Source organism: Medicago truncatula, chromosome 7, assembly GCF_003473485.1.
Source record: "Medicago truncatula cultivar Jemalong A17 chromosome 7, MtrunA17r5.0-ANR, whole genome shotgun sequence".
In the NCBI taxonomy this organism is placed as follows: Eukaryota; Viridiplantae; Streptophyta; class Magnoliopsida; order Fabales; family Fabaceae; genus Medicago; species Medicago truncatula.
The window spans coordinates 51,452,241-51,573,415 of record NC_053048.1 but is presented as its reverse complement, the minus strand read 5'-3'; the positions used below and the strand labels follow the sequence as shown (position 1 = coordinate 51,573,415).

At 32.6% G+C, this 121,175-nt stretch overlaps 15 protein-coding genes across 16 annotated transcripts; 9 read left to right on the top strand and 6 right to left on the bottom strand.

The window, feature by feature from the left end:
• The first annotated feature begins 579 nt into the window (after positions 1–579).
• Positions 580–5,002, top strand: LOC11431567 (ethylene response sensor 1). 2 transcript variants are annotated; one of them, XM_024770194.2, is made up of 7 exons: positions 601–737; positions 1,140–1,154; positions 1,321–2,252; positions 3,318–3,686; positions 3,779–4,045; positions 4,287–4,414; positions 4,550–5,002. In XM_024770194.2, exons 3-7 carry the CDS (start codon positions 1,344–1,346, stop codon positions 4,782–4,784), a joined length of 1,908 nt encoding a protein of 635 aa, XP_024625962.1. In that variant the 5' UTR covers positions 601–737; positions 1,140–1,154; positions 1,321–1,343; the 3' UTR covers positions 4,785–5,002. The 2 variants fall into 2 exon arrangements, with proteins under 2 accessions (XP_003625933.2, XP_024625962.1); XM_003625885.4 differs by lacking the exon at positions 1,140–1,154 and having other exon boundaries at positions 580–737.
• A 2,719-nt stretch (positions 5,003–7,721) lies between these two features.
• On the bottom strand, positions 7,722–9,566 carry LOC25499619 (60S ribosomal protein L19-3). Its single transcript, XM_013594931.3, has 5 exons — positions 9,401–9,566; positions 9,196–9,318; positions 8,292–8,605; positions 8,086–8,159; positions 7,722–7,998 (listed from the first exon to the last, which is right to left on the bottom strand). The coding sequence occupies exons 1-5, from the start codon at positions 9,510–9,512 to the stop codon at positions 7,962–7,964; spliced, it is 660 nt and encodes a 219-aa protein (XP_013450385.1). The 5' UTR covers positions 9,513–9,566; the 3' UTR covers positions 7,722–7,961.
• A 12,008-nt stretch (positions 9,567–21,574) lies between these two features.
• On the top strand, positions 21,575–23,611 carry LOC25499617 (uncharacterized). Its single transcript, XM_013594929.3, has 3 exons — positions 21,575–21,992; positions 22,241–22,313; positions 22,409–23,611. Exons 1-3 carry the CDS (start codon positions 21,718–21,720, stop codon positions 22,997–22,999), a joined length of 939 nt encoding a protein of 312 aa, XP_013450383.2. The 5' UTR covers positions 21,575–21,717; the 3' UTR covers positions 23,000–23,611.
• A 323-nt stretch (positions 23,612–23,934) lies between these two features.
• On the bottom strand, positions 23,935–33,680 carry LOC25499616 (putative GTP diphosphokinase RSH1, chloroplastic). Its single transcript, XM_013594927.3, has 24 exons — positions 33,401–33,680; positions 32,944–33,131; positions 32,389–32,568; positions 32,206–32,271; positions 31,995–32,087; positions 31,760–31,891; positions 31,538–31,639; positions 31,343–31,420; positions 30,021–30,092; positions 29,712–29,819; positions 29,447–29,544; positions 29,174–29,234; positions 29,009–29,071; positions 28,852–28,908; positions 28,629–28,730; positions 28,312–28,470; positions 28,023–28,154; positions 27,800–27,886; positions 27,618–27,689; positions 26,557–26,643; positions 25,983–26,436; positions 24,833–24,894; positions 24,641–24,709; positions 23,935–24,536 (listed from the first exon to the last, which is right to left on the bottom strand). Exons 1-24 carry the CDS (start codon positions 33,423–33,425, stop codon positions 24,432–24,434), a joined length of 2,652 nt encoding a protein of 883 aa, XP_013450381.1. The 5' UTR covers positions 33,426–33,680; the 3' UTR covers positions 23,935–24,431.
• Positions 33,467–43,125, top strand: LOC112416734 (uncharacterized). Its single transcript, XM_024771092.1, has 2 exons — positions 33,467–33,541; positions 42,490–43,125. Exons 1-2 carry the CDS (start codon positions 33,467–33,469, stop codon positions 43,123–43,125), a joined length of 711 nt encoding a protein of 236 aa, XP_024626860.1.
• Positions 43,126–44,718: 1,593 nt separating this feature from the next.
• On the top strand, positions 44,719–50,776 carry LOC25499615 (sucrose synthase 2). Its single transcript, XM_013594926.3, has 15 exons — positions 44,719–45,013; positions 45,134–45,257; positions 46,414–46,565; positions 46,652–46,844; positions 46,973–47,091; positions 47,208–47,424; positions 47,730–47,825; positions 47,933–48,106; positions 48,271–48,387; positions 48,494–48,660; positions 48,909–49,133; positions 49,418–49,739; positions 49,821–50,065; positions 50,137–50,275; positions 50,435–50,776. The coding sequence occupies exons 1-15, from the start codon at positions 44,913–44,915 to the stop codon at positions 50,471–50,473; spliced, it is 2,430 nt and encodes an 809-aa protein (XP_013450380.1). The 5' UTR covers positions 44,719–44,912; the 3' UTR covers positions 50,474–50,776.
• Positions 50,777–51,023: 247 nt separating this feature from the next.
• LOC25499614 (endoglucanase 17) lies at positions 51,024–54,603 on the bottom strand. The gene is made up of 6 exons (XM_013594925.3): positions 54,557–54,603; positions 52,675–52,882; positions 52,482–52,590; positions 52,377–52,390; positions 51,527–51,673; positions 51,024–51,413 (listed from the first exon to the last, which is right to left on the bottom strand). Exons 1-6 carry the CDS (start codon positions 54,601–54,603, stop codon positions 51,024–51,026), a joined length of 915 nt encoding a protein of 304 aa, XP_013450379.2.
• Positions 54,604–66,240: 11,637 nt separating this feature from the next.
• LOC25499611 (pectinesterase) lies at positions 66,241–71,871 on the bottom strand. The gene is made up of 3 exons (XM_013594922.3): positions 70,763–71,871; positions 70,210–70,370; positions 66,241–67,306 (listed from the first exon to the last, which is right to left on the bottom strand). The coding sequence occupies exons 1-3, from the start codon at positions 71,578–71,580 to the stop codon at positions 66,612–66,614; spliced, it is 1,674 nt and encodes a 557-aa protein (XP_013450376.1). The 5' UTR covers positions 71,581–71,871; the 3' UTR covers positions 66,241–66,611.
• A 3,114-nt stretch (positions 71,872–74,985) lies between these two features.
• On the top strand, positions 74,986–77,212 carry LOC25499610 (pectinesterase). The gene is made up of 2 exons (XM_013594921.3): positions 74,986–76,020; positions 76,257–77,212. Exons 1-2 carry the CDS (start codon positions 75,012–75,014, stop codon positions 76,955–76,957), a joined length of 1,710 nt encoding a protein of 569 aa, XP_013450375.2. The 5' UTR covers positions 74,986–75,011; the 3' UTR covers positions 76,958–77,212.
• A 10,833-nt stretch (positions 77,213–88,045) lies between these two features.
• Positions 88,046–91,272, top strand: LOC25499609 (probable pectinesterase/pectinesterase inhibitor 41). Its single transcript, XM_013594920.3, has 2 exons — positions 88,046–89,198; positions 90,430–91,272. Exons 1-2 carry the CDS (start codon positions 88,199–88,201, stop codon positions 91,122–91,124), a joined length of 1,695 nt encoding a protein of 564 aa, XP_013450374.1. The 5' UTR covers positions 88,046–88,198; the 3' UTR covers positions 91,125–91,272.
• An 8,045-nt stretch (positions 91,273–99,317) lies between these two features.
• LOC25499608 (probable pectinesterase/pectinesterase inhibitor 41) lies at positions 99,318–101,916 on the top strand. Its single transcript, XM_013594919.3, has 2 exons — positions 99,318–100,383; positions 100,991–101,916. The coding sequence occupies exons 1-2, from the start codon at positions 99,378–99,380 to the stop codon at positions 101,683–101,685; spliced, it is 1,701 nt and encodes a 566-aa protein (XP_013450373.1). The 5' UTR covers positions 99,318–99,377; the 3' UTR covers positions 101,686–101,916.
• A 1,159-nt stretch (positions 101,917–103,075) lies between these two features.
• Positions 103,076–104,004, bottom strand: LOC25499606 (putative invertase inhibitor). The gene has a single exon (XM_013594918.3). It carries the CDS (start codon positions 103,733–103,735, stop codon positions 103,175–103,177), a length of 561 nt encoding a protein of 186 aa, XP_013450372.1. The 5' UTR covers positions 103,736–104,004; the 3' UTR covers positions 103,076–103,174.
• A 4,262-nt stretch (positions 104,005–108,266) lies between these two features.
• On the bottom strand, positions 108,267–109,448 carry LOC25499605 (RING-H2 finger protein ATL64). Its single transcript, XM_013594917.3, has one exon. It carries the CDS (start codon positions 109,234–109,236, stop codon positions 108,646–108,648), a length of 591 nt encoding a protein of 196 aa, XP_013450371.1. The 5' UTR covers positions 109,237–109,448; the 3' UTR covers positions 108,267–108,645.
• Positions 109,449–113,129: 3,681 nt separating this feature from the next.
• Positions 113,130–113,984, top strand: LOC120576814 (uncharacterized). Its single transcript, XM_039827318.1, has 2 exons — positions 113,130–113,287; positions 113,541–113,984. Exons 1-2 carry the CDS (start codon positions 113,171–113,173, stop codon positions 113,862–113,864), a joined length of 441 nt encoding a protein of 146 aa, XP_039683252.1. The 5' UTR covers positions 113,130–113,170; the 3' UTR covers positions 113,865–113,984.
• A 3,267-nt stretch (positions 113,985–117,251) lies between these two features.
• LOC25499602 (epoxide hydrolase A) lies at positions 117,252–120,927 on the top strand. The gene is made up of 3 exons (XM_013594913.3): positions 117,252–117,815; positions 119,418–119,659; positions 119,968–120,927. The coding sequence occupies exons 1-3, from the start codon at positions 117,351–117,353 to the stop codon at positions 120,212–120,214; spliced, it is 954 nt and encodes a 317-aa protein (XP_013450367.1). The 5' UTR covers positions 117,252–117,350; the 3' UTR covers positions 120,215–120,927.
• Positions 120,928–121,175: the final 248 nt, after the last annotated feature.

Sequence of the window (121,175 nt, the reverse complement as noted above, 5' to 3'; positions counted from 1 at the left end):
TTTCATACTCACATTATATTCTTAATCTCCCTCTTCTTTTTCCTCTCTTCATTGTTTTTAACCAATAAAAAGGAGGAAAAAGAGGTTGTCAATAAAGTTGTTAGCAAATGATTGTTCAAATATCATTGCTCCTATCAAATCACCTGGTTAATATTTGTAAGGCTAGAAAAAAAAATCTTTTTGAACCTCTGGAAAAAAAAAACTAAAACCAAAAAAAGATACATTTCCTTTTATGATAAAGAGGGAGAATGGTGGATAATTTACCCCAACCAATACACATTAGTCACATAAGCATATTTTTAAGTGGTATCTATGAACTATCTTGACACCACTAATAAATTGCTTATTTTTATTGATTGGTGGGTAAATTATCCACCATTCTTCAAATGTATTCTTCAAATGTAATCTAGAAAAAACCCATAAAGAGGTGATAAGAAAATGATACAGGTATAGGACGTCGTCGCACGTGTGTGTAAAGTAAAAAGGATAGGAGAGTGAAGAGACGCGCGCGAGTGGGGAGTAATAAGAGTTGCCATCTTTGTCTGTCCGTGAAATACAGAGACCTTTATACTTGAAGTCTTCTATTTTTCCCACTCACAACACAAACATAACACTCTCTTCTTCCCTTTTTCTTTTACTTCTTCTTCATTTCATTCATATGAATATGAATGAAGTTTCCGCCTAACCTATTTGGCGCCTCCGATCACTCCGCCGCCTGATCTACCTCCCTTCTTCCGGTATTCACTCTCTCTATCTATAATTTTTTAATCATTATATGATCCATTTAATAATTCTCATTTAGTTTATTTATTTATTTTTTTTTATTTTTTTTAATATGATACTCATACAATTAGCTTCATTTCCAAGCATTATTTTATTCATTATACTTGCTTCTTTAGATTTGCTTCTTCCATTATCCAATACTATTATTTAATATACTTTGTTATTTCATTTCTCCTATACTATTTTTTTTATAATTTCATCATAAAATTCCAGTAATTGTTGGATCTCATAAGTAACATATTTAGATTCGTGTTGTTGGATTTGTGATTTTTCAAACTATTATTATTCACTTTACTCTCTAAAAATCTCACCTACTGTTTTTTCTTTTTTGGATTGCATCAAACTCAATAACTCAGATTGGGTTTATTTATGTAAGTAAATTATTGATTTTTATGTTGTTGTTCTCTTGTTCTTGTTGATTTTAAACTTGGAATACACTTTGATCTTCAATACATTGCAATTTGTTTTTTTCTTTTCTTTCTTTTACTTTTTGTTTTTGAACCCGTGATGACAACCTATGCTATGTTGCTTTTACAGATCCTTTCATGTGGGGGTGTTAGATGATGGAGTCTTGCGAGTGTATTGACACGCCTTATCCCCCAGATGAACTTCTTGTCAAGTATCAATACATCTCCGACGTTCTTATCGCGCTAGCGTATTTCTCGATTCCGGTGGAACTCATTTATTTTGTTCAGAAATCTGCTTTCTTTCCATATAGATGGGTTCTTATGCAGTTTGGGGCTTTTATTGTTCTATGTGGTGCAACTCATTTTATAAATTTGTGGACATTCTCAGCTCATACGAAAGCTGTTGCTGTTGTAATGACGATTGCTAAAGTGTCGTGTGCTATTGTGTCATGCGCCACTGCACTTATGCTTGTTCATATTATTCCTGATCTGTTGAGTGTTAAAACCCGTGAGTTGTTCCTTAAGAACAAGGCAGAAGAGCTTGATAGGGAGATGGGACTTATTCTTACCCAGGAAGAAACTGGAAGACATGTGAGAATGTTGACTCATGAAATACGGAGCACGCTTGATAGGCATACTATTCTAAAGACTACTCTTGTGGAGCTGGGTAGGACTTTAGGATTGGAGGAATGTGCATTATGGATGCCATCAAGAAGTGGTTTGAATCTACAACTTTCTCATACTTTAACTTATCATGTACAAGTTGGTTCTACTGTGCCAACAAACCTTCCTATTGTCAATGAAGTCTTCAGTAACCCGAGAGCTATGCGTATACCACACACTTGTCCACTTGCTAGGATAAGACCTCTTGTCGGAAGATATGTGCCACCTGAAGTTGTTGCGGTTCGGGTGCCGCTTCTACATTTGTCAAATTTCCAAATTAATGATTGGCCTGAGCTTTCGGCAAAAAGTTATGCAATTATGGTTCTTATTCTCCCTACTGATAGTGCTAGAAAGTGGCGAGACCATGAGTTGGAGCTTGTCGATGTTGTTGCAGATCAGGTTTGTTTGATTTCTTTTATTTTATTGGTTCTTTTTTTTCCTGAATATTTTCTATTCCGTATTTCCGTTGTTTTCTATTCCTTTTCTTTTGATTGCTTAAACACTCATATTCATTGTCATTGTGCCTGTAAGTTCTGTTCTGAGTCTGACTATCGCTGTGAACTTGTTTTGGAGTTTGGAGCATAGAATAGTTGAAAATTAGGAAATGGCTATCAATCATTGGCCATTTGGGCTTTATAGTTATTTCTCAACCATCAAGGTAGAAGACAGAATATGACACCTAGTAACTTAAGTAAAGAACCATATTAGGAATGCATGTGGAGTATGCGCTGAGGCCGCTGAATCCCAATAAGTGGCTAAAAAAGGGAGGGCAGGTCATGTAATTATGAAACCTGTGATATTTGTATTTAATACTTTTTGTCTGCATAATTCAACCTCTGCGATATAGTTTACACATGGATTCCATCTTATGTCGTTTTCTTTTCACTTAATGTTGTATCCGAGCCAGTCTAATTTTGATTTTGGCCATTGAAGATATATGGTGGCTCAATATCAAGATTGAGATAGGCTCGGGTACTGTACTAAATTTAAGAACGAGATTGGAAAAATGGGGTAAACAAACACGTGACAATGTCTATTTACTTCTCTTAACATCAAATATTGAAATAATCTGATGCAGATCTGTCTAGGATAAATCTACAACAAATGCGTGTGGGACCTGACTTTTAAGTGTTTTATTCCCTTTACCTGCACATGCCTCCTAATCCGAAAAGACCAAATTAAATACCTGAAACTTTTCATTCAATTGTATGGCTTTTAGGAATATCATTTTCTTTCTAGATTAAATTACCATATTAACTGTGTTTGAAATTTGCTTTTGTAACATTAGATATCGCGCCACAGTTGCTGTTTCAAAATGTCGCCTACATTTTCTAGTGCTGACATGGCATTTGTTTCCTCACATGCACCTCAGATGTGGGGACATGATTGTGTTATTATTCATTTCAAAAAATTTACTTGAGATTCTATTCCTCCGTATGATGAATCCATTTAGTTTCCAAACAGGTAGCAGTTGCCCTTTCACATGCTGCTATTTTGGAGGAGTCCATGCGAGCCCGGGATCAACTCATGGAACAAAACGTTGCCTTAGATTTAGCTCGGCGAGAGGCTGAAATGGCAATTCATGCTCGCAATGATTTCCTTGCAGTCATGAATCATGAAATGAGAACACCGATGCATGCAATTATAGCATTGTCATCACTTCTTTTGGAGACTGAACTGACTCCAGAGCAGAGGGTTATGATAGAGACTGTATTGAAGAGTAGTAATGTTTTGGCAGCACTTATCAATGATGTTCTTGATCTGTCCCGACTGGAAGATGGTAGCCTTGAATTAGAAATGGCAAAAATCAACCTTCATGGAGTTTTGGGAGAGGTAATTTCAAGAAAGCTGAGATATCTGTAACATTATTCGTTAACATCTACCATGAACAGCATTTATGTATTGCTTTTCTATTGTTAATGCAGGTCATTGAACTGATAAAGCCTATAGCATCTGTGAAAAAACTACCCATTACTTTAATTCTTGCCCCTGATCTACCTACTCATGCCATCGGTGATGAAAAGCGGCTTATGCAAACACTTTTGAATGTTGTGGGCAATGCTGTCAAATATACTAAGGAGGGATATGTTTCTATAAGAGCTTCTGTTGCAAAACCAGAATCCTTACAGGATTGGCGACCTCCTGAGTTTTATCCAGCATCAAGTGATGGTCATTTCTATATACGAGTCCAGGTTATGACTTTGGCATCTCAATATCTGAACTTTCTATCCATATGTTAATGTGATTGAATTCTTGGGTTATCTAAATAATTAAGTCATCTAGATCATCCATACCTACATTTCTAGGAAAGAACCCAAAGATATCTCTACCTTTTCATTATGTTATCGACTTATCGTTGTAGCAACTGTTAGAAATTAATCTAGGTATTGATTTCCATCTCATGACTGACCCCAAACATCCTTCTTTGTGCAGGTTAAGGATTCTGGATGTGGCATTCTACCACAAGATATTCCACATCTCTTTACCAAGTTTACTCAGTCTCAGAGTGGACCTGTTCGATCTAGCAGTGGTTCAGGTCTTGGACTAGCCATTTGTAAAAGGTAGGGAAAACATAATTTTGATGTTGATGCCTAGCATGTCACCATTATTTCCCCTATGTGAAATGCATATTAACCCTGCTGCTTAAATAGAGTAGTTTTTGTTTATTGAATTACTGACTCTCAAAATTGATTCAGATTTGTAAATCTCATGGGTGGGCACATATGGATGGAGAGCGAGGGTCACGATAAAGGAAGCACAGCTACATTTGTAGTCAAACTTGGGATTTGTGGCAATGCAGATCCATCCGATCATCAAGCTGCAAGCAGAGGCCAAGCATATAGTGGAAGTGGAGGCCTTGCTAGATTTAAGCACTTAGTCAATGATGACGACATAGGTTTTTCTAATAGACGCAATCAAAGAAGTTTCTGATATCCAAAACACCAAAATTGCTTATCTTTATATCAATGTCGACTGGCTATACTAAACTCTCATTTTGCAATATGCAAACTTGTATGATTTGCTGTTTGCAGCTATAGATTAGGATTAATGTGTCAGACATATTTCTAACAAACAGATCTTATCTGAACCCCTATCGTATTAACTAGTTATACAATGAAACAAATTCAGAAATAATCCATTGCTTAATATAACTTGGAGCAGTATTTTAGGCAATGTTTTTAAAATTGGATTGAACCCGTTAGTTCAACCATTGATTTGGGAACCGGTTAGTTCATCAGTTGGTTTAACCCTGATTATATTGTAGTTTTATTGAACCGAGTTAAACTGGTTGAACCACAATTGGTTCAACTGGTTTTATTTTTTATTTTTTTAATATCTGCTTGTCATCCAATTTAACCATAGTTGAAACAATTGAAAAATGACCTGAATATCTTGCCGGTTTGATTTCAGTCCCATTTTTAAAACGCTGGTTTTAAGGAAATGATGCATATCAGCCCGAGTCTATTACCCTTTGTCTATCAGTGTTTTGGTTTTGGTTTTCTGCCATTCACTCGCATTTAATCTCTTTGGTGAAAGAAGTTGTACTACTTCCTAATATGCATAGTAATTCCAATTATTATGAACTACATTATTTTGACACAAATTTAACATCTGACATTGTATAAACAAACAAAAAAAATCTCTCTCCTCAGACAATGAAGATCAGAAAAGGTCACTAGCTTAGAATGTATTATATATATATATATATATGGTCTCCAATACGCTTAGAATGTACTATATATGGTGTCTGATACACAATGTTGATTTTTTGTGTCTCAATAATAGTTATTGCTTAAATGAATAAAAGAGATGGATTATTGTGGAAGTATCAAGAATCATTGCTACAGAAACAGAGATTCTAGTTTATTTAAAAAAATCAACTCAAATGTCCAGTTCTCTTCTTGTTGCCAATGCTAGCTTCCCTCGAGGTATGACTGAATAGTCATTTTAAATTATGTTTTACTTGTTAGTGTGTGATTTTAAATTTAGCAAATATTAAGTTAGAAACATGTATTGATTCAAAGTATTCAATCAGAGTAGATATCGACCTCGTGAGTTTAGCTCAGTTGGTATGGACAATGCATAATATATGCAAGGTCTGAGGTTTGACCCCGGCCACCACAAAAAAAAAAAAAAAAAAAATCAGAGTAGATATCATTGTACGCAACTGCAGAGATTAATCTTCACTACAAGACTTGAAAAAAATAGTGAAGAATTGAAGCTTTGATCCAATCAATAGTGAAGAATTGAAGCTTTGATTTAAGAGATCCTCTTCTTCACTACAAGACTGCCAAAATTAGTGAAGAATTGAAGCTTTGATCCAATCAGAGTGGATGGTATTGTTTAAGTGAAAATAAACCTTCAAAATCCCATTTATCATCCCTGTCACGGTCCTTGAGTTGAAGCTGGGTATCACTAGTATCAACCAAATTACAAAGTTTTTCAAAACTATTACATGAGAGCACCAAATAGTAAATCATTAGCACCAACTCTATATTAAACATAGCCCTCTTTTAGAGCTAGAGTTGCTTTTTAAATTTAACTCCAAACTGGGGAGTCTTTGATGGAATAAACATCTAGGGTATTGATTTTGTAAGTGGAATTAAACTTTAAAAAACATATAGAATTAAACTCGGATCTCTTAAATTAAGGCTCTTTTTTTTTTTTTTTTTTGAGGAATCTTAAAAACAAAGTTACGAAGAAAAAGAATAATTAATGATAACCAAGAGGAATCTCCAAAGGATATTAATATTTTTCTTATTACAATTTTTATTAGTCTTTCAATTTCAATCATGGTTATATCGGAACATTTGGATGAAATGGCAAGGAAATTTTTTCCAGATTAATTAGAGGTATTGAATTCAAATTCAGCTATAAAAATTCATTGGTGTTAAATCTCGTGAGAGTTTTGTTCGTGTCACCTCGAGAATTAGTCTCGTTAGTTGCTCATAAATGATATCTAACTCAAAAAAAATGTGAAGATTGTTTGTACAAAACAACTTATATAACTAATATCATTATTACCTCCGATTAATCATGAGTACTAAGCTCGTTATATACAATTAATCAACAGAGGTTGAAATTTAACATAACGAGCTTAGTACTCAACACTGCAGATTTAACATGACAAGCTAGTACTCATGATTACCTCCGGTTTCAATATACATATTTGACCTTCACTCTAAGCTCTTTAACTTCATCCGTACACAAATCAACAAGGTCATACACAATTCAATCATGGTTATATCGGAACATTTGGATGAAATGGCAAGGAAATTTTTTCCAGATTAATTAGAGGTATTGAATTCAAATTCAGCTATAAAAATTCATTGGTGTTAAATCTCGTGAGAGTTTTGTTCGTGTCACCTCGAGAATTAGTCTCAGCATCTACCTCTTCTTATGTGATCTGTTTGCAAAGTTTTCCTTCACTACAAATAGCATCACCTTAGTTTATATGTATTCAGAGGATTTTAAGCCGCAACAAGGTATATCAAGATGCAGAGGGTATATCAAGAGGTAGATGCTGCTAAGCAATAGATGACATCATGAAAAGAAAAAAAAAGGTAAAATAAGAGTATGGAAAAAAACATATGCATCATGTCACAAGTGCCATTTTCTATCAAAACTCTTCCATTTGTAAATTAAGCACGGACAATAAGCTTTATTCCATCATATTGAGTCGAAGACAATGTTATATTTTAACACAAGCTTTATCCTATCATCGATTATTTTTCTTATCTTAGTCTACAAACGACTTTGATACTAGTGTTTCGTTAGACAACTACAATAATTGCATGTAATCTTGTATCATTTTAAACATAATTCTTCAATGGTAAAAATAATTAAATTGAGTTGGGGCTGTGGAAGTTGAGATCAATAAAGCCATTAGCAAAGTATAAAAACATAACTAGCAAAGTATAACCAAAGTGTTTCCGCAACAAAATCATAACAAAAACAGCAAAACACCATTTAGAACAGGGACTATTATAAATTCATACACCTGATAACTGAAAAATTAAACAATGTCTTAAACCAACAAAAAGACTCGTCAAAACTACTTTAGAACAGCAACTGAGGATGTCAGCCCAACAATTCTGCCAAGCAATCTCAGACTGCAGCGGCCTTCTTTGATTTCTTTTGCGGTCTGCACAAAAGATATTCGTTTAAACAATCATGCATAGCAGGGGGGAAGGTAGTAAAATACATTGTAAGAATAAATTATAATACTCACTGGGTCTGGGTTGGCTTTGTTGCAGCAACAGGTGCAGCACTAGGAGCTTCTGCTGGCTTCTCTCCTCCAGGACCCTAAATATTTTACAAAGAAAAGGCAAAATCTCCATTAATAATTTCAAAAAGAATGCTTGTTAATATACTAAATCCTCAAATCATATACATTAATACTGTCAAAGAATTTCAAGAAATCATAGGTTAACTCACTTGAGCAAAACGCTCCTCCCTCCTAGCATGCTTCCTCTCACGGCTGGCCTTGTTCTTGGCACGTTTGGCCTCAAACTGGTCAGACAAGGTCTTTTCTCTAGCCTTCTCAGCTTTGGACTTGTGAATGCTCTCCATCAGAACTCTCTTATTCTTAAACACATTACCCTTAACCTTCATGTACATGTCATGGTACATGTGCTTGTCAATCTTCTTAGCCTCACGGTACTTGCGGAGCAAACGTCTGAGAACACGCATTCTCCTCATCCAAAGGATCTTTGTGGGAAGCCTTGCCTCTCTGGTACCCTTCCTCTTACCTATGCACATTCAGACAAACACAACAAACAATCACTCATTATATCTCTAGATGATCAGACAGGAACTCAATTTGAGCCAGTCCACAAATGTAAATTCAGTATTTCTCATATTTTACAAAACAACAAGGCTTAATATCCAATTGATGAGCAACTCACATCTTAGTAATTTAATGACGAAAAATAACTGTTAATGATACTTAAATGATACATTTTGTTGTTTAAAGGCTATTTTTCGATTATTAGATAGAAACTAATGAATCTAAGACAATGGCTTTAGAACACAAAAGAGAGATAAATACAAATGATAATTTTTTATGATAATCATAAACAAACACAGTAAGCTACTGAATTTCTTACAAATCACTAAAACAGTAAATTATTTTAGATCAAATAAATTTTATTTTAAGGACAGATTCTTAAATACAAAATCACTTGTTAGAATTATAAGCAAACAAAATGGCTACGAATTTCTTATAAATCTCTAAACTAAAATCATTTTATATGAAAATTACTTAGTTTTAGTGTATAACAAAACATAACAAGAATTGATATAAAATGAAGCTAATCAAGGTTATGGGGAATGAAAATACCATATCCAGAGTGTCTTCCTTTCCTCTTAGCTTCCTTCATTCTACGAGCACGGGACCTGGAGTGAATCTTGGTGGGTTTCCTGATTATAAACCCATCCTTAACCAGCTTCCTTATGTTTTGGCCTGCAAAATCAAAATCCAATCATAAATCTTAAACAGTACTTTCAATTTGGATCTAAACAAATAACGAATCGAAATAGCTTACGAGAATTAGCCATGGAGATTTCGTTAACTTCATTTGGATCAAGCCAAACTTTGCCACGACCGCACTTAAGAACGCTGGAAGCGAGGCGCTTTTGCAATTTGAGGGAGACCATGTTTGGGTTGGTTGCTTGTTTCTGACTGTGAGTGAGCAGCAGCTAAGGCAAATGGTGGAATGGAATGCGGAATATAAACTAGGGTTTGGGAGTTTACTTTGGGCTTACGGGTTATTTCACTTGTCTTAAGCCCATTTAGTGCATCTCCTCGGCCCAACAATCTTTATTAACTTTATTTTTTTTATTCAATCTTTATAAACCTTCACCTTTAAATTATTTTTCTTAATGATCAAACCTCATTTCCAATAAACGGCAAAATAGGCGCAAGGAAAGAGCAATAGACCGGACCAAACCACAAAAATAAAACGGCAGCTATATTTATTATTCTTGTTGATATAAAATGACGGCTTAATTAAACCTTTGGTCCTCTAACTTATTTGTTGTTTTCATTTTGGTCCCATAACTTTAAATTTTTTCTTTTTGGTCCCTCAAATATGCTCCGTCAGTCAAATTGATCCAAGTCTATTAACTTTAACTCCAAATGTCTATGGTGGACCAACATTATAATGGTCCACCGTAGATCTTATTAATTTTGTTAATTTTGACCCCTTGATTTTTTTATCATAAAGGAGACCATTAGATCATGTAGATCCATTATATCTTATGATGTACCGTCTATAACAAATTTATTTACCAATCCTTCATCTTCTTCCTCCCTCATCGCCATATCATATTCATCATCATATCATCTTAAGATCTAAACCCATAAATCATAAAACATAAATCTATCAAAATCCACAAATCAGTAATCACAAAACACACGTAAAAGCTTTCTCTTTCATACACATTGCAATTTCTAAGATTCAAAATTTTCCCTTTCAAAATCAAAATTCATAAAAGCTTTCCCTTACATTTGACAACAATCGAAATCCATAAAAACTTTCCCTTTCACGCGTATAACCCATACACTTCTTGAATTCACCCAAATCCCTAATCACTCATGGATTTTTATCTCCCTTTTAACCTCAGATTGACGCCTCAGATTAAACCCATATTCAATTCTCCAGCTGCATTCACAAAACCGCTTCCCATGTTAAAAGAAGTAGGTGGAGTTTGGCTTAGATCTGGAAAGGCATATGGTCGCTGAGCCATTATTGGTCCACCACTCTTGTCATTCTGAGATGCAGTAGTTGAAAGTGCATAACCAATGTCAGCGGGACTGAAATTTGGAAACTTTTGCTTAATTAGCGCAACAAGACCTGTAATATGTCGCGTCTTCCTTTTTGTTTTTGATTTGGATTCAACTTTTGATTTAGATACAAGGTTTGTATTTTGTTGTTGATTTTGAGTTGGATTCTTCATCTTTTGTGTTTCATGATTGATTCTGCGTTTGGATTTAATCTAAGAAGGAGAAGTTTGGGATGTTGTTGATTTGGATTTTGTAGATTATGAATTAACTATTTGGATTTGATGGAAATTGTTTCTGTTTTTTTTATTCTTCTGAATTTCTTTGAATGTTGGATGAATATACGATGATAATGATGAATAAGAAGAGGGAGGCTGGGTTTGAAGATGAACATGAAGGGAGCAATTAAATTGAATTGAAAAGAAAAGGGTGGCTGAGATTTTAATTCAAGAAGTGTATGGATTTTTAATTCAAGAAGCTTATTTTTTTTCGTTTGATATCAATATGCAATAAATTGAATTGAAATCCATAAGTTGAAGATGATGAAATTCATAAATTTGAGATTTAAGTGAAGGATTCAATCAATTCTAGCATTTTTTGAGTTTTGTTGTTAATTTTTTTTTGAGTTTATGTGAATAAAATGTTGAAGATGATGAAGATCAATAATAGATTGAAGGAGATGAATAAAAGTCAAAAGATTAGGTGTTGATGGTTCACCATTAGAAACAATAGACAAGCAATCAAACGGTTAAAATTACATCATGAAAATTATGCATTTAAAGACTAACGGTGAGGACTACTATTACTAATGGGATGTACTTGAGGGACCAAATTGAAAAAATTTAGAGTTATGAGACCAAATTGAAAACAACAAATAAGTTGAGGGACTAAACGTTTAATTAAGTCTAAAATGACTTTAAAAATAAACACAGATCATACAAAGAAACTGATCGATACTTAATAGTAACCACAACATTTAACATTGTTGTAAATTGATTCATAGTTTGTTTGAATAAATTAACGAATATAAGCATTTTAGAAACCTACCCTACCTTAATATATATTTGTTTTTAAATTACAATATAAAATGGCAAAGATTATTATTTATTTTTTGTTGTCGTTGTTGGCATCAAACCAAACTTTGCCTCCAACGTCGCACTTGAAAACATCGGAGGCGAGACGTTTTTGGAGTTTAACAAAGACCATGACTCCTCCGACTAGCAGCCAAGGCTATCGCAAAATGGTGGAAGGGAAGAACCGTCGAATATAATCTTATTGTCTCGAATTATGTAATGGGTTTATTCATGTTACGAGTTTGTCTTGGAATTCTGCTCATTACCCAAACAATATCGCTCATTCTCAAAGTAAAAGTCGAAAATGCTCCTACGCATGTTAACTTGCGTAACGTGAGTTAACATGCGCTAGTTATAGGGTGAACGTGACTTAAGTCACGCAGTGTGAGTTAAGTTACGCGACGTTACTTAAGCCAGTTTTCAGCAACACAGTTCCCTTATTTCCCAACTTTTCCAAAATTATTCGTTATTTTTCGTTATTTATGACATTTACATTATTTTTCGTTAAAATTGTGTTTCTAAAATTATTCGTTCTCTAAATTATTCGTTCTGGTTGAATCAATGAATGGTTGTACCAAAATTATTATTGAATAATTGCATGTTCACTAAACAGGGAATGAAGGAACAAAGGCAACAACTACTGTCTGGTCTGCAACGTGCATAGCAGAAGCACCATCGTGAGTTAACTCACGCTCGTGTTAAAACTAGTGTGACTTAACTCACGCCACTCATTGAAGTTTTTGGTGCATGCTTTGTACCAGAGACAGAACTAGCATGACTTAAGTCAAGCAACGTGACTTAAGTTGCGTTTAATTTTGCACTAGCGTGACTTAAGTTAAGTAACGTGACTTAAGTTGCGTTTCATATTGCATTAGCGTGACTTAAGTCACGCTACCTGTCTTAAGTCACGTTTCAATTTGCACTAGCGCATGTTAAGTTGCGTAAGGATAAAAAGGTCTTTTATTTTAAGAATGAGCGAAACCATTTGGATAATGAGCAGAATTCTTTGTCTTGAACCTATTTGCTGGATCTTCTTGTTTTAAGAATAAAACAACCAATTATGTATGATGACGAAATATGAGATTAATATGTGTGTCCAAAGATATTTATATCTAATTATTCAATATTTAAATTCTTTTTTTAGCAATGATAAATCGTAAGAGTTTAATTTCCATGCATTATCAATACTGTATATCGGAAGTAAATTTAGAAATGATTATAATAAAATTAACAAATATATTACGAATTTTTTTTGATAATTTTGGCAAACAAATGTTTGCGACGACACTTTGGTGTATATGGATGAAGTTGCAATTCAAAAGTTTAGGGTGATAAGGATGAATCGACACAAGTTACTATTGACACATGAGGAGTTCCTGCAAGATTGGTTAAAATGTCAAGATTGTATCAGCGCTAAGAATTTTATTGGAAAGATTGAATGCGGGGTATATTTGAAAGAAACCACCTTAAAATTATGTTAGATACAATGTTGATGCCTCGTTTTCTCAATTGCATAATAAGGGGGTGATTGATATTTGTATTAGAGATGAATTTAATATCTTGGGGTGACAAAATTTATGCATGAACCTTTAGTTGATGTTTGTGTGGTAAAAGGTTTTGGTATTTTTGGTGCGACACTTGGTTGAAAGAATTACCATGTTGAATGTGTTATTTGAGTTTGACAATAAGTTTAGGGCGCCGTTTGCGGTGCGCTATATCAATGGGTCGCCTACGGTACATGACGTATTATATAACTTTTTTTTTTTTTTTTTACGTTGCTGTTTTTAAATTGAAACTGTAGGTTAATTTACTATAACAATTATATTCACGTATTGAAGCAAAGGTCAATTTAGGTAGTTCATATTTTGCATCTATCCTCTATTTTTTGGCTCGTTGAAGTTGTAATTATTTCCAACTATTTAAATTAATATATTAAAGTCAAATGCATTTAAAGGTCCTTTTAAGTTTTTCGTTTTTCCTAAAGTGGTCCTTTAAGTTTCAAAAGTCTCAAACACGTCCTTTTAGTTTTTGAATCGTTTCAAACAAGTCTGTTTAGAGAATGATGGTGATGATTCAGATGATAGCAACAAAGAACAGAAAAAAATATACATAGTTTGTTACAATATAAAGGTGCAAAATATATATAAGTATATTTTTTTTTGAGGCATCTATACTTATATTTTTAATTGAAATCAAAATATTAAAAAATAATAATTATATGCATTATACAACACTAAAAATAAATTATACGCATTAGCGTAACAAAAAAAACAGGCAGGCAGACATAAAGTATTACTCTAAGCGCTAATGTGTGTATATATATTTGCGAGGTTGAAGAAAGGAACTAAAAATATTTATGAGGTTGTGATGATTAAACGATATTAAAACTAAATATATAAGTGATAAAAAGATAATAAAATTCCTTCAAAAAAAATATAATAAAATTAAATGGACCCTCCTTCAAAAAAATAATTAAATGGACCGGTTCAAAAAAATAAAATAAAATAAAATGGAAGAAAAAAGCAAATTGAAATATATTATTAAAAAATAAAAGAAAAGTTTGCTGGCATGAGTTGAAGAGAGGTGCTTGTGAAATAAATTGCCGAGAAATAGTTTTTTGAAGCAGCATTCAACAACTTTTGGTCAAAACTCATTCCATTCAATTTTAAGCATTCTAAAAATAATACTTTTTTTAGGAGGTATTTTATTGATATTGTGTTTGGCCCAGCTTCTCCTTAAAAATGTAGAGAAGCTGGAAAAAAGCCGGGCCAAACGGTACCTAAATATTGTACACATATTTTTTAATAATTGTAACATACTTTAGTACTAGATTCACACCGTGTGACATAGATTTGAATGTTTAAGATAACAAAAAACAAACTTTGTTTGAAAAAAAAAACATTTTTTTGCTTAAAAGTAACATACTTTTGTTTTTAAAATAGATGTCATTAATTAGTTTTAATGAAAAAGATAAGAGTAATTGAGAAATGGTACAAGTGACAAATCTTACCCTTAAAATACCAAAACGACAGTTAAATAAGAACGCTAAATTCATAGTCGAACGATACTTAAAAAGAAACGGAAAAAGTGCCATAAAGATTAGAAGAAGTTGTTTGTTTTTTTTTTTTAATTCAAACCGGCGTCGATAAACAATTAAACATTGTTTATAACTATTTTTTTAAAGATTAAGTATATTATATATTGGAAAATGAATAATGGAAGATTCTAAAAGTTTGTTATTCTTTAGAAGATTCTAAAAGAACGGAAGTTAGTCTTTAGAGGATTTTCGCTAGTTTTGACAATGCAAATTCCGACATAAAGACAATTTTTTAATTTATACTGTATATAAAGAAAATAAGTTTGAAATACATGAGTTTGGGATGAATTTTTCATGACCTATTTTACACTTAATTTAAACTTTTTATTTGTTATTATCATTTTTTTTTGTTACAATTTGTTATTATCCTTTAATAATATTATTTTAAATTTTACGATTTTATTTAAAAATTAAATTCCATTAAAATAGGAAATATCTTACCACAATAAGAACAATATTATCAATATTATATATGAAGGGATATAGATTTTAGGCTGAATTTTTTATAATTTTAGTTATTCCACTAAACAAGTTTTTGTATATATATTGTTGGCGGTATTAAAAGAATATAAGGGTTTATATTATATTTGTTATATTATTGATGTTATTGAAAAAGATAAACATGATTTTTTTGGGTTTGTTACAATTAGAAAGTCGCAAATATTTATACTTATAATTTTAATCAAAATTAAAATTTCATATAAAATACAGTTCATAATTTACATCCTCCGTTAGCGCAACAAAAAGAGCGGAAAGACACGTGCTAGTAAATATAAGGACAATTATTATCAACGTTTTTTAAATCCGGTTTTGTAATTTTTTTTCCAGTATATATGGTTTAAATCTGTCCGTTTCAACGGTTTTCCACAATATCCAAATGCCATAATTCCACTATATTTTTAAACAATATTTTTGGTTCATCGACTAAATCATCATTTTCAAATGAAACTACAAATTCCACAATGTTTATCAACAATATAAATTTTAACAGTCAACTTTTGAGAACTTTTAAATTAATCCCTGTCGTTCACTTAAAATTAAATCCTATGGCTCCTAAACAATTTGAAACAAAATAAAATAAAATTAAGAGGTCTTGCACGGTGAGAGACCTATAATGGTCTCGTACCGTAGCCACAGCCATAAGTTTAGTGATGGATAGTTTCAAAAGTACAAGTCATCTTCTTGTTTTTTTTTACAACTCTTGAGTAGAGATCGCTAAGAACACAAGTCAGAAGGTTGATCATGCTTGACCAAAGGTTTGTTCTCAAGTTTTTAACGATATTCCCAGATGTATAGAGACTAAAATGGCACTCCTACGGATACCTATTTGTAATTTACTAATTGAAAGCACTAGTACTTTTACCCGTGCTACCGCCCGGGTCATAAACTATGGAGAATTAATATATTGCAAAATGATTCATTATATAGATAAAAAAACAATTCAACATCAACAATATTTTAGAACATACAACGGGTGTTTACACATTTTAGAATATCTCTTTAAACACTAAATTTTGAAGTGGTGTCAATACAATCTCATCGTCATCCGTTAATAATATCTTCAGATCCAGGCTGCATCATATAAACAAACACCAACTTATAAATACATTACTTCCTTAAAAAAAAAACTTATAAATACATTACTATAATATATATATATATATATATATGCCACTTGATTAACATGTAAAAATGGAAACGCGAAGAAGAAAGTACAATGATAAAAAAATTCTTAATTATATAGCACACTGAAACTGAAGCCTTTCTTCATCAGCACAAAGAATTCTAAGTAGCAAACATCATTAAATAAAAAAATAAATTAAAAGGCTGGTTAAAAAAATAGATATTTATCATTTCAACATGTAAATATAATCTCCTTATGAAAAACTTACAATTAATGTTAATTTGGTCAAACGTTAATATTGAAAGAGCACCCTGTCACAACAAAAATCAAAAGGCAAAGTATACAAACCAAAATGATACACAAAAATAAGATGATGATTTACAAAGAATAAAGAATCAAGTAAAACATTTCTTTGACCATTTTTAGCCTTTTATTGTGCAAGATTATTTACCCTTTTTCATGATTGTTGACTTGCTTAGAGCAAAAGGTGATCATAATATTGTGAATATGTTCCTGAAAGTTGTCCAACCAAAGTTGAACAATCACCACACTCTACTTCCTCATTATATATACTTGTCTACTAACTACTCCCTCCGTCCCTATATATAAGACCTTTTTGCCAAAATCACGGGAATTAAGATAGTGGATATTTATATTAAAGTTGTTTGTAATCACTATTGTTTTTACAATTTTATCCTTTAAGAAAGAAAGTTAGTTTATGTTTTCAACATGTTATTTATTGTTGATTGAAGAAAAAGATGTATAATAAATAGAGGCATGTATGTAAAGAAATAATTAATGTAGTTGGAAATAACAAAGAGATCTTATAAAAAGGGACAAAAAAAATTCTCAAAAAGGTCTTATAATTAGGGACGGAGGGAGTATATATTAAAAAGTAGTCATGTATTTTTTCCATTTAAAATTAAAGATCAATGAGTCACTTTTTGTCCCATCACATTAACATCTTAAACAAACTAATAGTTGTTACATTTAAAATCTCAACAAAAAAATATCAATGAATTCAATTTACATAACTCAATTTTGAAAAAATGACACTGCAATTCAAGAACTAATCCAATCATGAATTAACAAATAAAAAATCAACAAAACAAATACTCTCCATATATATGATTTAAATAACAAAAATTATCTCCCTCTTTGCAGATTGTGCTAGAGCGAAAGTGTTGGCTGTTGGATTTCCACAACTAAAACCACCACTTAGAAATTGAACAATCATGTTATGTTAGCCTCCATCTATCAAATATATATTGCAATTCAAATCATTAAGGATACATATGTTGTGTCTATAAAAAATAACCGGCACCACTCCAAAACTCAATAGCTGGTTATATACACTTGTCAATGTCGAATAAAAGGAGAGAATCAAGAAGTTTTACCTAATACATAGAGAAGCAGAAACGGTATAAATTTAATTCAACGAAGAACAAATTAAATTCTTTAGGAGTAATCGATTGTTAAAAAGTTAATAATAATAATTATGAATGCTAAAGACATACTCATTGTCTAGAAAATTTGAAGCTCGTAAATTTGAAGTTTGCAAATATTGTTCGGTGTGTTCAGTTAGTCAAATTGATTGGTAAGAGACCCTTATGTAGATATGTTGAAAAAAATTAATAGAAAAGCAATAGCAATTATCATATACTCAAAGAGGACCAGAAACAATGCAAAACAAAAAAAGAGGTGTACCAACAAAGTTGACGGATAGAACCAAGGCTGAGACGACATTGGAGTGGAGACCGAAAAATGATAAATCGACATAGCCGAATCAAATAGGGCATGTAAAGGAAGATGGATTATTTGATTGGCTCTCTCATGGCTTTAAATGAATTAGAAAAAGATGGGTGAGGAAGGAAGAAGACAAAGGTAAATCGTGGAGGATGAATGTAATCCGATAAAAATGGAAAAACTGCACTTCACTAAAAGCAACATGCACACGGTTTGAATTGGGATGCTTTGAAATTAGTAGTCACTTTGCAAAGATAAGAAGCATTTACTGTTGATGGAATAGAGACTAATCATGCATGTGAAAGAGCATAAACATTAAATGGTGTTGGAGGAGGTGTAACTCACGTTGAAATTGAAGGATTCAATTTGGTGGGAGTTGCACAAATGCATTAAAAAGGATGGGTGGAGAATCTGATGTATGTCATGGATTGTGTGGAGATTAGTTTTGATCCATCCAACGGCCGGAATGAATTGGCGCCTAAAATATTAGGGTTAGGGTTTGGAGTGATTGTTGCAATGTTAATTAGGATTAGAAATAAGTATGACAATGATACAAGTATACAAAGTAAATAAATTATGTTTTTGGTTTAAATAGGTCTTTCGTCCATGCAAATACAAGTCATTTGAATTTTCGTCCCTGAAGTTACTAATCCTTCAATTTTACCATTGCAAATATTAATCATTTTAAAAATGGTCCTAATTACATCTAATTAGTAACTTAATGAACGAAAATTCAAATGACCTATATTTGCAAGAACGAAAGACCTATTTAAGCCAACCACCTCGCTCAATCATCACTTGCCACATGGGCACCATGTCGCTAATGACAACTCACCTCAGCAAAAAAACCTAATTAGGACCAAAAGTCAAATAATTATATTTTGCAGCGGCAGATCGAAATAATTAGTAACTTCAGGAACGAAAATTCAAATGACCTATATTTGCAGAGACAAAAGACCTATTTAAGTCTATGTTTTTTTTTTGTTACTTCAAAATTTGAGGATAAAATATACTCAACTTAAAAGATGTATATGAAATTAGGAGCCATTTTTGTATAAAAGTAGATAAAATTGTAAATGACAATTATTAATCCAACTTGATTATTTATTGGAAACCTTGATATTCCAGTTCTTCCCCCGCCCCGACAAAATGGTGCTTCATTTTAACGTTGTGCATATGTATTCTTGAAGGAACCATTTCACTATATATATATATATATATATATATATATATATATATATATATATATATATAGGGCATATCAAGTGAGATGAGTTGTTAAAATGAGAGATGATAGGAATAAACCTCAACCATTAGATCAAAATCAATGGCTGACATTAAAACTCTTATTTTAGGGACTCATAGACTAATTTTTCTCAATTTCACATTGTCTTTTCATTTCCCAATTTTTTTCATCTCTTTCTTCGCCGTTTTCACTCTTCATTATGCAGCTGCAATTGACTCATCACTAGTTTCTCTTTGATTGTTAGCATAATCACATTAATCATTATTATGAAAAATTCAATTTAATAATGATTGTTAACGTCATTCATAAACACAAAGACTCGTATCCAAAATCAAGCCCAACCATGTAATCACTTGTGAATTCTTCACCATTCTTGTTTCACGATAAAAATATCTTTCGTATTAAATTTATGTAACTCATGCGGTGACAAAACAAACCCAGTAATCCTACTCTTTACCATGACTCCTCCATCACAAGCCTATTGCAATTCCAATTGGCCGGAAGATGAATAGATTTGACGACATCCCCAATTTCGTCGTCGGTGTTCATGTTCGCCGGAGTTCATCGTCCGTGTTCCTAATCGCCGGAGTTCGTCGACGATGTTCTTGTTCCTTTTTGGATCTAAGTTTTGATGTTCTTGAATATTATATTTTAATATTATATATATTTCTAACAAGGTCAAATGTATCTAAAGATCCTTTAAGTTTTTCATTTTTCCCAAAGTCGTCCTTTAAGTTTCTAAAGTCCCAAACAAGTCCTTTTAGTTTTTAAATCGTTTCAAACAAGTCCTATTGTAGATAGCATAGTTGGTAATTGCTTCCTTGAACTCATCTTTGGTACCAAATATGGCTCCTAACACCCACTTAAAATTAGTCATCTTTTTAGGCATGATAAATGGTGGATAATGCTCTTTGTTGCTATCATCTAAATCATCACCATCATCCTCTAAAAGGACTTGTTTGAAACGATTCAAAAACTAAAAGGACTTGTTTGAGACTTTTGAAACTTAAAGGACCTGTTTGGGACTTTTGAAACTTAAAGGACGACTTTGGAAAAAACGAAAAACTTAAAAGGACATTTAGATGCATTTGACCTTCTAACAACAATCCCTTCGTTCTTCAAAAAGAAAACAACAATACCTTGGGGTGGTTTGTCAAAAAAAAAAAAAAAAAAACCTTGGGGCGGTATGAATATAATCAACACCGTATGCATTCATCCCTTGGTTAGAATAATTGTGCTAAAATGCTAATATTTCTCTGACTTAACCAAAGTATAACCTACACACGAAGTCAACCTTATATGAATTTTCAAAAAGCTTTAGCACATACACATCTGAAGGAATATTTGATTTCATATATCACATGGTTATATTACACCAATTTAACAAGATTGTAACAAACTAAAAAAAAATTAACAAAGATTTAGAATGATAAAAACATGATCTTATATATTCACGTAAGAGAAATGTTAACGAGTATCCCGAACACTTTTAAGAATCATTAATAGAAATTTTTTATAAAAAAATGTGTAATCAATGCATTTGAATTTATAACATTTGACATTTTTATAGAATATTTTTTAAATTTGAGATCTTAAAAAGTGTCCCGAGAGCCCTTCACGTAAACACAAGACGTTAATACACACAACAAAATTATCGTTCTATTTCATGATTGCAAACATTTATAATTTGGACATACATTGGAAAAATGAATTGACAAATACGAGAAAGTAATTAAAGACATCAAAGACCAATTCAATGGATATAGTTTTTTTTGACAAAACTTCATGGATATAGTTATGAATTTTGATCGTATCATGTGATAATCTAACATTGACCTTAAATCAACCTCATTTATTGGACAACTTACAAGTTTATAATTTATTAATTATTAATTATTGTCAATCATGCAAGACTCATCTCTCGATTATAACCGTGAAACATGTAATCACGGATGGTGCATGACTCTCACTCTGTCTGGTGCATACTTGGCACGTTTAAGTTACTCAACATGAATACCAAACAAATTCTAATGGCCACATGTTATTGTTCCGAAAGTATTTTGCTTGAACTAAAATTGCGGTGAGTTAACAAGAACAAATCATGGGCAATATTCAAACACGTGTCTCCCATTCTTAACATGTGGGAAGCTGGTGAAGGTTCCAAGTGATGAATCCGAACAAAACGAAGAAGCCCGATTCTGTCTCACTCTGCATGCATGATATCACTCCTTCTATTATATTTGTAAGATAATAAATAAACTTCATCTCTTGGCTTTGCTTCAATTGACAAAGGATGATGGAGGATGAAAAGACAACAAACAAACATGGAAAGAAGAAAATACACACTTCTTTAGGAAGTATAACTATTGGTGGTGAAGGTGGAATTACGGGACTTCTTGTGTTCGGTGGAGCATTGGCTATTGCAGGTTTCATGGCTGTGACTTCTTTTGGAAGCAAACAACATAAGAAAAAACCCATCATCCATCCTCACCACCAACAATTATTATTGGCTGACGATAAACACTCTCTTCAAAATTCAACATCCCAACTTGAGGAGGATGCCACATCGTATGATATAACAATTAATTAATATACACATATCACACATAGTTGATTAGTAAATGTGTATCTTTTTAAATTGCGGTCGTAATTGCAGTTATGATCGCCATTGCAGTTATGCTGCAAACCTTTATGCCGTGATTGCGGTTGCAGACAGCGATTTAAAACATTCTTTTATTAATAATTATGTCCTTCCTTTTGTCATGTTCAATTACATAAAATTTCATTACATCGTTAACTTGTGTCAATTGTTGCAGTTGTTTGACATCCAATGAGTGCACCAAGACAATTAGTTCCTTTGAGTTGCTCTCTGAACAACCATTGATTCTGGTAATTCATCCTTCATTATAGTTTATTCAAATGCAGATGTTTGATATTTTATTATATATATATAGCCTTTAACTTGGATGTTGAATTTGGTTCAGGAGGGGAAAATCAACAATGAGCCCAGTAATACTTGCTTCCATCATCAAGAAATTGCCTTCTCTGACCACTCCCATCCAGAAAGTGCATCATCATCAAATGAAAACGCAGTTGCTGAAGAATCTTCGGGAGAGGAAGAGAAGGATGAACCTCGAGAAGGCCTAACAACCACAGAAACAGAGGATGAACCTCAAGATGACATAACAACCACAGAAACAGAGAACACCGATGATGATGATGATGTCACATACACCGACGAAGATACCTCAAAAGCAACTGAGACTACCTCCCTTGATGACAAGGAAGGGCTGATAGAACAAGAATTCAAGAAATATTACTGTGAAAGCAATGTTTGCAGTGACTTATATGCAAACGATGGTTCACGCTATGTTGGAAATGAAGATGCAGTACAAAAAGAAGCAATTTTGAACGAAACAGCGAATTTCACTATGCTGCAAAAGGAACAACCATCAATATTGACATCCTGGGTTATGCCCATGCTGATGTTAGGATTGCTAATGCTCCTAGTTCTGCTGACCCGTGGCTTACAGGAATCTCTTAATGTTCTTGATGATGCGATTGATGGCATTTAGCATGGGAAAGTGGAATTGTTTCCGACCATGGGAAAGTATTTTTTGGCCATCAGATTAAAGAGAATCACCAATCTTATTATAGTATGCACACACTATATCTTTCCCAACTTTGTCTTCAACCTCACAATCATTTCTCTCTCCTTATAACTCACTCACCTACCACAAGCTGCCTAAATTGCAAGATCAAACCAACTATGGATATCATTTCAACAGCTTGAATCACACAAAGTGCTCCTAACATTTTATTCTCTCTTTCCATATTTTTTTAATTCAAGTTTCAGTGACAAATGGGTCACTATTTTTCTCTAAATTGACCATTGATTTTAGTTTGTGTTCCTTAATGAAACTCACAGTTTTTAATTTATAGGAAATCCCATGCTATTTTGGATTTTGAATTTCTCTGGATATTATTTCGAATCTTGTATTTTTTAGAGGTATAATCTCACACTTTTATCATGTATTTCCTTCAATCTCACAAATCTTGTATCTGGATATTGGATTTCCCATGCTTTAATTTTGTAAGGACGTATATAGAAGGTGCAACGAGGTGGTGAGGGCAAAGAGGGAGATGGGTTGTGGAGGATGTGTTGTCGTGGAAGAATAGAATGGTGGAGTGAGAATTGTAGTGGAAGATAAAGTGAAAAATAATTAAGTGTTGATAGGCCATGATAAGATTGTGTTTCTTATTTGATCTAATGAATAAAAACAATTTTTTCATGGTGGGAAACAACTCTCCTTTCCCATGCTAAACCTCACCGATGCAATTATGTAATAGTCCCTTGAAGTGAACCATTATATATATATATAAATATATGTTATGTATGAGTTAGAATTAATAAATTTGTACTTTTTAAATGAGTTTTCCAAATGGACATTGGTATTATCAGTTAGGCAATACAATCTTGTTCAAAAAAAAGTTAGGCAATACAACCGGATTAAGATAATGGAGGCAAATATATTCCCAGAATCTGCATTTCAATAAACTAAAATTATGTATATAAAAGAAGAAATGGAACTTTTTACAAGTAAAAAAGGAAAAGAAAGAATTCAGAATGCTCGTCTGCTAACCCTATCCTCATTATACCGAGCACTTTATCACACGTTTGGTAGGGAATGAATTTAAAGTAAAGATATCCTAGCAAGCTCCTTGTGTAAATGCTGCACAAGTACTTTACAGTGTATACTCCTTTATCCTATCGCTCTTTCTATATACAATGCCTTCAGTTTTGAGTTTCTGAAACTTTGGCTCAATTGACTGCCTGCTGCCGGCTTATTGGGTTAGTGAGTTGGAACAAATATACGAGAACTATAAACCAAAATTTAGACATATAAATGTCTGCGCTTCTGCGGACAAAACTTAATTCCAGATCTGATCTGTAATCATTGGACGAACTGTAGTGACTATGGCCTAGTGCAACTGCAACCAAATCATCTAGCATTCAAGAACGCCATGGTTTTCCATCAGGCTTGGCCAACTACAGCCAGTAGACCATCCCAAAACACCCGGTATTTGATCTACTCTAGAGCAAGCACTCACCTGAGAAACAAATTATTTGTGTAAGTTGACCATGAACACATTCAATGAAACAACGATAAAAAATTAAGAATCAAGCATAACCAGGATTAGACATGATACAGTACCAAATTTTCTAAATTTCCTTCAACTTGAAATAACATAACAGCCATTCCCCTTCCACCATCAACCTCAGCCTGGTCGTTTGATAAGTCAAATGTTAAGATATGCCAAATTAAATTAGTACGTGGATGATGCCAAAGACGTCGTCCTATATTTGAGTACAGTAAATTTTTTGGGGACTTGGCTTAATTACTCACCACACAAGAACATATGGCTATGTCTGAAGTGGCCAATGCTGTAGCGACCTCAGCCATCATGCCTGAAATAATTGTTTACAAGTTTAAAACCAAGATAGTGAAATAATGTACTGTTAACAAGTTTAATTACTTCTCACAAAAAAAAAAAAACAAGTTTAATTACGAGATGGAGTAGTAATAGTAAAAGAAGTAATATATAGATATTCATTTCACCATCCTATCCTTCAACCACTCTCTTACCCGTTGGATATACTAACATGATATCATTTTACTCCTGTTATTATAAGGGAAAAATACATTCACCTCCCCTGAGTTTTCTTTAAATGACAGAGACACCCCCTCTATTTTTAAAATAGACAACGACCTCCCTTAAATTCTCAATGAATAAACAAATACCTCCCTTCTCTTTTGACACTGTTATCTCTCCGTTAAAATACAAACAAACATGAAATTGAAGTTTTCTCTATCTTTGGCCATTCAATTGATTTTCCTATGAAGATATCCTCATCCCATAGAACCAGTGAATTATTTACTTAACTCTCTTCAAATTTGAAAAAAGGGGTTAGATGGACTTCAAATTTGATATATTTAGTGTGAAAGTTGATGTTGATTACCAGAATTTAAAGATAAAATGATAATGAATTCTAGGACAAGGAAAAATATAGGAAGGTATATGTATTTTGAGGGAAGGTAAATATATATTAGTTTTCTAGTGTTAAGATTAATCAGTATAAACTAAAAACATGTTGAAGGGGAATACACTGCCACTACACAACTGCTTGTTGCCATCGATGAAGAATTTTGATTAATAATGTTAGGCTTAATTGGTTCCAGCGACGCTAATGCATTCCATCAGTTTCGAGATTGTAATTCATAGCAGCAAGGATGTCCACACTCTACCCTATTGCTAGTTTGTGAGGCTTTCTTTTCTGAATTAAACAGATAGTTAACAGAGTTAGATTGAGGGGAGGTTGTTGTATTATTGAAACTGGAGGGGAGGTATGTGTCATTTAACCAAACCTTAAGGGAGGTCATTGTAATTTTCCCTTATTATAATCATGAGAGTTTAAAAAATGAAGCCATCAAAAAGTTCACTGGCCACATGGTACAAAACATATATTTTACTAGCATGGATGATCAGGAAGCTTACCTCTTCGGTCTATGCATACAGCAGATAACCATTGGACGGAATGCCCTTCTATATTGTGCCACGAGGCAATTTTATGGGCTTGCCAACTTTCTAAACCTGGCAGGACTTCTTTATATTTTGGATTGTTAACTTGAATCATATTGGCAACATGGTTTCCCTGCAGCATCATGTCCCCTTTGCCCTTCAAATTTACATGATGCACGTGCTTATTGTGTTTTCCATTGACCTTGGGTGTCCAAGCACTTCCATTCTTACTCTGAAGGACAGACTCGCTTCTTTCTGAAGTTGATATTTCCACACCGTTCAATAATATTTTCCCCCTTTTATGTTTGGAACTACTGGAACCATTTGACAGTTTTTCAGATTCACTATCCTCCTCAGAATCACTGACAAAGTCATTAACAGCTTCTGTAGTGATATCAGCAGCGGAAAGTGCAGCTTGCTCCCTCAGAAACTACAAAAAATATAAAATGTTTAAAACTATAGATATAACAAACTTTTTTTGGTAAGAAAAAAAAAACATAAACTTCGTCTGAGTTGGTGAATCATGCTCAAAATTCCTCAGATGACCTACCTTCATTATTTTGTGTCTCGCACTCCGTGTTTTAGCATGTTGCAACCACTGCTTATGCCTTTGAAAAGCGGATTTGCTAGAAAGTGCCTGGTAACGAAGTCAATTATGAGTTCCAATGTGTGTCAATAGTATTACCAAAAATATATGATACTTTAACTAACTCACTGACCATTTATGAAAATTTATGTAAATAATAAAGCTGGAATAATTTCCCTATACTAGCATAATATTTACTTGTCAAACCTAAGCCACTAACAAAATAAGACTTCTAAATCCTAATAAAGAAAATAAACACAAATATGAAACAAATTCCTAAGATTGCTTCCTTAATGATATGAATAACTGATTCCACAATACATTCTAAAGATGCCATAAGATATCACAAATATATTATGATGATATGCTAAGATATTCAAAAATACTTCAATAATATTCTGAGATATTCTAAAACAAATTTTGAGTGAATATACAGATTTAATACCCAAAATATTTGATGTGCGCTTATATCATAAATCTGAAACTTAATAACAGTACGTAATGAATCATATAACTTGATCAACATCACACCTTGCAAATTAGATTTGTATTTTTTTAATGTGCGCAACCTTGCACACGATAAGAAATAAGGATACTAATTGCCCACTTTTCCCCCTTTTTAATTACCTTTTTTTCCTATTTAGTGGTAAGAGAGATTATAAAATTAAGGGAAATGTTAACGAGTGCCCCCGGGGCACTCTTTAAGCACTTTAAATAGTAAGTTTTTAATGAAAAGTTATGTATTATATACAATGGAAATTATAATAGTTGACTTTTTAAAAGAATAATTACTAAATATGGGATGCTTAAAGAGTGCATCAGGGGCACTCGTTAACGAGACCCTAAAATTAATAGGAAAGTGAGTAATTAAAATGTGAAAAAGTGGGCACTTAATAATCCATCTGTCCAAGGTTGCACACATTAGAAAGACCGTTGTATTTTTATATATTCAAAATATAATCACTTTCCAGTTGCATCCATCAATCCAAAAAGAAAACATACTGGGTGAGGTTAACAATACTGACATTATATGTGATTATCTCCACAACTTCTGCATTTACAAGCACGCGTGCAGGAGAAACAAGATTTCCGTTGACCTGCATTAAACCTAATGTGTCAATAATATTACAAAAATAAAAATGTGTTTGCTTTGTATCTGTCTTTTACTGGCCGACACTTGATTCCATCAGTACGAAAATGGGGATACCTTTGCTGCCACCATCTTGTTGCCAATTTCAGTGTGTATCATATAAGCATAGTCGATTACTGTAGCACCTTGAGGAAGATTCTTAATCTACATAAAATACGGTGGAGAGAAAAAGCATCACGAAACTGCAGGCGGTGTTGTTTCTGATACGGGATTCTTAATTATCTAAAGCAATTTGGATGAGGAAAATAGCCACGTAGTATATGACATAGTCCACCGTTACCTCTCCACTGGGTGTAAATACAAAGACACGACTGCCCAGAAGATCTCTTGTAACAGTGTCCACAAATTCCCTAGAGCTCATGTTGCCAACAAACTCTTCTTGCCACTCTCTAATAGCATTGAGCCAGCCAATCTGTAGAAAAGGCTCATGAAATCAGCATCAAGATCTTAACTTTTGGTGCAAAGCCAAGACCAACAGTGTAACATCATTAAAATAGACTAATAGATATACTAAGCTTGCTCTTTAACACACGATTTCTATCATAATCAGTCAATTATAGATAGCGTACTCTGAGTGCAATGTTGGCATTGCTAAGACACACTGTCTTCCCCCTTGAGCTTTTGCCACTGGGCACTACACTTCCAACCAAGCCAGTAACGAATTCTCTCCCACTATAGTGAGCTGCAATCCCCCTCTCAGCTATCAAATCCATTTCTTCTGTTCTAATCTACAAAAATAAATAATAAATAGAAGAGGATGATAAACTCATTAGGAAATTTTGAGATGAACTTCATTTGGATTAGCTAGGGCAGTAGGTACGTAAAACCCCTTGATGAAAATGGAATGTGGAAAAATAAAATTTAGAAATAACCAAATAAAGACTACCTGTATTTCAAGCCTGAACATACTCTCATACAAAAATGGAATCACAGTGCTATGAAGACTTTTGTACCCATTAGGTTTAGGGGTTGCAATGTAATCCTTCACCTACAAAAAGTAAATTGAATATTTCTTACTAAACCAAATATTACTCACCAGTCAATGAAAATATGTTTCTCTTAAAACCAATATTATGTATTCTAAATAGAATAAAAAACAAAATACGTACAGATCTAGGAATAGGGGTCCAGATTCCATGGATCAACCCCAGAACATGATAGCAAATCTGCAGAAAACATGAAAATTGAGAGAAAGGCCTTTGATATACCAAGTAAAAGGTGAAGCAAGTGAAGAAAAATCATATGTCACTATCGGTAAGTGGTTACCAGCTGTGGACTGCATAAAGGCCCAACCCCAACGCACGGCTTTGGTTTAATAATGATGCGAAGCTGAATACATCAAACAGTTGATTTTTCAATTAAAAAACACAAAAACTTATTTCAAATTCTTTATACCACATTAAGCATTTCAAGGTAGAAACCAAAGCAAACCTGTGCAATTTGGTTAATCTCATTGATCAAGCTTTTAGATTTGAGCACAGCTTTATAGACACTGCAAATAATCAATAATATTCCTTAATAAATAGTCATGAAAGAAAAGAAGTGCCTCAAAAGTCCAAAGTAAAGTATGCACGAGTATGTATGTAAAATGTACATGATATCAAACAAATTAGCCTTGTAAAAAAAAAAAATCAAACAAATTAGCCAACATGAACAGGTGAATAAACAAAATGGTTGCATTGGCACTGGGTTTTGTGGATTAACCTGTAAGGCTCTTTACACACAGCACGAACTTCCGTTTTAACTGTCATAAGGTCTAAGAATTGATCATCTTGGATTTTCTTTAACAATATTTTGTTCGCCTATCAAGAAATGGAGAAGATATAAGTTTAGTCACTGGACTGCAATGATACACAATCACCCGGAAAAAAGGTTTAATAACTGAACATATAAAGAGGTTGCATTGCAGTAATAATTTATCTACATGTCTATTTGAACAAAAAAATTAATTTAGGCCGACCAGTACTACCTCTAAAAGATCTTTCTCATGTTCTTTGAATAGGTCGGCAACTCTTCTCTTCACCTTTGCATAATCTTCAGGATTTGTGTACATAAATGATAGATTTTCTAGTTCTGACTGCATCATAAAAAAGGTATAATAATGAAGCAGGATCCAAGAAAATTTCCTTCGTGTCATGAAATACAAGTATTTTATAATAATGTTGAAAGTAAGTATTTCTATCATGAGTTCTAGTCTATTTATGTGGACTAGTGGCATTGTAGTAACAACACATGCATGCTAGTCCTTGGCCTTGGCAACTATGTAAATATACCATACCTTAATTTGATACATCCCAAGCAACTTTGCCAAAGGAGCAAATACCTGTAATGTCTCCATTGCAATGCTATTCTGTACACAGTATATTAAGTTAGAAAACAATTTAGGAGCTAGGCTCGTCACACACTCAATTCAATTGGTATACATATAACATGTTAAAATGTCAATACTTCTATATTCTTCATGATATAAATACCCAAGGCTCATTCAGTACTTTCGACATTATGTCACTTTTTTACAAAAACCCGTGATAATAACAGAACGCAATAAAGGTTACTCAATGAGATTTCACTTTCAGTTTCAAACCATTGAAGATTAATAACAAGTGGCCTAAATGGATATATGAATCATAGTTTTAAGGTTAGTGACAATAGATGTTGCTCATATACAATATTTCTATCAAAATCCTTTAACTCATGTGACTGCGAGGCCTAGGGCCGGCCCTAGCCCAAGCCAAGTGAAGCAAGGGTTTTGGGCCTCTATTTTTATATTTAGACCTCTAAATTTAGTCCTCCATATTTTGATTACATATCAAAAGTCCAACACACTAATCACATATTTGGCAACAGCGCAGCGGTAATTATTGCTTGTTACTAAGTCCTTCGTCACGGGATCGAATCCAACATATCTCACTTTGCTCTTTTTGTAAGGAAAAATTACTTAACCCTTGGGCCTTGATTCATACTGTAAAATTAACCTTCGCACCACTGCATTTTATTAATCAAGTACAGTTGAACTCATAATCTGAGTACATTACTTAACCCTTGGGCCTACTTAAAGAATTTGATGAAGCTCTGCAATTGTTTATACGCAACAAAAATTTACATCAATTATAATTAATAATCATGCTTTGAAAATAAAATAAAATAAATATAACCTATGTAAAATAATATCCTATTATTATTCATTTTCAGCAAAATTACACTCGTCGTCCCTTAACTTAATTTCAGATAACCATTTTGTCCTTTATCTTTTTTTTCACGTTATTTTTGTCCTTTTGGTCCGTTTGCATATGGATTTTCAAGCATCAAATTTAAAATTCATATGAAAACATGAGTGAAGGACAAAAGATTTGAACACTAAGAGCTCATATCGAAATAAAACCATAGATTTGAATCTTGAAAATCCATATGCAAATTGATAAAAAGGACAAAAGTGACATGAAAAAAAGATAAAGGACGAAAACGTTACCTGAACTTAAGTTAAGGGATGACAGAGTAATTTTGCCTTAACTTTAATAGGGCCTCATCTACAATTTCACTTAGGCCTCCAAAAGAATGATGAAGGGACACCAGTAGGTTATTCAAATCAATGGAAATTACCTGTTTATGTGGAGGCATATGTGAAAGAGTGCGCATGTTATGTAACCTGTCTGCTAATTTGACGATAATAACACGAACCTGCAATGGCAAGTTCATTAGTTGCCCAGCCGATTTCAACATTTAATACACCGGGAAGAGACAGGTAATTTTTTCAAAAAAGAAAAAGACAAGCAACTTTTACATAAAAGAGGTCACCTCCTCTGTCATAGCCAGAAACATTTGCCGAAGGTCCTCTGCTTTCACATCTTGAACAGAATCATTTTCATTCTTGTACTTCAACTTCCCCAGCTTTGACACCTAGTTGGGATCGATAATGCAATGTACATCCAATGTATAAGCATAGGAATATGGTACCAAAGCTACCAACGATTAAATTACGTTTAATTAAAAAAATTAAAATCAAGGTTACTGAAATACCTTAGTCTCTCCTTCCACAATGTGGCGCACTGTAGCACCAAATTCCTCCTCTATCCTCTCAAAAGTCACAACATCTGTATCTTCAACCGTGTCATGAAGTAATCCAGCAGCAATTGACTCCCAATCAAGTTCCTAGACAAATGGTTGGACATTCATTATAAATATTGACTTGTTATATGCTGATGTCATTATATCGACAATTTTTCAAAAGAGGAAGCATTTCTTAAAAACTCACAAGTTCTCCAAGAATCCGTGCAACCTCAACCGGATGAATGATGAAGGGTTCGCCGCTGCGTCTTTTCTGACCATCGTGAGCTTTAAATGCCAACTGTAACAACCAGGAACAAAACGGAAACAAAACAAAAAGGTAATTTTCTACAGTATCGAAAAGATTATTCTTCCAAAACAAGTATATTAAGATTGCTTTCATGAGGTAGTCAGCTTACCGTAAAAGCGTTATGGACTAACTCCAGTTCTTTAGGAGGAAGATACGAGATCACGGGCCTAAGATCCTGATGCAATTAGATGATATAAAGTATAACTCAGAAACGAACAAAAAGGAAGTCCCTATTTGCAGAACTATAATCAATAATACATGTGCCAAGGTTCAGTAAAGTTCAAGATTGTACCTCCCACAAACTTCCAGGGGAAAACTCGCTGGCAACATCCGAGGAAAAAACCGAAGAACAAGACAGCTGCCATTCTCTAGATGCAAATCTAGAAAAGATAGATCCAGAGAATCCCTCGTGAAGTGTGATGCCAAGTGCTTTGTCGGAATATGAACCTACTATACTAAAAGCTTCACATGCCTGCCAATTCGCAATATTGATATTGACCTAATTAATAACAATGACAATATCTAAATAACAACAGTTGAGCAATATTTGAACATCAAATTCATCGTAATAATACAAACATAAGGCAATAAAAACAGTCACAAGCAGACAGCTCGGTTGGTGTGCCGAACAAATCTAAAGGGGGTCTAAGTTCTAACCAATCGGTCAAGGGTTCGAACCCTGAAAACTAATCTAAACACTAATTAACATTATCCTTGTCATAATGATCTGACCCAATTTTTCAGCTTCGCTAATAGTATAGTATTTATTTAAGTAAAAATCGAAAGCACTGACTAACGTCGCGAAATAGGAAATGCCGAAAATGCCAAGGAAACTGCAAAAACTTACAAAATTAAACTGGTTCCTTCTTCCATTTCGACCATTCAACAAAAAATATTGATGAGGATGAGCCGTGCTCGCAAGAAAACCCGTAAGAACCCTAGGAGCTTTCGACGCACACGATAGATGATTACAATCATATCTTCCATTTCCATCTCCTCTCCAAGAATTGCATACATTCACACACTCCAAAGAAACTGCAAAAAAATAAAAATAAAGATTCACTCGAAATTAAAAGATACCAAACACTAGTAACATTTCCGCTTAAAAATTAAAAGAACAAGTTAATACAACCAAATTATGAATAATTAATGAAGCAAATAATTAAAAATTGAATATGCTCCGATTAATGTTGCGTATCAAATTATTTATAAAAAAAGAATCAAGCTATGATTGAACATTACATTGAAAATCAACGGACATGCAACAATAAGTAGGAAAGTATCGGAGAGGAGGGTTTTAGTACCTGACATGGAAGGTGCAGAAGCCATAATTGAGAGAAACAGAGGAATCTCATTGAAGATTGAATTCCATGAATGATAGGTTTTGGAGGAGAAGGAGAAGAGAATTGAATCGGAAAATTGAGAAGATGGTTATTGCGGTTATGGTAAGAAGAAGAAGAGAGTGAGAGTTGAGAGTGGTGTTGATGAAAGAAGCGAGTGAGTTGAGAGAGAGGATGTGAGGCCAAAGAAAGACAGATAACAAACACAGCTGCAAATGCAAATGAGATATCCTGTTACGCTCGGTCCACACAAATATCGTTTTATTATTTCTTTAAGATATTTTTATCTTTCTCCTCCTTATATCTATTTTCTCATTAGTGTGAATCAATTAACCAATAATTATTTTATTTTATTTTTAGGGATAAGAGATTTAGATCCTTAAATAAGTGGTCAAGGCATCGATTATTGATTAATGATTGTTAAAAGATAGTGAAAATTTTGTTTCCTTTAATTTTGCCACATTTGTTTTCCATGTGTTATATATAAAAGTGGTTATGTAGCAATCATGTAAAACAATTTTGCTTTCACGTTGTATTTCTTAAATTCTTTTTGAAGAAATGCTAAAAATAATTTCTTTATGCGCAAATAGTCACTTTAATTTTTGATTCTGCGGCTCGTTGTCCCCGACTCAGGATTAAATATAAATAAGTCTCTGACTCTGCACTTCCGTTATCACTTTAGTCATTGGCGTTAAGTTATTCTGTTAAGTGATTGATGTCGCATATGATATGTCACATGAAGTGAAAGTAAAAACTGGTCACTTTAGTCCCTGAACCAAAAATTAATATCCCCAAATCTCAAACCCCCAAAATGTATCTAATTCTCTCTTTCGTTCAAAATCAATCATTCATTAAAAACCAACTTCATTTTAGATCTTTGATTGTCCATACCCATACTTACTATCTGTTAGATCCTGACAGTAAATACGAAATTTCACTAAAAGTTCATAACAATTGTATATTTAACATGCTACCTAATGACAGCACTAACGTATTGTGTTAAATACCAAAATATTATTATAGAAGACAATATTCTAATACTTATTTTTTTAAGTAGAATCAAAGGCAATAGAAGAGCTACTGCTGTGTTATATACATTTAATGCAAATCCCATTTCAACTCCTTTTTCTCTTCTCTGAATTTTAATTTGATGGACTTTTATCGTGTTCTAAACATGACTCCATCATATATGTACTTTTCTGCCGGAAAACAATGCAAAATATAATATTCTTGTATTATTCACTCCTACATACCAAAACCAGTGCAATATACTTCTGTCATACTATAGCAGACTTGATGTAATTCTAATTTTAATTTAGCAACTACTATGGCAGATTTGATATATAAATTCTGGTTTGATATATAATGCTGGTTTGATATATAAATATTGGTTTGATCAAGTGTATAAAATTATGGTTTGATCATGTCTATAAAAAAAATTATTTGAACAGTTCAACTGCAGTGTGTTAGAGATAATGATTAATTTGTTTTAGGCATGTCATGTGTTCATGAATAGCAGCCATTGCATGGAGGCATGACAAACCTGAAAAAAATATTTTGGTATTTAACACAATACCTTAGTGTCACTAGATAGCATGTTAAACTAACAATTTGCCAGGGACTTTAGTGAAATTTCGTGTTTACTGTCATGGACTTAAATGATAGTAAGTATGCACAGTCAGGGACTTAAAATGAAGTTGATTTTTAATGGATGATTGATTTTGAACAAAAGAGATAATTAGATGACATTTAGGGGTTTAAGATTTAGAGATATAATTGATTTAAATTTTATGATTTTACATAACGTTGGCATTATAAATATGTCTTAGCATAAATATCCAAAGTTTTCTAATTGATCATTTTTTTTTGCGACATATATAAAGTTAGACATTTGTTTGTGACTCTTGTCACAAATTGATTTAAAGGGTACTAATAATATTTTATTTTTAAAATGAGTATAGTGATCATATGTATATTACATATGCCATTTATATTGAATTTAAAATTGGCATATTTCTCTTTAATATACATTATATGATTTGAGATTCAATTTGAGGATATTGATTTTTAATTGGTTCAGGGGTCAAAGTGACCATTTTTACTTTCACTTTAGTCCTTGTGACACCTCATATGTCACATCATCGCTTAACAAAATTATTTAACGTCAGGGACTAAAGTGATAACAGAAGTGTTGAGTCGGAGACTTATTTGTATTTAATCATGAGTCAGGGATCTATGTGTGCTACAGAATCAGGGACTAAAGAGACTATTTGTTCATTTCTTTATAACACTTGTCTTTTTATCAGATAAAATTTGTATGTATCTCATCACTTTATTTGTGTTCCATTTATAAAGTGTAAAACATGCATGAATCTCACATGATGAGTGAATGTTAAAGAGAGTATTAGAAAAAGCGTTTTCATAACACTCATCTTTTTTCTAAATTATCATTCATAATCTCTCTATCACAAAGGTTCAATCCGCAAACATTTCATCTCCTTGCTAGCAATTCAAAATCAACATACATTTTAGACAATAAAGCTAACAATATTTTTAAAAAAACATTTCATACAGATCACAATGGACATGAGATTGTCTTATATGTCAATGTTGTAAGACAATGCATGCGTTCTCCTTACGAGGAAGACTTAGAAGCAACTTATTGAATGTTAAGGTACTTACAAATTAATCTCATAAAAGACTTGTAACAACGAGCGACATTTTTTTATCTTTAAATATGCAGATTGAGCAAGAACAACAAATCCATTACTTGATGTTTTCCTTCTATGTCACTGATGAATTTGTTGTGAGTGCTCATTTCATGTAAAGATAAAGACACCTCTTTTATTCTTTTCCTTAAAGTGCAAATCTTTTCTGAGTAAACGCATGAAAGAGTGCTCACTGCTCAATCCGCGTATATTTACATTTTAAGTACATTTACATCTCGCACCCTGGATATATATTTACATCTTGTAGCCTGCATATATTTACAACACCTTGTTTTTTTAGCTAACCTTTGGTATATTTCCATTTCAACAATAAAACTATCTTGTTCTAAAATTTTACAATGAAAAACAACTCTCTAAAAAGTACACAATGTACTTAAAAGGGATGAAAATCAAGTTACAATCCTAAAAATTTAAAATATAAATAGAAGGGCAAACACATCACTACAAAGTGGGAGTGACGAACTATGCCACCAAACATAAAAGTTAAACATAAACGAAGGTTTGAAAGTCTTCAATCATCACCACAAATAAAGTTTGATCTGCTCAAGTAATTGATCCAAATAAAACTGTGTTGTTGATAATTTTTTTGAATTGCGCTATTTTCAAATGATCAAGATACAAGCTAGCCAAATCACTTGAATACAACAAGGAGACTCCTTTCTAAATGTGTCTCCATATGATTTGTAAAAGTCAAACAAATGATCCAATAAAAAAATAAAAAAATCAATTCAAATCAACAATTTGTCTTTGACCTTTTTTTCTTCTTTCACATTTGGGTCCAAGACTGAATTAAATCAAACAAACAATATTGATAAGGGTATGATACAAAAATAAATACCAATATTTTATTGATAATGTAAAACGACATATAAAATAAGATAATTCTTTCACTAGAATTTTGTATATATTATAGAATAGAGAAAATTATTCCATAACTTTTTTCAGCATTGATTTAGGGGTTTATATTTAATGATGTTTCAAATTGAATAATAAGCCGACGAGTCATAAAGTGGTGCGTTTTCGCGTTCTCTCAACTTTTAGGGTTAGCCGCGTGCAGCATTCTCTCAACTTTTCTCTCCTTTTATTCTTCCAACCTAGTGGGTGTTTTTTGGTTATTTTTAGCATTGGAGTCACCCCTCACCGTTTATTTCGCTTTCTTCTTACTTAAATAAGTGGTTATCTACATATATTTGCTTACTTTTTTTTTTGTGTTTTTTTAAGTGTTCATCGTCTTAGTATGGTGTTGTGTCTGTTCGTTGTCTTGTGCGCATTGTGTTAGGTGGTCGTCTTGAGCGGCGTCAGTTGGTGTTTTCATCTTGGCACTGTGTTCGTTGATTCATATTGACATCTTCACTCCTTTGATTACAAATTTGATAAAGACTTGAGCGTCAATGTTGCAAATCCGAAAGTATGAATATTTCGGTTACATTTATTTTGATACTTGAAGGCACTATATCATGTTGCCGTTGTATGCTATTAACTTAGGTGCTGCAAGATTGTTTGCAGTACCCTTCTCAGTTTTTAGCAATTTTAAATTTGTAATGATATATGTATTTGTCTAATCTGAATGAATGAATATATATATTTTTAGTAAAAAAAAAAAGTCATAAAGTGGTATGGAAGTGCATATGTGAAATAAATCTCATTTTTATTTAATTTTTCATATCATAAAGTATTATTAAAAAAAAAAAACTTAAAATGAATATATCGTAAAATCCAGAAAAGAACAATTTTCCAAACTATACATTGATATATCACTTGATAACTGGTCAGCTGATTAATATACATCAAAAAATGTTCAAAATTCTAGATTAAGTTTTAATTTATAAAATTTGACAATATATTTTTTGATTTAGAAATAGATAAGAGGACCAAAATGTGAATCAACAAAACTAGGGATAAAAGATTGAACTTTTTTTTGTTGACAAAGAGCCAAAAATATTCCAGGAAGCCAAACCAAAACAATAACTATTTATTACTCTTCGTCCCAAATTATAAATCGTTTTGGCTATTTCATAAGTATTAAAAAATGCAATCAATTTTGTAAGATAAAGATATGTTATAATTTGTTTTACAAAACCATCCTTATTAAATGATATTGAAAAGATAAATTAAATAATTGAAAAAAAAGAAAGTAATAAATAATTAAGTATATAATAGAAAAAGTAATATTAACTATTCATTAATATCGATTTTAGCTTCTTAAAAAAAATTATTCACGAAAGCAACTTATAATTTAAGAAAATTTGTTCTTCTTCAAAAAGACTTGTAATTTAGGACAAAAAGAGTAATAATTTTTTAATTAAAAAACTAGCAAATTTACTAATAGAGATACTTATAAATTATTCATCGGCTATATACTAACACTGATAGTATAAGTTAAACTTTCGATTTTGAAAAATATGAGTTAAGTCCTTACCTACTTGACAATTCAGAGAACATATTCCATTTGGAACAAAAATAAAACTTGTTTCAGCACAACCTCAAATAAAATGATTTGAAGAGACATACGTATGCGACAAAAAGTAATAGAAGAATAAACTAAACAATGTATATTTTAAAAATAACTAATAAATATGTTGACCTTCTACATGGAGTTCAAAAGAATATGCATAACAATGTCATGTCTCCTATATCCATGAATGTTGTGTTATTGATTTTGCCTTTTAAAAAGGCTTAAGCTTGTTGTCCGATTGTCTTCTATTCAATTGTAAATAATAAATATGTTTTTTATTTTATTTTACGAGTGTATCATAATCATTGATATTTGAAGTTGTGACTTGTGACAATTACGGCACATAGGATATAAGAGTTGATACTTGATAGTGGAATGTAACCATGGGTATATACCACGAGCAAATGGTTAAGATAGTGGAGCATATACCAAACACAAACCCTTGTAACCATGGGTATATACCACGAGCAAATGATAAACACAATAATTTAAAGGGTTAAATATGTTTTTGGTCCCTATAAATATACCAACTTTTCGTTTTAGTCCCTCTAAAATTTTCCTTCAATTTTTAGTCCTCCAAAAATTTTCCATCTTCACTTTTGGTCCCTCTTTTAAAGTAAACTCATATGCAGAATTCACATTTTTGAATAAAAGTTGGCAGAAAAATTCATAATATTATAAGAATCTCTCCTAAAAAAATTTAGAATTTTTCAACAAAACATGAATTTAATATAAATTTTTATATTTTTTATGGTTAAAAATTCATATTAAATATATGTTTTGTTAAAAAAAATTAATTTTTTTTGGGAAATATTTTTACAATATGCTACACATTTCTGCATAATTTCATTAAAAAATACTAAAATTAACTTAAAAATAGGGACTATAAGTAGTGATTGAAAATTTTATTGGGACTAAAAGTTGAAGGAAAATTTTAGAGGGACTAAAACGAAAAGTTGGTATATTTATAAGGACTAAAAACATATTTAACCCTAATTTAAATGAAGGAAATAATCGGAAGAAAAATTACTACATCAAAAACATATACGTCTATAGCTTATATTCGATTATTTTAATATGAATTATTGTTTTTTACTTAAAAAAGTATCAAGAATTGATAAATTCACTGTTATACGATTCTTGACAAACTTTTATGGCATTGAATATTTTTTAGTGGATAAAATACTATTTTGATGTTCTAGACGACTTGTACTTATAACAAAAAGTTGTGATGTAATTTAGTAAGATGTCGAAATTTAAATTTTTGTCGTGTTGTTGATTATGGGAATCCAATTTTCCATTTGTCTCTAATATTAATTGTCACATTTGAAATATTTTATATTAATTTTTATTTTAAAATACCAATAAATAATTTAATAATTTTATCAATAGGGCTTGAGTTCATTAGAAATTAGAAATGGTTAGAATTCACAACAAAGCATATCGACGATCAATCTTATCTTAAAAAAATATATATATTTAGTATCCGACATTCCTTAAAAAAAAGTATCCACATTATCTCAAAATTACCTTCAGTGGATAAATCTAGGGGTGTTTGTGGGTGTGTTTGGCCAAACCCAAAACCAAACCAAATAGGGTATTCTAGTTTGGGTGAGGTAAAATAATCATCTGTTATACTATTGAGTGAGTTTGGACAAATCCACTAATTTTTGGGTTGGGTTGGATTGGGTAATGGGTTATCCAACTTATTTTTCTATTTTATTAATATTAAATGACTAAACGATAAGTCATTGTAATTTTGTTTTAAAATAGTACTCTACTTTTTAATTTTCTTAAAACAAATGTTTAACTTATTTTACTATAATTTTATACATTATAAATATCAAATAATAACCTTCATCATAAAATACTTGCAACAAACTAAAGTTGCATGACATAAAATTGCATTAGTATCAAAATAATCAAAAAGTGCAACATATTAATTTGTAACTCTAGTATGTTTTGATTTTCATTATATAGGGTACAACGTGTATGTTTTGAAAATATAACTTTCTTCTACCCTATGAAAATAAAGATAAAAAATATTAACATTATTGGATAAGTGGATTTTTTGGGTTTGAGTCTAGTTTTACCCGAAATCCATTTATTTTTATGGGTTTTCCATTTTTAGAAACATACCCACCTAATTACCCAATCCAACCCATTTTTTGGGTTTTTTGGGTGAATTTGACCGGGTTTTCTGGGTTGACCCAACCCGTGAACACCCCTTGATAAATCTATGAAAAAAATGAATTTAGTCGTATTTTTTTTTCAATGCTGTCCATATATACAAGGGTGTAAGTGGTTCAAACAAAACCAATGAAACCGAAAAATATACGACCTTGTTTGGTTCGGTTCAAAATCAAACCGAACCAACCTAAACCAATATAATTTGGTTCGGTTCTCGATTTTTAATTTTGAGACCAAAGAAACGATAAACTGAATCGATATTAACCTCACTCTCCATTTTAGTAATATTATCGCTCCTCACACACACTTATGATTATGCTCAAAATTAAAGTCCAACATAAAATGCTATTTAGGGTTAATATGTCTTTACCCCCTGTAATTTGGGCGAGTTCTGGTTTTTCCTCCTAAAAAAAAAAGTTTAGATTCCAACCCTGTAAAATAAGATTCTTTAATTTTAGCCCCTGACCCTTGTGACTGTGTAGAATTGCTGACGTGGCGAGCTGATTATGCATATCTGATTATGTGGCGTGATGATTGTATAATTAATTAATTTTTTTAAAATTTGTAAAAGTTAAAAAAAAAATCAGGATTTTTTTTTTACGAAAAATATTTTCCAAATTTTTTTAGTATATTTTATATCGAAAATTCCAATATTTATAATTTACGAAAAATATATATTTGAAAATATTTTAATTTTCCATAAATTTATAAAATTAATTTCAAAAATTTTGAAATACACATTTTAAAATTTTTATTTCAAAAAAAAAATTCAAATTATTTTCGAAAATTTGGAAATATATATTTTTAGAAAAAGAAGTTTTTAAAATTTTCACAACAAAAAAAAATCTGGAAAATATATTTATTTTTAAAAATCTGGATACAAATTTAGGAAAATTCAGATTTTTTTCGAACCAAAATTTTGTTTACGATGTGTTACAGATTTGAGAATATTTTTTAATATTTAAAAATTGAGGATAAAAAAATTATGATTTTTTTTAATATTTAAATTTATTCTTATCTATTTGTGACATGTGTTATTTATATTGAAAATTAAGGGCATTTTTTAAAAGAAACAGGCAGTCCAAAAGATCATAAAGGGTTGTTTTCTTCTTTAAATTTCTTCTTGAAAATTAAGGGCATTTTTTAAAAGAAACAGGCAGTCCTTAAATTCATCACTTACATTCATAAAATTTCTTCCACTCTAAAATCCCGAACGTGAGAACAAAAACATCTCCTTCATTCAAATCTCTTCTTCTTTATTTTTTCATATTGATCAATTCTTGTTTCTTTTTCATTCTTCTTCTCATTTTGATTGTTTAATTTTGTCGTTCCAAACTACCGCAATTTTCAATTATAGTGAGAATTGTCGTTGTTTCTAGAACCGCGTCAGGTATCGTGACTTTTTTTATTTAAGCAGCCAACCTAATAAAATCTGCTAACACGTATAGACCTGCCTCACTATCAGCCAAAGCTTTTAAGTCCAAATAAAAGAACAAAAGCCTCATCACATAACCATATCAGCAGCAACCGAAAAAAAGCTAGCAAACTCCCACAACATCATAACGGCAACACCTGGTAGCAGTCTCCAAAGTACAACAGATGACTTACTCAATTGTTATAATTGGGAGGAGGAGAGTGTCACTGAATGTTCTATCCTATTACATGATGCTGTTTTGCAGGCTGATGTTCATGACAGGTGGAGGTGGCTTCTTGATCCCGCTCACGGCTATTCAGTGAAGGGAGCTTATCAATATCCAACGTCGGTGGACGAGTCTCCTGAAAGGGAATTGGTGGATGATGTGTGGCTTAAGCAAGTTCCACTTAAGGTGTCGTTGTTTGCTTGGAGACTTTTTCGAAATAGATTACCTACCAAAGATAATTTGTTACGTCAACATGTATTGCACTCAGACAACGTAAATTGTGTGGGAGGGTGTGGCTCACTTGAGAATGTCGAGCACCTTTTCCTTGGTTGTGATTTCTTTGGTCGGGTGTGGACACAGGTGTTACTTTGGCTTGGTTTATCATATGTTGCTCCGGTCGGATGTAGAGACCATTATCTTCAGTTTGGACATATGGCGGGTTTACCCCATTTTTCACATTCTTTTTTACAGTTAATTTGGCTCGCTTGTGTATGGACTACATGGAAGGAGAGGAACAATCGCATTTTTACTCAGAAGGCTACATCAATTAGCATTCTATCTGACAGAGTGAAATTACTCTCTTTCCAGTGGCTTAAAGCTAGGTTGCATTCTTTTGCCTTCAGTTACCATGACTGGTGGCAACACCCTATGTCTTGTATGGGTATTTTCATGTAATCTTCTTTGTTTTGGTTGTGAAAGTATGATGTCTGTATTTATGGCACCAGTGAACTGACTTTTGTATCGTTTTTAAGTGATTCTCTTTTGCACACCTTGTGCGAGATGAATCACTTCTGGTTATAAAATTCATTTTGGCTTGTTCAAAAAAAAATTAACTACCTCACAACAAAAAAAAATCAAATCAAAAAGAAAAATCAAATCACCATACTTGACGTGGTACTGAAAATAACGACAATTCTCACGATATTTAGAATCAAACAAACGACGACGATTCTCACGAAAATTAAAAAATGCTGCAGTTTGGAACGACAAAATGGGAAGAAGAAATTTTATGAATGTAACTGATAAATTTAAGGACATTCAGATGAAAGAAATTTGATGTGAAATTTTAATTGCTCTAAGCCAGTCATGTAGTGTAAATTAATTAAGATTGAACACCTAAATATAATTAAGTCAAGATTACATTAGGGGTCCTTTATCTTCTTTATCTGTAACACTTTGATCCTTTATCTTTATTTTTTTCCGTTTAGGTCCTTTACATATACATCTTTTTTCTCATTTTTTTTTATTAAAAAATACATAATTTTATTTTTAAAAATATATTTTTATTAAAAATGAAAAAAATCCAGAAATACGACGAAGATGTTCATCATCATCTTCATCTTCTTCCATTGAATCTTCATCATCTTCTTTAAATAAAAAAAAAAATTCTACTAAAATATATCTCTAAATATCGTGAATTAATGTTATATTCACCTCAAATATTCTTTTAAACACAAAATTCAAAACCTTAATTTCACAAATGTTGCAAGGCGGATGGTGGAGGCTTAGTCACCGGCGGAAGGGTTAGGCTTTACGAAAGTTAAGATTGTTCTGAAAACAACAAAATTGATGTGCAAAACTGCTCTCAATTTTGGGGTTATTTTTATGCCGAATTTGAATATTCAGTTTTAGAAAATAATAATAATAATAATATACGGTGTGACAATTTATATAACTAAATCTTTTTTTTTTTTTTGTGATGAAACTAAATCTCTTTCTCCATAGGGTTTTGATTTTTGTGTAGAAATTTTTTTGATTCAATGAAGATGATGAACATCTTCATCATAATTATGGATTTTTTCATTTTTAATAAAAATATATTTAAAAAAATAACATTATGTATTTTTTTAATAAAAAAAATGAGAAAAAGGATGTATATGTGCTTTTATGAGAGATAAAAGACCTAAACGGAAAAAAATAAAGATAAAAGACCAAAATGTTACAAATAAATAAGATAAATGACCTCTAACGTAATCGTGTCTATAATTTGATAAAAATAAAAAGTATTAAAAGTTACCTTATAATTAAAATTGATTTTTTTTTTATAAAAAATTGATTCATTTATGACATTTAATATTGTCAATGTATATTACATTTTAATTGATCGATGGATAAATATCCTCTAAACAATCTAAAAAAAACCTTGTTTTTGAGACACTTTTTCTTTTTGACAAATAATCAATTCAAACCAAACCATTACACCTATGCTAAACTATGATAAAATTACAACACAGCAAAAGGACAATAGTATGGAACGATAAAGTAATAAAAGTTGGACACGTAAACCATTTTGTCTATGATTTTCTGACTATAAACTCCTGCTTTCGTGCTCTGTTCAACACGTCGCACTAATTATCACTCTCTAACGTTTTGGTTTTATTCAACTTAGAAATTCCAATTCCATTTCAGTCCAACTTCTGGTCAGTTCTGCAGTCTAGAAGAACAACACTGTGATCATCGCTATGTCTACGCAAGCTAAGTATGTTAGAGTTCCCAGTATCAGAGACAGAGTTCAAGATACTCTTTCTGCTCACCGTAACGAACTCATTTCTCTCCTCTCCAGGTTCTTCTTCTTCTTCTTCATCATCAACTCCACTTTTTAAATGTTTTATCATGCCAGCATGGCTCTGTTTTATGACTTTGATCATGATCAAAGATACTTTGTTTGTTATTTTATTTTAAGGTATGTGGCTCAGGGGAAAGGGATCTTGCAACCTCATAATTTGATTGATGAGCTTGAAAACATCCTTGGTCAGGAGGATCATCTTAAAGATGGCCCCTTTGGTGAAATTATCAAGTCTGCACAGGTTTTCTATGTTTTCACTTTTTTGTTTTTCAAGCTTTTTAAGTAATCATAAAAAATTTAGAATTTTTTTCATCAAAATAAAAATCATCTTTCTATGCAAAAATTATCTCTTTGATTGTTTAAATAATGTCCTACGGGAAATTGTTAGCATTTTCTTTTTTGTAATTACGTCAACTTTCATATAATTTCGTTAATAACGAGTTATACAAAGTTATTTGGTGTGATTTATGTGAGATTTTACTTACACTAGTTCATCAGTAAACTAGTAACAACATAGCCTTGTTACTGCAAGTTACCAATTTTTGGTTTTCTCGGGGAGGGTCGAAAAATGTCCGGTAATGCTACTTTAATTTCATAAAGTCTTCCATTTCTGAATTTTTGAAAAAAAAGGTGATATTTTGCTTATTAATAATAAATAAATGAAAGTAACTAGTCTCAATTAATTTTTTTTTAGAAATTAAACCGTCTTGCATGTGCAGCTGATATGTTAAGTTGCAGCTAATATGGTAAAAGGTTGGGCATAACCTGCAACACTTCTTCTCCATGCAGTGTGTCAAAAATAAAAGTAATTTCGTCAAAAATAAATAAATAAAAGTAATGATAAAATTAAATAGAATGGATTGTGAACATTCATTTTCAACTTTTCGCCTAACTTTTAGTCTACAAATATTTGTTTTTTGGGGTCATAGACCTATGGTATCATGTTGGACCCTCCTAAACCATGACTCAAATTTGAGATTTTGCTTATGAGAAATTATGCCTTCCCATATGGACCGACACGTGTTGGTCTACACTCTACTGATATTTTTTGGGTAAATAGTTTTGGACTTTGATTCTACTATTACTCAAACAAATAGGTTATTATTGAACATTTCCAATAGTGTTATTTATATACTGTATTTGTATCTATTTGGAGCTAATTGCATTAAGCTACAACTAAATTAACAGTAATTGTAAGTATGGTGTGAAAAATCAGTATTAGAGGTTAGACAGCATATCCCATAAATTAAAAGGGACAGAATATTCATCAATGATGTTGTGGTACTGTCAAATGTCAATGATCGAAACTTTCGCATTCATGAAAGTTATTAATCACCGTATCATATTGAAAGATTTAAGATATTGTTTGAAAATGTGTAGCATTATTTTTGTGACAGGAAGCCATAGTTTTGCCTCCTTTTGTGGCAATAGCAGTTCGTCCAAGACCCGGTGTTTGGGAATATGTCCGTGTTAATGTCTTTGAACTCAACGTCGAGCAATTGAGCATTTCTGAATATCTCAGCTTCAAAGAAGAACTTGTAGATGGAAAGTAAGAAATCTACCGCTTAACTTTTATTATAAGAAATTAACTCTCCGAGTCTTGTGATGACCGTTTTGTCTTATACTGTGCAATAGGATTAATGAAAATTTTGTACTGGAGCTAGATTTAGAGCCATTTAATGCATCATTCCCTCGTCCAACCCGTTCATCATCCATTGGCAATGGTGTGCAATTTCTCAACCGCCACCTCTCGTCAAATATGTTTCGCAACAAAGATTGCTTGGAACCCTTGCTTGATTTCCTCCGTGCTCACACATATAAAGGCCATGTAGGTTTTCTGTGTTATGCATTTTTCACTTCTAAATTTCTAATGGAATGTTTATGCTAGATGAGTACCGTTGTAATTTCAAATATGTAGCTTGACCCTGAATTTCTCTTCCATATATAATGTTACAGGCGCTGATGTTAAATGATAGACTACAAAACATTTCCAAACTTCAGTCCGCTTTGGTCAAGGTCGAGGATCATCTTTCTAAGCTTGCGCCTGATACACTCTATTCTGAATTTGAATACGTGTAAGACTATGTTCTATGATGGATTTTCATATATTTCTTGTACATTACAAATTATGTGAGTATTTTATAGGATATTTTGATATATTATTGTTCCTCTGACTCTTTTATCCATTTAGATTACAAGGAATGGGGTTTGAGAGAGGTTGGGGTGATACTGCTGCGCGGGTATTAGAAACGATGCATCTGCTGTTGGATATTCTTCAGGCCCCTGATCCTTCTACACTTGAGACTTTTCTTGGGAGAGTACCAATGGTGTTCAATGTTGTTATATTGTCTCCGCATGGCTTCTTTGGGCAAGCCAATGTCCTGGGTTTACCTGATACTGGCGGACAGGTAATCTTATTTATCATATGCGATTAAGAACAACTGAACTTACTGGGCATGTATGTATTTTTTTATAGGCAAATATTAGTGGTTAGTTTGTTAGAGGAAGGGGAATTTGTTAACATAAGGGATTGAACCCTTGACCTCCTTACTCCTTCAGCGTCCCAACCCTAAACATGTATGCATTGTTTAGTGCCACCTCTCTCATGTCCTCATGTCCCTTGGTTGATTCCATCCATTTGTCTTGCTTTGTTGAGTTATATTATATACTATTATATGCGAGTGCCATTCTACACAAGTTTTTTTCGTCGCAGGTTGTTTATATACTCGATCAAGTGCGTGCCCTTGAGAATGAGATGCTTGCTCGGATCCAGAAACAAGGACTTGATTTCACTCCTAGAATTTTAATTGTAAGTGTAACTTCTTGGAGTCAGGTTCTTCTTATTTGATAAGGCTGTAATGTAATTGTCTGTTTTTTAAGTTCAAATGAAATTATAACTTGTCTGTTTCTTTGAAGGTTACTAGGTTAATACCTGATGCAAAGGGGACAACATGCAACCAGAGACTAGAAAGAGTCAGTGGCACTGATTATACACATATTTTGCGTGTTCCATTCAGATCAGAAAAAGGAATTCTCCGTAAATGGATCTCAAGGTTTGATGTCTGGCCTTTCCTGGAAACTTATGCAGAGGTAAAGCCCATCAACATGTATAGCTTAAATTATTAATCTGACACAGGATTATTAGGAAGGAATGGTTTCATAACTTAGTTTAGGCATGATGTTCAAATAATGTGTGATATAGATTGCTTGTGCTACCTTTTACACCTAATATCATTGGTTACAAATATCGACAGGATGTTGCTAGTGAAATTTCTGCCGAGTTACAATGTTATCCTGATTTCATCATAGGAAACTACAGTGATGGGAATCTTGTTGCATCTTTATTGGCTTACAAAATGGGAGTTACCCAGGTTTTTGTCCCTCTTTTTTATCATCTTATTTCCATACTAAATTTGAAAGCTTGTGTCATCTTCTGCTGAGAATGTAACTTAATAGAGTTGAATGTTGTATGTGTAGTGCACAATCGCACATGCACTGGAGAAGACAAAATATCCAGATTCAGATATATATTGGAAGAAATTTGAGGATAAATACCATTTTTCATGTCAGTTCACTGCTGACCTAATAGCCATGAATAATGCTGATTTTATCATCACCAGTACATACCAAGAGATTGCAGGAACGTAAGTAATTTTTTTTTTCACAATGTATGGTATGCTTAGCGACTTGTGATAAATCACTGCTTGTTAGTCTGCTTTTTAGCGCTCTCCCTTTTATTTGGCTTGTCAACATTATCAATTATTTAACAATTATTTCATTGCTTTTATAAGTTGTTGAATATTTATTTTGGAGATAAAGTTACCATAATTTTGTTTTCTTTTATAATAATAATGTTGCTCATTTCATTTTCTTAACTTATGTTGTCTTCCAGGAAGAATACTGTTGGCCAGTATGAGAGTCACACGGCTTTTACTCTTCCTGGACTCTATAGGGTTGTCCATGGCATTGATGTTTTTGATCCCAAGTTCAATATTGTCTCTCCTGGAGCAGATATGACAATATATTTCCCCTGTTCTGAAAAGGAGAAAAGACTCACAGCTCTGCATGGTTCAATTGAAAAGCTATTGTATGATACCGAGCAGACCGATGAGTACATGTGAGTCTATTGCAGTTGCAGAATTTCTTAATTTAGGTTATTTACTCCTATAACAGTTCATACCTCTAAGTAATTGATCTTCTGAGCACGAATCATGGATTATGTTAGCTTCCACTTTAAAGTCATTACTCATCCTTCAGTACCAACACCTTATTTAAAATCACAGAGATCTTGACATGTTTATTTTTATAAGGGATAGGATATCTTGAAAGCATGTCACATTTGTCAGGTATGCAAATGTGACTATGAGCGTTAATGATTTTATCTTTGTCTCTATGTGGCAGCGGTTCACTGGCAGACCGGTCAAAGCCTATAATCTTCTCCATGGCAAGGCTTGACAGAGTTAAAAACATAACTGGTTTGGTAGAAAGCTATGCTAAGAACAGCAAATTGAGGGAACTGGTCAACCTTGTCGTAGTAGCTGGTTATATTGATGTGAAGAAGTCCAGTGACAGAGAAGAAATTGCAGAGATTGAGAAGATGCACGATCTCATGAAGCAGTATAATTTGAATGGCGAGTTTCGGTGGATTACTGCTCAAACAAATAGAGCACGTAACGGGGAGCTGTATCGTTACATAGCAGATACAAAAGGCGCTTTCGTTCAGGTATTAACTGACCACTTTTTACTGTTTAATTGACCACTCAAGCATCATTATTCATTTGTAACTCTTCCTTTCTTGCTGCAGCCTGCTTTCTATGAAGCTTTTGGACTTACAGTCGTGGAGGCCATGACTTGTGGGCTCCCTACATTTGCTACTTGCCATGGTGGTCCTGCTGAGATCATCGAGCATGGTGTATCAGGATTTCATATTGATCCTTATCATCCCGACAAAGCTTCAGAGCTATTACTTGAATTTTTCCAAAAATGTAAGGAGGATCCAAACCATTGGAACAAAATATCTGATGGAGGTCTTCAAAGAATTTTTGAAAGGTAGGTGATTTTTTTTAAAAGTTGATTTATTTTCCTGTTGACAAAAAAATGCTAAGCAAATAATTAAACAGGTACACATGGAATATCTATTCTGAAAGGCTTATGACCTTGGCGGGTGTTTATAGTTTCTGGAAATATGTTTCCAAACTTGAAAGGCGCGAAACTCGACGGTATCTTGAGATGTTCTACATTCTTAAGTTCCGTGATTTGGTAAGTCATATTACAATTTACATCCGTTCCCTTGGTATGCTATGATCTATGATTATAAATTTTACCATCTATATGTTCTGTGACTTTGAAATTTATAAGATCAGGTGTAATAGAATCAAATGAAAGTGATCTCAATTTTTTGTGTCACAAATTTTTCAGGCAAATTCTGTTCCACTAGCAAAGGATGACGCAAATTAACCAGCTGATGTATGGCAGCTCTATGTTCTTATCAAGGAATGACAGCAGACAATAAGAGTCTTGTATGTATATAAAAGTCTGCTTCTTGTGTTGTAAATTAAAGTTTTTCTGACTTGGAGAAATTTCATGGACGCTCATCTATGTTAGCTTTCATTATATCAGAAATGCGGAGTACTGGTTGTTGATGTCTCTTGTATTGTTTTCCCTAAGACAAGCTTCATGAGATACGGGAATAAGATTGGTAAGAACTAAGAACAAACCATGCTAAACCTTTTACCTAACTTTGAACAAGTGAGTTCATCATGTGAAGGTGTACTCGGGTCATGGATTCTCTGCCTTTAGGGCGGAAAAGTCACCTTGACGTTATATAATCTTTCCCGTATTGCATGCATTTATCTCCTTTCTTTCATACGGATCTAATTTTTTAAAGTGAATACTTTTGACTGAGAATTTACCTTAAAAGTGTGAGAGTAATTAACGGCTAGAATCATGTTAAGAATACACTCTTTAACATGCTATTTTCAACACAATACAAACTATCAAAATCAGCTTAAAGTGACGAATAATTAAAACAAGAGATGCACAAAACGTGCTGTAGAAGTGCTCTTTGGAGTTGTCCAAATGAATGTGCAAGATAAGCCAATGCTCCTACAAGAGGTGCATTGATGTAAGTAGCTGGCTCTGATTGCTCATAATCTGAACGTTCATCTGGAAAGCTATCATGCAAATCAGGTCCCCCAACAACTGTACCCACTAGAATGTTGGGGTTAGGGGATTGTGAGTCCATTACACTGAATCCTTCTGAACATTGGATCTTGCCAGGGTGAACAGCAATAGATGGAAGTGATGATCCCCTATGGTGTATCCTTTGTGGGTACCTTGTACCAAACCCCACCATGTATGACATCTTCAATGGGTTGTCTCCCAACAAGTAATCAACCTAGAAAATAACAAGAATACAACATTCTTAGAGAAATTTGTACAAAGAAAACAAAATCAAAGAGTATTTAGTGAAATAACGAGGTAGACTGAGACAATGTCTCCTTTTTGTACCTGTTGTTTGGCTATAGTTTTTAGGCTCTTTGGAGTTATGATGGTTCCACCACAGTTCACAACAGTATGTGAAGTAGTTAAGTATTTTGCATAAGTTAAGAGTAGAAAGGATGTGGACGTGACATATTGCATGTTACTATCATTCATCTTGAACAAAAGTGTGAGAGTTAACTTAAAATCAAAATTCTGGAGAATTGTGCCACGATGGAGAAGCATCGCGCCACGATTGTTGAAGCAAGATTCTGAGGAAGCTACTGGAATTTTCGTGCCACGATGAAGCCGCATCGTGCCACGATGGACGCGCTGAAGATATTTTTAAAACGTATTTTCAGTAAAGATTTGTTTCAGTTTTTTAAGGGTTTACTTTCCACTATAAATATAAGCCTTGTATAAGATGATAAAGTGTGTAGAAAAACAGGGTTTAGAAACCAACATACAAACTAGGGTTTATAGAGAATTTTCTTTGCAACAACACTAGGGGTTGGGATTGTTTTGATTCACCTTGAACAAAGCACTATTAGGATTGAGTCTCTTGGTCACGGGAAGAGGCTGGGACTTGGGTAGAATTAGGTTTGAAGACTGATTCTTGTAACTCAATATCTCTTTGTAAAGAAACTCATATCATTATAGGGGAACGGAGAGCTGCTCTCTCCCTAGACTAGGTCATCATTAGACCGAACTGGGTAAACAAATTCTTGTGTTATTCTTCTTCTTCCTTTTATCTCTTGCTGTTTACTTTTGTTTTGGATTATTTGCTACCCGCTTGCTTTGATTCCTTTTATCTTAATTGCACATTAATTTGCTCCACGCATCAAGTTTTTTATTGGTGTGTTTTTCTCAACGAATTCACAACAAAAAGCCCACCTGAAATTTGACCACAGCACACAGTTGAGACTTGAGATCATTGGGAGAGAGAGAGTAATTAAGAGAAAGATGAAAATGGAACCTCACTCACCTGGTGTATATTGGGAGGAAGAGAGAGTCTCCAGGGATAGCAGAACATATAAAATTGTCTGCATGACCCTTGTAGCATAAAGGGATTCCACTTTCTGAACTAGAAATTCCTAAAATCAAAAGCACCATTGTGAGTATGAAATGAAAGTGTTTTTAATGTGCAATTAAGATAATGGAAAATGGAAATTTTGGACCTTAGAAAGGAGTATCCTTGCTCCAGCATGTTTGTTATCCCATCCAAAGGTATTATCAGTCACATCAGCCCCATGTATCTGTCCATTAACCTTAATGTAGTTTAAGTACATTAGGTTCTTAGTGGCCTTGTGAAGCCAAGCAGCACCCCACAACAACTCATCCCGACATATTTTCAAAGCAATCAATATAGTGTTTTTGAGTATTTTCCTACAAAATAAAATAGCAAATGTGCACATAGGAATATCAGAACTTTACCTGATACAACAGGCTTCAAGCTATTGCTGTAGGATCCCCTATATTTATAAGCAAACTGGAAAACCTACATCCACAAACAAAGTATACGTACATAATCTCAGTTTTTAGGAATTACTTATTACTCCCATTCATAATAGTGTTGTTTACTTATCACTTGCGCAAAATAAATCTTTCGTTCTGTTTAATTTTATTAATCCTTTAAGTTTATTTTCTTCATATAGGCAATTTAAGTCATATTACATGCGCACTCCGTTGCCATTTTTTGAGTTTCTCTTTAACTCCATTAAAAAACAAAAATTACATGACTGTAAAAAAGGCCAACGTTGCGCATGCAATGAGACTTAAAGCATCTATCTAAAACAAAAAAACTTAAAAATTAATAACCTGATACAATTAATTTACTTATTGGATGACAAGATGTATTTGACTATTACTTACATTGATAGTTTGAAAGTTTTACCTATTTTGAATTGGGTGCTATTTATCGTAAGAGCAATGATATTTGTACATCCATTTTATGACAACTTTAGTGACAACTTTGTTTTTCTCTTTTCTTATTGGTCAAAAACAATGGGGAGAAAAAAAGGAAGAGAGAGAATAAGAACATCATGTGAGTATGAAAGAGAAAGTTGTACAAAAGCTACAACTCCATTAAAAAACAAAAATTACATGACTGTAAAAAAGGCCAACGTTGCGCATGCAATGAGACTTAAAGCATCTATCTAAAACAAAAAAACTTAAAAATTAATAACCTGATACAATTAATTTACTTATTGGATGACAAGATGTATTTGACTATTACTTACATTGATAGTTTGAAAGTTTTACCTATTTTGAATTGGGTGCTATTTATCGTAAGAGCAATGATATTTGTACATCCATTTTATGACAACTTTAGTGACAACTTTGTTTTTCTCTTTTCTTATTGGTCAAAAACAATGGGGAGAAAAAAAGGAAGAGAGAGAATAAGAACATCATGTGAGTATGAAAGAGAAAGTTGTACAAAAGTTGTCACAAAATGGTTGTACGAATATCATTTCTCTTATCGTAAATGGATCCATGAGTAAAGCTAACAACACTTACTTTTCAACACTCTCTCTAGCACTCACTTTTTTATTGGATGAAATCAATGTATGTCTCATCACTTTGTCTGTGTTCAATTTTCAATGTGTAGATCCACAAGGTGTAGCATTGCACAAACCTTTAGATTTCAAAAGAGATAAACACACATTTTGATCCTTCAATTGTGTCAATTTATTTCTCAAAATTTTAAAATGATTTTTTCTCAATCAATTTTTGCTATATGTGTAATCATTAACATGTGTCATAAGAACACAAGTTAACATTACCTGTATATGTTGTTTTTGTATTTCCAAATTCTATTATCTACCGAAGTTGTTACTAGGTTGAGTCACGACCAGATTGCTCTCTTTAAGACGTTTTGTGGCACTGTCCAAAATTGTGCAAGACAGACTATCAACCACGCCGCCTCCAGGATAAAACAAGCTCAGCTGCAACTGTGCGGTTAACTTCTGCACTGTAGAAAACCGTTCGAGAATTACACCTTCAATATGGTACTAAGACCACACTTTTAATACTGAAACCACTTTAATATGACATTGTTACCATTCTGTTATGTTGTTGAGACCACTCAAATATGGTGTTACCACCATTCTAATTTTTAACTTCTCCAAATATCAATATGGTATTTCAACCACTCAAATATGGTGCTACGACCATTCTAACATCTAACTTTTCCATGAATTGAAGAAGAATGTATATGTTTAAGATCATTCTTATTACTCCCTCCGTCCCTAATTATAAGACCATTTTGAAAAAATAATTTGTCCCTTTTTATAAGACCCCTTTGATATTTCCAAGTACATTAATTATTTCTTTACCAACATACCCTTACTTATTTTGCATCTTTTTCTTCAATCAACAATAAATATTATATTGAAAACATAAATTAACTCTCTCTCTTAAGGATAAAATTGTAAAACAATAGTAATTGTATACCAATTTAATACTACAACCCACTTTCTTAATCTCCGCAATTTTGGCAAAAGTCTCATATATTTAGGGACGGAGGGAGTATATCGAAAAGGGACTATGATCTTAAAACATTATTTATTCCGAAGAGAATGAATTATCGAAGGGACTATGCTCTTAAGACCATTATTGATTTCGAAGGATCAATATACCGACAAGGAATAATATGGTCTTAAGAACACTCTTAATTCTGAAGGGACATAAAGAAGTAGAAAAAGGAGAAGGACTTGTCAACACAAGTCGAAGGAGAGAGAAGAGAGGAAAAAACACAGGAAACATCAACCGTGAATTTCAGTGTGTTTTTGAACTAAGTGGAATCCTCTATTTATATAGAAATTTTTTAACTGTTTTAGCAAAAATTGCGACAGCAGTTACTCTAATGGATAAGATTAAAATGGAATTTATCCATCAATCAGTTTAACAACACTTGTGGATAGGATAAAAAAAAACAAATAATTAAATTATTATTCTTATCACAACCACCGTAAGCTAAATTTATGGAAAGTGATATTCTCAAATAAAATAATAATTACTATTATTTTTAGACTGGTGCTAGTCACACCCCAAAAACAACAAGTTACACCTCAGAATGACTAATATACCCTTTAACTAAAATAAAAATTTCAAATCAACTAAATTTACATTAACGTAAATTGAACATAAGTAAACTTAATTTACATTAACCTAAATTGAACATAAGTAAACTGAATTTACATTAACCTAGATTGAACATAAGTAAACTTAATTTACACTAACCTCTTATATACATACGTAAACTAAATTTACATTAACCTAAATTGAACATAAGTAAACTTAATTTACATTAACCTAGATTGAATGTAAGTAAACTGAATTTACACTAACCTAAATTGAACATACGTAAACTTGAATTTACATTAACCTACATACGTAAACTTGAATTTACATTAACCTACATATGTAAACTACACTAACCCCTTTTATATACATACACGTAAACTTAATTTACACTAACCTCTCACTTAAAATCAAATTGACAGGCATATCTCATACCAAAACAAACAATAAACAAATAGAAACTCATCGAAAATAAAAGGCTAAAATATGGTTTTAGTCCCTGCAAATATGCCTCGTTTTGGTTTTAGTCCCTGGTAAAAAAAAAATTGTTTTTGAAAATAGTCCCTAGGGACTATTTTCAAAAACAAAAAATTTTGCAGGGACCTTTTTTAAAAACAAAATATTTTGCAGGGACCAAAAACTACAAAATTGGTTCACTTATAATGTGCCACGTATGCAAATCATAACAAAAGTGGGGTCAGAGACTATTTTCAAAAACAAAAATTTTTGCAGGGACCAAAAACAAATTTTTTTTACCAGGGACTAAAACCAAAACGAGGCATATTTGCAGGGACTAAAACCATATTTTAGCCAAAATAAAATTCATGAAACTCACTAACCTTTATGAATATAGTACAGATCAATAACAAAGATGTTGATTTAGATATTGGTTGCACATCTATGGTGATTTGTGGATGAAAGGGGGTAAGGGTTCAGAATGATCATAAAAGATGGGTTTTTAAAAAATTTACATGAAGAGGGCAATTTTGGTATTATTGTAAAATTTTAAATAAATTTGGGTGTAACTTGTTTTTTTTTTAGGTGTGACTAGCACCAGTCTTATTTTTATCATTATCAAATATTTAAAATTAAATACCACAATTTACCCTGACAAAAAAAAAAAAAAACGACAATTTAAACACTACTAATATGTGTGTTCTATTTTATATGGGATTCCCACACTCTATTTTTTCAATTCACACAATATTAGATCAAAGTATAATTACTTGATATTTAATCTTCCAATTTTTCATCCAACATCACATCAATGCTTCATCAGTATATCTATGAGAAAGTAGCATAACATTAGTACAAGACTTTACCATAGTTGGAATTCATGCGACAATAATGTAAGAAGTAATAAATTTAACGACTCTTTGTTTATAAATATATCTACATCTACATATGTTAAACCAGAAACTACCAACTTATTATTGTCTATTTAATTTCTTTATGTTTTATTTTATTTTGGTGTTAACCCTTTGATTCTCGCTCTGATAATTTGGAGTTCGATCGTAAGGTAAGTATAAAAACTATTCCATTCAGAATTGAAGTGGTCTACTTAATTTGTACTTGTATAGCAAGTTGTTTAGGTGATTTTTTTGATGACTGAAATTATGCTTACTGATAGCAACCAAATTCACAAGAGGAGAACATCTAAGAGAGAGAGCAAAACACCAGGATGGTTGAAAAGTTTTTACTGATATTAAGGGGGGCGCAGCTATCAAATTATTACTTGACTTATTATCTCTATCTTCTAGCATTTGTTTGTAAGGTCCAAGCCCATTATGAGGCAACAACTTAACCTAGCTATATATAGGTCACTGTATGCCAATGATTGGAATAAGAAGAATATTGAATGCAGCTTTTTAATTGTCTCTGTTGTTTATCTTCCTTGCAGCTTAGATCTAGTTATTTCCTGAACAATAATCTATCATTGGTGCTTTCATTACTTGAATCCCAATGCCTCCCAAAATCACCAATCCACCGCCCAAAGACTTTGATGATGCGATTCAAGCCACAAATCTCCACATTGACGACGCCATCCGAGCCACCCATCAACATATCGATGAACGGTTCCAAATCTCCAACCAACAACTGGATGAACGTTTCCAGCACTCCACCCAACACCTTGAATCTCAGCTACGATTGATGCAAACCAAAATTGACAACCAAGACCAAATCCACGCCGGCCGCCATGAATCATTGAAAACCTACCTCACTGATCTCCTTAAACCCGTCGCCCTATCCACTCAACAAACATCACAATCCCAACCGACTATCTCTACAAATTCACAGTTCAGATCTTCCTCATCTCCTCTACAGACCCAACCCACATCAACCATACTCACCCCACTACACTCACGGCCTATAATCACCACACCACTTTCTTCCCAACTCCAACCTGCTACCACCTCCTTCACCGGGTTTCCCTCTCCTTTCACATCTACTTCACGACCTTTACTCACCCAATCCACCAGGATGACAACTATACCCCCACCACCTTACTATTTGAGTTCCGATTCCTATATCCCTCCACCGCCGCTCTCACAACCCACCTCATTCCAGCCTACCCACAGTTATAACACAACCTCTCAACCGGCGTCGTTTTCCTCATTTCCCCCTTTTCCGTACAACTCGACCCCTCAACACTCACAGTCATCACACTCAACCCCTATCCGTAACCCTAAGCTTGAACTCTCTACTTTTGACGGCACTGACCCATTGGAATGGCTTTTCCAAGCAGAACAATTCTTCACTTTTTACCAAATTCCGTTTGAGCACCGTATGTCTATGTCCTCATTTTACATGAAGGGTGAAGCTCTTAGTTGGTTCAAGTGGATGTACCAAAACCACCAACTTTTCGATTGGATTTCCTTCACAAAATCCCTTGAACTTCGTTTCGGTCCCTCCACCTACGCCAATCACCAGGCAGAATTGTTTAAACTCCGACAACATGGCTCTGTTTCGGAATACCAAGCTCACTTCGAAAAGCTGGGCAACCGTGTCACTGGTCTCCCTCCCGAGGCAATCCTCAACTGCTTTCTTTCCGGATTGATACCAGAGATTCGCAACGAACTCGCTATTCAGCGACCACAAACCATTCACCAAGCTATTGGCCTAGCAAAACTTATCGAATCCAAAATCAAGGATTCAAAACCTCGATATCCAAAACCCTTCCAAACCCCCACTACACCCTCTTCCCCACGACCCTCACCAACAAATACCACATCTCAGCCTAATCAACCACTGCCTGCTGCTCCCAATCCTAAACAGACCACACCTACCCCTTCCAAACTACCAATTAGAAAGCTTAACCAATCCCAATTACAAGAGCGTCGAGCACTTGGTCTTTGTTACAATTGTGACGAGAAGTTTGTAGTCGGTCACAAGTGTGCTACTGGACGTTTTCTGTTATTGTTCGTTGATGACGAGTTAGAACCGGCAGTGGAAGTTGATAACACCGACCCACCACCAGAACCTGTTGAACCTGATTCCGCTGACACCTATTTCCATCTCTCGACCCATGCCATAACAGGCCAGTTCTCACCCCAAACCCTTAAATTCAAAAGTCATATTGGGCACATAAGTGTGACTGTCCTCCTAGACACCGGTAGTACACACAATATCCTTCAACCACGCATTGCTTCACACCTCAACCTTCCCACACAACCGGTCCCAAACTTGTCAGTAATGGTTGGAAACGACTCTCATTTAGCTTGTCAAGGCTTCTCTCCTAATGTCCCAATCACACTTCAAAACCAAGAGTTTCAAATTCCATTCTATTTATTCCCAATTGAAGGTGCGGATGTCGTTTTAGGCATGTCATGGTTGCGTACCCTCGGCCTCATTACTGCTGATTTTTCAATCCCATACATCAGTTTCACCCATAACAACACCACCATAACTTTACAAGGTGAACTAAGACAAAACCCAACTCCCGCTTCCTACCACCAACTCTGCCATGATGTTCACACCGGTTCCATTGCTTCACTACACCTTCTCACATTTCAAACCATTGATCCTCCCACCACAGCACAAAACTCTACAACCCCAACAGACACACAAAACCCCTCTGGCTCCGCTGAGATTACAGCCCTCCTATCAAAATACCCCACTGTTTTTAAACCCCCACAAGGCCTACCTCCACCACGCCAACATGATCACCACATCCCTCTCATTCCTAACACACCTCCGGTTAACGTTAAACCTTACCGATATCCACACTCCCAAAAAGATGCTATGACCACACTCATTCGTGACATGCTAAAAGATGGTACCATCATCCCAAGCACTAGCCCTTTTTCCTCCCCCGTACTTCTAGTTCGAAAAAAAGATGGCACATGGAGATTTTGTGTCGATTACCGTGCCCTCAATGCGGTAACCATTAAAGACCGTTTTCCCATTCCTACCATTGATGAATTATTAGACGAACTAGGGGCTGCCTCTATTTTTTCCAAGATAGATTTGCGTTCAGGTTATCACAAAATCCGAGTTGCACCGGAAGATACACACAAAACTGCATTCCGTACTTTTGATGGACACTATGAATTTTTGGTTATGCCTTTTGGCTTATCAAATGCACCATCTACTTTTCAGTCTGCTATGAATGATTTTTTGCGCCCTTATTTGCGACGGTTTGTGCTGGTTTTCTTTGATGATATATTAATTTATAGCAAATGTTTATCTGCCCATCTGTTGCATTTAAGCTTGATTTTAGATCTGTTATCAGCGCACCAGTTTGTGGCAAAGCTTTCTAAATGTGTTTTCGCGGTTAATACCGTTAACTACCTTGGTCATATTATCTCGGTCAATGGCGTTGCACCTGACCCCGAGAAGACATCTGCTATACTAGACTGGCCAGAACCACGTTCCCTCACTGAGCTACGCGGATTTTTGGGGCTTACAGGATTTTATAGACGGTTTGTCAAACATTATGCCTCCATTGCCGCACCACTCACGGATCTCCTTAGAGGTTCAAAATTTGCATGGAATACAACTGCCAGTGCAGCATTTTTACAATTAAAACAACATATGACTTCTATGCCGGTATTACATCTTCCGGACTTCTCTAAAAATTTTGTAATTGAAACTGATGCATCTGCAGTTGCTGTGGGAGCTGTTCTCTCTCAAGATGGTCACCCACTCTCCTTTTTCAGCCGAAGATTGAACCCACGTATGCAAGCCGCGTCCGTGTACGTCCGTGAAATGTTCGCCATAACTGAAGCGGTAAAAAAATGGCGTCAATATCTGATCGGTCAGAAATTTCACATCTTTACAGATCAAAAAAGCCTTAAAGACCTCATGCTCCAGAAAATTCAAACACCCGAGCAACAAAAATGGGCAGCCAAGTTACAAGGGTTCAACTTTGAAATATATTACAAACCAGGGAAGACTAACCAAGTGGCTGACGCTTTAAGCAGAAAAGCTGAGACTCTGCTTCTGCTGACTTCGTCCTCGCCGGTACCAACACTCATTTCTCAACTTCAACAATTCTATGCTTTAGTCACTGAAGGAACAGAACTGGCCAAACAACACTTAGAAGAAAACAATGAAGCACAACATTACAAATTTTCGAAGGGGTTATTATACTACAAGGATAGATTGTTCATATCAGCCCACCAAGATCTGAGACAAGCTTTGCTCAAAGAATACCACGACACTCCTGCCTCAGGTCACTCTGGCACTCAACCCACCATCGCACGCATTGCTGCGTCCTTCTACTGGCCAGGCCTGCATTCAAATGTCAAAAATTATGTCAAACACTGCACAGTCTGCCAACATAATAAATACCAAACTCAAAAGAAACTAGGCCTTCTGCAACCTTTAGCCATACCCTCAAAGGTTTGGGATGAACTTACCATGGATTTTATCACCCACCTCCCAAGTTCCTTTGGACACACCGTCATTTGGGTCATTTGTGACCGCCTCACAAAATTTGTCCACTTCATCGCCCTTCCCCCTAAATTTACAGCAGAAGACCTAGCCACACGTTTTTCAGTTGAAATTTGCCGCCTTCATGGCATTCCTTCTTCCATAGTCTCCGATAGAGACCCTTTGTTTCTGAGTATGTTCTGGAAAGAACTTTTTCGAGTCCAAGGAACAACCCTGAAATACAGCACTGCCTACCACCCAGAGACCGACGGCCAGACTGAGGTTGTCAATCGCACCCTTGAAGCCTATCTCCGATGTTTTGTCAGTGACCACCCTCGTCGCTGGTACAAATTCCTTCACCTCGCCGAATTTTGGCACAACACAACTGTGCACTCTGCCATCCAAATGTCACCATTCAAAGCTCTTTATGGTAGAAACCCTCCATCACTGCCAGACTATATTCCAGGGTCTGCATCAGTCCCCTCTCTAGACCTTTCCCTACAGAATCGGCAAGAAATTTTACAGCTTCTTAAAAATAACCTGACCAAATCTAGGAAACAGATGGAGGAACAGGCTATTAAAAAGAGACGAGATTTTACCTTTTCTGTGGGAGATCTGGTCCTTTTGAAGCTCCAACCGTACCGCCAACAAACGGTTGTCCGCCGCTCATCCCAAAAGCTCTCCAAACGTTACTTTGGACCGTTCAAGGTGCTCAGAAAAATTGGTCAAGTTGCCTATGAACTGGATCTGCCTTCTTCCTCTCGTATCCACCTAGTCGTCCATGTTTCCTTGCTAAGGCCGTATCATGGTGATGACCCCATCAAACATTTCACACCTCTACCTAATCCAGATCAACCCAACACAGGAAATATGATTTCTGAACCGGCTGAAATTTTTGGTCAAGGAGAGAACACACAGGACCATTCCAGACCTCTAGAAGCTAACAATGTACTTGTGACCAAAGACCTATCCACTTCACCTTCTACCATTACTTTCCAATGTCCTTCCACTTCACACAGCTCACTACCATTGGATCCCACTAATTTTTTTCCCAAATCTCTATCTGGACCGTCCATTCAAGATATTGGGAAACAGCTGGATCACACTTCCCCACCAGTCCACACTTCTCCACTCCCGCGTGCAACACACGACCCTCAATCTTCTCAAAGCTCACGCTCCAATCACTCTCTACCACCTGGCGAGCTGAACCTTGAGGACAAGATTCCTTTTGGAGCGGATGGTAATGATAGCAACCAAATTCACAAGAGGAAAACATCTAAGAGAGAGAGCAAAACACCAGGATGGTTGAAAAGTTTTTACTGATATTAAGGGGGGCGCAGCTATCAAATTATTACTTGACTTATTATCTCTATCTTCTAGCATTTGTTTGTAAGGTCCAAGCCCATTATGAGGCAACAGCTTAACCTAGCTATATATAGGTCACTGTATGCCAATGATTGGAATAAGAAGAATATTGAATGCAGCTTTTTAATTGTCTCTGTTGTTTATCTTCCTTGCAGCTTAGATCTAGTTATTTCCTGAACAATAATCTATCACTTACGCTAATGACATATAACAAATTTCAGAAGGAGTGACAGATGCACAAAAGATGTTTATATTTACGCTTCAGAGTAGTTCTATTCTATCCAGTTCTCTTGCGGTTGGTGAGAGTAAGACAAGTTGTTGCCCACAACTCAAAAACAGATAGAACATATAAACTCAACTTTACATTGTCTGTGAACACATGATCGGTGCTTGAGCACAGAAAAGCTGTCGGAGAAAAATAAACATAAGAATGGCCAAGACATACGGTTCACTGGTTAATTCACTAAAAGGTTCAATAACCCATCACAAAAGCCCATACATTATGCAAATAAAGACACAAGCCTCCATGACATGTTTCCTATCGGACTAATCCAATTAGTTTGTAACTTAGTCACAATAACTCGCCGTAGATTTGCTCAATAACTTTTAATGCAAAAATATAATTCTGTTATGTTTTTGTTCCATGATTAGGTACTTATCAGAATGTCAAGTGAGATAATAATTCGACCGACAAAGAAGAAATTAAAACTCACTGAGAGTGTAAGTAAAGACCGACTTGGCGACTTACCTGACTGCATTATCCTTCACATACTGTCTTTTTTGAATGCCAAAAACGCTGTTCAGACTTGCATTTTGTCCCCCAGATGGAAGGATCTTTGGAAACGTCTTCCTGCACTTATAGCATTCTTCAGATTTTCACACTTTCAAGATATTCAATAAATTCGTGTCTAAGGTTTTATCTCTTCACGATTCCTCTATCTCACTACACACTCTCAATTTCAGCCATAATGGTTGCTTGGAGTTTCACCTACTCAAAAGGATTGTGAATTGTGCTATTTCACACATAGTCCAGCGGTCAGGACTTAGTGTCCATGCTGACAATGCACAAATTCCGCCTAGCATATTTTCATCTCAGACTTTGACATATTTTAAGCTTGGTATTTACTCTGGTGTAGGTCATGAAACAATGTTTCCGAAATCTCTCAATTTTCCTGCATTAACCAATTTGCAACTATGGCATTTTGCATTTTCTGCTGAGGATAATGACCGTGCCGAGCCATTTTCAACCTTTAACAGATTGAATAGTTTGGTCCTTCACGATTGTACCGTGAAGGGTGCACAAACTCTCTCCATATCAAATGAAACACTTGTCAATTTAACCATGGATAAAAACATATACAACCTTTACAACATTGATCTAAGTACTCCAAGTCTTTGTAAGTTTGTTTTTACTGGTAGTCATTATCAGAATCTTTCTGGAAGCAATGCTTCTTCTCTTAAACATGTAGATATTTATGCACATGTAGTTCCATTTAGCGAAGACTCTCCTTATTTTCATTCAGCTGGCTACTAGAGCTTGCTAACATAAAATCATTGACGGTCTCTACAACTACTCTTCAGGTACTTTAACTTGGCATGTTTCACGCTATTTTTAACTTTCTTTTTGAGTTGCTCTATAATTTTTTAAAAATAAGTTTGGGAAGGGGGGGATTTTTATTAATTAAAGTGGAACTAATGGCTATTTTATAAGTATCTCTGAGGAGATTTGAACACCTTCCCTTAGGTTAAAATTTCTTTTTATTTATTTGTAAATTTTATTAAAAATTAATTGATTTACTTTAGACTATAATTCACTTGCATCCATCTTTGCTTAGGTTCTCTTCTTAATTCCTGATCTCTTGAAGATTAATCAACCTTCCTTGCTTAACTTGGAGTCGCTGAAAGTGAAAATGGAAGAAATTTTATAAATTTTGCATAACCCTGAAGGATGCAAAGTTACAGAAAGCCAAGTCACAGAGAGAAGCTGCAAGGATACGAAAAGCACTTAAAGAAGGATTGAGACCATCTTCACCTGTACCTGATAGAATAGTGGACTTCTTGCTTCAAAATTCACCATTGGCAGAAGTTGACTTCATCGATCGCTCAAGGCGACCTCTTTAAGAGAGATATTTATAATCGGTTTGTTTCTTGTTCCCTTCTCTGTTTCTGATTCCCAAGGTTTCTGATTTCCGAGGTCTCTTAGGTCATAACTACATGTTAATGAATAACTACAAGTCTCTTCGGTAAGGAAATAAATTGTACATATATATTGTGTCTAGTCTCAACTTAAGTGGATGCTCTATAGCAAGGATTATACTGCTTGTTGATACTCTATGAATATATGTTTGTGCGTGCGTGTGCATTGCTTCTTTAATCGTTTTTTGTGCCAATTTGAGTTAACTTCTAACTTATAAGCATTTGCTGCCAACATGTAAAAAAAGCTGGCGTGCATTTGAAATATAGGATCATTTTGAATTAGTATCTAGCAACTGAGATAATTACTAGTTTTTTCCAACTAATAAGAAAAGTTCTGATAAATTTATTGGTATTCATGGAGAAGTTAATGGATGTGACTTTTGAAATATTTATTGTGCATAAATTAATTTAAATTTGTACGTAAAATTTATTTAAAAATCTCAGTCATTTAAAAGATTATCTCAAATTTATGTGTTATGGGAAAAAAAAGTGCTGGTTGAAACACTTGCACAAACTAACACAATATTCTATTCTTTATTGTTGATCACATGATTTGTTTATCATATTATCCTAATGACTTTGTTATTGTCATTCACAATTTGCACCACTGTACTGGTACTCAACCTGAGTTCAAGTTGCTCCACTTGAACTTTACTTATGAAACTTAAAATAGAGCTTATGGAACATTTGAAAAATCAAATGAAAGACGCTGTGTAGGCAGCATGATTCTCTATATGATTCATTTGATTTTGACTTCTTGCTTCTTACATGCACAGTCGGTCCAAGGTGTTGCAAACAATGAAACCGCTTTAAACCTCAATGGCGAGACAGATTTGATCAAGGAGGTTGAAGGTGCTGTAATTTGGGTGATAAAAGGTTCTTGGCACAAAATCTTTTATCATGTAGGTTGGCTCAAGATGTTGCAGTAGTACTGCATTGATCTGTTTAGAGTTTAGACAAGTGATGCAGCAATTCCATACAAATTGATGTAATAGGAGTGTGCTTATCAAGTTCTGTAACTTAACCATTTTCTGATTCGGGATTTAGTCAAATCGTGTGCCTTAATTAATGTCAATTAACAAATGGAGGAAGTTGGGACGAGCAACAGGGGGCGTTGTTTGCTGCAATGAAGGTTATTTCCCCCCTCGTAAACTTTTTGCTAGCTTCCCCACTGCTGACTTGTCTATAACATGCTTATTTTATTCTAGAAGAGCACTGCTATTGTATTGCCTATAAATATAATTTATCATATGCAAAAATACAATTAATCTATTCCTACAATCGTTGCCAAGCCTATCAAATCCTCCATATAAAGAAGACTGAAGATTATTTATTGCTTTTTGAAGTTGCAAAGAAAAATTACACTTTCCGATCCATTTCAACAATACATAAAATAAATGAGAATTGGGGACATTCATCTTCAGTGTAAAATAGTTTTACACCGACTTCCAATGAGAATCCAACATTTTGCCGTTATTTTTAAAATTCTGGTTATAAAGCAGACTTACGTGGCAATATTCTGAACTCTCTCATTTACATTGACAATATGTCTCCGTTAAACTCTTTATGAAAGAAGGGAGAGATACCATTACACCTTTCAACTCAAATCAAGGAAAAATGGAACTCCAGTAGAGTTCAACCATTCATTTCCTTGTATAAACTGTCTAACAGTGAACTGACTTGCCTCAGTAGCGTTTGTAATGACTTTATAACCTGGCCACGTAACTCTAGCACTTGTATTCGAACCAGGACCTCTATTCTTATATTCACCATAGAACAATGTATCCAAAGCAAACGTTCCATTCCACTCTAACCATCCTGCTGGATCAATCAAATTATCTATAAAAGAATTCAGATAAACAGTTCTTGAATATTTTTTCCAAGGACGACCAAGGTAACTCTTGAACGTTGATTGGACTGGAATCAAATCCGCAGCAGCTGCAATTTTACAATTCAATATTGAAATTCCGGTATTTTGGTTAGGATCTTCTCTGCCTTGTGCAGTGAACAAATTCTTTTGCTTTGGATCGGGTTTACGTGCATATAGGTTGCAGTTTTGGAATACCACAGCTGCGTTGCCAAAGATGAAGTCTACAGTTCCATAAACATCACATTCGCGGTAGAATTGACGGAGGGAGTGGACATAGAGAGTGTCCTGGTAAGCCACAAAGCTACATTGATAGAAGGCTGAGAAGTCGGCACCATTTCTCACCGCTACCGCTTGATGTTTGCTAGGTCCGGCTGAGTTCTCAAAGGTTATACCTTTGGCTATGAATTTGTCTCCCACAACAGCTGAAAACCACCAATATTCAATTGTGTAAAAATTTGAAGAACAATTGAAGCAATTAAGCAAAATATATTATTAAAAACAGCTAAAAAAAAAAAGTAACATAAAAGAAAATTAATTTATTAAATTACTTGTTTCATTTTATAGTATTGGTGTCTCTTTCTCTTACGTTTCACTCATAACTAACACACTTTGAAGAGAAAGAAGTCATTTTATGCCATTTTTTACTTTGATTAGCTTGACTGAAATCCCATACTTTAATGATATTTAATTTAGCTAAAATTATTGTTTTTGGCAATGAGTAAACTTATTTAATAATGCTCGATATTTTTGTCGTTTTTTCAATGTCCTTTTCTTTAGTTGGCTGGTGGTCCATGTAAAATATATATACTTTCTTGCTTAATTGGATCTGATTTGATAACTTAACAAGGGGAGGGAAAACTGGGTACACCTGCAAATTGAGATTTGGATTTATGTATCATCTTTCGGTGTTCAATCATAGCCAATTAAGATGGACCACCACCAATAGATCTTAAATTTTTTTAAAATATTTCTCACACGTCACATCTCTGAAGTGTAATAACAGCCTACATTTTTTTAGTACAGTACATTAATATAATAAAAAATGAGGAGATAAAAATAATATATGATAAAAGATAAATGTAATAAAAAGACATTAGAAGAAAATTAGGCAAAGGAACTGAAAATATTGAAGTGTCGATAAAATAGGAATCGAGAACCAACATTCGGTATTAGTTCTAATTAGTACGAATGTATTGAGAGAGAAAAACTCATATTTTCTGACTTAAATAAATAAATAAATACAGTTATACCTAAATGCATGGATGAAATAGTTTAAATAATCTTAAATGAAAAATAAGTTAAATAAATAGTTCTTGGCGTTTGTACCGACACTGGTCTATAATTTAGATTTAAGAAATGATATTTGTATAACTATTTTCTAACAATTTTTGTGACAACTTTCTCTCTCATACTCACATTATATTATTATTTTCTCTTGCTATTATTTTGATATTTGTGCCAATACATAATTTTCTTTGTAAAAATATGGTTGTCCATTTAATTGTCAAACAAATTGATGTTCAAATATTACTCTGTCACAAAGTGCAGGTCCCTTTCTCCTATACAAAATTTGCATGTTCTAACGCAGCTCTGCATGGGTGCATGTCTGTCTTTTTCTATAACTAATTATTGTTCTAATAATTTAAAATGACTTTTATCAATTAAGTTCATTTCCCCAACTAAATATAGGAATCTCTATGTTGCATTAACCATAATTTTCCCAATTAGAATCATTTTACCTTGATAATGAACATCTAATAACAAGAAGAATTTAAGTTGTATTCAATTGCTCTATAATTTTTTATGTTAACTCTCAGTTTTAGAGGAAAGGATCTTTGGTATTTAGAGTCCGACTAAGAGGTAATTAAAGTCTGATCAATAATTATTTTACTCATAAATCAAACTCAGATTATTTTGAACAATTTATAATTTGATGAAATTTATTAGCTATTTGAGCTCAATTGTTTGGTTTCACTGTTATTTTCTCACATGCATCTAAGCAAATCACATTATAATGTACATTGTTTAGGTTGAATTTTAAAATATTTATTAGTTATTTGATTTGATTAGATGCACATGTAAAAATATTGGCTTAGATGTTCTTTTGGTCCCTTAAGTATTTAACTGGTATCGCTTTGGTCCCTTAACTAAAAAAATGATTGTTTGAGTATTTAAGTTATTTTTTAGTCTCGTTTTGGTCCCTTCTGTTAGGTTTCCGTTAGGGTTAAAAAAAAAGATTAACTCCTAGACACGTGTCACCTTGTCATTGGCTATGAGTTTTTTTTTTACAAAAAAATAATATTTTTTAAAAAACATATTTTATTTTTTAAAAATACCCAGAACCAATGGCAAGGTCACACGTGTTCAGGAGATAATTTTTTTTTAAACTCTAACGGAAACCTAACAGAAGGGACCAAAACGAGACTAATAAAAACTTAAAGTACTCAAACAAAATTTTTTTTTAATTAAGGGACCAAAATGATACCAATTAAATACTTAAGGGACCAAAAGAGCATTTAAGTCAAAAATATTTACATCGTTAATGCATCGTGAATACATGCAAATTAATCCAACAATAATAACATACATGATAATAAAAATAGTATTGCTGCTTTTGTAAAAAAAAAAAAAAGAGTATTATTGTTGTTGAAACTAACGAAATAATTTTCATTTTCTATTTAATTTATTCACATCATTTAATTTTTTTACCTGCATATATGTGGGACAAAATAATTTGTATTTGGAGTTTGTATTCAAGTAGGATTTGTTATCCCTTATACTCTTTTGTTTTCTTACGAAATATATCCCTTTGTACTTATATTCCATTTTCCATTCAATTCTTTTATCTTTTTCTTAGGGATATTTTTAGGGAAAAGTTAATTAGTGATCTGGTGTACTCTTTATGACCTGTAAATAATAACTTGTTATAAAAATATGTGTAATCAATGAATTAAAAATCGAAATATTTAAATTTTTTATAAAATAATATCTTCATTTGAAATTCTTAAAAAGAGTGTTCTGAAGATACTCATTAACAAAACTCATATTTTTATTTAGAGAAATGATATTTGAATATCCATTTGATGACAACTTTTATGACAACTTTCTCTCTCATACTCACATTATTTTTCACTTTATTTCTCTATTGCTATGGTTTCAATGCCAATACTAATTTTTCTTTATAAATTATGGTTGTCAAATAAGTTATCATCAAATTGGTTCTTCAAATAACATTCCTCTTTTATTTATTTCCTTGATCTAAATGCAGTCTACAATTAATACGAGGAAAATTAGTAGAAAAAGGTTGAAATTTAATTAAACTTACCAAAAGTAGATGATTGGAAAGTGGTCCACCCATCTACAACATTTCTACTGGCCTTCACAACAGTCTGTCCAATCCCATCTCCAACCAACATCAAATTGGTTTTCTTCTTTATCACTTCCACGTTTTCAAAGTAAGCCCCAGCTTTTATGTGTATCACAAATCTGTAACACACTATTTAAGGTCACATAATAGGAAGAAAACAAAAACGTAACATAAATAATTTTGATGAATAAAGCCATGAAGAAAAAAGTTTTTTTAGTAAACTAACATGTCTCCAATCTCCAAGGACCATGTTCAATTGTGGAAATGAATATAACAAAATGTCAAGGATTTGTTTAAAGAATTAATCTCTATCAATATATTATTGCATGTGCATTTGACATAAATTATGAGTATAGATCATGTCTCACAATATGGTGTTGCAGCGGTAATAACCATTAAAATTAGAGAGATAAATTTTATCTTTCTACATTGAATGGTCCACGACCATGCAACACCATATTATTGTCGTATATGATCTATATTCATAATTTATAGGTATGTGCGTACTTACCTAGTTGCGCTAGAATTTGGAGCTGCAGCAATTGCTTCACCTATAGTGGCAAAGTTGCCTGTGCCATCTTTAGCAACCACAAGATCAAACTTGGTTTGATTCACTGCAGCTTGTAGTAGCTTCCTATCTTTCGGGGACACCCATGATGGAAACCCATCTTTCACTTTACCATATTCAGGAAAAGTTTCAGACTCAGAAGCTTTAGTTTTCACTCCAGGAACTTTTTTCAACATGGCAAGTGAGTTACTAACGTGACTAGAAATATCATTCAACTTAGCCTCAATTTTTTTTCTCAATTTCGATTTACTATAAGCAAAACCATCCAAACATGTGTACACATTGGTCATTGCACCACTAAGTAGAGTTTGACAGTCACGCTTACTGCTAGAAGCTACTGTGGTTTGAGTTTGAGAGAGATCAGAAATGGTTGTTTTGAGTTCGTCAATGGTAGTGTCAAATAAATTGACACAATCCTCAAGCGCTCTTTGGTCAAGTATGCTTTGTGCACTTCGACCGCGAATTCGGAGTCCGGTGCAATTGGAAGATGATTGCTTAACCTCTTTTATGGTGTTGTTGAGGACAGAGCAAATAATTTGCGGGACTGTTTTTGAGGTAAGATCTGGGAGAGTGGATAAGGTTGAGACACAAAGGTCTTGATAGAGTGTTCCTTCGCATGCTGATTGGGCTACTTGAATGTGGTTTGTTTGGAGTGTTGCTGCTGTTGCTAATTTTGAGAAATTGGTAACTGAAAATAGTAGAACTAAAATTGTGGAGAGAATTGGCATGAGAGCCAGCAATGATGCTGTTTTCCCTCTCATGGTAAAGGAGAGAATAATTGTAGTTGTGCTGGATCTATGAGATTTAGATTATAATAATTATAGTGTTTTTGAGAGTGGGGGTTATTGGCAATATAAATATGGTAGTTGAGTGCATAAATGAAAATATAGTTGTGACTGTGAGTTTCTCTGTACGTAGAGACAGCAAGATATATACTTATCTTCATTCAAGTTAAATGCTTTATTAGTTTATTTGAACTCTCTCTATATGGAAGGTTAAGCATACTTGTATCATTTCGTTCTATATATCTACACTGACTAATCTAGTAGTAGCAGCCCTTTCCTATAAGCCGTTTCACTCATTAACTAAGTGGTATTTTGCTGTATTTCCAATTTATATATAGACTATTGTTATCTCTTTTTTTAAGTCTACTTATTAATTAAAGTAGTAAATGTTCGTAGAACTCAATCAAAATATATAATTAGTCCATTAGTTGAAAGAATATCATATCTTATAGTTTTTTTTTTTTTTTTTTTAAGGACTACAAGGTATGAACATTTACTTAAAAAATTGTATAAAAAAGAATTATAAAGTATGATACTCTTCTAACTAACGGACTAATTATATATTTTGATTGAGTTCTAATCGAGGTCTTAAAAAATTGTATTGAGTTTTTTCATCTATTTCAATATCAGATTCATATTCTGTAAGTACACTTTTAAACTATTACCCTGGAGCTAGATAAGGACTAAAATATCTAACAAAGCAACTTAGAGGTTGGGGAACCCAAGTCCCAAGTAACCAAATTTAGATTTAATTTTTCATGTTAATTTTTTTGAACAACAGATTTTTAGAATAGTTAGTTTTATTTTATGGATTGATTTATTTTCTCGTTTGGATCCCCCTGAACTACTCAATGTACGTGTTTAATTCAACTATACAAAATCGATTTATAAAAACTATCTACTTATAAACAAATGTTCATATCACACCTCTCATTAAACGTGGTACTCGAGTGGGATAATGACAAACCACGTTCCCTTGAAAGCTGCAACTATTAATTAGCTTCAAAGAATTCACGCTTGTCTGGTCATTAATCTTATAGTTGTGAGTACTAGTCACTTAAAATTGTTAACTAGTTGTTCTGGAAATTTCAAATTAACAGGGGAGCAGTGATAAGTATTTCTAGTAACTAAGGGGGTCCATTTGCGCAACAAATTCCCTGGACCCGAGCTATCTCAGCAAATTGGAGGCATGCATACCTACCAAAAAGTAATCAAAATTTAAGAGCTTGCTCATCCTCTTATTAACATATCAACTTAAGTGATATTAGTTGATCTTGCTGTGTTCGTGACTTCGTGTTATAAGCGGGACGTGTGGCTTGAAATTTCAACATTAATTTTTCTTTTACATTGTTAATTCTTCTGGTCTAGCTAACCTCCATTCAATTGTTACCTAATAAGATAAGATATTTGTCGTTCATCACTTTATTATGTATAATAATTCGAACTAAATATTAGGTGTTGATAGTAAGATACAAATACATTGGCCCCAATGCATTAACGAGGAGATATATATATATATATATAGTTATTGTTCTTCCGTACGGCGATTATGCTTAATCCATGTCAAAGTGTCGGTAGCATAGCATTTCGCTAGCACCGCATTTTCTTTAAAGAAAACTGGGACCATTTCTAAAGTTGGCAACCTTTTGCATAAGATTCTCTTTAAAAAAATTATGCTCCTCTTTATTTACTAACTTACTTTTAATATGTAACAAGTATCATGATAAAGGAACCATTTCTTTCCCTTAGAAAGTAAATTTAATTAGAAATTATTTTAATTATTAACAAATTTAATATTTATTAACTTTTTCTAATGCTTATAATTTGATCAATAGAGTTCTATGAATTTTTTTTTTCCACAAACCAAAATGATATATTAATAACAACGATGATCCATCCTGCATAAGGTGGGCTAAAAATGAATCATCAGATAAAAGTTACAATAGAGTCCTATGAGTTAAGATCCTTTTTCGTTTTTAAAAAAAAACGGAGGACTCTCTTGGGAGAGAAATAAACATAGAGAAAAATTATTATTTTTAAGGAAAAGAAATTAAAAAATTGTCTAGCCTAGCTCAATTGACAAATGTCGAAATTGTGAGGCTAAATGTCGTGATCTGTTTTCGAACCAAAAATTTCACAGCTGTGTGTGAGTTTAGTTTCAATGGCTTACAACTTCGACCAAAATAAAAAAGAAATTAAAAAATTGAATATGAGGAAATTCATTACCTATTTTTTTTTATGTCTCTCTTCGAAAAGAACCTTAATCCATTCTTAATGGGGGAATTACACGATAAGAATAAGACAGTACTTGTTGGGTGAGTGTAGGTTTTTTTTATTGGAGAGAGAGTAAAATTAAGAGAGAGATAGGAGAGTAATTTAAAGGAGAGGAGAGGATCCAATCCCACAAGTACATGTGAATGCTTTTACATTTATTTTGAAATTGGAGAATAATCTCTAACACTCAAGTCCTTTATTTAGGAAAAGTGAAGTTTCTACTAATATAGCAAGCCTTTACTACTGAGTTTCAGAGTGAATGTGACAGGGCAAGATCCGTGCATAGTTGTGACCTGTTACCAATGGAGCAGCGCAATGCAACGAGATTGGGTAGTGGGTACAACGCCTTCCTTTAAATTTGTTGGCCATTATCTGTTCCTTTAATTCAAGGTCCGTGTTGGACCAGGAACACACACCCTCCTAGACTTTTCAAAGGAAAATAAAAATACTAATGATAAAGAATGTCCTTAGAGAATTTATATAAATTTTATATTGAAAAATGATGTATTCAATTATTTCAATTTTTAAAGCCAAATATTGTTGTTTTCAATGTGAAATGTCGGTTTTTAGTTTTCTTTACAAATGTTCTTATGACATTTGTTACTAAAATCCCCCCCAAAAAAAAAACACCCTCGCCGGCATGGTACACAATCAAATGATCTTTGGATGGGGTTGTGTAGTTCGTCGAAGATTTTGCTTGATCAAAAGATTAGATGTTGTGTTAGTGATGAAGTTCAAGTTAATTTCTGACTTATCTTTTAAACGCAATAATTATTAATGTTCTTCTCATAAATGATGTATTCAATTCAGAATGCTTACTAATATTGCAAACAATGTTCATAAATGTTGCATTTTTCTATATGAGGTGGGTTATTCAACTGATCACCAACCAACATTGACATTACATGGAAGCCATGATATAATAATACATATCATATCAATCAAGCTAACAAATATAGTGATAACTGCTGGCTAGTCGACGTGATGACACAACCAAAAAAATTCACCATAATAGAATCACCTATAGTCATGTGTTGCACGAATTGAACTCAAATCCAACACAAACCCCAACCAACCACTACATATATAAAATTTGAAATCTAGATAGCTCTCTTTCTATATTGCAATATTGCATGTCCTTTATAACAATGGGTTGGAAAGCCTTCTCTATTGCTACTACATTCTCAATTTTCTTTCTCCTTCCATTCTTTGCATTTCTAGCTACCGCAAATGACACCCTTGTACCTCCAGAAACCATTTGTAAATCATCCCAATATCCATCTTATTGCACAAATCTACTTCCAAAACAAAATGCCAAAGTCCATGACTTTGCTAGATTCTCAATTCAAAAATCCATGTTTCAGTCCCAAAAATTTTTGAACTCATTGAACTTCTATCTTGAGTCTACTTTTACCAAAGAGACAATAAATGCTCTCAAAGATTGTTTATTTCTCTCCCAACTCACCTCACAATACTTATCAAAATCCAATTATGTTGCACTCAAAAATACTAATGAAACTCTCTACACCTCCCAAGTTGATGATACTCAAACCCTTCTAAGTGCGGTTATAACCAACCATCAAACATGTTTAGATGGACTAATTACCGTGGCTAATTCTAATTTGACTATAGAAAATGATCTTATTAGCCAACTCTCTAATGATAGCAAACTCTACAGTGTTTCACTTGATCTATTCACAAAGGGTTGGGTGCATGAAAAAAAGAACAAGACATTATGGAATTCTACCGGGTTGCATCCTCGTTTCAAAAACGGTAGATTGCCTATGAAGATGTCAAATCGAACCAGAGTCATTTACCATTCTTCAAGAGGCGGAGGAGAAACCCATGATGATGATGATCAAAGTGGTGTTTTGGTTAGGGACATTGTTGTTGTTAGTCAAGATGGGAGTGGAAACTTTACAACTATCAATGATGCTGTTGCTGCTGCTCCAAATAACACTATCAATGCAACAAATGGATATTTCATGATATTTATCAAAGAGGGCGTTTATGAAGAATATGTCTCTATCCCTCAAAACAAGGCGTATCTGATGATGATCGGAGATGGAATCAACCGAACAATTATCACCGGCAATCACAGTGTTGGTGATGGATGGACAACTTTTAATTCCCCAACATTTGGTAAGAAAACAATTTTTATTTCATTTTCAGAAACTATATATACATCTTTTGGTTAGGTCTAATTCAATCCTTACAAAATCAGCTTTTACAATGAAGATTGTCTTCATTTATAAACACATTTTCAGACTATATCTTATTGGACGTGAGACTTTTAACAAAAAGTTTACTTTAAACTAGCAGTGCAATTGTTTTCCTCACCGAGAAATTTTACGTAAGTCTACTATATGTTTTTGTAGCTGTCGTAGCACCAGGATTTGTAGCAGTTAACATAACATTTCGGAACACAGCCGGGCCAAGCAAATTCCAAGCAGTTGCAATGAGAAGTGGGGCAGATATGTCCAGTTTCTATCGTTGCAGCTTTGAAGGGTACCAAGACACTCTCTATGCACATTCACTAAGGCAATTTTATAAAGAATGCGACATTTATGGAACAATAGATTTTATATTTGGAAACGCCGCAGTTGTTTTGCAAAACTGCAATATATATCCTCGTCTTCCCTTACATGGACAATTCAATCCCATCACCGCTCAAGGACGCACTGATCCAAACCAAAACACAGGCATTTCCATTCACAATTGCACTGTTAAACCAGCTGAAGATTTAGCTCCAAGTGTTAGTACTGTGAAAACTTACCTTGGGAGGCCATGGAAAGAGTATTCAAGAACTGTTGTTATGCAGTCTTTTTTGGAAAATTTGATTGACCAAGCTGGTTGGTCCATTTGGAGTGGTGATTTTGCACTCTCTACGTTGTATTATGCAGAGTTTGATAATAGAGGACCTGGTGCAGACACTTCTAATAGAGTTACATGGCCAGGGTACCATGTGATTAATGCTACAGATGCTTCAAATTTTACGGTTGACAATTTTCTGCAGGGGAATGTTTGGTTGCCTCAAATGGGAGTTCCTTATATTCGTGAACTTACAACTTTTAATTAGAGAACACAAGAGGAACGATGAATAAAGGACTACATATTGAGGATTAATTGATGCTGATTGAAGACCAAAATTATTTGATATATTTATTCTTTGCTGTTGTTTTTAATATACTTCAAAAGTTTTTCAAAAGGAAGAGCTGCAGGTTTTATTTGGTGGGTGTTCTGCTTCCTTTGCTACGCATTGTATTTTTTTCTTTTGTATGATTAATGTGGTGAATATAGTGAAAATTTTCACTTGAATTTTCTTTGTTGGAAAGATTGCTTCTCACTAATGTTTTAAAAGTTGGACATTGAATTTCCAGACAACCGTAACTAGATCGTCAAAATAACATAACAATATTGTTGGAACAATTAGGATTCCAAATTGTGAAGAAAGAGATCAAAGAGGGGATGAATAGGTTGAGACGAAGATAGTGATCAACTTAGGCTTATGAGAGAATAACAAAAATTATATAAAAGGAATGTGTACAAAGTTCATGAAAGATTACATATATATGAAGCAATCCAACTAACTTTTTTTATTACTTGTCCTACAAGTTGTAACCAACTTAACTACCTCGATGGACTAACCCAATTTTTTTACTTGCTTCACAAATTAATAAATAAGTGAGAAAAACGCTTCGACTTTGTTTGCGAGTTTGGAGAGGAATGGATGAAAGCGTTTGGAAAAAAAAAAAAGGAAGGACTAGGTGGAAGAAATAGAAGAGAATGGGAGGAAGGGCTTTGGGGGAGTTTACTTTTCTTCAAAATATAAAATTCTCCTCATTTAGAGGAACTAAAAAATTGTATTGGAGGAGCGGGTTTATGTGAATTTTTCAAATTTAATATATGTTGTTATAGTATTCTTAAAGTTAAAAATATATTAACCATAAGCATTAATTTATCACTCTCTAAAAAAATACTCTATAAAAAAATGTGAAAGATTTATCAATTTTCACCTATTTTTTTGTCTCCGAAAACCTCCCCTCCCCTCCAAACTCCCAAACAAAGTGTCACACAAGTACCGCAATGATCCTCTCGTTTGTTCGTCAGAGTTGCATCAACCAGCTCCTAATTTGACTCTTTACTCAACTTTGCTTGTACTTCAATTGGAGTCACAACTGCATTGCAGTTAACCATGTCGAAATTCTTCAGCCCATCTTCAACATAGTTCTTCCGATGCAAAAAGATTCCTTTGCTAGTGCGCGTAAATTCCATTCCTAGGAAAATATGATAAGTTGGCACAGTCTGATATTTCAAATTGGATTAATAGTGTTTTATCCCCTATAATATAGTTCATTTTCGGTTTAAACCCCTAAAAAAAATTTGGTTTGAAATTCATCCTCGTAAAAAAAAAATCCAGAAGAACCCCCATCCAACTCAGCAGAATCTAATACGTGGCGCTGACTTACCATTTTTTTTTTAATTGGCCACGTGCGGAAAAGCCTTTCCACATAAGATTTTCAATTCAGAATATCTCAAAATTAATTTTAAAAAATCTGAAAAAATTAAGATTTTATTTCAAAAATTAAAAAAAAAATAGAAAATATCAAAACCTTATTCAAATTTCTTACCAAAAATTTTATAAATCGAAAAATATTTAAAAAAAAAATTATACTTAAAAATTCATTTTTTTCGAAATTAAGAAGATTTTTGAAAGTCCTAGAATTTAATTTTTAAAATAAAAAAATAAACTCAAAATTTAAAATAAAGGTCTGATTCTTTTCAAAAAAAAAACATTTCTGGAAAAAAATCTTTGAAAATAAAAAATTTAGATCATATTTTTTTAGAATTGAAAATTCTGAAAAATTAAAAATATTTTTCCTGAATTGCATTTTTTTCTGAAAAAATTCTGGCTAAATTGCATTTTTGGTCCTTTAACTATTTAGGTAGTATCGCTTTGGTCCTTTAATTAATATTTAATTTATTTTGGTCCCTTAATTTCTCTCTGTTACATATTTTGGTCCTTTCTGTTAGTTTAAATTCCAAAACGTTAGATTTTCTTCATTTTCTTCTGGAATTTTTTTGGGATTCTTGTTGTTACATGTGTTATTTGTATTGAAAATTAAGAGTATTTTTGAAAAGAAAAATTCAGCCCAAAAATGCTGAAAGAGATGGTTTTCTTTATATAGTATAGATTACTTTTTGTCACAAATGTGTGCCGGTCCAAATTATTTTGATTTGAGGTTGTGCTGAAAAAAGTTTTACCCTTGTTTCAAATGGAATATGTATGTGAGCCATTTGTCAAGTTGACAAGGAGTAAGGACTGAACCCATATCTTTCAAAATCATGATTTTAACATCAGTTTCGATGGATAATCTATAAGTATATGATCTATTAGTGAATTTGTTAGTTTTTTTAATTAAAAAATTATTACTCCCTTTAACCTAAATTAAAAATTCTGAAAAATTAAAAATATTTGTCCTGAATTGCATTTTTTTCTGAAAAAATTCTGGCTAAATTGCATTTTTGGTCCTTTAACTATTTAAGTATTATCGCTTTGGTCCTTTAATTAATATTCAATTTATTTTGATCCCTTAACTTCTCTCCGTTACACATTTTGGTCCTTTCCGTTAGTTTAAATTCCAAAACATTAGGTTTTCATCATTTTCTTCTGGAATTTTTCTGGGATTCTTGTTTGTATTGAAAATTAAGGGTATTTTTGAAAAGAAAAATTCAGCCCAAAAATTCTGAAAGAGATAATTTTCTTTATATATATTATAGATTACTTTTTGTCACATATGTGTGCCAGTCCAAATTATTTTGATTTGAGGTTGTGCTGAAAAAAGTTTTACCCTTGTTTCAAATGGAATATGTATGTGAGCCATTTGTCATGTTGACAAGGAGTAAGGACTCAACCCATATCTTTCAAAATCACGATTTTAACATCAGTTTCGATGGATAATATATAAGTATATGATCTATTAGTGAATTTGTTAGTTTTTAATTAAAAAATTATTACTCCCTCTGACCTAAATTATAAGTCGCTTTGAGAAAAATATTATCCTAAAATCAATTATAATATCAATGAATAATTAATATTACTTTTTCTATTATATCTTTAATTATGTATTACTCTCTCCATAATGATGTATTCTGAGGATTTTTTTTTCCTCCAAATTAGGTTATGACTCAAGTTTCAAATAAGTGATTTTATGGTGTTGAATTAGATTTTTTTTTTTAATGGGGGAATTGTATGTTTGTCTGAAAAAGTCCCAAAAAGATAAAGTTAGTGTGTTTTATCGAGTGAGTTCGTTTTAATTTGTTTTAAAAGAGAAAAAAAATAAGGGGAGGTTGAAACAAAAGGATATAATTTTACTGATGTGTCAAAATATTAAGAAGGGTAAGATTGTATTTTTTGTAGACATTAAATTTCATAAATAGAAAAAGAAAATAGAATATATGAAATGAATTATTATTATTATTAAATAAAAAACTGGGCTCGCCAATTTTGGAGACTGAAACGAGTCTCGAGGGAACCGGTGGGTTGACACACGGTCCTCTCCGACCTTCAACTCATATTAGAGTTTCATCAAGAATCGATTATCAACCCGACCTATGCAAAGACTTCAAGGAGACTGGATATTGTGGCATACAACGATTCATGTAAGTTTTTGCACGACCGAACCGATTACAAGTCTGGCAATTGGATAAGGAATGGAGGGAAACCGAGAAAGCAAGGAGGATAAGATTGATCTGAGGATGCTGGTGTCTTTATTTGTCGTGATTTTGAGCTGATTTGATATGGGATTTCAGTTGTTTGAGCGGCTATTAATATGTTTGCGGCATTGTTACCTCTTGCCACGTGTACCTTTTTTTTTTGTTTGTGTTTGTGTAGATTTAGCTGAATCTCTAGGAAACAAAAAGGGGCTAATCTTTCTCTCTATCTCATAGTTTTTTTTTTTTTTTTTTTTAACTTAGTAGAGTCTTTATCATTTAAGATCCGGTATCTAATAGGTATCTCCAATGTGGAGAAAAAAATAGGGGTCTCTTAAGACCCAAGGTCTAACTTAAGACCCCCAGTCTTAAGTGGATCCCACACCACTTTTCAATAAAATAATTATTATTTGAATTATTTTTTATTGCTTTTCATTAATAAATAGTTATGGGTGGGACTCATTTAGACATTTTCATAGAGGATCTCCATTCGAGTGGTTGGTACGTATTAGATACTATTATTAAAAAATAATAAAAAAATGATGTGTCCATGTGGGACCCGTTTAAAACTTTAAATGTGAAGGTCTCCATTATAGATGCTCTAACAAAGCTTAGCAACGTTTCGATGAGAGTTAAGCAAAGTTTAATAAAAGATTAGTCATCAAAGAATCAATCTAAGGTTCTTCTTAAATAGTGTGTGTTTGGTGTAATTTATTAACAACTTAGTTAATTGTTTGGTGTAATTTATGTTATCAACATTAACGCTACTTTAAAAAACACCGACATTGTCTTGGTAAAAAGAAAAAATGACATTGATGCTGATATATGTGTACACACACACTATCCCATTTATTTCCAAAAAAAATTATAAAATATCTTTTATCATCATGGATATTATTTATTAGGCTTAAATGTGAAAATAGTCCCCGCAAATATTTAACATTTTGGTTTTAGTCCCTGTAAAAATATTTTTTTGGTTTTAGTCCCTGCAAATATAAAAATTTTGGTTTTGGTCATTGGTATTTTGTTTTAGTCCTTGTAAAATTGATTCATATTGGATTTGGTCCTTGTAATAGAATATTTGATTTTGGTCTCTCAAAATGAGGACTAAAATGAATATTATAGGGACTAATTTCAATATGAAATGATTTTACAAGGATTAAAACAAAATATCAAGGACTAAAACCAAATATTCTATATTTGCAGGGATTAAAATCAAAAAAAATATTTTTATAGGGACTAAAACCAAAACGTCAGATATTTGCAGGGACCATTTCCATATTAAAGCCTACTTATCGTAAAGTTTAGTAAAATATCAAACTAGCCCACCAATTTTTTTTAACAAGCCAAAGTCCACCAAAATTTATATTGGGAAGGATCGAATTTGAGAGAAGCACGCTTTTATCTTCTTTTTCTTTTTTGAAACAAACGCTTTTATCTTCTAGAATTCTATAAAAGAGTAGTACTATTTTTTTTATAAAAAATGTTAACTAGTACTTCGGGCACTTGTTAAGGACCTTAAATGGTAAATTATAATAAAAGTTTATATTATCAATGCATTGAAAACTTTTAAATTTTGAAAGAAAAATTACTTTATTTAGCATACTTAAAGAGTGTCTGGGGGTACTCGTTAACAACATCATTTTTTTCAAATGATGAAAAAAAAAGATAGCATCTCTTATGATTAAATTTTAATTTCTTATTTTTATGATTCAGGTTGAAATATTAGCTTTGAGCAAGTGCAGATCCGATCAATGACAATGACTTTGGTGTCGTCAACGTTGCAGATCCGGAGACATGAGTATTCCGGAGACATTAATATAGTCATATTTGTAGGCATATGTACTTTGCCGTTTTATGCTATATATTAACATGGATGATGTGAGTTTATTCACATGTTCATCCTTTTTGTTTTTAGCAAATTTGGATTTATATTATATCGATGTACTCTATCAATTTGAATGAATGAATATCGTTTATTTTTGTAAAAAAAATAAATAACCAGGAGATTTGATCTCCATGTGAATAATATGTTTATAAATTGTTACATTTTTTTTCACGAGTAGAAATAAACTTCGATATTTAGAGTTTACAATACTCACATACTTCCTTAAAAAAAATACTCACATACATATACACAAATTATTTTTCTTCAAAAAACTATACACGAATTATTTGAATTAGATCCGGTGATAAAATGTTCATATTTAACTTAAAATTTTATAATTTTAAAATATAAATTTAACATTAAAGTTTAGGGGTTAGGATTAGAGAGACATAATATTATTCAACGTTGATAAATTAATCCTGAAACTTAGACATATATTGTCTCTCTAGTTGAAATGTGTATATTGAATACAAGTTGAGCTAGAACTCAACACGATATGATAAAATTTTAATTTACTCATTTCCCTTATAAAAATTAATTTTGAAAGTATAAAAATTGAAACCTAATAAAATATAAATATATATACTAATAATTAATTTTAAAAAATATGTATAGCTTTGGTATTTTATATAATCTAAAAAAAATTAAATCAATTGAAATTAGAATATTTTTAAATAGTTAATATTTGAAATTGTAAAAATAGAAACTTAATTTAAGTTAGCTAACATATATATCAGAACTTTTGTATAAAAAGAGAGTTAAATATATTTATTTGTTCCCTATAAATATAACAAATTTTTAGTTTTAGTATGTCTAAAATTTTCTTTCACTTTAGTCCCTAAAAAATTCTCAATCTTTTTATTTTGGTCCCTACATTTAAGTAACTCATGTGTAGCCTTCGGGTTTTTGAATGAACTCTTTAAGAATATTATAAGAATTTTTTCAAAAAAATAGAATTTTTTAACTAAACATGAATTAAATATGAATTTTTTATGTTTTTGTCACTTAAAAATTTATATTTAACACGTTTTTTTTTCAATTCTAATTTTTTTTAAAGTGATACTTATAATATTCTTAACATTCCTAAAAAATTTCATTCAAAAATATGAAGGCTACATATAAGTTGACTTAAAAGTAAGGACCAAATTAAATATGAAGATTGAACCTTTTTTTTTACCAAAGCAAAGTTAACTATTATCATTAATCAACCCATGTTCAATACAAGATGGATAAGAATAAAAAATATGGTGACTAGCCCAAGAACAGGCCGCCCTAGCTAAAGTATGAGCAACCATGTTCGCTTGTCTCCTAACAAACTTCACCTCGAAGTTGAAATGTAAAGATAACTGGTAAATAATACTCCCTCCGTCCCAAATTGTATGACGTTTTGGGCATTTCACACATATTAAGAAATGTAATTAATATTGTGTGGGAAAGAGATATTATGAGTTGTTTTACAAAATTGTCCTCAATAAATGATATGAGAAAGATAAATGAAGGAATTGAAAGAAGAGAGAGTAATAAATAGTTAAGGATATAATAGAAAAAGTAACATTAATTTTTCATTGGTATTGTAAAGCGACATACAATTTGGGACAAATATTTTTTCTAAAGTGACATACAATTTGGGACGGAGGGAGTACTAGAAACAATATATAGCATAAAATTCCGAATCACCATGACCCGGAGACGATAACGTTTGCAGTAGAGTAGCGGAGTCGGACTCGAAGACAACTTTTTTAGGGAATAAAAGTGGAAGAAATTTGTTAGAGGGACTAAAACAATTTTTTTTTATATTTATAAGGACCAAAAACATATTTAACCTTAAAAAAACATATATAATATAACAGATTTAAAAAAAAGAAAAGAAATATATAACATAATTATTTTGTTACTCAGTTTCTTTTAAAAAATTGAAATTATATATTTAAAAAACTATAAAGGAAGTGGACTTCTAACCCGAGGTATTTCGTGGCTAAGAGCTGTCACTGGAATTTGTCAAAAAAAGGATTTGTTAGAGTGTAACAATTAAATTGTATTTTCTAGTTTAGTGTTGATAGTAAAATAACTGCAACTGTTTAAAAATTTTCTAACACACGTTATATCACATTTATATTTAATTAGGAAATTATCCTACTAGGGTAGGGTGCAAAAACTTTGACCGAAATTATGCTTCTCCTTGTTGGCAAATATGGCAGTGCAGTCCTGAGTTCTTTAATATATACTCCCTCCGTTCCTTTTTAAGTGTCTCTTTTGAAGAAAAAATTTGTTCTTATTTAACCGTCACTTTTAAAGTTCAATGCAACATTAAATGTTATTTTATCAATATTATCCTTAGTTATTTATTGTGAAGAGAGAAATATATGAAATGAGATATTAAATGAATAAGGTCATTATAGTAAAAATATAGCTTATTGCATAAAAAATAGTATCAATTGTTGATTGTCTTGGTTTGTGTAAAATGTCAAAATGCAACCATTTAAAAAGGAACGGAGTAGTAGTATTTGAAGAGTTTTCTAATAAACTTTCTTGACTGAACAACCAAACTGCATTACTCTTTGTCGCTTTTTTACCCTTCTGGATCACGTATTATATGTGTATAGTTGCAAGAATTGTTCAATTTATAGCTAGAAGACTTTACTACAATACTTCCTCCGTCCCTAAATAAGTGACCTAGTTGACTCTGACACACATACCAATGCATATGTTTTATCTTTGATATCTTCAATTCTCTACTTAAAAAAAAATAAAAATTTAATATTTTAAAAATACTCATCGAGACGAATCCAACAACATCTTACATGATATTATTTATCTTTGTGAATTAGTAGAAAAGTATGGTCAAAGTATGTCAAGTCAATAATGTATATTGTCAACTGGGTAGGGACGGAGGGATTATATAATTCACATACCACGAGGTATTTGAAAGACCAAAAGCTGTCACAGAGGATTTGGTCAATATACACAATGCATGCAATTGGGGGTTGGAGTTTATAGCGAGTTTATAGGCAATACTGTCGGTAACAAAATAAACAGTGTTTTCTAATTACTAGTGGTTCTTTTACACATGGTTAGAGAGATTTTTAATAATTCAGTAAATAATGATATAAGTGAAGGTAGTTTTTATATTTTTATTCAACCATACTGACTAACTTAAGAATCCCATGTTATCAATGTTGACAATTTGAATGCAAATTGCAGTTAATCTATAGATTCTGTACACACAAACACCTTTTTTTAGTGTGTGTACAACAAAATATAGAAAAGAAATACATGAGGTATTTGAATTCGAATTTGAATTCGAGTACAAGTACAGCACAATATAAGATAAAAGAAAAACATATGGAACATATATTCTAACTAGCTATTATGGCTCACAACAACATCCAGACCAAACCGTGTGGACTATATCTCCCCCATAACTTTAACCATAAGACACTCGAGACTATAAAAAAATTACACACAATTATTGTGAATCTAATTTATATTAAAAATATAAGGATGTGTGATTATTTTTAAGATCTGTTTAATTTTTTTTTAAGATACTGGGGTTAGATGAATTAAGTGCTTCTTATGTATTAATACAAAAAAATGCTATTTCTCAAGAAGGATAATATTTTGGGTAGCATTTCTCATGGTTGATTGGGTAGTATTTCTCATGGTTGATTGCCATGCCTACATAAAGAAAAATATTATTGGGTAGTCCTTCTGTCTTTTATTATAAGACCATCTCCAACATGGAGTCTTAACATCAAAAGATTAAGTACTTACTAGGTTTCATTGGAGAAGAAAAACAAAGAGTGCCTATTGAGAAGATGTGCTCTATTAAAGTCCCCCTCTCTCATTTTAGGGAGCCACATTTTTTAATATTAAAATATAATGATATAAAATTATTATTTGAACTTAATTAAAACTTTTTTTTAGATGTGTTGAGTTGAAGTGATCGAATGTTTATTATGTATTATTATAAAGAAAAATATTTAGAAATAAGAGATGTGTTAAAGTGAAACTCATTAAAATGCTTAAAAATATGTATCTTTGTTGTAGATCTTCTAAACCTTCTATAAATTTCATAGATGTTAAAAGGTGATTGTAACTCCTTTAAAAAAGGGGGGAAATGGTAAAGAAAGCCCTTAGTGCATTGGTTAAGAGGATATAAATAGTAATATTGTATTGAAAAATTGTAAAAAATAATAAATTTGATTTTTTAAAAGCTAAAATATTGTTGAATCTAACAAATCTACTATATTTGTTTTTTTTTTCTTTCAACAAGTGCCCTTTGTGCACCAAGGACATTTGTTAGCATAACAATAAAAAAAAAAAAAAAAAAGTGATCATAACGATAAATCTTGTAAAAGTAGTATGTGTTATTTTTTACAAAATTTCTCATGCATTAAATGATATAATATGTACGTAGGAAACAAATTTTGTTTGTGTGGAAATTCGATTTTTTTTTAAAAAAAAATTGCTATCCGATCCTAGAATCCATTTAAAGCATCGATTCTAACACCTTGAAAGAAGTAGACTCCAAGATCACAAGTCAACCACTAGGACAATCTTAAAATTTGGAGATGATGTTATATCAAAGGCCTCATATTTAAAAAGTTAGGCTTAAATATGATAATCGTCCCTGTAAAAAACAAAATTTGAAAACATCCCTGTAAAAAAAAATTGTTTGAAAAAGGTCCCTGGCCCCACTATTCAGCTAATTTGGCATGGTTTTGGCCACACGGCAGTTGCTGACTGTGCAACTTTTACCACGTGGCGTGCCACATAATATTAAATTTTAAAAAATATTTTTAAAATTCTGAATATTGTTTTAAAAACTAAAAAATATGAAAATAAATTTAAAAAATAATATAAAAATTCTGAAAATAAATTTTAAAATATTAAAATGATTTTCTGATTTTTTTTGTATAATTTTCAAAATAAAATTATTATTTTTTAATATTATATATTCTGAAAAAAAATGATTTTTTTTAAAAATTAAAATTAACAGTTTTTTGTCACAAAATTAAGTTTTCGAGAATTTTTAATTTTCAAAGTTTTTTTTTTCCGAAAAGTATTTTCGTTTTTTTTTTTTGAAATTTTTTATAATTTTTACATTTATTTTCAGATTTTTTAAATTTAAAAAAATAATTTTCATAATTTTATTTTTTTTAATTAGGTGGACTGCCACGTCAGCTCCACGTGACAAAAACTGCACAGTCAGTTACTGCCACGTCAGCGAATAGCATGCTAAATCAGACATAAAATGGGATCAGAGACCTTTTTCAAACAATTTTTTTTTGTAGGGTTGTATTTCAAAAAAAAAAAAAATACAGAGACGATTATGATATTTAAACAATAAAGTAATGGACAAGTGTGTTTTTATTTGCAGTCAGGCATTCATAAAGTGAAGTCCACGGATCTTCAAAAACTAAACTCAATGAATCTTCAATACTATTTCAATCAAATATATTATAATGTCTGGTTGGTGGCCATTCAATTGCTTGCCTCCATGCATGGTGATCATGCCACGAAATCAAAATCAAGTAAATGCATATATAGATTCCTTTTAGTTGACATTTTTAACATGCATTGCCTTCAAATTCAATCTTAGATTATCATCACTAGTATTCTTAAGATCTAATCTTCCTCTCGCCTATATTAACACCCATAATCCTTCTCACTAAGTACAAAACAACTCCTAATTTAATTTCTTCATATTTACAAAAAATGGCTTTCCATAACTTTTTCATTCTTACACTCTGCTTTTCTCTTTCACTTTCCATCTTGGCATCATTACCATCATCATCCCTAGCTGATAATTCTAAGGTCCCACCACAAACAATCTGCGAGTCCACCGTAAACCCTCCCTTTTGCAAAACTCTACTTGCTAACCAAAACGGCACCGTAATTGACTATGGTCGTTTCTCCATCCGAAAATCCTTATCCCAATCCCGCAAATTCTTAAACTTAGTACTTTCGTATCTTCAAGATAAATCATCTTTGTCACAACCAACAATTTCAGCTCTTAAAGATTGTCAATTTCTAGCCCAACAAAATTTCGAATTCTTATCAAACACTCATCAAACTGCTAATAAAACTAGCAATGTTCTTCCCATTTCTCAAGGCGAAGAATTACAAACCTTGCTTAGTGCTGTTTTAACAAACCAACAAACTTGTTTAGATGGTTTAGTTACTGCATCTTCTGATCAAACGGTGATTAATGATTTTTCATCAACAATTTCCGATGATACAAAGATTCATAGTGTGTCCCTTGCTCTATTTTTAAAGGGTTGGGTTGGTGACAAGAAAAAACAAACATCATGGCCACAAAATGGAAGACATTTGAATTTTCACAACGGTCATTTACCTTTCAAAATGTCAGATAAAGTGCGTGCTATTTATGATTCAGCTAGAAATCGACATGGGCGAAAGTTACTTCAAACAATTGATGAAAGTGTTACTGTAAGTGAAATTGTGATTGTTAATCAAGATGGAAGTGGAAATTTTACAACAATTAATGATGCTATAAACGTTGCACCAAATAACACGGTTGCTAGTAGTGGTTACTTTCTGATTTTTGTTACCGAGGGTATTTATCAAGAGTATGTATCTATACCCAAAAACAAGAAGTACTTGATGATGGTTGGAGATGGGATTAATCGAACGATTATCACTGGTGATCATAATGTTATTGATGGTTCTACAACGTTCAATTCAGCAACATTTGGTAAGCAAAATATTTGTTAATTTAGTTATACTCAAGTCAAGTATACGATATTTGATTGATGTCATTAATATTACAAGCAACACGTATGCATGAGTACGCTTAGAGTTAAACCAATCAAAAGCTAGCTAGCATCAAAAGTCACGTTGAGTTTTTTAAAAACTAGTATTACTATCTTGACTAATTGATTCTAATAAACCACTTTACGTAAACATGAATTATTCCTTACTTATAGCATGCATGAAAATTAATTTATCACATGTATTTTTTATTATGTGGTTATTGACAAATAATAAAATACATGACCCGTATTATAAGATAAAAAATAAAGTCATTTGAGAGTGCATTAATTGCTAAAAAAAATATATAATTCTATTAAATGCAAGATATATAATGCTAAAAACTTTTCCTAAAAAATGAAATACTAAAAACTTATATAGTTAATATAAAATAGGGAAATGCTCTTTTCCGCCGACAACAGCATCATGACAACTAATTTTGTCAAAAAAACATCATGACAACTAATGTGTAAGATTACTCAAACTTCACATCTACCCTCTCGTGTTTTCCGTTAAACAAGACTTTGAAAGTTTGACTACTCTTTTGAACAATGACATATATTGTTTTATCAATCACATTCGAGACATAGAACAGTTGAATATAAAATATTAATGATAGAGATGTATATATATGAAATAACATTTCAAATATATAATATCAAATAAACATTTTTTTTATGTATCATCAAATAAACTTCTTAGTCTATGTTATTTTTGTAATTATTGACCATGACCGACCAGAGAGAGTATATTTTTAATCGTGCTTGTTTTAATACTATTTTACTGTGATTTTCTATTTGATCAAATTCAAGTATATATGATCATCTCTTGGTCGATATTTAGTAGGTTTTTTAATAAGGGATATTTGGTAGTTCATGCATACAACTTTTATATTGGTACAACGTTTCTCTAAGCTAGCCTAAATTCAATCACACTTGATCCATTCTTCAGAAATATCTGTATCGCTTTCATAATTTAGAAAGGAAAAATAAGTCATTTTTCTTTACTCCTTTACAAAATCATCCATCTAGAATCTAGATTACTCCCTTACAAAATCATCCATCTAAACATAGCCATAGTGTATTTATTGGTATAATGTGTAGTTTGAATTTGTTGTATAAATTTTGTACATGTGCTTGAATAATCCTTACACTCACTTTATGATATACTTGCAGCTGTGGTTGCACAAGGATTCTTAGCGGTTAACATGACATTTCGCAACACGGCTGGACCAAGCAAACACCAAGCAGTCGCGGTAAGAAACGGAGCTGATTTGTCCACCTTCTACAGCTGCAGCTTCGAAGGCTATCAAGATACTTTGTACACACATTCCATGAGGCAATTTTATCGCGAATGTGACATCTATGGAACAGTTGACTTCATATTTGGAAATGCTGCTGTTGTTTTACAATCTTGCAACATATATCCCCGACTTCCCAACAGTGGACAATTCAACGCTATAACCGCTCAAGGCCGAACGGATCCAAATCAAAACACAGGAACTTCTATACATAATGCAACTATAAAAGCTACTGATGATTTGGCTCCGTTGATTGGTACAGTGAAAACATACCTTGGTAGGCCATGGAAAGAGTACTCAAGGACAGTTTATATGGAATGTTTTATGGAAAGTTTGATAAATCCTTCTGGTTGGCGTGAATGGAGTGGGGATTTTGCATTAAGCACATTATATTATGCAGAGTATAATAATACAGGACTTGGTTCAAATACTAGTATGAGAGTGAATTGGATTGGCTATCATCTTATTAATGCTACTGATGCTGCTAATTTTACAGTGGATAACTTTTTGGATGGGGATAGTTGGTTGCCTCAAACTGGTGTTTCATACTTGAGTGGATTGATCATATAATTAAACAGAACAAGCTAGTCTATAAAAATAGATCAGCAAAGATTATTAGTAATTCCTTTAGTTCTATTGTGTGTAAGTTTCTCATTTCTCTTTCTCTATTGTGTAATTATAAATGATTAAATAATATGCATTACAACTTTCTCAATTCTCTATTTAGGTGTTACCTTTTCTACTCCTCTTGTAATACATCTTTTGCTATTTAAAAATACCAAAATGCTTCAAAAGTGCTTATTGTAACAAATAATTTCTTCGTCCAAGACATATCAGCTTAATGATAAGGGTAATATTTTGTATGGTTTGTCTAAAATGTACAATATTGCACATTTTAAAACAATTAATAGTAGTAATTTTTTTTGAAAACAATAATTATAAATTCAAAAGTTTTATATTTAATATTAAATGTGCAAGTTCAAATACAAAATTTCTATTTTAAACTTCTTAACATGTTCAAATTTGCACATGATAAAAAAATCTTTGTAGGGTTTTGTAACTTCAACTCTATAAAAAATGAAGGTTAAATTCTCTTAAGAATGGTTATAAGATTTTCTTATAAGCTAGAGCGGTTGAACCATAATTATTGTCCCTCTAATAAATAATAATCTTTTTGTCCTTGCGAGCTTAGCTTAGTTGATATGGACAATGCATAATAATATGCAAGCAGGTCTGAGTTCAAACCCCGGCCACCACAAAAAAATCTATTATTTTTTTTTTTAAGAAATATAAAAATCTCTTATTTACCTTTTTTAAAATAAACAATATCTACTAAACAGGGCCAAATTGTCAAATTGCCCAAACACCAAACTAGATTCTCAGTTGTTTGTGAAACCACTCATGAATAAAATAATTGAATTTCTTCATTGCATATGAAAGGGAGGAGGAAACCAGAGAAAAGAGGGGAGATATGCAAGAAACATAGAGGAAGCCTTGAGAGGTTAATTAACAAAATATTTTGAAATCATTTTAATTTAAATATTCAATTTTTTAAAATCATGTTCCGTTTAAGAAATTTCTTTTTCAAATTGGTATTGACCTTTCTAGTTCAGTTTAATTTTAAATAGAGTAAATAGGCAATTACCCTCCAGAAATTGTAAGTTTCGTCAATTACCCCCTGAAATTAACAAAACTTCAATTACTCCCCTGAAATTTCACAACGTTAATCAATTTACCCCCTCCATCAAATTTTTTTGTTAGTGAACATGATATTTTGCAAATACCCCTCTGAAGTTTTGCATTTATGTGCAAAAAGTTCCCCAAACTTGAAAATTTATATTTTTTTTCTTATACTTGACTCAAAATATTTTAAAGACAAACAATTAACAGTTAACTTTAATACTTTAAACTCTACAATATTACAATCCAGAATTCGCAAAAAGGTCTTAATAATGCAAAAAAATTATATGTTGAGAACCAAAATGAAAATCATCTGCATTAATTTTGACACAGATAGAGGAAACCAAGTAGCATGGTTCTTGTCATTTCTTAAATTAATAAAAATACATATTTGTATAGATGCATATATATATATATATATATATATATATATATATACGTTGAATATCCAAGAAAATGAAAGAAAAATAATCAAATGATAACCTATGAACATCCAAGGCTAAATAATATAAAAAGACTTGCTATATAGAATCACTAAATAATAAGGAACAAAGGCTATTACTAAGTTCTTTCTTCTCCCTATATTTATGCTTTATTTTCCTTATAGCATATCACAGATAATGTTATATCATGCAGTTATTACACTAAATGCATTTTCCATTGAAACACCCACCTCTGTTGTGTATATTAAGAAGCTATATTTACTAGTATTTTTTTTAGAAGCATCTTACTGCTTCACGAGCTGCTCCATGGCAGCTTCTTGAAACATTTCATACAACAAACAATTATTGAAACAAAGATAAGAAGCTAAAGTAATGACACATAGAAAGGAAAAAAAAATTGGGGGACATTTTGCACTCAAGAGCAAAACTTCATGTGGAAATTTGCAAAACGTCATGTTGGCTAATAGAATATTTTGACGGAGGGAGTAAATTGATTAACATTGTGCAATTTCATAGGGTATTTGAAGTTTTGTTAATATCAAGGGATAATTGACGAAACTTACAATTTTAGGGGTAATTGCCTATTTACTCATTTTAAATATTTAGTTCCGAGCATTATTGAACTACTTCTAATAACTATTTCTTATATATATATTATAAAATAGCCAAGAACTATAATTTTATAATAATAATACATGTTTCGTACCGTGTCAAAACCAAATTTAGCCAAAAAAACACTCCAATTTACAAAGAACCGTCATCAATTTTATAGACCACACCGTATTCAGTTGTCTAGATAACCTAAATCTCGTAATCTAGTAATAGCTTTTTGATAAAAATCGAAAAACAATCAATAATTCACATCGGATATATCGGAATTGTAGAATTGTTTTATGAGTCCATCACATGTCACTTGTATAAAGGACCCTCCCCTATGATTTTATAAACATTGTAAAGTGTAACTTTTGTAAGATTACGATAAACTCGTCGTAAATTCAATCATGCAAAGAAGTGTATTTGAACCATTCTGCACCCATTGGAGTTTAATTTCCTTAGTATCCGCGTCTTATTCCAAATTCAAAGGTTGAACCAGGGCAGGCGGTGTCTATTTTTTCAAACAATTAGTATCTGTGAGTGAAGCCTTAACGGTTATGACTGACTTCAAAGTCTTTTCTTCTGACTCATTGCCGTGTTATTCATCCATCCCATCCCAGCTTGCAAAATTTGGCAAATATTGAAACTTGAAGAATTTCATCAACGTGTTAGCTAAGGCCAAACACCGCCTCCAAAATGGCCCCACCAAACCAAACAGCTATATAGACTTTGAAAAGGTATTATTTGCGCGTTTTAGTGCTCATTAAGTCAAAATAAAACACAAAACAAAACTATCTTCATGTCTAATTTGCCAAGTGAATTACGACCAATCATTTTAGGCTTAGGACCCGACGACCTTATTTTTTATGAATAGAGTAAACCGTTAGAGGCTAATGGCCAAATCAAGTGGGAATATAAATTTATCTTTTGATAAGTTTTTATAAAAAAAAATTGAGAGAGTTTTTACAATTGAAGTGTAAACTAATGCCGGCGAGTAAAATATTACTACTAATTACCATACATGGAGAAAGTCAAAATCCTTTACAAATGCCAATAGTCTTACTCTTACAATAGACGTTTAATGAGCATATATATTCATGACGGTGGTGTATGACATTCGATAAGAGACATCATATTCTTTTATTTCCTTTCTTCTTTTTCTTACTCACTTAAATTATGATTGTCAACCCCATTTGTTTTAAAATAGCACCACGGTTTAAGGCATTAACTAATCTTCGAGTAGATAGAAAGATATTTGTTTTTTTTTTTTTTGTAAGGTGAAAATATTGGTTTCATTCAATTAAACAAAGTACAAGGGATGCTTATATATATACTCCCTCCGTCCTGAAATATAAGCAAAAAAAGGCCATTTTTTTGTCCCAAAATATAAGCAAAAAAAATTAAAGTTGACCAATTTTAATCTAGTGTTCCAAAATTACCCTTTTACATTTATGGAGCATGAACATTGAAGTTCAATTACCTAAGCGTGTTTAATGAGTATTGGAATTGGAATGCCACTAATATTAAGTACTTGCAATAATTAAGTGTATTGGAATCATGGTTTACGGTATTGAAATCAACAGGATTACAACTATTTAGTGTATTGAAATCACATGATAGTATTCATGCTTCCTTCTCCATTTGAAGTTTAATATTCTTCTTTTATCTCTATCACACAAAAATGGCAGGACACCAACCTTTGTTTGATGGACCATCATTTGATTTGGGACGACATTATACATTGACTTAAACTTCGGTTCTTGAGGAATGCTACTATCCTCGAGATTGGACAAGCAAAATCTAAGACGACTTTTCATATTGTTTTCATTCAAATGTGGCTTTAATGGACTTGAAATTCGTCGTAAAATCCCTTCTTTTTTGTTCCTCAGCAATATATTCTTGTTAACACCTATGGCATGTCCTAGTGCTCTATATGTACTGCGCTTATCTAACGGCACGTCACACACTTTTTCCATATCAACCTCAATTCTTTTTCTACCACAATTTTTTGTTTTTTTATGGCGAGCATCTCCACTTTGACGTATTTGTTTCAAAACTCGATAAATGACATCTTTAGAGACCGAATAAGTTGAAGTCAATCTTACCACAGTGCCGCGTTTGAGCTTGCCATTATGACTTTCGCTTAACAATATCTGAGCAACGGCCTCTCGTTCGGTATTACTCAGAAATGAACGCTTTCCTTTAGATGGTTCTATCTCACATGGATAAATCAAAGATAAATTAAAACTTAATAAATAATGTTACAAGATAAAACCATCATTACAAATACTCCTTTCGTGTTATTAAAACATAACTTAAAACTTAAAAATGATAATGGTAGTTATAACAGGGTAGTAACAATCATGAAATCTGAGTATGATTTAACAGGGTAGTAACATGGTAGTAACAATCATAAAACTAAAACTATGAAACACCATAAGAACTGCTTTTGGATTAAAGGGTAGTAATAACAATACAAATCTAACATGTGAAATTGCATGAAACACCTTCGTCGAATTCATCATCACCATCATGTTCATCTTCTGAAATTGCAGCATCTTCTGAAATTGCAGCACCTCCTTCATCATTTGGATCATGTTGAGCTTCTAAAACTGCAGTACTTCCGTCGGTAATTACAGTCTCGCGGTTTTCCACGTCACCTCCTTCATCATTTGGATCAGGTTGAGCTTCTAAATCAATATCTAAAGACATGTTTAAAGATTTCAGTTGGTGGTGCAGACTACAAGTATCTGTCATTAAGACTAGGTGGTAGTGGGATAGTTGCATGGAATACAAATAGTACACGTGATTAATAATGTGCCATTGATGAAGTGTTTTTGTTTTCAATGTGTGTAAGGGTAAATTAGGAATATTGAATTTTTATTTGATAAAATTTAGAGTAGTCGATGAATAATGATTGATTTTTTTAATAAGTGTTTTTTTTTTTTTTTGCTTATATTTCAGGACGGAGGGAGTATATAGTAAAGCATCAACAATGAAAGTAAAAATCTAGATAACTTGTGTTGCAAGTTATCTTATGAAAACATAGTCTAAACTCAACTAAAGCAAAGCAAGCAACTCTAAACAACTCCAAAAGAGACTAAGTAACTCCTAACATTTTTTTTTACTTGGACTATCTCATAAATGTACTATTCCATGAATCAAATTTTTTAGAGGGTTATGTTGTCAACTCTTCCAACACCATCTTAGTAGAGAGAACATCTTTTTATATTACACTATTAAATTTTAAATACTTGAATAAAAAGTGGTAATATAACAAAACAATAATGCATATTTGATAGAAGTGCGAAATTGATTTATATTGAGAATGTATATCATTTAAATCCTAGAACTATATATTCATTTTATAATTTTTATTTGAAATTCAAATTTGAATTTATCGACAAAGGAGATGATATGTATTCTCACAAATTTTATGAAAACCAAAGTTACAAAAGAGAGACTAAGATAACACTTTACTTAAAAATTTGCATCAAAACTCATAATGAGAGGAATTTTTTTTCAAAATCATCTAGTGTTCCAATCACAAGTTCGTATTATTCTATTTCTAAGGTATTGACCAAGTTGACCTTGTGTGAACCCTTAAGATTTTATCTTTTGTAAAAGTTGTCTCGTTGATGTCACTGGCGGAGCCCTTCATAGGCTGGGGTGGGCCACGGCCCACCTGGAAAAATTAAAAAATCAACGATTATAGATCTATTTTGCGAGATTTTATGCAATTTTGTGTTGGTTTTATGTTTTGGTTGATCCAAATTCCTGCAAAGTGGTGTAGTGGCCCACCCGAAAATTTAAATAATTCAATTATAGGTCTATTTTGCGAGATTTTATACAATTTTATGTTGGTTTTAGGTTTCAATTGATCCAAATTCCCGCAAATTGGTGTAGTGGTCCACCTGAAAAATTTAAATAATTCAATTATAGATCTAATTTGCGAGACTTTAAACAATTTTTCAATAGTTAATTTTAGTGGCCCACTCTAACATTTTTTTCTGGCTCCGCCACTGGTTGATGTGTGGAATATGGATGTTGTTTTTAAACTATCTTCAACTTTGATTTTTGAATATGAATATTGTGAAACATTTTTTATATCGAAACAAATTAACATAAATATCAAATTTTGCTAATAGCCTAGTTTCTTTTCTTTTACATTGTTTGTTTTTCATTTTTCATTTTCTCTTCATGAGAAAATAAATAAGTCAAACTGAGCATATCAATAAAAATAGTAAAAATTTAGTAAAGTTAATGCCTACAATGTTGGAACAAAATGTGTTTAACATTACTCTTTAAGAGTTTTGATGATAACAAGGTATTAAAAATTGTCAATTGGATATGCTAATATTTGTTCAAGTGTACAGGACCATAGACAAAAATTTGACATCATAAATAGGTTCTGGAAGAACAAAATAGAGCAATGGAATCAACAAAAAGGAAGTTTGAAGCATCTGAAGAGAAGTGCTCCTGAAGTATAGTGCTCCTGAAGTGATGACGCCATCAGAAGCAAGTTCATCAGAAGCTGAAGATCACCAAAAGCTGAAGTTCATCAGGAGATGCAAGACTTAAAGCTTCAAAAGGTTGTTCAATGGATTTAATCTCGTCTAAGCATTGCAGAAGACTAGAAGAGTGAAGCAACGACTATTTTGAAAGGATTTGAAGGCATTGGATGCTTGTTCTTTAAAGAGTGTTGACAAAGTACAATTGTACGAAGTGTACAACCACTACCTCCACTACTCTGTTTTTGTCTCTGCTACAAGACAAGAAAAACAGCTATGCCTGCAACGATGTTCCTTCACAAATTGGAATGGATTTGAAATTGATCCTTCATAGGACAATAACCATATTAGGCAAAAGATCATTGGTGATTGATCAAAGCTTCAAACGACTCTATTTTGATGTGTTGGCAATTCACAACGTCTCTTTCATACCTCTATATAAAGTTGTGAAGACTTAGAGATTGGCAAGGACTCAACAACAATTTACTAGTGCCAAAACTCTGCTAAAATTGTTCTGCATTCAAAAGTTCACTTAGAAATTCATATCAACTTTCATATCTTAGAAATTCTAGAGTCTTAACAGTCTCTATCTGATTTGCATTGTGAACACCACTGATTGTATATCAAGTGTTCAACCTCAAACATTTTTCTTTGTAATTTTGTTTTATCAGAAGTCTCTTGATTGTGTTCAAGAGCATAGGAAGTCTCTTGCAGTTGTGTTTGAGCATTTGAAGTCTCTTGCTAAGTTTAGCAGTGAGCAGTTGTAATCAGATATTACATTTTAGTGAACTCTCCTTGGAAGTGCAAGGGGGACAAGACTGACTTCCGGTTTGTGGAAGGAACCTGTATAATTGCTTTGTGTCCTTCTTCTCTCTCTCTCTCTCTCTCTCTCTCTGTTTTTATCCGCTGCATCTAGTCATGAACATCACTTCAGAGGTAGAACTTTATTTGTTTTTGATCAATGTTTTCGGCTTCGGAGAAAAAGAAGAAAAAACCAACACAATTCAAACTCTCCTCTTATGTTTTTCTCACCTTCGTACAAATCTTCTTTTTGAAAAGAATAACAGCAAAAAAAATCTTAAATTGTATCACTGTCATGCTATTATTATCCTAAACATTTGACATTTGCTAAGCTCGTTTGAAATATGGACATAGGACAAGTTTTTGAAATATATTACTCCTTAGTAGGCAGGACAAAGGATTTGGTAGATCAGTCACCCATTAATTAAATCACCACCCACTCCATTAATCAAAATACCAAATTAATCTAGAAATCTTAGTGTGAAAACAAATCGATAATTTCGCCAATTTCCTAGAAGTGCCATATATTCCATATTCCATACTAGTAGTATAGTCTTTATGTTCATTGATAAGGTTGACTATACATGCACTCTCTAATTCTATACTTCAAAATTACAAATATGGTCAACTTTTTGCAGCAGTTAACTGTAATACGTAAAATTTGATATGTCTCTATCCCTAGTCAAAATAATTGCACCCCTCTCGACTATAAATTGAATGTGACAACCCCTGTTTCCAAATCACTAGCATTAACATTCTTGTGTCACATATATCAGCAAAAAAAAAAAAACAATATGGCTTCCAAGCTATGTAATCCCCTCTCAATATTTCTCATTCTTTTATCTGTCTCTATAGCATTTTCACAAAACACCGTTAATAATCCAAATCCAATTACACCTATTTCACCAGGAGCAGCATGCAAATCCACCCCTGACCCAACCTATTGCAAATCCATTCTCCCACCTCAAAACGCTAACGTTTATGATTATGGTCGATTCTCAGTCAAAAAATCACTATCACAATCCCGAAAATTCTCAGACCTAATCAACAAATATCTCCAACGTCGCTCCACTCTTTCCACCACCGCTTTGCGAGCACTACAAGATTGTCAATCGCTCAGCGACCTCAACTTTGATTTCCTTTCAAGCTCTTTTCAAACTGTTAACAAAACAACAAAGTTTCTTCCAAGTTTACAAGGTGAAAATATCCAAACATTACTCAGCGCGATTCTGACAAACCAACAAACTTGTTTGGATGGTCTTAAAGACACTTCGTCAGCTTGGAGTTTTCGAAATGGACTCACAATTCCACTTTCTAATGACACCAAACTCTATAGTGTCTCTCTTGCTTTCTTTACCAAAGGTTGGGTTAATCCCAAAACCAATAAAACCTCGTTTCCTAATTCCAAACACTCCAACAAAGGATTTAAAAACGGGCGTTTGCCGCTTAAGATGACGAGCAAAACACGCGCGATTTATGAGTCAGTTAGTCGGAGAAAGCTTCTTCAGAGTAATCAAGTTGGAGAGGATGTTGTGGTGAGAGATATTGTGACGGTTAGTCAAGATGGAAGTGGAAACTTTACCACGATTAATGATGCTATTGCTGCAGCTCCAAATAAATCTGTTTCTAGTGATGGATATTTTTTGATCTATGTTACTGCTGGTGTTTATGAAGAGTATATTACCATTGATAAGAAAAAGACTTATTTGATGATGATTGGAGATGGCATCAACAAGACTATTATCACTGGCAATCATAGTGTTGTTGATGGCTGGACCACATTCGGCTCCCCAACATTCGGTAATTATACATTTCCAATTCTATATTTATCCATCAAATATATCAATATATTATACTAATTAAGACTTATATATTAAAGAAAACTAAAACTTAAACATTTTTAGGAGTGAGGATTCTCTTCATTTCATATGAAAAATGGAGGATATATATCATTTGAAAAAAAGATAAATATTAAAAAGTTTAATTTCTTTTAAAATAATTTAACGATTGTGGGACTCATTATATTTTTTTTATATTGCCCTAAAAAATGTCAAAAAGATATACTATTACTCCTCTGTTTTGAATTTAATCTTCTAGAGAGAGGGGAAAAAAAGTCTACAAATATATATAACTATTAGATATTTTTTCCAAATGTTGTAACGTTAAATTATTTTGTCTTGTGAGATAAAAAAAAGTCAAATGTTTTATACATTTATGCACAAAAGGATATTTTGTAATAAAACATACAAAATATACACATTAGTGGTAGATCCAAACATTTAAAAAAAAAAAAAAAAAAAATCAAACACCAAGTAAAGATTTAATTTAGGAACTAATTCTTGTTTTAAAAAAATGAATCATTTGCAAAGAACGTGTATCTAATCAGCATTATTTATGAATGTTGCAGCTGTCGTTGGGCAAGGATTCGTGGGTGTGAACATGACCATCCGTAACACAGCAGGTGCTGTTAAGCACCAAGCAGTGGCACTTAGAAACGGGGCAGATTTATCAACATTTTACAGTTGCAGTTTCGAAGGGTACCAAGACACGTTATACACACATTCACTAAGACAATTCTACAGAGAATGTGACATTTATGGAACAGTAGATTTCATATTCGGAAATGCTAAGGTTGTTTTCCAAAATTGTAACCTCTATCCACGTCTTCCAATGAGTGGACAATTCAATGCAATCACTGCACAAGGAAGAACAGATCCTAACCAAGATACAGGTACATCAATCCACAACTGTACTATTAAAGCTACTGATGATTTAGCTGCTAGTAATGGTGCTGTTTCAACATATTTGGGAAGACCATGGAAAGAGTATTCTAGAACGGTTTACATGCAAACATTTATGGATAATGTGATTAATGTTGCTGGGTGGCGTGCTTGGGATGGAGAATTTGCATTGAGCACATTGTATTATGCTGAGTTTAATAATAGTGGGCCAGGCTCTAGCACTGATGGTAGAGTGACGTGGCAAGGGTATCATGTGATTAATGCCACGGATGCAGCTAATTTTACGGTGGCAAATTTCTTGCTTGGTGATGATTGGTTGCCTCAGACAGGGGTGTCTTACACTAATTCCTTAATTAGTTAATGTCTTAATTAGACACATACTACATTGACACATTCACTTTGTTCTTTTTCTTTTGGTTTTTTTTCTTCCACTATAACTACTACTTTGTAAAATAAGTTGGCGATTGCTTGTGTAAAATGTAAATGGTCTACCAATATACTTGTACATGATCATGCCGACTAATGTTGAATTAAGCAAATTGTTTCATTTCATTTAATTAATGTGATTTTGTTATAAAGCAAATTTTGATTACCCGTATCATTGCCCCTTTTCACAATTATATTTGGCACTTTGTCTCTTCGACCTTGGAACAATTATTCAAGACAAGATCAGCTTTTGAGTCATTCATGCATCAAACCCGAATATTGACTTGTTCAATCATTATGAATTAATGAATAAGTCAAACTGAAGATATCAATAACGCGTCGGTCATTAATTACTTTCTCCCGTAGTATTGACTTGTTCTCTCTATATCCTTTTATTTCCCTTTATTTGATTTTACTTTCTCCCTTTCATCATGGAAGTACAACTTTTTCTATGAGGTGTTGTTATCATACTACCACCATTACTAAATAAAAGATTATTTATTGATATATTGTGACACAAGTAATTCATACTTAAGTATCTTCACAAATGTTTGTTGGAAAATATCAATCTCTTCGATGAATCGTAATTAGTTTAAAGATGTTGGAGCACTTTCAATAATGCAACCCAACATAAGTATTTTCAGCAAATCCACAATACCACATCATCTTGAAGGAACTCTCTTTTTCCCTCCAATAGTGTAATTTTGAAGAACGTATACTAGATCTCACAACTTTTAGGGGCATGTTAGTAACATTTTAACTAGGTTTGATTTTAATGATGCATTTGTTAAATAAAAAACAAATCTAATAATTTGGTATCAGATAGCATTACTTTCTGAAGTTACGGCTCCGCCAAGCTGTAACTACACGTCAAGGAACTCAATTTAGGAATTACCACTAAAGATGCTCGGTGTCCAAACACCAAAAAAAAATTGCTCCGTGTCTATGTTTCATAGCTTTTTTAACCAAAAAAAATATTTATTATCTGCGATAGGGACTCAAGGGGGAAAAAGATGATCGCATATTGATAAAGTTTTGTGTGAACCAAAACTTTCAAAATTTGAATGAAGGATTCGCTATGCCATAACAAAACTATATATCAAAGCAAATCCTTTTTGAGTGAAATCTTTATATTGGGGTACGTATCTTAACAAACATATGTTAGAAAAATGACAATCTCTTAAATGAATCATAATTAGTTCAGGGATGTTAATGTCTGGAGTACGAACATAGGACAAGTTTTCCGGTTTGTTTTGTTTTGCATTCTTCTCACATATATGACAAAATAAAATAAAATAAAAAAAGACAAAAAATTAACAACACTCTTTAATAATAATATAGAATCATATATATAAGATTCACATAAAATTTAACAAGGATATGAGCTTGATCAATAATATAGCACAGAGCAAAGATGATTTAAATTACACTTTGACTGGTTGGGCAGAAGGAGTACGTTTAGGCAAGGCCCTGGTAATAAGAACAACAATGTTGGTGAGTCTGCGGAAGATTCTACTCTTGACAGACAAAACATCATCATTTCCAGGAATAGAATTATCGCAGGTAGTAATAGCAGCCAAAGCAGCCTTCAACCATTTCTGACTATCAACATCAGATTCAACCAACAAAGCAGCAATAGTGTCTTCAAGTTGAGACTCAGCATCCAATATATTTTCTTTGCAATCAGCCAAACCTTGTTGAACTTCAGGGTCTAAATTAGCATCATCAATCATTGATTTCACGTCGTTTAACATTGCAGAAGCATTTCTAGCAGCAACTCTTAGTGCTATAATTGCCAAATCATTAATGTCGTCTGCGTTTGCGGATTTTGGGTCGGATGACAGAACTTCAACACAGAGGTCACTGTTTTTCTGTGCTAGCTGGCATACCCTTGTGATTAAATCTTTACCTTTGGTTTCTTGTGCGACTGTTTGGTGTGCCAATACAATCACACAGATAACCAAAACCGAGAAGAGTTTTGTCATGATGTGTTTTTTTTTTGTTGTCACTTATTTTTCTTGTTCTTCTCGGAGTTGGGTTTTTATTGATTGTTGTGTGCAACCACGAGGATATGGTAGAGGAAGGTTTCATGGTTTTATAATGGGGGGAGAGAGGTACATTTGGTGTCCAGTGATTTGTTTTTTGCTATAATAGGAATTTGTTTGTTATTCAATACACTTAATTTGGAGGAAGATCTTTACCAAAAAATGAACCCTTCATCGCACTCTACGCTCAAGGCATTCTACATCCTTAATTTTGGCCTTACATCCTTTTTCTATTTTTGGTGATTGATTTAGATTGCACGTTTATTTAGCTTTTTTTTTTTGGTTTATGGAAAGTATATTTTAAGTTAAACAAATTTACGTTAATTATTTTTATGAGAAATGGAAAAAATTATTTCAAATATATGTTGTACAAACTAAATAAAAATTACTAAAAAAATAAAAATAAAAAATACATACTTATGGGTATCGAAGTTCTTCTAATTTTACTGAGTTGGTAACTTTGGCGGAGGGCAGAATGATGAATATGTATGCGGTCAATGGTCTCATATGACATTGTATTGTTATTGCAATGTAATTCAAGGAAATTTGGTGAAAATTACTTGGGATCAAATAATAGTTGGAAGTGATTATGTGTGTGGCTTTAGAAGTGATGATGACAAAAATCAAATGTTTATAATATCTAACGATTATGATTATGATCGACTCACTTGTTAAGTTAGTTTAGTGGTAAAAGCTTAATCTTAAAACATCTAGGGTGTTGAGTTGAGTTGTATCTCCATACATTGCAACTGAAACCTAAAAGTTTTCAACAAAAATTCAAGGACATTCAATTTTTACACCTATGATAACTGATTAATCAAATTTGAAGTTGTGATTAATTCAACTAAGTAGATGGTTACTTTATACAATGTTTAAATTGTAAAATTATCGTTAATCACATATAGTTGAGTTAACCATTACTTTGATTGTGGATTGAAATAACTAGCTACTCAATTGAATTAATAACATTTTAAAATGCGATTAACCATGTTTGAATTTTTAAACTAGTTTTCATGTGGACTACATCTCTCTCACATATGTTTGATCACGTGGAATACACGGTTGGGATTGACGTGTCCTTTCGGGCACCAAGATATGACTCTTGAGGTTATCCTCCTGTTGCTTAACCTCCTTAAGTTCGGGCTCGTGTAGTGGCTCTGCTAGCTCAGGATTGGAGACTTGGTTTGGCCTTCCTCTAACACTCCTACCTTGCCGAGACAATCAAGCCTATTTTGTTAGCTCTTAACATGGTTGAGGTGTGCGTCCATGTCTGAAATAAATCTAAATACATAGAGAAATTAAATCGATGAACAAAATTCAGAGATACGCAAAATTTAATAGCTCAAAGCCTATTTCGAGTTTTACAAGCCAGCTTCTAAAATTCGAACACAACCACTACTTTGAAGAAGAAAAAAACACAAATGAAACACGAAATGTTTGGCATATGTGAACTAACCACATTTATAGTGGGCGGAAAGGTCTCACAGTCAATGAATTCAAGCAATTTTACTTCAAAAATGGGACAATGTAGCAAGGTTAGGAATTGAGGAATTTTTTGTTTTGTTTTTATGTTCGAAAACATAACTGAAAAAAATGAGAAGAGTCTGGGAAAATCTTTTACATTGACAAGGTTTGAATTCTATAAATTAATGGTTTATGTTCACTTTCATTTGAGTTAATGTTTGAAATTTGTTACTCATCAGATTATACGCGAATTCAATTGTAAATATACTCCATAAGTGCAATGGTAGTGTCTGATTTTGCATTGGATGCATCTTTTACAAATAAATGTGTAAATAAAGCACTGCATCCAATTAAACAAGGTGAGGCCTACGTTACCCTCTCTTGTTTAGAGGGTAATTTACCCTCTCATAACATCAACCAATCAAAATGTAATATACATAGGTAACATTAAATGTCAAATAAATGAGTAGATTTTTTCTAAAAATAAATGAGTTAATCTTAATTATTATTTTTTGAAGGAGAGTTAATCTTAATGATAAAGTAACTTTTAACACTTTTAATTTTTATTTAATTTTTTTTTAAACAAAAAATGATTTAATTTTTTTTTATATTAAGGTGTTCAATCTTAATTAATTTACATTACAAGACTTATAACAAATAAAATTTTACATCAAATTTCTTTCATCTGGATGTCCTTAAATTCATCATTTACATTCATAAAATTTCTTTCATTCCAGAACCCCGAACGTGAGAACAAAAACATCTCCTTCTTTCAAATTTCTTCTTCTTTATTCTTCCATATTGATCAATTTTTGTTTCTTTTTCATTCTTCTTCATATTTTGATTGTTCAATTTTGTCGTTCCAAATTGCCGCAATTTCCAATTATCGTGAGAATTGTCGTTGTTTCTAGAACCGCGTCAGATATCGTGACTTATTTTTTTTATTTAAGGAGTCAACCTAATAAAATATGTTAACACGCATAGACCTGTCTCACTATCAGCAAAAGCCTTTTAAGTCCAAATAAAAGAACAAAAGCCTCATCACATAACCATTTCAGCAGCAACCAAAAAAATGCTAGCAAACTCCCACAACATCACAGCGGCAACACCTGCTAGCAGCCCTCAAAGTACAACGGATGATTTACTCAATTGTTATAATTAACTACCTCACAACCAAGAAAAATCAAATCAAAAAGAAAAATCAAGTCATCATACCTGACGTTGTACTGGAAATAACGGTAATTCTCACGATATTTGAAATCATGACGATTCTCACGAAAATTGAAAAATGCGGCAGTTGGGAACGACAAAATTGAACAATCAAAATGGGAGGAATAAATTTTATGAATATAACTAATAAATTTAAGGACATTCAGATGAAAGAAATTTGATGTGAAATTTTAATTGTTCTAAGTCAGTCATGTAGTGTAAATTAATTAAGATTGAAAACATAAATATAATTAAGGCAATATTACATTATGGATCCTTTATCTTATTTATCTGTAACACTTTGGTCCTTTGTCTTTATTTTTTCCCGTTTAGGTCTTTTATCTCTCTTAAAAGCACATATACATATTTTTTCGCAATTTTTTATTAAAAAAAAAACATAATTTTTTTTAAAAAATATATTTTTATTAAAACTGAAAAAAAAATCCAAAAATATGATGAAAATGTTCATCATCTTCATCTTCTTCCTTTGAATCTTCATCATCTTCCTTAAATAAAAAAAGAATTGGCAAAATTACACTTTTAGTCCCTTAACTTAATTTCAGGTAACAGTTTGGTCCTTTATCTTTTTTTCATTTCAATTTGGTCCTTTTTGTCCATTTTCATATGAATTTTTAAGCTTAAAATTCATGATTTTATTTTCTTATGGTCCTTCAGTCTTCAAATCTATGATCCTCGTCTACGTTTGCATAAGAATATTAGATTTGAAGCTTGAAAATGTATATGAAAATGGACAAAAAGGATCAAATTGAAATGAAAAAAAAAGATAAAGGACCAAACTGTAACCTGAAATTAAATTAAAGGACTAAAAGTATAATTTTGCCAAAAAAAATTGTACTAAAATATATCTCCAAATATCGTGAATTAATGTTATATTCACCTCAAATCTTATTTTAAACACAAAAATCAAAACCTTAATTTCACAAATGTTGCAAGGCGGATGGTGGAGACTTAGTCACTGGCGGGATTAGGCTTTACGAAAGTTAATATTGTTCTGAAAACAACAAAATTGATGTGCAAAGCTGCTATCAATTTTGGGGTTATTTTTATGTCGGGCTTGAATATTGAGTTAGAAAATAAAAATAATAATAATTATTATTATTATTATTATAATATACAGCTTTCACAATTTATATAACTTTTTTTTTTTGTGATGAAACTAAATCTCTTTCTCTATAGGGGTTTGATTTTTGTGTTTAAAAGAAAATTTGAGGTGAATATAACATTAATTCATGATATTTGGAGATATATTTGTGTAGAAATTTTTTTGATTCAATGAAGATGATGAAGATTCAAAGGAAGAAGATGAAGATGATGAACATCTTCATCATATTTCTGGATTTGTTTCATTTTTAATAAAAAGATATTTTAAAAAATAAAATTATGTATTTTTTTTAATAAAAAAAAATGAGAAAAAGGATGTATATGTGCTTTTATAAGAGATAAAAGACCTAAGTGAAAAAAATAAAGATAAAGGACCCAAGTGTAACAAATAAATAAAATAAAGGATCTTTAATGTAATCATGTCTATAATTAAATAAAAATTAAAAGTATTAAAAGTTACTTTATGATTATAATTGATTCTTTTTTTAGAAAAAAAATTGACTCATTTATGACATTTAATGTTGCCAATGTATATTACATTTTGATTGGTTGATATCATGAGAGGGTAAAATACCCTCTAAATAAGAGAGGGTAATCTAGAAAAAACTATTAAACAAATGAAAGAATACGATCAAGATTTATAGTTTGAAAGGAAAAGAAGTGCTAGTCGCTTTAATTAAGTAGAAACTATAAAGCACCTTTTTATTGCAAAATGTCTAATAGAGCTTTAAGCATATCAACTTATATATATAATCACCACCTGTCCCCCTCCCTTGGGGGTTTAGGTGGTGAGATCCCGAAATCCCAAATTTCCACTGGTTGAGGCAAGACATGATTGAGATTTGAGTTGAGATGAGATTCTATCTATAATTTATACACAAAAATGCCAAAAAATTATACAATTCTCCAAAATAGGTCTAACATATTCTTTTCCTCCTATTATTCAGCCCAATGCAGTGGTGTTTCATTTTTGCATAATAAGTAGCCATGTCATCAATTCAATCATCGTGTCATTTATCTTTCAATCTTAATGCAATGATCACCAATAGTGAATCTTATCTTCGGGTACAAGATCCGACCCGCACCACCTCTGGTGGTAACTCTACAATTACACTAAACGGCTTTCTTGGACACCAAACCGGTTCAGGAAAATTAGAACAACCCTCGCCCGGTTCTCCTGAACCTAAAACAGTACACGTTTCAGTGTAAGACTGAACCTTCGCCGGTTGGACCGGAGCTCGACAAAGAGGGCAATTAGAATGAGAAGCAAACCACGGTTCAACACACAGGGAATGAAAATCATGGTTACAGTTTGGAAGCGTAAGGCATTCATCACCGTCGGTGAACTCCGACAAGCAGACAGCGCAGTCATGGAGAGTACGACCGGTTGCGGAGGAGGAGGAGGAGTAAGTAAATGTTGGAAGCGACTTTAGAACGGAAGGGTCAAGGCGTTCTTCTTTGAAAGTGGTGGTTGTAACAGAATCTTGAGAGAATAGACGACGGCTGCGAAGGTGGCAGATGTAAACGTAAGTGCGAAAGAGAAGGATGATGAGTATGAGTATGAAGAGAAGGATGGAAGATCCTATCATGACCTTGCTGTTAAGGGCATACTTTGCTTCTAGGTTTGGATCAGTACTAGTAGACATGGCAGAGAAGTAAAAACAGAGTGTGTGTTTGTTAGGGTAAAGGATAAGGGGTTTTGATGAAATGAAACTGTGGGTAGATTGGTGGGAATGGGAATGCAAGTTGATGCTTTTTTATTTGGAATGGAATGATATCATATGGAACCATTGATTAGTGATTACTACTTTTTTGAACTTTTGTGGATTCTTCACAAACATGCTCTTTTTAGATTTTTATAAATCTCAAATTACCTAATTGAGTTGCCATGTGCCATGTTTATCTCACACTGGCACACACTTTCTTATGATTTTTGTTTTTAGCATTTCTGATTACTGTTTTTTACTTTATTGTTGTCCATCTTTCATTTTCTTCTCTTTGGAGTAGTAATTCGTTAATTCTTCCTTTTAGCATAAGAAAAAAGAGAAATGAGGAATCTTAAAAGATGGTTACTGGTCAGAGATTCTCAAGAGCCACCTGTAAGATTTCCTATATTTAAAAATCATTCATTTATTTGAAAGATCTTGTTAACAAATGTCTAGGACCTTTATTAAAGAATTAAAAAGATAAATAAATAAAAACTACGTATTGAAAAAACAACAATTCAAATTTAAATTTTGAAAGTGCTGACTACACAACTTTGAAGAAAATATTTCTAAATTTGAGTTCTTAATAAATTTCTCTAATGTGAAACGCTTAAAAAATGCTTCAGAGGCACTTGTTAACGAAACCTCCGAAGATTGGAATGCTTAATAAATTCATCTACATCATTGATTTTAAATTGATTGACTCATTTTTTTTAGATTATTACTAAATAATCTCTAAAAGAATAATGTTGTGAACAAGAACTTCAAACAGCCGACCTGTTGGAAGAAGACTACTGTAATGATGGTGTTTGGCCGTAATCTTCATCTTCAACCTTGAAGATTAGGTATACTTGCACACACTTTGACGTTTAAGTTAGTTTTCATTCCAATTTCTATGTAAGGAATTTAGACGGTTTTTTGTTTCATTATGCATGTGTTTGATTTTTGTTCCTGAGACTTTTTTCTTTTTGAATAAAAGATGCTTATAATGTCCTTTAGACTTTTGTTTTTATTTTTTTTTAATATATTCTAGGTCTATATCCAATTGAAAGAGAGCAATGCTATTTATTTTAGTAAGAAAGAGAGCAATTGTAGAGATCAATCGCTCGAGGTAACAAAAATTCATTTAAGGGTTTAATCATTTTCAACAAATATTTTTTTATATGCATATGTCAATGATCGAATATTGAACCTAACGGTTAAGAAACTCAAGTATCGGTCAAAATGTTCATCCATGAACCTTGCATATTTTATGCATTGTCCCTACCAACTGAGTTAAGCTCACGAGGACCAATATTGAATAGTCTACTATTAACTTAAGTATATTTTGATTTATATTTTTTTTATCTTCAAAATATGAAATTTGAATCATATGATAGCAACTCAACATTCATCGATATACTTTTGTGACATTCTCTTTTCCATAGGAACTCGTGAAATCAAAGCGTCTAATGTGACAAATGTTGAAATTGGCAAAGGATTCACATTATTCGTTGTCATTCAGATACAAGGAGGGGAAAATTATAAGAAATACACTAGGTATTGTTTAAAGAATCAAAAGAGATGAGTTTTGTATAAAGAATGATGTATCTATCGTTTTCATAAATATTATTTGTATTTCGCATGACAATTTTTTTAAAATTTATTTCTTAATCAATAATTTAGAGCATTTGTTAGCATTGCATATAGATTAAAAAAAAAAGGGTTTTATTAACGAGTGTACTAAGGCACTCTTTAAGAACTCAAAATTAAGAAATTATTCATTGAAAAAAAATCTTATTTCCAATTTCAGATACATCAAATACACAAATTTTTATAAAAACTTGCTATCTAAAGTTCTTAAAGAGTGTTCTTAGCACACTCTTTAGCATTTAAAAAAAACAAATCAATGATTAAGTACAGCAAAAGGAGCACAACTTTCTGGGGGTGGGGGTGGTGAGGAATGTACATGAAAAGGAGAACAATTTGTTGTATGTGCCACTAGTTAATAGCTATAAACATAAAATGAGTTGACACGACAACACGGTGAATATTACTGCTTCTTTTCTTATCTTATGAGTTTCTCACGCGCTCTATACAGTTCGCATTTTAGAATCCGAACTGTATAAAGACTCCATAAAACTTCCAAAAACACGTTGAAATATTTCGAATTTTAGAATCCGAATAGGACGTACGAGAAACTTATAGGGTGAAAAAAGTAATGGTCGTTGAACATTGTTGCGAGAAAAATGAAATGACAATTTAATTGTTTGCCTTCCAAAAACACTTACACCTATTAACACAAAATTAGGGTTAAATAAATTTGGATCTCACTTTGAGGAGTTGTCTTAAAAGGATGAGGATTAAGTGTGGTACACACACATGGTCGAGGACTCCTGGGAATGAGGACTCTTGTGAATGTGAGATTTTAATAAAACTTTAATACTCCTTCCGTTTTAAAATGAGTGTCGTTTTAGCCAATTGCATACAGATTAAAGAATGGAATAAAGTAGTCAAATGTCATAACAATTTTACCAAATTATCCTAATCACCTATTGGTTTGTTTTTCATTAAAAAAAATAATACTTTAGAAGTAGTGTAACATAGTATTAATTGAAGGGTACAATTGAAAAAAGAAAGTTATTATTGCATTGGAAACTGAAAGTGACATTCATTTAAAAATAATATTTTTTGATTAAAACGACACTCATTTTAAAATGGATGGAGTAGATACGTTCACATTTGGCGTGAATTCTAAGTTATAATATCACATTGTCATAATTAACATGTCTCTTGATACCATCTTAAACAAATTTTATTCTCATTCTCAAAAATTAGCTAAAAAAATAAAGGTGTACAAAAGGACAGACAGATATATTGAGGTGAAAATTTAATTCATACCTGAAAAAAAAAAATCACAATGAATAGGAAGTAAATCCATAAAATAACATGTCTCCTGATACCATGTTAAACAAATTTTATTCTCATTCTCTAAAATTAGCTAAAAAAATAAAGGTGTACAAAAGGACAGACACTTATATTGAGATGAAAATTTAACTCATACCTGAAGAAAAAAAATATTCACAATGAATAGGAATTAAATCCATAAAAAAATCAAAATCAAAACTTTGATTTAATACCTTTTTTTTTTTTTTTTTAGGGAGCCGATTTAATACCTCTTACCACTCGCCCATCATTAAACACCTGCTCCACTCTCCCACCTTAGACCGAGCCATGTTCAAGTTTATATTTATATGATATGATATGATGTAAAACAATGATAGTAGTTTATAAATATTTGGTATCCCCTCCCCCAAGATAAAATATTTTCTATTTATTAATAAATAATAATCATATACTCCCTCCGTCCCAAATTGTATGACGTTTTAAGTATTTTACACATATTAAGAAATGCAATTAATATCGTATGGAAAAGAGATATTATGAGTTGTTTTACAAAATTGTCCTTAATAAATAATATGGGAAAGATAAATGAAAGAATTGAAAGAAGAGAGAGTAATAAATAACTAAGGTTATAATAGGAAAAGTAACATTGGTATTGTAAAGCGACATATAATTTGGGACAAAAAAATTTCCCTAAAGCGACATACAATTTGGGACGGAGGGAGTAATACATAAGAGTCTTGTTAACGAGTGCCCCAGACACTCTTTAAACATTCTAAATTAAGTAATTATTATTTAAAAATATCAAAAGTTTCAATTTCCAATGCACTTTATTACACAAACTTTCATAAAAAATTACTATTTAAAGTCATTAACGGGACACTAGTTAACATTTCCCATTACATAAATACCCCCGATGTTTTAAAGCTGAAAAACACTTTCACGCTCTCTTCCTGCTCCCGACGTCTTTGACTCTCTTTACGGTCTCTCAATGTCCCTGGCTCGCGGTCTCCATCCGCACCTCTCCCTCGCCTTGATTCAGTCGGCGCCTCTTCCTGTAACAGGTGTGCGGTACCTCTGCCCTCTCCCTTTCCGACTTCATATTCAGGTTTGTTGTCATTTTCACCTTCTTTTCCTCATCTTCCATTTCTGAACAATACTGCTTGATTGAAATTGTCGGTTTTAATTGATTTTTTTTACCATTCTACATTGTATGGTGATTGTCATTGAAATGAAGAAAAGAAAACAATGAATTCTCTCTTCCTCATATCGTTACTATTATTGTGCATTTTTTAATCAATGTTGCTTAACAAAAGTCTTACTACTCTATGTTATTAGTAATTGATTTGCGTGTTTTTTAGGAGCAATACAATACAATGGTTAAACTTAAGAAAATTGATGCATTTTTTAAGAGGAAAACTTTGGACAAAGAGAATGGCTGCTCATTCCAATATTTTGGGAAAGATCTGCCACCGTTGAAAGTGATAAAAGTGATGAAACCGATGATAAAGAAGATGACAATTATCAACCATATAATAGGTTGGTTGCGAAGAAGACTATTATCATGGTCGTTGGATTGGGGAAATTGGGATGAGCTTTTCAAGATTATAATGTGCTTGTTCTTATGTCAAGTTAGCTTAGGTTTGGTACTAAGAGGGGTGTTATGGACTCTCATAAGAGAGTGAGTGTGAGAGAATACTAGAAAGAGATTGTTTATACCATTTCTCTTGATACTAAATGTATTTGTGTCCATTATACAAGATGAGAGGGAACCATTTTTCGTTATTAGGCTTTGTTGATTTGTTTCATATAAGTAATAGGTCTGAGAATGATTTGCTAAATGTTGATGTCTTTTGCTAAATTTCATTTGGACTTTGACTTTTGTTAAATACTTAAATGTTGATGTTTTTTGTTATATTAGATTGTGACTAGGTTTGATGCGATTAGACTTTAAGTTTGTTTTCTTCTTTAAATAAAAATATTATTAACTTTTTTTTTTTATTTATCTAAGAGTGTTTGGATGAGATGGCATATGTCTCTTCTAACTTAAATAAAGCTCTCGATTCGAATTCAACCTTGGAACATTCAATAGTGTTAAAAATTTTACAGAGAGTTTACCGTTCATTTAGGTCCCACAAGGCTCAGATAAATCTCTACAGTTGTGCACGAAGAGATATCCGATTTATAAAAAAACATTAACTTTTTTGCGTATAGTAACTTTTTTTATTCATAATAAAGTCGCTATAGAGATCACAACACCATTTTCCATCTCAACTTTTCTAATAGATTTGAATAAATCATTTCGTGTAGCAAGCACTTTATCGATGGTGAATACATTAGTAGAATTCATTGTGTATTTTGAGGTTCATTCCATTACTAATTGCATGAATGTTTTCTTTGTTGATGTTCATTTATGAAGGAAAAAAAAATATATTGATCAATTTACATGAACTTAATTCACACAATGTACATTGAATGTTTTCTTTGTTGATGTTCATTTATGAAGGAAAAAAAAAATATATTGATCAATTTACATGAACTTAATTCACACAATGTACGTTCCCCAATTTTATTTGTCAAGTCCTGGACGATTCATCTTCCTTGTAGATTCATCTCATCTTCATCCTCTAAAATCAATAATGTCATGGTAGTTAATTTCCCAAACCCTTTCTCACACTAACCTGACAGATTTTTTGTGACCGACTTTTTATCATCAACTGACAACGTGTGCAATGGGGAAATCTAAATAGTACTTCTCATGCATCAAATTGGGAAGAAGCCACACACACTAAACCGTAAAGAAGCCACGTGTGTATTGAAAATTTGCTATGAATATGAATGCTTCTTGAAAAAAAGTTTCCATAAATAGCTTCTAAAAAAAAGTGATTTTTTAGAGGGAGAAAGAAGTGGTAAAAGATAGATGTATTTTTGAACAATAATACCCTTACATAAATTTTGGTGTTTCAATCTTATATGTGTCTTGCCCTACATTTGCATAAAACTAGTCTTCATGAAGAGATTTAACACGACTACTTGCTGATTGCTGAATTTGAATCCAAGACATTAGATAAGATGAAAGAGATCTTTTATCATCTCATCCAAATTCATTAGATAATTAATTTTATATTGTTGTATTCAAATAAGTTAAAATTAATTTTATTTTTTATTTTTATTATGGTAAACAAACACATATGCTTTTTTATAAAATTTATACAAAATAATCTTTAAATTATTCGATGTCAAAATTAATCTATCAAATAGGCTTTGAATTCAATTAATGTAAAATTCAAAAAGAAAAAACATGCACGTGAAATATTGATTTACATATGCAGTGAAGTATCAATGGAATGATTAACAAACTATGGGGTTTGTTGCTTGCTCCAACGTCTCTAAGGTAGATCTGTGTCCGTCAATATTTCACCTTTTATCAAACTTAGTCACTTTCAATCAATGGGTATTTGTGTGAGAGGTGTGGAGATTTAGAGTGGAGATTAAAAAAATATTTTTGAAAAATTTATATAAACTAAGACCATTTTTGATAGTATGATCGATTTTTTAGAAGAAAAAAATAGGCGTAACTGATCTTTTAATAATTTTTAGGCCGAACACATCGCTTGATCCTTTAAGTTTTACGTTTGTTCTAGATAGGTCCTTTAAATTTCTAAGGTTTTAGATAGGTCCTTAAGTTTCGAGTTTGTTTTAGATAGGTCTTTTCTATCAAATCAACTTTGGCTTAACAAACTCGAAAAGACATATCTGAAACAAACTCGAAACTTAAAGAACTTATCTGAAACCTTAGAAACTTAAAGGACTTATCCGAAACAAACTCGAAACTTAAAGGACCTATCTGAAACCTTAAAAACTTAAAGGATCTATCTGAAACAAACATGAAATTTAAAGGACCCGGGGAGATATTTGGCCTAATTTGATCTAATGTAGAATTTGCAAGGTGCTCTAAATTGAGTTTGAATTTAAGTTGTTTCTCTTGTGTGTGTGAGTTTTTTAAATGGTTATTATCAATTTGGTCTTTAAACTATCAAAATCAACTAAAAGATCTTTAAATTATATTCCCATCCATAAATTTGGTCCTAAATGATAGGTGAAAATATTAAAAAAAAAAAAAAAAGTTGAGGGGTGAAAATAAAATTTAAGAAAGTAAGTTGATTTCAATAGTATTGGGATCAAATTGATGAGACTAATTGAATGTTATTTTTTTGGGTTAATAGTGTTTTATCCCCCTGTAATATATGTTATTTCTGGTTTTCCATCCTGTAAAAATTTTTGTTTAGTTTTCGTCCTTGTAATTTTAATATTTTTTGGTTTTGGACCTTCATCGAAAATTTCGCCCCTTGTAATTTGAGAAAATTTCGGTTTATGCCCCAAAAATTTGAGAAAATTTTGGTTTACCCCCTGTTAATTCGAGAGAATTTCGGTTTAGCCCCCTGCCATATCGCCGATTTTGTACTGTCAAAATTCATGAAGGTCCAAAATCAGAAATCTTCAAATTACAAGGACGAAAACCAAACAAAAATTTTTACAGGGTGGAAAACCGAAAATGACCTATATTACAGGGGGTTAAAGCACTATTAACCCTATTTTTTTTAACATATAATTAAGTAAATTGGATTTTTAGTCCTTTAATTATTTAAGTAGTATCGCTTTGGTCCCTTAATTAAAATTTAATTTATTTTGGTCCCTTAACTTTTCTCTGTTACACATTTTGGTCCTTTATGTTAGTTTTAATTCAAAAATGTTAGGTTTTCTTCATCTTCTCTCCTCTTTTTCATCTTCATATCATCTCCATCAACCTTCAACAACAAAAATCCCAGAAAAATTCCAAAAGAAAATGAAGAAAGTCTAACGTTTTTGAATTAAAACTAACAGAAATGGCCAAAATGTGTAAAAGAGAAAAGTTAAGGGACCAAAATAAATCAAATTTTAATTAAGGACCAAAACAATACTATCTAAATAGTTAACGGACCAAAAATGCAATTTAGACTCTATAATTAAAAAGTTGCCTTTCCTTAAAAAAAGAAAAAAAAATTAAAAGTTGCCTAAAACAACAACACAACTAACTTGAGTCAAAGAAAACACAAACTCACTTCATCCTTCTTGACATAAGAATCTAGAAACGCTGAACAAGAACTAGAACTAGAAAAGATTCACAAAAGATGGAAAAAATAGAGCACACAACGGTTCAAACCAACGGAATAAAAATGCACGTGGCATCAATCGGTTCAGGTCCAGTAATCATCTTCCTCCACGGTTTCCCTGAGCTATGGTATTCATGGCGGCACCAGCTTCTTTCTCTCTCCGCTCTCGGCTACCGCGCCGTCGCACCTGACCTCCGTGGCTACGGTGACACCGACTCGCCATCTTCTCCTTCTTCTTACACCGCCCACCACATCGTTGGTGACCTCGTCGGACTTCTCGATGCTTTGAATGTGGATCGAGTTTTTTTGGTTGGACATGATTGGGGTGCTGCTATGGCTTGGTATTTTTGTTTGTTGAAACCTGATCGTGTTAAGGCTTTGGTTAATATGAGTGTTGTTTTTCGCTCTAGGAATCCTGTGAGGAAGCCTGTTCAAACTATGAGGGCTTTGATGGGTGATGATTATTATATGTGCAGGTTTCAGGTAAATATGGTTCTAATTTATTTGGTGAATTTGTTTATAATATATGGTTATTGTCTAGGGTGCTAATTAAATCAATTACTTAGTAGGATTGTAGTTAGTAGTTCCTCTTTGAAATGCAACAGTGTCATTTAATTTAGGATTATGTTGGCTATAGAATTCCCATGCTTTTTAAGTTGTTCTTATTGAGAGTTTGATAGTGACATCGGGTTATAAGTGTTTACGGGTCGATTTTGTGAGGTTGACTTATATTTCAATCTAAATGCTAAGAATTAAGATGGTATTTGAGCTCATCGTTGTTGGGTCATCGGGTCTGCGTGAAGGGTGTGTTAAGAGTTATAGTGATATAGTCTGAATTGTAGTTATGAATGGTGGGCATCTTTCACTTTACGAATTGATTTTGTGGAGTTGAGTTTGGCCAAAAAATTAAACTCTGGCTAATAGGTATTGATGAAAGTTGCTTTGCCTTTAGCTATGCTCAATGTGCACTTTTTAATTTGGCATTTAATTAACTGCTCCAATCTCAAAACTTCAAGTTTGTTCTAGGTGTTGCATCACATTAAGTTTGGAGATTCTCCTTCCTACATGATAACTTTGACATAAAGTTTTTTTGAATAACTCTAGGGTACGCTTGCTCCCCAAGCCTTTGCAAGATCAATTTTGGTTCAAGTTGTTTTGAGATATAAAGTTGGTTTGGGGTGAGAGAGAGAGAGAGAGAGAGAGGGTTAAAAAGTGGTGTGATAGGGAGGACGGAGGAGAGTATTTGATCCCCACTCCTAACATAAATGTTGACTATGCTGCCATTTGTCATTAAATAAAATTAGAAACAGAGGTTTGAGTTTCATACACCTGAAAGTGAAATCTATAATAGTCAGAATTGTGAAATCTGTAAGTTTTGTCCAATAACTCTAGGATAGACTTGTTCCCCACACCAATGCAAGATCAGTTTTGTTTCAGGGTTCTCTTGAGATATGAAGTTGGTTTGGTGGTTGGGGCGAAGCAGTTATGAAGTGAAGTGATAAGGAGGGCGAGTGTTTGATCCCTTCTCCTAAAAGAAATGTTAATTGTACCAACATTTGTCATGAAAAGATGAAAATGTTGGTTTGAGTTTCATACACACGTGAAAGTGTAATCTTTAATAGTTAAATTTGTAGTTCATCTCAATTCGGCTTTGAAGAATGACCAGTCTTACTCCGAAGGAATTATACATTAGTAATATATGCTCTTGCCATGGAGTTCTGTTATCTTTTATTGCTCCTGATGCTCTAAAATCATCTCATGATCCTGATAGTCGCCCATTAGTACTAGTCATTCAATTCATTGATTTTACCAGCTGTAACAGATACTTTTGAGAACAGTGTTCAGTCAACAATGTTAACCGAAATTAGGTATAACCCCATTGTGTATGTGCATGCTGCCTCTCAACTGCCTTTCTTCCTCTTTTCTTTTTTGAATCTCAAAATAATTGTTGCTTTCTAAATCCTAATACAAGCTTCTGAATCAATTTATGGTTTTAATAAACAGTAGCTGTCTAGTTCAATGGTGTTCACAAGTTTCAAAGATATTTATATGATGTATGGTGTATTGTATTTGGTTGTCCTGCAGAAACCTGGGGAGGCAGAAGAAGAGTTTGCGCGTGCTGGTGCTACAAGAATAATAAAATCATTTCTTACATTGCGTGATCCTCGTGCACTTTGTGTGCCAAAAGAGATAGGTTTTGGAGGTTCCCCTAACACTCATATTACTTTACCTAAATGGCTCTCTGAAGAAGATGTCAATTATTATGCTACCAAATTTGAACAGAAAGGCTTCACTGGTGGACTGAACTACTATCGTGCCCTCGACCTGTAAGTTTCATCTAGTTCATTTTTGGAAACATAACTATACATATGGTACTGCAGCCTCTTTTTCTATTTGACACTAGAAACATTTTCTAACTTCATTTCATATATAATTGCAAAACTGTAACAAAGGACAATAGCGTATATAGGTTACATTTCATTTGGAGAAATAATTGAACGGACTTGTACTGCTGTAACCATGTGTCAAGACAACAAGTTCAGAGTAGAAACATTTTCATTTGCAAAGAGGAGATTATTATTAAGCTTTCCTTGCTTATTTTATTGAACGATTTGGGTAAAAAAATTGTCTGCAGAACCTGGGAATTGATGGCGCCATGGACCGGAGAACAGATCAAAGTACCGGCGAAGTTTATTGTGGGAGACCTGGACCTTACATATAACACACCAGGCGTTAAGGAGTATATACATAATGGTGGTTTTAAGAGAGAAGTGCCATACTTGCAAGAAATGGTTGTGATGGAAGGAGTAGCTCACTTTATAAATCAGGAAAGACCAGAAGAAATCAGTGCGCACATATATGACTTCATCAAGAAATTTTAATCTGCTTCGTTCTTCACATGAATGCCGTGTAAAAGTTATTTATAATTACATATTTTGGATTGCACTGTCCCGCACGCTTGCAAGAGTGCCAGGTTTGCAGAATTTCTAGTTTCTAGCGCAATAGCTAGTATTTGTGTGTCTTAACTTCCATATAGACAAGAATCAAACTTGTCTATAACTTGATCCCCGTTTCCTTATGCCTTGGTGCTTGAATCCTGCTCTACTCCGAAGTGGTAGGCTTCCTTTGGTCTCTCCTGTCATCAATATATGCTGGTAGTTTAATGATTCAACTTAGCTAGATGTATTTAACGTTTTGTTTGAAAGTTATGAGGGAAAAGGACTGGAAGGGCTTTGGAGGGAAGAGGGGGAAGGGAAACACAGGAATCCTTCACTTTTTTTCCAATTTTGAAATTGAGAAAATAATGCATTTGAAAATTTATTCAAAATCCTCTAAAGTCTTCCAATGGGTTTTTTAAGCTCCCCTGTAATGGATGGTTTTAGTCCAGTAAATAATAAAATGAAGGGACTACTCACCCTTCCCTTTCCCTTTTATTCCTTTCATCCTCAAAGTCCTCCCCTATTTCCCTTTAAAGTACTCTCATACGCCTAAGTTGAGATATTGTAAAGGACAGCAAAACATGTAAACTCTCATTCAAAGTAAATTTCCATTTAAGAGCTGAGCATGTGTGTTATGGAGAAGAAGATGCACCTCACCCCTTCGGCCCTTCCCTTCAACTTTTTAACTTAAAAATGTGATATTCATCTTGCTTTATGAATGCTTTGTAATCCATTTCAGATTCACTCATGTATAGACTCTTAACTAGAAGGACTCTTAACCCGGGAGCATCACATGCTAGAGGCACATTTTTCAAGTTTCCTCGTCTAATGTTAAAAGAGAAAGCATGCTTGTGAACTTTGTATATTTAAAAATAAAAAAAAATAAAAAAATAAAAATAAAAAT

Bases quoted from the DNA above. Each gene is read 5' to 3' on its own strand.
- LOC11431567 (XM_003625885.4), top strand. From the start codon at position 1,344: ATGATGGAGTCTTGCGAGTGTATTGACACGCCTTATCCCCCAGATGAA. The intron at 3,687-3,778 runs GTAATTTCAAGA...TTGTTAATGCAG, and splicing joins TTCATGGAGTTTTGGGAGAG to GTCATTGAACTGATAAAGCC. The intron at 4,415-4,549 runs GTAGGGAAAACA...AAATTGATTCAG, and splicing joins GGACTAGCCATTTGTAAAAG to ATTTGTAAATCTCATGGGTG.
- LOC120576814 (XM_039827318.1), top strand. From the start codon at position 113,171: ATGTCCCTGGCTCGCGGTCTCCATCCGCACCTCTCCCTCGCCTTGATT. The intron at 113,288-113,540 runs GTTTGTTGTCAT...CGTGTTTTTTAG, and splicing joins CTTTCCGACTTCATATTCAG to GAGCAATACAATACAATGGT.
- LOC112416734 (XM_024771092.1), top strand. From the start codon at position 33,467: ATGAATGATAGGTTTTGGAGGAGAAGGAGAAGAGAATTGAATCGGAAA. The intron at 33,542-42,489 runs GTAAGAAGAAGA...GCTGTTTTGCAG, and splicing joins AGATGGTTATTGCGGTTATG to GCTGATGTTCATGACAGGTG.
- LOC25499605 (XM_013594917.3), bottom strand. From the start codon at position 109,236: ATGTCTACTAGTACTGATCCAAACCTAGAAGCAAAGTATGCCCTTAAC.
- LOC25499609 (XM_013594920.3), top strand. From the start codon at position 88,199: ATGGCTTTCCATAACTTTTTCATTCTTACACTCTGCTTTTCTCTTTCA. The intron at 89,199-90,429 runs GTAAGCAAAATA...ATATACTTGCAG, and splicing joins GTTCAATTCAGCAACATTTG to CTGTGGTTGCACAAGGATTC.
- LOC25499619 (XM_013594931.3), bottom strand. From the start codon at position 9,512: ATGGTCTCCCTCAAATTGCAAAAGCGCCTCGCTTCCAGCGTTCTTAAG. The intron at 9,319-9,400 runs GTAAGCTATTTC...TTGATTTTGCAG, and splicing joins AATCTCCATGGCTAATTCTC to GCCAAAACATAAGGAAGCTG. The intron at 8,606-9,195 runs GTATTTTCATTC...GAATGTGCATAG, and splicing joins AGGAAGACACTCTGGATATG to GTAAGAGGAAGGGTACCAGA.
- LOC25499616 (XM_013594927.3), bottom strand. From the start codon at position 33,425: ATGGCTTCTGCACCTTCCATGTCAG. The intron at 31,640-31,759 runs GTATTTCAGTAA...GATCCCAACTAG, and splicing joins TTGTGGAAGGAGAGACTAAG to GTGTCAAAGCTGGGGAAGTT. The intron at 26,644-27,617 runs GTCAGTATTGTT...CTTCGTTACCAG, and splicing joins TGGAGATAATCACATATAAT to GCACTTTCTAGCAAATCCGC.
- LOC25499608 (XM_013594919.3), top strand. From the start codon at position 99,378: ATGGCTTCCAAGCTATGTAATCCCCTCTCAATATTTCTCATTCTTTTA. The intron at 100,384-100,990 runs GTAATTATACAT...TGAATGTTGCAG, and splicing joins ATTCGGCTCCCCAACATTCG to CTGTCGTTGGGCAAGGATTC.
- LOC25499615 (XM_013594926.3), top strand. From the start codon at position 44,913: ATGTCTACGCAAGCTAAGTATGTTAGAGTTCCCAGTATCAGAGACAGA. The intron at 46,566-46,651 runs GTAAGAAATCTA...ACTGTGCAATAG, and splicing joins GAAGAACTTGTAGATGGAAA to GATTAATGAAAATTTTGTAC. The intron at 46,845-46,972 runs GTAGGTTTTCTG...ATAATGTTACAG, and splicing joins CTCACACATATAAAGGCCAT to GCGCTGATGTTAAATGATAG.
- LOC25499606 (XM_013594918.3), bottom strand. From the start codon at position 103,735: ATGACAAAACTCTTCTCGGTTTTGGTTATCTGTGTGATTGTATTGGCA.
- LOC25499611 (XM_013594922.3), bottom strand. From the start codon at position 71,580: ATGAGAGGGAAAACAGCATCATTGCTGGCTCTCATGCCAATTCTCTCC. The intron at 70,371-70,762 runs GTAAGTACGCAC...AGTGTGTTACAG, and splicing joins CCAAATTCTAGCGCAACTAG to ATTTGTGATACACATAAAAG. The intron at 67,307-70,209 runs GTAAGTTTAATT...GGTGGTTTTCAG, and splicing joins TTTCCAATCATCTACTTTTG to CTGTTGTGGGAGACAAATTC.
- LOC25499610 (XM_013594921.3), top strand. From the start codon at position 75,012: ATGTCCTTTATAACAATGGGTTGGAAAGCCTTCTCTATTGCTACTACA. The intron at 76,021-76,256 runs GTAAGAAAACAA...ATGTTTTTGTAG, and splicing joins TTTTAATTCCCCAACATTTG to CTGTCGTAGCACCAGGATTT.
- LOC25499602 (XM_013594913.3), top strand. From the start codon at position 117,351: ATGGAAAAAATAGAGCACACAACGGTTCAAACCAACGGAATAAAAATG. The intron at 117,816-119,417 runs GTAAATATGGTT...GTTGTCCTGCAG, and splicing joins ATTATATGTGCAGGTTTCAG to AAACCTGGGGAGGCAGAAGA. The intron at 119,660-119,967 runs GTAAGTTTCATC...AATTGTCTGCAG, and splicing joins TACTATCGTGCCCTCGACCT to AACCTGGGAATTGATGGCGC.
- LOC25499617 (XM_013594929.3), top strand. From the start codon at position 21,718: ATGATGGAGGATGAAAAGACAACAAACAAACATGGAAAGAAGAAAATA. The intron at 21,993-22,240 runs GTATGATATAAC...CAATTGTTGCAG, and splicing joins CTTGAGGAGGATGCCACATC to TTGTTTGACATCCAATGAGT. The intron at 22,314-22,408 runs GTAATTCATCCT...AATTTGGTTCAG, and splicing joins CTGAACAACCATTGATTCTG to GAGGGGAAAATCAACAATGA.
- LOC25499614 (XM_013594925.3), bottom strand. From the start codon at position 54,603: ATGGTGGTAACACCATATTTGAGTGGTCTCAACAACATAACAGAATG. The intron at 52,883-54,556 runs GTAACAATGTCA...TTTATTTTGTAG, and splicing joins CTCAACAACATAACAGAATG to GAAAATACTCAAAAACACTA. The intron at 52,591-52,674 runs GTCCAAAATTTC...TTTTGATTTTAG, and splicing joins CAAGGATACTCCTTTCTAAG to GAATTTCTAGTTCAGAAAGT.